The 141,984-nt window shown below is 50.3% G+C and overlaps 1 protein-coding gene across 6 annotated transcripts; it reads left to right on the top strand.

Annotated features, from left to right (window-relative positions):
- The first annotated feature begins 38,028 nt into the window (after positions 1–38,028).
- CHST15 (carbohydrate sulfotransferase 15) lies at positions 38,029–137,991 on the top strand. 6 transcript variants are annotated; one of them, XM_033420806.2, is made up of 9 exons: positions 38,058–38,245; positions 71,174–71,337; positions 89,028–90,076; positions 90,784–91,123; positions 93,029–93,175; positions 96,294–96,450; positions 112,368–112,524; positions 118,310–118,457; positions 120,176–122,599. In XM_033420806.2, exons 3-9 carry the CDS (start codon positions 89,531–89,533, stop codon positions 120,364–120,366), a joined length of 1,686 nt encoding a protein of 561 aa, XP_033276697.1. In that variant the 5' UTR covers positions 38,058–38,245; positions 71,174–71,337; positions 89,028–89,530; the 3' UTR covers positions 120,367–122,599. The 6 variants fall into 6 exon arrangements, 4 of the variants coding, with proteins under 4 accessions (XP_012387067.1, XP_033276697.1, XP_033276699.1 ...); XM_049696774.1 differs by lacking the exon at positions 38,058–38,245 and adding an exon at positions 63,647–66,100; XR_004481263.2 differs by lacking the exon at positions 38,058–38,245 and adding an exon at positions 136,584–137,991 and having other exon boundaries at positions 71,183–71,337; positions 120,176–121,874.
- The last annotated feature ends 3,993 nt before the right edge of the window (positions 137,992–141,984 follow it).

Here is a 141,984-nt window from a genome sequence, read left to right as displayed (position 1 = left end):
GCAGCCATCCCTGCCCTGCCCACTCTGTATTCCTTTGGTAGGAATTCTCTTCCCCTGGTCTTTGCATGGCTCCCTCCTTTCAGCATATGGGTCTTGACTCAATGTTGCCTCCTGTTCCAGCCACTGGCCTGTTTGCCCTAACATCCACCTCCTTTTTTCCCTGCCCAGCTATGTACCATAGGCCCCTGGGGGAAAATACATTTTCTAGGCTTGCTTGCCATTGGCTTCTGGTTACGTCCAGCCATTGGCTTCTGGTTACGTCCAGCCATTGGCTTCTGGTTACGTCCAGCCATTGGCTTCTGGTTACGTCCAGCCATTGGCTTCTGGTTACGTCCAGCCATTGGCAGGTGCTGGCAGCAGATTGGAGTGCAGGAGGAAAGGAGAAGCCAGGGTATTTCTAGTCCCCACTCTCCCTCTGCTTCAGGGGCCATCTCCTTTCCCGCAGCTGCTCCATCTTGCTGCAGCCCCGATTCTACTGGACAGCCCTTCCCTCTGTGGTGGCCCCTCCTGGGCTCTGGGACGCCCTCCTTCCCCTTTGTCTCTCCTCTGGGGTTGGTAGCAGCTGCCTGTTGCTGCTCATCTCCGGGGAGACTCGCCGTCCTCTTTGTTCGTTCGGCCCTTCCTGCACCTTTGTAACTAGTTCTCGATATTAAAATCCTTCTGTTGAACTACAGGTGTGGGATTTGCTTTCTCCATGGGCTTGATATTAAATATCTGGGATTCTGTGACTTTGCTTTGCAATTACTATAATATTATAATTGAGCCGATCTGGAAATAACTCAAAATTTCAAATTTCCTTGTCCAGAGTTGTCAGCCCAGTTAATAAAAGCCAGAAATCACTAATTCCTTGGAGTGTTTTGTTCTGCTGGAAGGTCATTTGTGCTGGGAAGCCACTGCTGTCTGTTAAGTGCTCAAGTGTGTGCACTCATTAGGAAGAAATGGAACAGAGAGGCCATCACTCAGAATCAGCAATGACCTGACAACCTGGGCAGCTCACACCGACCATTCCAAATACCAATCAACATGTAATTACGGCGTCGGAGGCCAGCAGGGCTCAGTCAAGCTCATTGGAACCTGCCACTCTAAGCTGTCTCCAGTAACACATGGGAAGGCTGGAGCCTTTGTGTTTTGAACTTTAACACAGACGCATACTGAGCAGTCACTTCCACGTGGGCACACCAGGAGCATTAGAAATCTTTTGAAAGGTGCATTGGAAACTTAGAATTTAGACAGCTTCTCTCTCCCCATTGCCACTGCCTCTAGCCCAGAGTCCCCCTCGCTTCTGGTCTAGACCATTCACCAGCTTCCGACTAGGTCCCCTGCTGCCAGAATGCCCCCCTCCTCTACTCCATCCCCTTCCAATGCATCCTCCACGCTGCCATGAGAATGGCCTTTCCAAAATGCTCAGAGGACTGAATCACTCACCCGCTTAATACCCTTAGATAATTCCCTGTAGCTTTCAGGATAATTTCCTGCCTCCCTTAGCCTGGCTCTCATGATTACCGCGTGGTCTGTCCTACCCGCAGCATCTGCAGACTTGACTCTAAACATCCCCTCTCCACGTGTGCTTTAAACACCACGTTTCTCGTGATTTCCCCACTCTACCTGCTCCACTACCCCTCAGCATCTTGGTTCATGCTCTACTTTCCTCCTAGAATACCCTTCCTTCCTTCTTCATCTGATGCTCATACCTTTTGCCCTCAATTTTAAAACAAAACATCTGTGTCCAAGGGTTATAAAGAATATCCTACCAAGCTTAAGAAATGAAGTAAATCAACACAGTCAAGGCCCTCTGTACCCCTTCCTAATCCTAGCTCTCTTCCTCTCTTCTCCCAGGTAACCACCATTCCGAATTCACTGTTTCATCATTTCTATAAAGATCTTTATACGTTTACCATGAATGTATGTACGCATCCCTAAGTAATATGCATTGTTGCTCAGAATGTTTTAAAACTTCATGTAAATGTCATTCTCTCTGTATTCTCCTATAGCTTGCAATTTGTGCCCAATATCATGTTTTTGAGATGTTTCATGCTGATGCATGTAGCCTTAGTTCATTCATTTTCAGTACTGTACAATATTCTAGCATGTGCACGCACATACGTGTGTTCACATCCATTCTTTTGTTGAAGGACATTTAGGTTTCTTTCTTTTTTGTTTGTTTGTTTGTTATTACAAACTTTATTGCCATGAACACTGTAAACACATCTGCTTGGGCACATGGGCAAGAGCTCTTGAAGGGCATCCTACAGATGCGGAATTACAAATCACAGGGCAAACACATTTTCAGCTTTCTTAGGTATTACCAAATAATTTGCTAAATTATTGAGGCAGTTTATACGCTCACCAGTGGTATATAAAGAAAATTCCCTCCAGTCTACAAGGTTGCCTGAACTTGCTAATGACACATTTTAAAGATTTTGACAACAAATGGGTATGAAATGAAATCCCATTGTGGTTTTGATTTGGCATTCCTTGATTGTAAGTGGATTTTTACGTTCCCCCTTCTGTGAAATGCCTATTGGAAACTTCTGTTCATCTTTCAGTTTTTTCCTCTAATAGCTTTTTTTTTTTAATGTTTTGAGGAATTTAAAAAATACATTTTGGATAATAATCTTTTTTTGGGTATAGATAGCAAATATCTTTTCCCTGTTTGTGGTTTGCATTTTTCTGTTTATGGTATCTTAACAGAAGTTTTAACAGAAACTTAACAGAAGTTAATAGAAGTTTAACAGAAGTTTTTTTTTTTTTTAATTTAGTCAACTTCTATTTTTCCTTTTATTATTTATGTTTGTTTCCATATAATCTGAGGCAGGGATCCATTTTTTTCCGTAATCAATTTTCCCAGCACCATTTATCCAAGTCAATCCTTTACTCTTATAGTCAAATTTTTCTGTTGAATAAAAGCAGTGATCATAGACTTGTCTCATTCATCATTTTAAAAGGAATGTTTTTAAATGCCTTACTGTCAAATGGGATGTTTATATAGATTTTTAAATGTATTCTATCAGGTTAAGGTAAATTACTGTCTTTTTCTAGATTGCTAAGAATTTTTGTCATGAATGAGTGTTAAATTTGATCTAATGCATTTTTCTGTTCTCAATGAGATTATGATATAATTTTTCTTTAATCCCTTAATATAGTGAAATTTCCTATATTGCAATAATTTTCTAATAAACTATCTTTACATTCCTAGGATAAACCCAGCTTGATGGTCGCACATTATTATTTTATAGACTTTGATAGATTTGGATTATTAATATCCTGTTAGGACTTTTGCATGTAAACTTGTGAGAAATGTTAGCTAGTGATTTCCCTTCTCATACTGTCCTTCCCTGGTTTTACTATCAAGGTTATTCTAGCTTCACAAAATGGTTTCTCCTTTTCTAGTCTCTGGAAGAGTTTAAATACGATTAGAAGTTTGGTAGAATTCTCCTATAAAACCATCCGGGCCTCGCAGTTTTTCAGTGAATACAATTTACTTAGTGGTCATAGAACTGCTCAGGTTTTCTATTTCCTCTGGAGTCCATTTTGGTGAGTTAATTCATTAGGACTTAAGACGATTTCAGATGTCATATCCTGCAGGAAGCCTTCTGTGACCACCCCCTGCCCATATGGACTAAGTTACCCTCCGTTAACTCCCATATAGCAGTGACATTCATTCACCGAAAAAACATTTATTGAGTGTGTACTATAGGTACTGTTCTAGATGCAAGGAAACAATAGTAAACAAAACAGGCAAAAGCACCGTTCTTACAGAATATATATTCTCATAGGAGGAGGCAGGCAATAAACAAAATAAATGAATGAAATTATAAGATATACTGGAGGAAAAAACCAAAACAGCACAGAAACTGTCCCAGGAGTGCCAAGGCAGGAGGGACCACAAGCTGGACACAGTGGTCAGAGATACCACTATATGTTCCTTCATTTAAGAAGTATTTATTGAGTAAATACTAGGTGCTGGATACTAGGATTAAAATGGACAACTGAATAGACAATGTTCTTGCTTTCGTGTTTATATTTTAGTGGGGAGACAAATAATAAATAAGTGAAAATCAAATAAGTAAAAATTATAGCTGTTGATGTTAGGTACTTTGATAGAGTAGGGGAGCCTGCATTGAATCAGGTGCTAAGGGAAGAAAGACCTTTTGAAGGGGTGGCCTTGAAGTTGGGGCTTGAAAAGTGAGAAGGAGACGGTTGAGCAGAGCATCACTTTGAAATAGTCAGTTCACCTCCTGTCTTTTCCTCTAGACTCTGACTCCCTGAGGGAAGATACCATGAATCGCTCATTTGGGTATCCCTGGCCCAGCACTGGGCCTGGCACATCGCAGATGCCCAACACACATGTGTTTAACTGTTAGGTACAGGAAATCAAGTGTAAGAGTTGAAAGACCTTTGGAAACGTACATTATTAGCTGGCTGGACGGACCAGAGTTTATAAAGCTGACTTCTGTTCAAGTTGATGGGCTTCAGGTTGTGAGGGAGGCCTCCCCTTGAAGGGCCATGATCTAGAAGGGGAGACAGACTGGGGTTTTTTTCTCTTTCAAAACAGAGTCCAGGCTCCCAGCAGCCTCAGCACAGAGAAGCTGGTGTGTGGAGTGGAAGCAGATCGGGGGTTGTGCCTCCAGTCAGTGGTGCACAGCCGGGGCGTGCCGCATCCCCTGGGATGGAAAGGTGGGCGCGGTGTGAGTGGTCTGGGTCCTCCTTGGTCCAGGGCCTTGGATATGGATTTGAGCAGTGACCAGACTCCACTGGCGGGTGAGCCCACGGGCCCATCTGCTGAGTTCCTTGCGGACGGCAGGACACAAGCCACGCCTGTTAAAGAGACAGCCCCTGCAGACATCACCCAGCATCCAAACCCTGCTTCCAACTGACTCAGAGTCTCTGGGGAGACTCCCCAGCCATCCAGCTGTTTAAATTGCAGAAGCCCTTGCTACCTTGTCTCAGGGAGTTTGATAGGACTAATGGGATGATTTGCACACTGAGAAGGAGAAAAATGTCCTCCCCTGAGATGTGTCATCAAAACAGTGACAGCGGGGCTTCCCTGGTGGCGCAGTGGTTGAGAGTCCGCCTGCCGATGCAGGGGACACGGGTTCGTGCCCCAGTCCGGGAAGATCCCACATGCCGCGGAGTGGCTGGGCCCGTGAGCCATGGCCGCTGAGCCTGCGCATCCGGAGCCTGTGCTCTGCAACGGAAGAGGCCACAACAGTGAGAGGCCCGCGTACTGCAAACAAAAACAAAAACAAAAACAAACAAACAAACAAAAACCAGTGACAGCATTTGGAATTACCTGGGCAGGTCCATGTTTCTTCATTTCCTAGCAGTGTCCAGGTGACATTTGCTGCCAGTTTGCTTCGTGCAGCCTCTTCAGATGGGTCAGAATGTGTTCACGTGCTTGGGTGATGCTTTGAAGGAGTCTGAAAAACAAGCTTTTAAAATATGCAATGGCAACGTCTTGTTCTAATATTTACCTACACCTTGTAAGTATGTGTTTCTAAGACTTAGAAACCTGTTAATTTCTTCCAGATAAGATTCAGTAAGTATGAGATATTGAAAATAAGAGAACACTCCTCTGCTAAAACAAAAATTAAAAAGGAATCTCCAGCTACTGTAAGCAAAGAAAGTAATTGACAATTTAGGACAGAAGTTAAATGACTACAGATGTATAGGATCAAGCAGGTACTTGCTCAAATACTCTAGTTATCAACTGTCGGTGCTCAGTCGAAACCCGAAACCCAGCTTTGGGCACAGGCTGTCTCCTGACGGCTACAGGAGCCTTTCGGGGCCACAGGAATGCCCTGGGATGCTGGCATAAAAGCCGTGGTCAGCAGCGCCCATCTGTTTGGATCCTCTGGCAGGAGGGACCTTCACTGCCCACCTTTTGTGGGGGTCACTGTAGCCCTCCACGCCGGCTGTGGGGTGCCCCCCGGGGCTCTGGCCTCCCTGGGCTTGGCTGGTAAATCAGCAAGTGAACAACAAGGTCATAACAAGACTCAGTTTTCCTAAAAAATTACGAAAGAGAGCCTATGACTGCCCCTTTTCTTACTTTTTCTACGTTTTCTCCCTTTTACCTTGCAATCACCAGCAACTGATCTCTTTAGGAGGCTTTTGCCACCTGCCTTTCTCTTCTGCCTAAATTTAGTCAGAGCTTTTGACTCCTTAAAGAGCTTTATAAAATAGGCTTCATAAGCGAAAGTCAAACAAACAAAATCCTGTTCTTCTACGCAGAGTCAGGGTTTTATCTTCACTCCCTCATGGGGCTCGACACTGGACCAATGTCAAGTATCAAGTGTCGAGCTATCAAGCTACTTGATAGCTTTCAAATCAGTTCTTTTTTTTTTTTTAATGCTTTTTTATTGTGGTAAAAGTCACATAATATAAAACATCCTATTTTAACCATATTTAACTGTACAGTTCAGTGGCACTAAGTACATTCACATTGTTGTGCAACCCTCACCATCACCCATCTCCCGAATTTTTCACCTTCCTAAACTGAAACTCTGCTCCCATTAAATACTAACTCCCCATTCTCCCTCCCCACCCGCCCCCATCCCCCGGCCTCCTGGCATCTACCAACGGACTTTCTGACTCTATGAATTTGACTCTTCTAGGTACCTTGTATAAGTGGAATCAAACGGTATCAGATCAGTTCTCATCTTTGACCTTCACTGCCCTTAGGCTGGCTGTCCTGGTCAGGGCTTGGCAGACAGAGTTACCCCACAGCACTGATGGGGAAACCAAGGCCCGGAGAATTCGGTTACATGTCTAGCCCTGCACCCTCTTCTCCATCCTCACTGCCTTGAGATCAGACATCACCTTCTTGTCATTTTGCGTTTGGAATCCACAGGTATCCCATCTCTGGCCTCAGTGCACCCAGCTTTATCTGTCCCAGTCTCTCTGTGGTCCGGGACAGCTGTGGGTGCTGCCCTCAAGGCCGCCGCCCCAGCACACGTGCCCTCCACAGTAGCAGACAGAACCCAGCGCTATAACCAGCATGGGGCGAGGGGGGCAGGAGGGGGGAAAACAGGAGGCAGGGACTGGGTCTCAGTCACAGCTGGAGCCTCAGTGGTCAGAACTGGCTACACGTCGAGTAAGGGGCTCAGTGAATTGTATGACTTACAGGTAAGCAAATGCAAAAGAAAAATCTAAAAATGGAATGAGGTTGTTAAGGTTCCCTGGCTGGTTGGAAGCAGAGCTGAGGGCAGAGGCCAGGCCCCGATTCCTGGTCCAGGACCCTTCCTGTCTCCTTGTGATTCTTCTTCGAGTTCTGCCATCTTGCTTTACTTTTCACGAAACAGAATTTGTCAAGTATGTGCTTTCTTTATTTTGCTTTTAAAGCCCAAGAGTAGAATAAAATTTTTTTTGCAGCCATGAACTTACAAAAGGGCGTTAAAAAGTGATCGCAGGCAGACCTCGTTTTATTGTGCTCCGCAGATATTGCGCTTTCTATAAACTGAAGGTTTGTGGCAACCCTGCGTCAGGCAAGCCTATCGGTGCCATTCTTCCAACGGCATTTGCTCACTTTGTGTCTCTGTGTCACATTTTTGTAATTCTTACAATATTTCAGACCCTCCACCAGCAAAAAGATGAAGAATTTCTGAAGGCTCAGATGACGGTTGGCATTTTTTAGCAATAAAGTATTTTTAAATTAAGATGGATTCGTTGGTTTCTTTAGACATATTGCTATTGCACACGTAATACACTACAGTATAGTGTAAACATAACTTCTGTATGCAGTAGGAAACCAAAAAAATTTACGTGATATCTTTTTTGCAATATTTGTTTTATTGTGGTGGTCTCGAACCGAACCGGCAATGTCGAGGTCTGCCTGTACTGCTGAGATAATGAAGTTCTGGTTGAAGGGTAAATGCCCGCCTTAGAACTTGACTTTCCCTGTGATTGGGCCTAGGAGACGCCCAGGTGTGGGGGGAGGCAGTCTCTCCTCTCGCAGAAAAGTTCCCACTTGGCTACCTGGAGGGTAAGGCACTCAGTGCCCACCTGCCCTTGCAGCCAGATCCTCCATGGGACACCCGGTGCCCCGTGCCTGGGCCCTCACGACTCCGACAGTCTCGGCAGGCCTGCTGGGCTGCTGGCTGGTGGGGGGGGTGGGTCGCCACTTTGTCCTCCCACCACCCCTGCCCCTGCCCAGATAACTGCAGGTACCACTGCCCCATCCTCTTTCTTCCCAGCCTGGCTCCGTCCAGGCAATTCTTTTTAATAAATTTATTTATTTTATTTATTTATTTTTGGCTGTGTTGGGTCTCCGTTGCTGCATGCTGCTTCTCTCTTGTTGTGGCGAGTGGGGGCTACTCTTCGTTGCTGTGTGCAGGATTGCAGTGGCTTCTCTTGTTGTGGAGTACAAGCTTCAGTAGTTGTGGTGCACGGGCTTAGTCGCTCCGCGGCATGTGGGATCTTCCCGGCCCAGGGCTCGAATCCGTGTCCCTGCATTGGCAGGCAGCTTCTTAACCACTGCGCCACCAGGGGAGCCCCGTCCAGGTAATTTTTATTGGAACAATGCTTTTGCTCTTTCTTCTGAGATGACAAATGGTGGGATTAGCCTGACTGGTGGTTTGGGAAGTTTACTAATGTTAAAAATATGTAAAAATATTCCAGCAAGTTTAAATGGTGCCATTACCTTCAAGACCAAGCCAGGGACGTAGTGGGCGTGCCATCAACATTTGTGCAGTGAATGAATGGAAACGTCAACCCCTTGAACCACATGGGGCAGGAAAAATGATCACATGGCAGCTGAATTCCAAATTCTCGATTTTGGCTTGCTCTTGTTTAAGACAAATGCATGTGCTCAGTTAATGTTTAATATCTAGGAGCTTCCAAGTTTGAGCTCGAGGCTAACTAGAAATATCGGTGACTCTGCAGAGATTTGGCAAAGTAACAGCAGAAAAAAGAAAGGAATGTCTTCTTCCCGAGGGTCTGCAGGGAAGTCCCAAGATGCTGAGTAAAATGCTACCAATGGTGTTATTTCAAAAGAGTTTTTCCTTATTTAATTTTTTGAGCTACTATGCTTCCATCCTTATCTTCTCCTTCCTTTGCTCATGACTTCCAGGCTCCCATCTCTTCTCCTTATTTCCTATTTTAAGGGTTCATTTCAGCCCTCCAGGGACTAAACAGCACAGAGAATTTCTGCTTGTGATCTGAAACCCAGGGAGCACAGGGGGGCTGGGGGAGGCGTGAAGAGGCGTGAAAGGGAAACTGGGAAGCCAAAGAGGGGAAGGCGAAGATGGAGAGGTGCTTTCTCCTTGCTGGTCCCCTGCCCTCCTGACGCTGGTCCCCTGGGGCCCCCAGACAGCGGGGCAGCAGCTGGGAGAGCATAACTGGCCTGGCTTAGGATGTGCTGGCCACGGGCCCTGGGAAACTGCACGCAGAGTCACACAGCCTTTCCCCACCCTAAGGTAACAGTATGCTCTGCATTCTGGGATGGCTGCCTCAGTTTCCCTGCTCAGCGCTCCTGGTTTTAGCCCTATCCTGGACCCTTCGCTGAGTTGCCACCTTCTTGGCTGGAGCCTGATCAATGTCTTGGCAACCCTTAGGTCTTCCCCACTGCCCGTGGCCAGCCCCGCCCCGGCCTGGCCTGCGTCACAGCAGAGTTGTTTTCCAAAGTCCCTTAAATGTCTCTCCGACCCCAGCAGGCTAGTCTAGGATTCTGAGGTCCCTGCGCATCTCAAACCCAGGACTATTGTGTGTGTGCATGCGTGCGCAGGCATGTGTGCGTGAAGCTGTCAGGCCCTCCTTTTCTCCATCCTTCTACTTCCAGGGAGGAAGCCCTCCAGAGCCCCCAGCTTCCGCCCCGGAAGTGAGGAGAGAGCAGCCACCTCTCTCAAGTGTCCTGCGGGGAAAGGAGGTGCTCAGCACGGCGTGGGTCTGCTCACAGAGCTTGGCGGCTTTGGGGCAGGGGAAGGGGACAGCATCAGGAGAGCTTGAGCCCAGGTCCTGCCATTCCTGCGCATGCCTGGGACACCAGGCAGGGTCCCTAAGCTCTCTGGGTTCAGAGGGCACACCTGTAAACTGCAGCGGGGCTGACGACCTGCTTCTCAAGGCTGCTGGGAGGCCCAGGATGCTGCCGGCACTGGGTTAAGGTCTGTGTTCCAGGCCAAGCTCCCGGACAGTGAGGGTCAGCCCCGCTGCCCCTCTAGAACCCTTGGAATCAGGAAATCTAGTTACAAACAGGTCCTCCTTTGGAGAGCAAGAAAGACTGTTTAAAAGCAGAGAGTAGAGGCTGAGAAATGGTGGCCTGGCGCCCGAGAGAACGAAGGCGGGGCCCTCGAGTGCAGTCTGCTCCTCGGTGACGGCTGTCCCCTTAACTCCTCGTGCCCTGGCCCAAAGGCCTGGACCCCAGCGGCACCGGCCTCTTTTTTCAATGATGAAAGGAACAGATGTGAGTGGACGGAAGTCCTTCGAGGAAACAGATACTAAAGGCCGGGGTGCTTCTGGAAACATCTCAAGAAGATTTGCAGGGGAAATCAAAGTTGCAGCAAGAATCACAATTGGAAACCCCTTTATTACATTAATTACCCCTCTTGGAAACCAGAGCAAGGCTTCCCAGGAAGCTTTTAACATCCTGCATTATGGCGGTGGGCGTCTCAGGGCTCCACGGGGAGAGAATGGGGCTCATCAGTTATACATGGGCCGTGTTGGCAGGAGTCGGCTCTGCTGGGAGTGGTGGGGATGGACCACGACCCGCTGGGAGAGGGAATGGAATGTGGCTCATCTCCAGGAGGCCATTCCGGCTGTGCCTCCCCTCGGGAGTGACTTGGGAGTGAAGAGAAAAATCGCTCAAGTGCCGAGGGTTAAAAGGGAAAATAATTGTGGGGAAATCTACGCAAAATATTAACGTGTGGAAGCAGAGGAGGAAGTGCCTGTGTTCTCACACGTGCTGGGCCCCACGGGTTGGATGTTTGGAAGGTTTGTGCTGGAAAACCCTTGGAGAGAGTCTAGTCCATGCCCTCAATTTACCGATGAGGATGCACAGAAGGGGATGTGACTGATCCAGGGTCACACAGCGGTGGGAGGGGGTGTGTGAGATGTGGTGAAACACAGGGGATGCCCCAAGGGGCTGCTTGGGAAAAGTGGGGTGCCTTCACAAACCTGGGAGCTGAAGACCTGCTGCTCCCTCCCAGCCAGACCTTTCAGGGCAGCCAGGACCCCAGGCCTTGCCTACTGCTCCCACCTCCTGGCCGTGGTGCTGAGGCTGGCCCTGCAGTACCTTTCCTCCCGGCCCTTGGGGGGGACCCGTGTCCAGCCTGGCATCCAGGTGTCAGGGAGCCCCGGAGTGCCCCAAACTACTTCTGGCCAAAGTTGCTGCTAAATCCACAGACCCCAGAGCCCTGCCAGGTGAGGGGACAGAACGGTGGCTACAGCCATCATTCCAGGGCTGGAGCAGCAGGGTAGGGTAGGGTGGGGCCCTCTGTGGTCTGCAGATTGGATACATCATCCAAGGCTTAATGTTTATCTCTGCAGGCAGCTGTGCTGCTGTATAGGTCTCCTGGGGTGAGGCTCAGGGGAAGGTGAGGCAGCCTGGCCCTGACTCACTTGCTCACTACCAGCTTGGTCACTTACCTGAGAGAAAGCTCTGATAGCCTGGCTGAGGACAGAGTCCCTGGGGCCAGGGTGCCTCAGGCTTCACTGTCAGGGCCCCAGGGAAGGCTGGTAGGCTGGTGACAGGGCAGTGTGTGTGCTCTCTGGCAATCAACAGGGGCCACCTGGCAGAACAGTAGGGCAAGAGTGCTCTCAGCCTCCAGGTGGGTGGTCGCTGGGGTGCTTGCAGTTCACCTTTGTTGGGGTCCCAGGTCCAAGGGCTTGATGGCCAGGTGACCAGCTCCGGCATGGGAAGGCTCAAATCCTTTAGAATGGGAGCAAAATGAAAATTTCTAAGAAATAGGACCTGTGGAAAGCAGCAGCAGAGGGGTTTTGTGCTTGCCTGGGTAGGGGCAAGAGTGAGGGTTAGGGGATTCTCTGAGAGGGGGGCCAACTTTGGTCTTTCCCAGGAGTACTGAGCTATCACAGTGGGGAATGTAGAGCGTGGTCTGGGTTCTGCCACTTGCCAGCTATCATGGACTGAATGTTTGTGTCCCTCCCAGTTCCTGTGCTGAAGCCTTATTCCCTGTGGTGATATTTGGAGATAGAGCCTTTGGGAGGTAATTAGGGTCAGATGACTTCATGAGGGTGGGGCCCCTACAATGGGATTAGTGCCCTTATAAGAAGGGACACCAGAGAGATGGCTCCCTCTCTGCTATGTGAGGACACAGAGAGATGGTGACCATCTGCAGTTAGGAAGAGTTCTCACCAGAAACCAACCCTGTCAGCAGATGTTTAAGCTCCTTGGGGTGCGGTATTTTGTTATGGTAGCCTGAGCGGACTAATACACAAGCCATATGGTGACCTCTGCACCTCTCTGAATTGTACACAATATATTTTAGAGAGGAAGATACAGTGTGTGTTTATGTTTGGGTCTGCTCAGAATGCTATACCCCTTTCTTTGGGGGAAACTTCTCTCCAGTTGTGTGACTCTGGGGCTACAGCTGAACAAATTCCATTCTTACGAGAATCAATGGCATCTGAAAGCACTTGGCACAGTGCTGGCCGCAGAGAAGGCACTGGGTAAACACCCTCTCTCCACGGCTCCTTCCCTGTCCACCACCAAAAGGGGCCTGAGGCCGGGAGGCAGGGTTAGACCCTGTGCCCAGTAACACCAGGCCACGATGCCCAGCAAACACTGGGTGATGAAAAGTGGTGGAGAAGAGCTTTGAAGTCTGTTCTGGGCTTTGCATCCAATTCACCCTCCAAGGCTGCCTATGGGCCTCCCTCTGGTTCTTTATCCTCCACCAGAGGGGGAACAAGGAGGTCTCAGTCTCTTTCCAGAGGATCTAAACCCCTGATGGCTGGCATCTACTGCCACCCAGGGCACTTGCTGGCTGTGTGTGTGAGTGATGGAGAGGCACCCTCAGGGACCTTGGCAGGAGGTCTAGGGCACATGCACTGCCTGATTAGCTCACTCTGGGGAAGAAGCTTTCTGTGAAAGCACGCAGCTCAGAGGCCAAAGGAAGACCAGGGCTCGGTAGCTAAGAGGCCATACAACCAAACTCAAAATGGGAATAGATTTGGCATCTGGAAAGAATACCATATTAAGAGGTAATTTTTCTTCTGTTATAAATCCATTAGGAAATTAAAAATCTAGGCTGTGACTTTAAAATATGGAATGGAATTTTCTTCAGAGCCCTTGAAGGTAAGTCTTTTTCCCTTAGTAAATGCTGAAATCTAATGAATCCAAATCCCCTCACTAGGATAATGTCCCAGAGGTGGCGGTTGCTCCTTAAGCATTCACTGGCTTGCAGCCAGGATTGTATTTTCAGAAATGTGAACACAGAGTCTGGCAGTATTTGCCCTGGGCTGGACCTGCAGCTGTGTTCACGAGTGTTAGGAGACACCTACTAGGTGGCAGGACCCACTGGGTGCTGAACTAGTGTGGAGGCGGGAAGGGCCAACTCTCAGGTGGTTGAGGTCTGCTCAGATCCCACAGCTAAGGGTTGATTTGGGAGACGGACATGAGAGAAACAATGCACAAAGGGGCATGTCAACCAGGGCAAGTTAGAGTTCAACTAGGACTAGTTAGTTTTCAACCAGGGAAGTTAGTGTACAATCAGGTTTAGTTAATGTATAACCAGGTTAAGTTAGTGTTAGTAGGACTAGTTAGTATACTCCAAGGTCAAGTTAGTGTATAACCAAGACTAGTTAGCCTATCACCAGGGTAAGTTAACGGACTGCACGTAAGTGTCTTAATACTCCACCAACCCGGAAATCAGACTTTGAGCAAACGCGGGTCTAGAACAAACCTGAGGTCTGAGCTGGGCATGCAGATGGGAGGGAGGGAGGCTCTGAGGAGCCAGGCTCTTCACTCTGAGGCTCTTCCCTCTGCCCCTGGGCTTCCAGGGAGGCCCAGGTTGGAGCAGAAGTGCATCTGCCAGCCCGAGCGGGGCCGTTGGACGGCAGCCGGAGGACCAGAGAAAAGACCCGTGCAGAGGCACAATAGATGAAGCAGGCCTCTCTGTATGGACTCACGCTCATGTGATGATCTTAAATCGCCAAGAAAACTGTAGCCACCTACTGCTGTCAGAATCCAAGAAGCACATAAAAATTTTAATTGAGGTTTTTGACCAAAGTGATTGAAATTTTAAAACGTCACATCTGAGGGTGAGTCTCACTGACCTAGGAGATTTGATTTAGTTGATGCACATTCTCCAACCAGGCTGGACGAGTGTGAGAAGGTGTGTGTGTGTGGTGTGGTCTGCGTGTATGTGGTATGTGTATATACGTGTGTGTGTGTGTGTGTGTGTGTGTGTGGTGTGGTGTGTGTGATGTGATGTGTATGTGGTTTGTGTGTGGTGTGGTGTGTGTGGTGTGTGTATGTGGTTTGGGTGTACCTGTGTGGTGTGTATGTGGTGTGTGTGTGGGTGTATTGTGTGTGGTCTGTGTGTGTGTGGTTCCTGAGCACCAAATAAGTGAAAAACAGGTGCCAACCAGGCAGGTAAACACCCAGGCACTGCTCTACAGAGAAGGGGAGCTTGGCTGTCTCAAAGGTGGGCTAGGGCATTGGAAGTGGAAAAGACGTAAGCAAATAAACAGACTGTATTGACCCCAAATAAGGTAACAGTTTTCTCAAAATATATTTACACAACTGAGTTACATTCAATCCCGATCAACAAAGAGACATCTCTGCTAGTGTCCCAACAGTGGCATCGGAGGTTTACAAACGTTACAAGGAATTTGTGGATGTGGGGAGATCTGTCACAGACCCAATTAGGCATTAGGAGACCAAAGTCTGACTAGCTCTATGACCTTTCCGGGTCTCATTTTCCATAAAAATCTGTAAATTCTGCCTAGATGCTAGTGGATTGTAAGCAGAGTTTTATCAGAATCACCTCGGATGCGTTTTCACAATGTGCGCACCCAGGTCACACACCTGATCTACTGAACCAGCACATAGAGGTAGAGTTCAAGCACCTGGATGTCAAATAAGCGCCATATGTGATTTTAGTCTCAAGACAAAGTTGAGAAGCCATTGTGTTAGATTATGCTACTCCTATAACAAACAACCCCCAAAGTTCACGGGTTCAACACAAGTACAGTTTGTTCCTGGTCCTGTAACAATCTATGCAAATACCCCAGCAGCAATCTTCCCAGTGATGACTCCATCCTGACTCCTTCTATCCTGTGCCTCGGTCACCTTCCATATCATCTTCAACCACATCTGTGGTCTAATTGGGGGTCGTCTCCATTCCAGTGGGCTGGAAGAGGAAAGAGCGTGGGGGACACATGGAGCATGGAAACCTTTGAAGGCCAGGCTTGGGAGGGTGCACATCCCTCTACTCACATCCCTCTGTTGGGAAGGCAGTAATGGGGACACACAGGCACACCCATGGCAGGGCAGCCTGGGAAATGTAGTCTATAGGAGCTGAGTCGTTTTGGTGTCATGTGACTTCTTGCTGTAGCTGATTGGACAGGGATGACAGTGACCCAAGGCCACTGACCAATCAAATTATTTCCCTAGAAAAATGGGTTGACAATGGCAGCTCATGAGGGTCAACGTGCCCTGCTCGTCCTGTGTCCTGGCACTTCACGGCACCTGGCAAACGGTAGGCACCTTGTAGATATTTACTAACTGAAGGACTAGACCAGGCAACTCAGAGGCTAGTCAGTGTGTCGTGGCCATTAAAACTGCAAGATCACACGTACTGTGGCAGATGGAAAAAGAGAGAAAAGAGAAGCCTGGAGAGGAGGGAGACCATGGGGTCCAGGGAAGAGAGACAGATAGAGTTAGAGAGGACAGAGATAGAGAGATGCAGACAGACACAGAGAGAGACACAGAGACTTTGAATTCCTGAATTCTGCAGACCCTTAAAATAAACTCCCTTTCCAAGCTCTCTGTGCAGGTTTTGCTCTTAACCAAGGCAATAGCAGGGCAAGGATTAGGATTCACGATCCCAGGATTTTCTCTACTAATCAACAGTTCCCAAACCTTGTATCTTTTTTCCTATCAGAGACCATATCAAAATGCCAGGCTCCTCTGTGAGAGAAATGGAAACCAGCTTTCCCGAGAGAATATTCTTAAGTCCTGGACATCCGGTGTCTTCTACAGAATTCCTAACATCTTCTATCTCAGCTGGACTCTGTCTTCCTGTCCTTGGGGGTGCCCCTGCTGCCTGGAGAACTCCTGGGGGTCAGAAAGCACCCCAGGCTGCCATGGCCTTTGTTCCATCTGCATCCACGGATGGAGATCATCCCACAGGTGGCCCACAGACACACACACACACACACACACACACACACACACCCCATATCCTGTTTTTCTTCGCTGTCAAGCCAGCCCGCTCCAGGGCTACCGCCTCTTCACACCAGCAGCATCTTAAACGCAAGGCTGCTGAATGATTCCGCACTATTCCGGCAGCGTTCCAGTCCCGCCTCATTTCCTCCTATTGTTTGAAGAGGATGTGCTTGATGCCGTGTGTGTGTGTGTGTGTGTGTGTGTGTGTGTGTGTGTGTGCGTGTGTGTGTGTGTAACCGAGGAAATGGCTGCAAGATGCTCTGTTCGTCGGCTTTATCAGTGAGGGGAACACGGTTGTAAATTCTGATTCCTCGGGGAGAAGCTAGGAGGGGAGGCCATCCTATGTTCTCGCCTTCTGGGTGTTTATAATGCACTGAACATGTGTTTGCAGAATGCCCACGCCCCCAGCCCTTCACCAGCCACTGAGCAATGCTCGGGGAAAAACAAAGAAAAATAAGACCTGGATCCACGTCCTGGGGAAGCTGACGATTGGCAGGTGGCGAGGGGGCGGGGGGAGCAGGGAACGCCACCAACACTTGTGGAGCTCTCCCGTGTGCCTAGGACTGTGCCTACCTAGCCCTTTCCTCTCCTGCACCCGGCAGGCAGGTTCCATTTTATAGATGAGGAAGTGGAAGCTCAGATAGGATGTGACACAGCTATTAAGTGGGGAAGCCAAGATTTGAGCCCAGGTCTGCGGTGGCTGGGTCACCAGGCCAGGCCAGGAAATAAACAAAACTAGCAAAAGAGACACGCACAGACCAGGAGCTGGGCGCAAGCCCACTGCTGTGCCAGCAGCTGTGCCGAAGGGTTCAGGGAGGGGACAAGGCTCCCGGGCCGAGGAAGCCCTGAGTCAGGTGGAGAGGTGGCTGGTTCTCTGCTCCAGAAGGGAACCTGGGCACCCAAGTTGGCTAAAAGTCCTCATCCCGCCCAAGTGGCTCGGAGGGAGCAGGCCCTGCCCGGGGGTCCGGCAGGCTGAGCAGACCCAGCGCTGCACTGGGGACCATCCTATGGCTTGAAGGGGACTTTGCTCTGGCATACGCTGCTTCCCCTCTTCCCCACCTCCCACCCCAGCCTCGCCTTCCTCCCTCCCTTCAGGCAAAGCTGAAGGGGACCAGTGTGACGCAGGGTCCCTCTGTGTCTGGAATGAACTTAGATGTGAATCTGTTTCCTCAGGAGCAGAAAATCGCTTATTTTACAACGTGACAGCGGGAGAGTCATCTTTCTCAACTTCGTGGGCCCAGTCGTAATGATGTACTCCAGTGGGGAAGGCAGGTGGCTATAGGCTGTCAGTGTGCTCTGGTGGACTCACCCCACTGATGGGAAATTAAGAGGACACGGGAGGACAGGATCCCACCTGGAGCCACGGCTCAGCCACTGGGAGATTTCGGGAGGTCGGCCCTCTTTGTGGGTCCTGCATGCTGGTCCCCGTGTCTGGTGCCGCCAGCCCTGCATCAAGGCCTGCCTGGCCCGGACAGCTTGGGGAGCTGGGGTCCAGCTCAGGCTCTGAGATGAACTCGCAGTGTGACCTGGACAGCGTGCTCTCTCCTCTCGACCTCAGTGTTCCCATCCATTCAGCAGGGCTGTGGGACCAGACAGGGGCCACACATCACCCCTGACCAGGGATTGAACCCGTGGCAGTGAAAGCGTGGAGTCCTAACCACTGGATTGCCACGGAATTCCCCACCAGGGAGCTTTGACCAACGGCCAGCCCCAGGCCCAGAGATTCTGACGTAATTTGTTTGAGGCGGGACCCGGTTATTTGCGCTTTTAAAAAATTTCCGCCAGCAGATCCAAACACACAGCCGGTGCGGAGAAGCATGGACCTAGATGAGGGCGAGGGTTCTCCTCCGGGTCTCACCTGGGGGCGGGGGCTTTGCCTCGGGAAGGAGAAACAAGGTATTTGAAAGTCAGAATTATTTTCACCTCTGATGGTCCTGTTTATTTTGTCCAACAACTCAGAGAATTTGTAGGTAACTTTATTGAGATATTGGCTAAAGCTTTCATAAAATTATCGATGAAGGTCAAGGGCAGCGAGGGTTGTGCTGTTCCTTACAGCAGCCGCTAGCCACACGTGCTGATTCAAATGGATGAAAGTTAAATGAAATTAAAATTTCAGTTCCTCAGTGTTCCATACTCCCACGTGACTAGTGACAGCGGGATAGGACAGCAGAGCTGGATAGGATGTGCCTGTCATCACAGAAAATTCTGCTGGACAGGGCTGATCTAGAGACTAGATCATAGTCTAACTTTGCCGTCCTACAGACGGGGAAACTGAGGCCCACAGAGGCTACGTGTCTCGCTCAGGGTCTCAGAGCTGAGCGAGGCTGGAGCCCTGGGATCCTGACATTCTGTCCCAGATCCTCCACGTGGGGAGAACTGGGCAAAGAGTTTAGACTTTGGAGGCTGGAGCTTTCCTGATCCACATGTTTTCTTTCTCACTCTCGGCCTCCCCCATGACAATGTCATGCTGGTGTCTGGTCGCCTCTGGCAGCCTGGCACACACTGGGTGCCCAAATATTTGTTGACTGAATAAACGAGGATCGGGGGGTGGCTGGAATTGCACGGAGAGCAGAGAAGGGGCTGCAGGAGAAATCTTTTAAAAAGCACATTGGGGAGGAGCCGTAAGACAGGGAAGGGCCCGAGCTGTTGGCGCAGAACCAGGCAGAGAGGGAGAGAGGAGACTTCCAGGAGGAGGGTGACCACTGGTGCCGAAAGCTGTCAAGGGGCCACAATAGGGGCGAAGGGTAGGGAGACGTCGGGGGACACCTGCTGGTATCGAGGCTGGCTGTGTTTGGGCGGCCGTGTTCGCTCAGACCTTGGTCAGCACCTGGCCGCATCCTGTCCTGCCAGGTGTGTCCCAAAGGACTTCCGTGCCCTTGCCCTGGGCCGTGCTCACAGATGCTGGCACAGGCCCGCTGCTGAAGGACCCTCGCCTCACCAGCGGTGCTAGTTACGGGAAGAGGTGTATCCCCCGCACCCTCTTTCTCGGCTGGGCCTGGGGTCTGAGACAGGGGAGGGCGAGGTCTCCTTCCCGAGCCTGGGCCTCTCCAGCCGGTGCTCTGGGCTGACGTCCGTCCGTCCGTCCTGGGGGCTGCTTCTGAAGCTGCCACTGCTGAGCGTAGCGGAAAATGGATCTTCCTCTGCGGTCCTCCAGCTCTCAGCCCTGAAGAATCTTTACAAAAGGGTGTTGATTTTATCAAGCGTGGATGGGAGCCAAGTCTGTTATCTGAAGACAAGCCTGAGCTGGACTCTCGGAAGCCACAGGCCTCCCTCCAGGCCTGGCCCAACCCCCTTCCGGAGCCTCCGCCACCTAGTCTTCAGGCTGAAGGGAAATTTCCAATGCAAGGTGTCTTTAGGATAACATGGAGTGGTTATTAAAAAGTGCTATCTCATTTTCTATTCTTTTTTCAAATTCTCTGTGGAACGTATGACCATTAGGGCTTTTTTTTTTTTTTTTTTAGTATTCAGGGTGCTGAGCTAGGGGCAATTAGAACAGTCACTTAAAATATTCCACACCAATGCTCTGAAAGTGATGTGCTAAAGGTGATCGAATTAGCAGTGCGAGCAAGGTTCCCGCCAGAAGAAAGAAGGGTGCAGCTATGCTGCGCTGTGCTCCAGTCTGCAACCTGGGATGGAGGAAATAGTGTTGGCAGGAAGGTGCCACCCCTGCGACTCGGTTGAGAAGTTGCAAAACACGTGGCATCTTTTACATCCCTAGGTGTACTGGGAAGGGAGTCAGGATCGCTGTCTGAGAAGCAAGCCCTCTCCATCCTTAGGAAACCCTGGAAGTGCTCAGCGCACGGACTGAGGGGCAGATTGCAGCCCCATCACATCTCTCTGTTGATGGCCATGCACTTGCTTCAAAGAAAAAATGAGAGCAACCTAGGAGACTGTCCACAAGCTCCCCACCCACCTGCTTCTTTGCCTTCACAATCTTTGTCTTCTCTCCTTGCAATGTGGATGGACCACGTCTGTGTCTGGCCATCAGGCACCAGATCCCATCTTATCTCTTTTGCTCTAAAGACACTGCTCTAGCAATTTCCCCTCCTCCCACATCAGGGCTTCCTTTCTCTATGGGTTCACCCTCATCAACATCGTACCATGCTGTGCTTCTCCCTTGTACCCCACTTCCCCTCCATCTGCCACTCCATTCTGCTCCTTCCTTTCACAGCTATGCTCCTGGAGAATATCGTCTATACTCGCTGTTGTCAATTTCTCTCTGCCCAACCCGTTACTTCTTCCCTCCCTGATTGGTTTTTTCTCCTTACACGTGTCACTAGCATATGCTACCGAATCTTAGCCACCTCCCTAGAGCTAATCTTCCTGAAGGCAGGGATTTGGTCTACTTTATTCATGGCTGTCACCTTACTACCTAGAACAGTGCTGGTCTAGAGCAGGGGCTAGATAAATATTTTTAAAATAAATGGATGGATGAATTGTAGATGACAACAAGTTTCCACCTACATTGGTGAGTTATCGCAAGGGATTTTCACAGCCTGCCCTGAGGTTGGTCTTGGTCGATCTCATTTTGCAGAAGAGGAGACAGAAACATAGGGGTTGACTAGCTTCCCCCAAGTTGCTGGGTCAGGATGGTGGCTGGTCCAGCTCATGTCTCTGACTCCTAGTTTAATGCTTTCTCCTTTACCCCACAGCTGCCTCCAGCAAAGGGCCCCTGCTTCTGTGTCTCTAATGCCCTGGTGGGAGCCACCAGCTTTGCAGATGGAAGCCAGGACTCAAGCTGCAGGTGACCTGCATTAACCCCATCACCCAGTGCCTTAGCGCTCCCCTCCCCCCATCCAGGGCTGACCTTCCATTGACTCCCAAACCTCTCTAGTTCAGCAAAACATCGATTGCATGATGCGTTGGTTAAGATATTACATTTGGGGGTGTAATTATTTCAAAGGCAATTAGGTACTCGATATTTCTTATTCTGCCTGCCAGTAGGAATTAATAGAAAACCTTTCAATCAGGAACAATTGCAGAACAATTTCTGGCCCCAAAGATGATCAGTATGACCCAGCAGAGCATTCTTCGAGCTTCAGGAAGCTATCCATCTCTGGTACTTTCAAAACCAGAGGGGAACGTTCTACTTCCATCTTCATCAGAAGCCCCTGCCTGCATTCTTTAAAAAGATACTGAAATCTACATGGCTTTTTCTGACCATCCCTCTCCATGTCACCTTCCAGGGTGCAGGGAGTTAGTCCTAGAAAACCCTACCCAGTGGCTCTGTGAGTGACGTTCATGTTACTAGGAACACGAGTCACTGCTTTGTCTTGAGCCTTCCGACCAGACTTTCCAGGGCCTGAGATGGGATATGAGACTCTTAACCATCCACTAGATGGTACGTCCTAGAAGCCCCCCAGAGCCCACAGACCTAGCATCCTCCCAGGAGTACCTCCGGAGGGGTTGGTGGCATCTTCCCTCCCCTCTGAGGTGCAGGCCCAGTCCCAGGGCTGGCCTCTCTCTCAGTTCCCCTGCCGTCACAAAGGTCGGTGTCCTGCCTGCTTGGTGAGGTCCCTGACATCTTGTCCAGCTCTGGCCAGGCCCTCCCCAGGATGGAGGCTGTGTGTGGTGGGGGGAGGGGTGGAACAAAGGTTTATTGTTGGATTCTGCTCTCTCTATCCCTCTGCCCCCTCATTTTCTGTGTTCACATCATGTTCTGTTCTTAAGTCTGCAGGAATTACGGTGGAAGGGGAGTCACCAATGATGGCAATCAATGGAATGGGAAGATTATTCATACGTTAGTAGGGACGGTGATCTCAGAGCACCATTCACGTACAACAGGGTAAGGGAAGCTATAGGGCAATCAGGTCAGAGGGAGAAATGTAGACAATGTTCTAGAACAAAGGCATCTTTTGCGTGGACTTCTTGGACAGGAAGATTCTGTTTCCACTGGAACCAATGTAATTTCTGCACTCCCAGGCTTTCCCATGCACAAGTGTGTGAAAGTCCCACACCTTGGGTTCATCTGTAATCTATAATGCTGGCTGCATAGGCTGCGGTCCTGGAGATGCTGTGGCAGATTTGAAAGCTGATGGAAAAATGAACCCACGAACCCTTTTCAGAAAGGAGATAGGGACCTATGAGCCTTAAAGGTTTGAAGTCCGAGGTAAATGGGCAGGCTCTCTCTATGGCCGGCTGAGCACGAGTGTGCTGAAGCCTTGGGGGTCCATTGGAGCACTACCTTTTCCAGGTTGTGGTGGTGTGGATTCAGGAGGGCTGCAGCTCAGCTGGGCCAACAGGGAACACATTTTCAAAACAATCTATTTAAGCTGAACTCAAAGGTGTAATAGTGAATCTATGGAAGAGAATAAAATTTTAGGAGGCTGAGAATAGAAAAATGTTCATTTCTAATTATAAGCCAGCGAGTCCCCTCCTGCAGCTTTGTTCTTCCCCTCACATCCCCCCTCCCTCCACCCCACTTTAATCCTCCGCCTTCAATTCCTCCCCTCTACCTGAAGAGGATCTAACACTTGCAAAAAAGTGTTTGGGGAAACCGAGGTGCAGAGAAGTAAAGTGATGGCCTCGTGGTCACCCAGCCAAGAAATGGCAGAGCCGTGATGTAAACCCAGGGGTGAGTGATTCCACGTGACTCCCCAGCAAAGACTGCCAAGAGATTTGGGGTTAACTCCACACAAACATCTGGTGAATGCCCTGAGCATCCTGTGGTCACTTCACCAAGCATTTACTGAACATTTAGGACGCAGCAGGCGACAGTCTCAGGCTGAGTGACTCAACAGAGCAGCACACACACAAGATCAAATGTCCTAATTTGATCCATTCTCTTCTCTGAAGACCCCCACGCTGGCACTTCCCGGGCTTCTGAGCTGAGGTTCTCCCATTGTTTAATGGTAAAGGGAATTAGGAGGTGATGGCTGTGATTACGTGGTCGTGTTTTCAATTAAAGTTGTTCTCCAATGACCGCGTGTTGACACGGCAGGCACAGCGCTGTCTCTGCGGGCAGAGATGTGATGGGCATTGTGCCTCTGGTGGGTGCCCTATCACGTTGGATGTCTGGTGACCTTCTAGGCTGTGGCACATTCCCAGTGGCAGGATGGGTGAACTTCCCATGCCTGGTAAAGGTTCTTTCCCAGGTGGGGTGTGGCGTGGACTGGTGGCTTCTCGCTCCTTCCAGATGCCAGTCCTTCCTGCTCCTAACTCCCGAAGCCCCCTTTGCAAGATCCTGTATCCCTTAGGGTAGCCTCTCACTTTTTGTTAACCGTCTGTTAACACAGCGGTCCCCGACCTTTTTGGCACTAGGGACGGGTTTCGTGGAAGACAATTTTTCCACGGACGGGGTGGGGCAGGTTGATGGTTCAGGCGGTAATGCCAGCGATGGGGAGCCATGGGGAGTGGCTGTAAATACAGATGAAACTTCGCTCGCTCACCCGCCGCTCACCTCCTGCTGTGCGGCGCAGTTCCTAACAGGCCGCGCACCGGTACCCGTCCGTGGCCCGGGGGTTGGGGACCCCTGTGTTAACACATCAGGCCCCACCCATCCATCCACCACCAGATTTTCCACCTGTTCTCCATGGCCTCCAGGATAAGACCCGGACTCCTGGTGTATCTATTTAGGATGATTTTGCTGTAAGGAGCAAGAGGCCCCAATTCAAACTGGTTTCAACTGTAAGGACATTTGTCATCTCACAACCCAGAAGTCCAGAGCGGGGCATGCTCTGGGTGGGATGTCAGGGCTCTGACCTCATTTCCCCCGATCCCATCAGCTCTACCCAATCCTGCATGATGGATTTGTCCTCAGGCTGGAAGCGAGACAGCCACAGCTGCTCTGGGCATCCCATTGTCCCAAGAAAAAAGAAGGACGCTTTCTTCTCCTGTCTCTTTCGATGGCCTTTGGTTGTGGATTTTCTCATCCCCCAGACAGACCACGAGCCAATCATGGGGCGTGAATTAAAATCCAATTGGCTGTCTCAGTGGGTCTCATATCAGGCCAGGCTGGTGGAAAGAGACAAACGATGACTTTCAGCTGATTCCTGGAGGCCAAGCGCCTGGGCAGCTGAGCACAGTCGTCGTAAGATGTCCCTGCCCACTGGGCAGCACTGAGCCTCTCTCTTCTCCCAGAGCCTGGCATCACACAGGCAGCCATTAAAGCACAAACTCCAAACTGTCTGTTCCCCTGGCAGCTCTTCTCCCAGCCTCCAAGCCCCCTCCAGGAACTGGCCTCCCTGGGGTCTTTCCAACAGTCTTCTCACTGGTTACCTTGGGTTCGATTTTCTTTTTGCCCAGGAAGGAAGACAAGCAGCCTAATGGCTCCCTTGTGCTAAGTGTGACACCAGAGCCAGGCTACCATGGCTGCCTGCAAGCCCCTCTCTCTCCCCTCCTCCCAGTGGTCATGACGGCTGGCCTCAGGGCCCAGCCCAGCAATCCTCCTCTGCCCCCAGAGCAGAGGCAACATGGGGCTGGGAGATCCTGTGGCCTCTGATGCCAGAGGGGCCTGAGCTCAAACTGCAGGTGGGCTTCTCAGGAGCTGGCTGGGTAGGGGTAATTGCCCAACATCTCTGGGTCTCAGTGTTCCCATCTAGGGAATGGGGATAATAAGTCTGTATCTCAGAATCAAATGACGTAAGATGCTTGAAAAGTGCTTTACACGCGGGGAGGGCTGTGCAAATTTGGGGGTGGTGGCCAGGGGGCTATTCTAGGACTGGAGGGGCCAAGGCCTCTGAATCCCAGTGTCAGAGTAGAAGCAAGTGATGAGGACTGTGTCCATCCCATCCTCTCACAGTGTCCTTTCAAAACCAAAACAGAACAAAACAAAAAACCAGATTCCATCACACACGAAAGTCTTCTGCAAACTGAGTTGAGAGAAAATGTTTGGTGTGAGCTGCCCTGGAGGGAGAGGGTGTGGTGGGGATCTTTCTGGGCATAACTTCCCACTTGTCCCAGCACCAGGGGGCAGCCCTACCTCTCCCCTGAGGTCTACTATGTAAAAGGAAGGCCAGAAAGCAAGCATCATTCGTGAATTCATTCGACGAACTTCAGCGAGCACCCACTGTGTGCTGGAATCTGTGCTGAGTGCAGGGCGTAGAGAAGCGGATAACGAAGGGGTCCAGCTGCGGGCTCGGACAGACCGTCCCTTGGCACCTGGGCAACTAAACAAGCCACGTAATCTCTCTGAGCCTCAGTTTCCTGGTCTGCAAAATGGGAAGAAGAAATAGTATATACTTGATCATGAGGATTAGATGAGATGTGGTGTGTGCGTACAGCATTTAGACACTCATCAAGAAATGATGAATGATGATGATGATGGTGATGATGATGGTGATGGTGACAGGGACCACAGTGATGGTGATGACAAGGTTCCTCCCTTTGGGTAAATCACAGGACACTGTAGAAGCATAGGCTGCGGATCTGAGTTTCACTGGCTTCTAGAGGGGGTGGCTCTTGAGTGTGTGGAAGAGGGAAGGGAGTTCCCCAGGCCATGAATCTGGGTGGGCGAGGCCTCTGCTACAGTCACTGCAACACTTACGTCTCAGGGGGCTGACACATACGATTTGTTTCTTGTTCACACACAGGCTATGTATGTTGAGAGACTGGACATGAGGTGTCCACCTTACGGTGACTCAGCGATGGAGGCTGCTTTGGCCTGCAGGGTCCACCCCCTCCCCAGACAGCACAGGGAGAGTTCCCATCTGCTTTTCTGTGCTTCAACTGGAAATGACATGCGTCATCCTACTGGCAGTCCCCTGACCAGAGCTCGTGTGATCCCATCTAACTGCAGGGAGGGCTGGGAAATGGGGGAAGCCATGCAGAGGGTGTGGGCGAGGAGAGCGCCTCAGGTGGAGGGAGGGTCCAGGGACAAGAAGAACAGTGCTCGAAACTGAGAGTAGATCAGGGCTCCTGCGGTTAGGAGAGCAAGGAAGGTGGGGGCTTGGGGCGGGGTGGAGGCAAGGAGACCCACTGGGAGGCAGGGATCTGGGCAAGGGGAGTGGAGGCCTGAGGCGGGCCCATGGCAGTGAGGCGGGAGGAGGAGACAGCGCCTTGAGCCATCAACAAGCAGAATCCAGAGACCCGTGGGAAGTGGGGAAGAAGGGATGAAGGGCAATTCCCAGGCTCCTCGCCTGGGGGACTGCCATTCCCTGAGACCAGATCAGGGAGGCTGGGGCAGCTGGGCACCAGAAGACGAAGTCTGGTACCTCTGTCCCGGCCACGGGACATACAGAGCTTGGGAGAGAGGCCTGGGCTGAAGAGCGATCAATGCACAGAGCACAGCCGTCCTGCCCATCTCCCGGGCCCCACACCAAGCACCGCCTGTCACCCACCCTCCACCCACAGACCCCTGCTGGGCGTGCTTGGAGGAGACAGGGAAACCAGCCAGTCCTGGAAGAACCAAGGTGGGGGGGTGCTAAAAAGCACCACGCGTCATCTCAGCTGCTGAAGTTCTGAAGCTGGTGATCAATTCCCAGGCTGAACACATCCAATCCCGGGGCGGGTCAGGAGGGGTTGGGGGACAAAAATCGCGATGCTAATTATGGCATATGGAAGTACACCTTTAACACAGAGGATGGCCGGGACACATCACATCGATATCAGTCTTTGCAACTGTTGAGGTAATTGAAACATGATTAACCCCCCATCTTTGGTCTTTGGGATTTGGAATCCAATATACTGTAGAGGGCTCCCTTCTGAAACTGGCTCTCTCACCCGGTCCTCCACAGACAGGAGCTACTCACATAAGCATCATCAAAAGCCTCGAGCATTACTGAATAGGAGAGGTGGCTTTCGTGTGCTCTGATGTCCTTTGCCGTTTTCTCTGGCATTTCAAAGGCTCTTTTCAAGTCAACATAGAGCCACGTTCAGCCTCCAGGGAGGAGACCCCTGGCCCTGAACATGGAGGTTATCTGAAGATGAATCAGAGGTAGGCTCTTTACAAATCAATCAATACCTGCATTTTATTCTAGCCATTTCACAGATGGGTAAACGGAGGTGCAGAGGGGTCAGGTCATTTATTTGCCAGGTTCACCGAGGAAAAGCATATTGGGGTGAAAATAGGAACTGGAACTTCTGCTCTGGCTTCTGTAAATTGTGGCTGCACCCGGCCTCTGCAGAGAGAAGAGGAAAACCCTGCTGGAACGAGAGAGAAAGCAGCTCCTCCTGAATCCTCCCGCACGAAGTGACAGGCTCGGGAAGGACAGCCACACTTGTGGAAGCTTCTCTGCCCTGGAGAGAGGCCTGGCCACCTTTTATGAAACAGAGGACTATTCAACAATAAATATTTTTCACACATGGCCAGAGAAGTTACCACTATTGCCTCTTTCCCAGCCTGGTTGAGTCAGCAGGAAATTAGCCAAGGTGCAGAAAGCCTTGTGTTCTGTGGTTCTGGTGGGTTGATATTTTTTAAATACTGAGCTGGAGAGAAACAGAACTAAAAAACACCCTTGAATGCCATCACCCTTGTGGGTCCCTTATCCCGGGAAAAATGGGTCAGGGTCCTAGGGTGCCAGGAGCCTCCTTAGGGTGAAAGGATGGGTGGGTGAATGTTACAGGGGGTTTGGGAAAGGGCCCAAGGTGAAGCTCTCTCAGTTACAGTTTCCTTATGTACAAAATGGATGGAATAATGTACTTTCCTCAGGGCCATGAGGCTGAGATTTTTCTGCTGAGTGAAGAGGGTGTAGTAGGGAAAGCATTGGCCTTGGATTGAATCCTTCCTTTACAGTTAGGACTTCTCAGCTGAGTCCTTGGGGAAGACCCTTTCTCTTTCTGAGCTACTGCTTCTTTATAAAATGGTACATTAATGTGTCACATATGGAACTTTAAGAGTTAGGTACAGGGGCCCAAAGGACTGGACGAATGCAAAAGTGTCTGTAAATTGTAAAGCCCTAGAGGTACTCCAGGTATGATTTTTTTTTTTTTTTTTTGGTGCTGTTGTTACCGTGGCCTCTACCAGGGGCAAGTCCCGACTGAGGTCAGGCAGCTGCTTGTGGGACCTTGTTTATTTGTGTCAGGCTTTTAGCAGTCTGGGGACGGCTCCTTCACTGGGGCTTAACAGAAAAAAAAAGACAAAAACTGGTTCTGTTGTTCCCGTCACATAATTAATATTCCAAATAAGAATCATGCAGTCGTTTCTACGAATATTTGACTCCTTGACTCCTGAAATATCAGCTTAGCTCTCCGGCTGAATTGAAAGAAGAAATAATTGTTTTTACACCGACCCCGACAGACCAGCCGCTGCAGGCCCTGATCACGGCCTGAGGAGGGATGACTTGGTCTGGATGACAAGATGCATTGTACAAATGTCTGCATCCTGGTTCCTGAAGGGGGAGAAGCACCCCTCGGCTCCTTTTGAGGTGAGCATCGACTGGGTGGACTTCGGGGGTCCTGGGCCCCTGTGAAGCAGGAGGGAAGCCCGGCATGAGGCTGGTTTCAGGGGAGCCCCATGACAGGACACCCAGGACTCCAGAGACCCAGCCTTGCGGGGAGATCAGTGGATGGAGAAGGCGGCTTATCTCCGACGCAGCCCCCAGTGGGCACCTGTGGAAAAATAGTTCCTCCCTCACCTGGGCGCAAAGACAGTGGGTCCTCACGGCTCAGGAAAGAGGGACAGCAGGCCTGCATATGCTGCAGCGCACACGGGTCTCTGGGTCCAGACCCTTCTCACTGCTTGACTCCTTCCTCCCAGAATTCTCCCTCCTGCGGGCCAACCAGAGGCCAGATACATCACAGCTACCATCATACAGGCTGGCTTGGCCAGGCAAAAAAAGGGAATACACGAGAAATGACAAACTGCTCTGAGGATTGTAATCGTAGCATTGTCATCTGAGAATGCTTTCAGTCATTGGCGTGTGCCACTGGTGTGTACTTATGCAAACCGGGAGTGAGGTGACTGGTGGCCCCTGAGGTTCCTGGAGGAGACCCCTGACTGAGTGCTCCAGCCTTTTCAGAGCTAACCTTCTGGATGGGACTCTCAGGTGACATCTGGTCCATTTCTGAGTTTGGGGGGGGGTACCCCGAACAGAGCACTGATTCAAGGGGCAATGGGCCCCACCCCATCTCCTGCTCTGCTATTTGCAAAGCTGTGTGCCTTTGGGCAACTATCTGAGCCTCAGTTTTCTGACCTGTAAAATGGGATGATAACCTCTTAGGCCCTCCCAGACCTTCACAGAAACAGCTTGCTGAAGTGTCAGGAGCCATTGGTACAGAGCTACGGAAGTGGTAGCCTGTGAACATCTCTCCTGCAATCTGAATGGGTTGGTTCCCACTTGCCATATAATTTTTTTCTCTGATTTAGTTGCCAATCCAAGATTACCTTTAAAATTGTGCTATTTCACAATAAAACTCAGATTTCTGGCTCCCATGACCTGTCTAGCAGGAGCTGAGACCCAGCTGTCTCCTTTGATGGGGGTGTATGCTCCACAGTGCCCCAGACCCCACCCTCCCCCATTGCCCACCTCTCGTCCCCTCAACAGTGTCTCAGCTGGAAGGAATGTGCACGGCCCCCAGCAGAGTGCCTGGCAACAGACAGGTGTGCAAGAAACATCCTCTTCCCCTGTCTGTGTCCAGCCGTGAGGCTGGGAGAGCACCCTGTATTCCCGGGGAGGGACTGGTCCTACTCTCTCCCCTTCCCTCCCTTGTGGCCACGGGATAGCCAGGCAGTTGGCACATCTCCTTGCTCTGCCCGTGTCCTTGGGAAACTGGGGTGGGTTGGAGACCAGGTCACTGCAAAGTGCCAGGAAGTCATCAGGCCTACCTCACGGTTGACCAGAAGGGCCCACAGCTCAATTATGCATGGAGGGACTTGCCGTGATCCAGCCTCTTAGTTCCACTGATGCGGCCCATGGGTTAGGCCTTCAAGTCATGCCTTGGCTGAGAACCTCCCATCTCAACCTCCTCAAATGTTCAGGATGCCTGAGACTTAGATAAAAAAGCTACCTGCAGTCTCCTCTGAGACCTGGGGATGGGAGAATGGCCTTCATTAGACATTCATTTAAGGTGTGGAGGCCCCCAGGCTCTTTCCTAGGGTCAGCTTGCGGTTGGGGTTGGGGTATGAGAAATGCTTTGGGTCTTGAGTCTTGAGTGGGGAGGGGAGTGAGATTTGGAGAAGAGGTTCAGGTGCCAAGGTCAGAGGAGGGCAAACTCGGAGCCCAAGCTTTCTTCACCTAAGGGGACTCTCCCTGGTGGCCTGGGCTGTTCCTCTCCGCCCTCTGACCCCTCCCCGTCCACACGCCCTCTCTGCACACACACAGTCACAGTCTGGGACACCACAGGGTACAGAGGGGCCTCAAGAGCTTGTCCAGACCACAGGGGACTTTGGGGGATACATGGACCAGGCATTAAACATAATGGAGACGCTTACTGGGAAAGTTATATCAGAAGGATTTAAAGAAAATTGTTAAGTCCTCTTAAAAACTATCCCAGTGAGAAAGCTCACTGCATCCCAGTCCTTAAACTCTGACACTTGCTAATTTTCCTAACAGCGAGTATTAACAGGGAGAAAACACCTCTCAGTACCTGGCTGGAATTTAACCACTTTGTGTGTGTGTGTGTGTGTGTTTTAATTATATTTAATTTTTGACAAATTTTTATGGTGAATGATAGTGGTCTTTCCATTCATAAGGAAATAACTCATCTTTTATAAGTATATTTTTTAAACTCTTTTTACTGTGGGGCTTTCCGAACACAGACCAGAAATAGAGATGGGTGCCCAACACCCCACCTTCCAGCTCCAACCATCATCAGCCCGTGGCCACTGCCATTTCTCTGTGCCCCACACTCTTCCCACACCCCATTACTGAAGCAACTCCCGGCCACCTTACAGCTTCATCTGTATATATTTCAGTATGTAAATTGCTTCTATGTGAGTGTATTGAAAGAACGTGGTAAGTGAATCACTGCTCCAGATGAAGCAAAATCTGAGAGCTCCCTGCATGACTGGGGGCTGGGGACGCTTATGCGGGCCAGCTTCTTATTGAGTGCGTGAGAAAGCTGCCCCACCCCCACCCCCGGGCCCCTGCCCCAGCGCTGGCACAGGCTTGACACTTGGTTCTCCCTGTCTGTGTCCTTTTAGATTGTGAGCCTCTAGAGGGCAAGGCTGCTGTTCTGGGAGCTCATGAGTGGTGTCCCTGGACCCACTCGGGAAACGTTCCCTGCAGAAGTGATGCGGGCAAGAGCCTCTAGACTTTTGGATTTCCTGACACTGATGTGTGGTAGGCTGAATTTTAAATGACCCCCATCACCTTTGCTCCCAGTGTTATGCCTATGAACGTGTAGGTTACATGGCAAAAGGGACCTTGCGGTTGTAGTTAAGGTTACTAATCAGTCGACCTTAAGATAAGGAGATTATCCTGCATTATGAATATCTTGGATTCTCCTTGGTGGGCTCAATGTAATCACAGAAGCCCTGAAGAGGCAGAAGAGAAGGCAAAGGGGTCCCAAGAGCAAGAAGGACTTGAAATGCTGTTGCTGTTTCACAGATGGAGGAGGCCACGTGAGGAGAAATGAGGGTGACCTCTGAGAGTAGAGACCAAACCCAAGCCAACACCGAGCAAGGAAGCGAGGGTCTCAGTAACCACAAAGAAATGAATCCTGCTAACAACCTGAATGGGCTTGGAAGCACTTTCTCCACAGGACCTGCAGATAGGAACCCAGGCTTGCTGTCCCCTTGATTTTATTCTGGTGAGATCTGAAGCAGAGAACCCACCAGACATCTGACCCACAGAACAGTGATGTAGTCAGTAGGTGTTGTTTTAAGACACTGGGTTTGGGGTAATTTGTTACACAGCTATAGAAGACTGATGCAGACAGTGAACAGATCACCTTCTGTCACTTCTCATGATGGGTAATCAAGATTCTAATGACACTTTGGAGAGAACTTGGTCCCAAGAGATAATCCAGTTCCACCCCCACGTCATGGGCAGGGATGTAAGGCCTGGGGAGGAGAAGGGGCCACACTCACACTGGGTTTTAATGTCATCAAAGAAACTTCTAAGGAAGCAACTTTTCTCTAGTTAACCCTCCATCCAAGAGCAGAAAGTCCCTGGGAATGTTTCATGATGCCATTGTCCCAGAACTCATCTCAGAACGACCATATCTGTTGTCCCTGAGCCACTTTGGGAAGCAGTGGGAAAGGTGCTGATGGGTGTGTGAGAACTGGGAAGGGAGACAGAGGCACAGCTGCGGGGCCTTGGACCCTGCCTGGCAATGTGGACTGGACTCACCTTTGGGTGCAGTGGAGGTATTACAGGTGTTTTATTATGGGGGCTGACATGCTCAGATTTGTGTGTCGGAAAGATGCTGGCTACGCGTGTAGAAAGAACCAGTTAGTGGAGGTCAGGAAAGGAAGCAGAGAGTGTAGCTACAGGCTACTGCAACAGACCCAAGGGAGAGGCGAGATGTGTCCAAACTAGTGGTTCTCAGACTTCAGTGGGTACGGAGTGGGGGAGGGTTGTTAAACATACAGATCCCCAGATACAACCCCCAGAGTTTCAGATCCTGGGGCCTCACTCCAGACCCACTGAGATGGAATCTCTGGTACTGAGGTCCAGGAATCTGCATTTTAAAAACATCCCAGGCTTCTAAGATCGGCCGGGTTGAGAAGATGACGGTGGCTAATGAGAGCTGGGGGTAACAGAGTCAAGAGCTAAGGATGACCCTGGGGCCTCTGCCTCAGGCACCTGGGCAGGTGTGTGGTGGGGACATTCAGAGAGCCAGGGGTTGTGAGGGGTGAAGCAGGTCTGGGTTGAACCAAGCAGCAAAGCTGGGCAGGAAAGGGGTGCAAATCACCAACAGCTGCTTGGAGCCTCTGCGTGTGGGTGTGTCATTCCCCTCCTCCTCCCAAGCAGGGCTTTGTAACGCGTGACTGCATTAAATGCTCAGCCAGGAAAATGAAACGTGTTTAGAAGGTTCAGGTATTTCACAGCTAGGGCAGGCAACGCTGCTCTAAATTTACTAAGTCAACAGCTCATTCTTGCTGTTGGGTGGGCTGGAGATTTCATGACAGAAGCGAGTAAGTGAAAATGCTACCAGCTGTAAACTTTATCTTATTGGCGAAATGTCTATTATGCAGCTAAAAACAGCCAGTTGATAGGCGATGCCCACCAACAGTTGGTAGCAACAGTCTTAGGTGGTGATAACAATGACGTTATGTCTCTTTCATCACCTGTAGGTTCTTTTTATCACCAATTACTGGCCATACGCTCACTCGTGGAGGATGAAGAGGTGATGATGCTGTCATCACTAAAACCACTTAGCGTCTTCATCTGATTTTCCTTCAGAGGTTTCTGCCTGTGCGTTTCGGATCCCCAGTCTTCACTGGTGGGGAAGGCATTTGATTTTAGAAAATAATTTGGTGGACAAGTCGCTAATCAAGCCAGGAAGTTCCAACTGGGTCATTCACTGGATGTGTCCGTTGTGCCAGGCTCTGAGCTAGGGGCTGGGAATACAGAGACTTACCTGACCCTGTTCTTGTCCTCAAAGGGCTTACAGATTTCCCTGGAGGGAACTCAGAATAGAGCTCTAAAACCTTCCAGCTGTGGCAGCATCTTTAGAGTAAGTGAACTGACCCCCGGGGGGCACCCCGTTAGAATAGGCAGCGCTCATGTAAACACACCCATTCCGACGTTTGTTTAAAACTGGCTCCGTTGCTCTCTTCACTGAAGTTTCAATACAGAGTTGAAGTCTGCAGCTTTAAGGAATTTGTTATTATCCTAAATCTGGTTGAGGTTTTGGATCGAGTGTAGGAAATTTTCACAAGAACCTAAATTTCACGTTGATTTGTGGTGCATTAGCATACCAAAATTGGCTTCAAGTGCACTTAATGGATGCATTACTGCAGAAGGGATCTGTCTAACCACAGTATTTTTAAATTTATGAAATTGAAATGCACTTCAGGTTACTGAGCAGTCTAAATTCGTCAAAGTCACAGGGCTGGAAGCAGGTCGTTGCTGGTGGCAGAGATCTGAAGCCAGGTCCAACGAAACAAATTGGAGAGCCTGTGCACTGATCCCCAGGGGCCCCATGGCCCTCAGGTGCAGCCCTTCCCAGCACAGGAACTCTGACTCTGGCAGTCCCCTCCCCTCAATGCTGTCCCCTTGGAAACAACCTCGAGTTGGGGAATAAGCTGAATGTGAATTGAACTTCATCCCAGTCTCTGCTAAAGTGTTAACTGAAAAGTAAGGCGTTAGCTGAAAACTAAGTCCTCTGACATCTAAGAGAGGGCATTCCATTCTGACAGAAGTTTCTTGGAAGACCCCAAATGCTCTGGTCTCAGTGCTCACATGGTGGACTGACCAAAGGCAAGGTTGCGGCTGTTGAGTTGGGGCTTGTAACGAGCAGTGCCCATTGCCCGACCTTATCTCCTTTACCCTTAAGTGGTCTGTTGTCCCCACTTTCAAATTACTGGGCCAGTTCCTGGCACTGTGATTCCCATCCCTAATCCCTTTAAAATGAACTTCCAACAGCAATGCCTCTTGAATCAACAGCTTTAGAAGATGCCAAAGCCGCAGATTCAAGGTCCTTCTCCCCTCCAGGTGGGGAAACTGAGGGTCAGAGAGGGGCTCAAGGGCTTCCAGACAGCTGATGGCAGAAGCAGAACTTGGGTCCCCCAAGCTTCAGTATTTCTTAAGCAAATTGCACATAAGACGCCTGGAGATCAACACAGCTGTGTTTACTTCTTTATTCTCACTGCGCTTACCTGATGGGTGTGCCCACCATGAACTTGAATTCACTGGCACGAGTGCACACTAAAGGTACAGGAGTGGGCTTTGGTCTTTTCCTATGTTGTTTTTTTTCCTGAGCCTCAGTCTCCTCATCTGAAAAATGGGGATTAAATAATATTGGCTCACAAGGCTGTTGTAAAGGTCAAATGATGTAGCACGGGGAAGTACTTAGCAGTGTTTGTCACATGGTGGGGATCTGTAGATCTCCATCCTTAGCAGGGTTCGGAGACTTAATCTTCTTAGTGGCTCCAACATTCACTCCAGTGTGTGGCATAGAGCAGAGGTTCAGGGAGTGTCTGCTGAATGAATGAATGAATGAACGTAGGTTGGGGATCATGGCAGGTCCCTGGTCTTCCAATTTCCTGATGTGCTTGCATTCTCATAGAATCTTTACTCAAGTAATACTTGTCCATTAATTCAATTAACCAGTTCAATAACAGTTCTTATGTGACTATTATATGCAAAACCACTTTCAGTAATATTGATTACAAATAATAACTAATAGTTCTGAGCTCTTACTAGGTCCTAAGAATTATGCTTAATGTTTTTCAAACACTGTATCATTAGTCTTCACACCAGCCCACTGAGGGAATGTATCAGTCAGCCACTTCCACAATAATGCTATGTAACAAAATTTCCAACATTCAATAGCTTGCAACAAGCATTTCCCCCTTGTTCATGTGTTTGTACGTCAGCTGAGGCAGTTCTGAATCCAGGCTGGGTCACTTGGCTCCAGGCTGCAAGTTGAGTTCAGGTCTGCTCCACGTGTGTTTACTCTGGAGCCTTGCTGGAAGAGGCAGCAGCTTCTCAGGATGCGTTCTTCTCATTATGGATCCAAAGCACAGGAGAGCAAGCCCAGCCCTGCAACACATGTCAAGCCTCTGATTCAGTCACATCCTTCAAAATCTCATTGTCTAAAGCAAGTCATATGATCAAGTCCAAAGTCAAGGGATGGGGAAGCACATTCCATGTGCTATGAGGCTGTGACAAAGATGTAGAAGTGTAATACCCCCATGGGGTCAATAATTCAATTTACTGCTTGTAGGGGTCTTATAGGCTCCAGACTGAGGCAAAGAAAGAAGTGACTTGCCCAAGGTCACTCAGCTCGTTGGTGTCAGCAGTAGGGGTTGAAGCCAGACAATTTAATTCCAGAATTATGGAGGCCTACGTGTGCATATGGTGAGGGGATATTCGTTTTCTTAAATTACTTGTATTTTTTTTACCCATTAGTTGCCAATATCATGTTGGCACCAGCCTCTCTCACGGTTACCCATCCATCTACTCACCCACCCAGTCACTCACACGTCTGGTCTTTGGGTATTCTCTCAACTCTCCAGAATAAAAGACTCAAGGGCAATTCTTGGGTGAGTTTTTTTGCAATTAATGTTGAGGGGAAAAATTGTCATCCAGTTAATCTCAGGCACGTATATAAATACCTTTAGAAAGTCCCTGGTGGAATTATATCAAAGCGGCACCATGATTTTACTTAAAAACAGTTTGCTCTGAGTCAGCTGAGATTTCTGAGACCTGAATCTGAAAGTGAGATCTGGGTGGGCCCTGCGCTGTCTCCACAACGGAGTGGTGTGTTTACTTGGAGGGAGGAGAGGAAAGACGAGGTATGTGTGGCTGTGGAATAAGGTTCCACACTCGCTTACAGGAGGGGATTTCCTCCTCTGTGTTTCCACAGAACCTTCCCTGTGTTTGTTTAAACCCATTGCACACTCTGGTCTGACAGCTGCCTGGCCCAGGGCCTCCCTTGCAGAAGCATGCACAACCAACCTTCTTTAACAGCACCCTTCACTGTGTCCCCTGAGGCAATTACTTGAGTATATAAACCTTACTGAAAGGCTGGCTTTTCTTGGGAACTAATAAATAAGCCCCAAAGCCACAACGTGGGTAAGACCTTGAAAAACGGCCTCATCATCTATTGGGAATTGTGAACCCTGCAAAAAGCAGCTCATTGTACTTTCAGAAAAAGCTTTTTGTTTAAAAAAATAATAATGAACAAAAACCACCAAGTGGAGTCTATATGGAAAAAGCAATCTAGTCTGAGATTCTAAGGCTGGTCTCTTTGCTGCATTAATCTTTCTTCGTAGATTTTATGTAAGAGGCATTATTTGCAGGAAAACAAGATACCGTTCTGAAGAATTCCCCTCTCATCCCAGCTTTCCATCTGCAGTTATAATCCTCTGATTGTGACCTCTGCATTAGTTGCCGTGGATGCCGAGCCGAAGTTTATGACCTCAGGGTGGGTTATAGTTTCGGGGGGGGGGGGTGAAATGAAGCCTCAAGCGATCCAAGTCACGTATTTCCAGAAAGAGAGGAAAGGGGGAAAAGGCACCCTCCGGACGCATCCCTCAGCGGTGGGCCAGCGCTTGACACTTATAGAGCATTTTAGCTCCACTCTTGGTTGCTTTGTTGCTTTGAGGACAAGATGCTGGACTGTAGCCATGGGGACACGGGCAGGCAAAAGGCTATGTGACTGAGAACAAGGATTTTTTTTTTTCTGTCCCTTGGACCTGTTTCCTGAGAGGCTGGGCTTGAGTCGAGTCTTCCAGAATTCAAAGTGTCTTTTCTTTAACTGACGGTATCTCCATTCAAGAGCCCGGAGTCGACCACTGGTGCCGCTTCCTTGACCTCGGGCAGCCCAGGTGGTTTCCTGGAGCTGCCACCCCCTGGGCCACTGCGGCCGGCCGGGCTCGGGGTCCCGCTGAGCCTTCCCTCACCGTGGAAGCAAACAGGCTGGGCCGAAGAGCCCGGGAGAGCCTTCTCGGGATGCAAAAATACAACAGAGGGCGCGGAACCCACCAGCGCCGTGGCCTTGAATATCAACGTATGGGCTGGCTCCAGACCGCCAAGTTCGTTAAAAATGTCTCTGGCAGGGTGTCATTGGCAGACTTTAGGGGTTTCGGTTTGCTTTCTATTTGGAATCACCGCATCGCACAAGCCGTGTTTACTTGGAAGGAGAGGGGGCGGGAACCAAACCCACCGCTCCGCGCACACGCCTTTTTCTCACATTCCAGACTCGAGCTGATGTGTGTCAGCGCGACATGGGGCGGGGGGAGGGTTCTTTTCGGATGTTTCATTCGCCATCCGCACGTCACTCCCAAACTTTTCCTCCCTGCGCTCGGGGAGTCAGGTTGACGCGCCCTGGATGAGGGGCTCGAGGCGCGGGGCTGGGCGCGCTCCCGCGGAGCCGGAGCCGAAGAGGCTCCCGGGCTGGACTCGGCCTTCTCAGGTACAAGTTGGGTGCCAGGCGCGGCGGAGGGGGCGGCGACGAGCGGCGGGTGGTGTCTGGCTCCGGGCTCCGGCGCCCCTCCGCGTTCTGGCCGGGCAGCGCCGGGGGCGACCCGGGCTGGGCGTAGGGAGTCCGGCCTGGCGGAGGCTGCGCGCAGCCTCACTCCCCGCGGCGCTCCCGGCGCGGCGGCAGCGGCGGCGGCGACGACGGCCCAGGCAGACAATGAACTTGCGAGCGCGCGGAGCCGAGGCAGGTTTGGGCCCCGCGACCCTCGGCCCAGTCTCCCCGAGGCAACCGCGGCCCCCAGCCGAGGGCGTCCCCTCGCCGCCGGTTCTGGCCGTGCTCTGGGCGCCCCGCGCGCTGGGGACCCCGCGGGAAGGGTCGCACGCCCCCCTCCCCGGCTCGGGAAAATGCGGTCGGAGCTCGGGGACGGGGTACTCGGCGGCGGGGTGGTGGCGCCGCGGACAGCCTGAGGCCGGCGGGGGGGCGCACGCCACGGGGCACGCACGGGGTGGCTGTCCAGGAGAACGACCCCAGGAGTCGGAATCGGGGCGGCGCGCTGCAGGCGGAGGACCGACGGACCGACAGATCGGTGCTTTCTCCGTAAGAGCGCGCTTTGGGTGGGGATGGGGGTGGGGGTGGGGATTCCCCAGCCTTGCGCTCCGCTTCCCGGCGCACTTCTGGGAAGTTTCCAGGCGCGGCCCGAGGCAGGTAGGTGTGCATCTGCCACTCTTTCCTGGACTCGGGTTCAGAACCGCCTCCTCGCCCCGGCTCCAGTCCTGCGGCCACACTGGGAGGGGAGGCTTGGTGTGTGTTGGGGGTGTCCCAGGCGCCGAAGCCTGTGGGACCGGGTTCCGGGAGGGGGACCGCGGGGGCGGGCCTGGGAGGAGACGGGGGCGCGGCGAGGCCCGGGGCGTCCTGAACTTTTGCTCCCCGCTCCCTCTTTCTTCCTCCCCGCCCCCTGCCCCCTCCCAGCTCAGGAGGCGGCGTGACTCCGGAGTAGCCGGCGCTTCCCGGCTGCGGTGGCGGCGGCGGCGGCGTCCCCGGCCGGCCTGGGCGCGGCGAGCCGAGCGCTGCAGGTCTGAGCCGAGTGGCGCGGCGGGGCGGCCGGGCGGTGGAGCTGCGGGGTGACGAAGCTGTGGGGAGCCGGGGTGGCAACGGCCCCTGCGCGGGGGCGACGCTGCCGATCGTGATGGAGCCCGAGTCTGTTGGGTTGTGTGTGCGGGTGGAGAGGACTTGGCGGCCGTGGGCGGATGGCGGGCGGCTCGTGGCGCAGTTGGCCCCCTTGGAGCCCCCTAGGATCTTGGGATGGAGGCGCCCGGGAGAAGGGAACCTCGCCTTTGGGGGAATGAATGAAGAGCTGTGGAAGCGCCTTCCGACTCCTCCGGGCGAACGGATTGGCCGGCGCGCGCGCTTGTGTGTGCTTGTGTGTTTAGGATCTGGAGCCGCCAGGGTCCTGGGCGCGGCTGCTCGACCGCCCCGTCGCGGTCCTGGTGCCCACGTTGCCCGTCCGCCCAGCGCCCGGGGTCGGCCCGCGGGGCTGGAGCGGCGGGTGTGGACTGAAGGCTGGGGCTTGGGTGCCGGCTGTAGGCAGCTGGACGTCCGCGCCTCGAGCAGGGAGGTTCGAGAAGGAGGCGGCAAAGCCTGGGGCTGAGACTCGCTCCTCCGGCCCCCAGTTTCCGGTTCCCCGAGGCCCTTCGCTGCATTCACGTTGGGTGAGTTGATGGTACGGAGTTCTGGGGAATGAAGTTGTATGTCCAGGAAGCCGCAGGACGCCCCGGGAAGGGATGTGGCGCGCTGTTCTGTGAGGCTGAGCCGAGGGCTTCGCAGGGCCCCAGCTCCTCTTTCCGCAACTGCGGTTCCTAAGAGGGCAGCCAGCCAGCCGGTGTTGGAGCAGAAAGCAGCCCGGGGGCACGTGCACCCGCTGAGGCGTCCAGGTGGAAACTGAGGCGTCCAGGTGGAAACTGAGGCCTGGAGATTTGCCCCAAGTTCCTCTAGAACCTCGCACACCATTTTCCATGCCCAGCTTTCCTGCTCCCGCCCCCTTCCCAAATGGTGCAAAATCAGGAACCCTCCCTTCCAGAACGTGGCACTTATTAATTTTACCAACTGTACGTTGAATCAGGCCGTCTTGAGGTGCAAATCATATATGATTTTGTTTAAAATAGCATGGGCATAAAAATGCCTTTTTATGAGGTAGTTTTTAATCAAATACGTTTTTGTCTCTAATACTCCTGAAAGATTGGCAGGAAAATGTTTTCCTTGCCTCCTGCTGCATGGGGAAACTGAGCCAGCCAGGTGAAGCAGCTTGCCGTGGTCTCTCTCAGTGCATAGGTGCGTAGTTGAGCCAGAAGTGGAGCTGCAGGGCTCTTCTTCCCTCCCAGGTCCAGCTCCCCGGGAGAACCATTTCTAGGGCCCTCTGAAGGAAATTCAATAATGTTTTTGTGTTTTTTTTCTCTGGGTATTGTATGACTGCAGTGAGCAGGGTTAATTCATCCAGGATATTGTGTGTGGGAGGTGGAGAGGCGGGTTTGTCCATAGTGGATCCCACGTGAGCCTTGCTTTTCTTTGATGGTTAGATGGCCAGGCATCCCAGCACCGTCACTGTGGCTGCCGTGAGGCCTCTGTGTCTGCACCTTTCTTCTCCTCTGTTGCTGCTGCCCCTGGCCAGAAGAGGTGAGGAATTTGATTTTCTGCTGGCCTGAAAGAGAGAAGATTAATCCCTGCATCTGGAAGAGGCTATGTTTACAGGAAAGTTTGGGAGAGGCTGGGAAGTGGACTCTGCTTACTTGGTGTCTGGAGAAAGAGCAGAAAAGAAACTCCAAGTCAACCAGCTGGGCCACGGGAGCCCCAGGCTCTTGGAACCTGCACTAGCAGAAGCTTTAGGTTAGGGCTGGGTTGTGATTAGACTGTGGCTGTCCAAGGCCACCTAGGGCCTGGCTGGAGGTGGCCCGGCTAGCATCCGCCTGGCATCTGCCGATGGCATGGATAGCATCCGCGTCCAGGCGAGCTCTGGGGGATGGGGAGAGGGGAGACACTCTGGGGCTGCCCTGGGCAGGTGAGCACATGCCCTACCTAAGGAGGGCAGCTTTGGCTCAGCTCCAGCCAGTTGGGGGGGGAAAAATCGACTTGACAGGTCTTGTTACTTCTCAAGAGAATTCTTGAGTCTGGACATTTAAGTGTGGGCTCCAGTGCTACAAGTAGGGGGTGGGGTGAGTACTCTGCCAGGAGGTCTGAAGCTTGACGTCTGGCCCTGTGTCTGTGTACTGGGGAGGGCATCCCACTGTCAGAGACCTGTGACACCTGACGGGGCATGGGGATCGCATCTCCCCGAGGCCGAGGGATTGAGAATTGACGGGAGCCCGATGTGCCTGTGGCCATGTGCCCGGCTGCTTCATGTGCCGTGTGTCATGCATCCATTCAATAGCTATTTGATGAATTCTTTTGTTTTTAATTTCATTTATTTATTATACAGCAGGTTCTTATTAGTTATCTATTTTATACATATTAGTGTATATACGTCAATCGCAATCTCCCAGTTCATCCCACCACCACCCCCCTTCCCCCCTTGGTGTGCATACATTTGTTCTCTACATCTGTGTCTCTATTTCTGCCTTGCAAAGCGATGAATTCTTGTCATGTGGAAAGAGACACCCTGCCTAAAACTTTTCATATAATTTCATTATCAAATAGTACGCCATGTTAAGATAGAGTCCCAGCCCTCGGAGGAAGGGAGCAGGCAAAAATGTCTGTACCTGATGGACAAATGAACAGTGAACTGCGTTCAAAGGTGGGCAGGACAGAAAGGCAAGGAAAGTGAGAGGTGGGTTGTATAGGAGGAGAGTCTCCTTTTCCTGATGTGGAAATTGAGGCTCGGAGCAGTGGGTCTGAGGTCACACAGCCCAGAAGTGGAAAGTCAGCCCAGGTCTCTGATTCTCCAGCTCCTGGGCCGGCTCTTTCATCCCACCCTGCTGGACTGGAGCCTCTTGGAAACTCCTAGATGAATGGACCTTCGCTGTGGTGGGGAGCTCTTGCTTCCTGTCCCTGTATCCAGACCCTGTCCTGGTCCCCAGGTCTCAGCAGGCCCTGGATTGCCAGGTGTCATTTGGGATGCATTTGTATGAGAGAGGAGTTTCCTTAAATTCTAACAACAGAAACTAGTTTGAAACGTAGCTGGCCTGGCAGTGTCACCGTGTGAGCACTCTGTCACTGGGCATCTCTTGAGCAGCACGTGATTTAGAAGCGACACTTGCAGCCACTGGTGAGAATGGTACATTCACCTGAAAGTCAGGATGCTCAGGTGATGTCGACTGAGTTCCGCCGGAACTGTGTTGCTTTGCTGTGAATCCAGAGCCCGTCTTCTCACTTAGCTAACAACGTACTGGGAGACTGTTTGGACTTGCACAGGGTCTTTCGTTATTGTTCTCAAGTGCTGGGGTCTGATTTCCTTCCTGAGACGCTCATCCTTTAAAAGGAAGCACTGGGACGAGATGATTTATGTGTAGACCCGTGTCTTCACAGCATGAAATGAAGCATAGAGGTGGGAGTTGTCTACTGAGTATCCAGTCTCCATATCTAGGAAGAAAAGTAAAGGTTTTTTGTGGATTTGGGCCAATACAGAATATATATATATTTTAAGTACGGGGGTTGGGGAGGAAGACATTTGGTCATAACAGCTGTCATTTGCTGGGCCCCTACTGGTTCCCAGCTGGCCCTGTGCCAGCCAGGTCAGACAGGTGTCCCCCTTTGTCTCAATCAGAGGGCAGGGAGGCTCTTGGAGACCACAGGGAAGAAGCTTTCAGTCATCCGGATGTGCAGGAGCTAGGAGCACGGAATGGCAGTGGAGGAAGGAGGGAAAGGGGGCTGGAGGTGGAGAAAAACAATCCTGGCTCTAGAAGGGGAAGGCGGGCGTGAATCAGCAAGTGGTAAGGGGCGGGGAGGTGGCAGGAGAAAGCAGGTTCTCAGTCTCTGCTGATTTCGAAAAGGATGTACAGGAAACGCGAGCGGCCTCTTTCATCAGCAGCAGCTACATGCAGCATTGATGCCTTCTTCCAGGTGCAGGCCCAGGGCCAGGTGCGTGGGAGCTGAGAGGCAGCGCTCAGAGCAGTAGGCGAGGCAGAACTTGCAAGTCGGAGTTCCACAGTGCTGCCCAGAGTGCGGCAGGAGTCTGCATTAGCGACTCTGACATTGGAGTGGTCTGGGGCGACTTCACCCCTGGCCTGAGAGCTGGGGTCCTCTACATGACAATACCTGCCCGGCACTTGGAGCGGTGCCTGGCATACAGTAAGTGCTTAAGAAAACATCGGCTTTTGTGGTATTCTTCAGCTCTAGAGCTCATAACCAGGGACGGGGGGGCGTCTCTGATCCCTCTGAAATTGCACGTACAGTCTTTTATGTAGATGTGTATATTTCTTGGTGTGTGTTGGGGGTGGAATTCTGGCATATTCTACCTCAGAGGACTTCTCTTACACCCCGTAAGACCGGGAGCCCCAGGACACATTGGATTCTAGTCAGGCTGGTTGCTTCACCTCTCTGGGCTATTTCTTCATCTGTGCAAAGAGGGGCCTGGATCCACAGTTGCCCTCTGGGATGCTTCCAGCGGAACGCTGTGGACAGGCTGTAGGTCAGTTTGGCTGTGCTCCCATGAGATGCGCTTAAGCCCAGGGCAGACCAGGAAATGTGCTGGGGTGGCTGGCTTTTGAATGTTACATCTTGAGCACCACTGTAAGCATCAGAGAGTCCTGAGTAGGTGTGGGGGGGGGCCTTTTTGCCGGGGCAGGCTCTCCCTGACACCTATGCTACATTTCTAGAGTTTGTCCTGGTCCAGGCCTTTCAGGTCTCTGAAGAAAGTGAGGCTGGTGGATCCTCAAAAGCAGAGAGTATCATTATAATGGAAACCTGGACACTTTCCAGAATCGTGTTTGTGATAAAAATATTGAAACAGGCAGCCTAGTTACCCAGGTGCCTGGAAAATACCCCAGCATGGGCAAATAATTAGATTACAAGGCAGGCGCAATTGTTTTTTCTAGTGATATGCGGGAACCTGGTGGTTTCACGTCTTCTCTTGAAATGGAGTATGTGTTTGCTGGCCCTTTTTGCTCCCTGTGGTCAAAAACATAGTGGAGTGGCCTCTGAGGGGGAAAGGACATGAGAGTTGGCAATTCTGTCCCTCTCGGGGCAGCCCTGGATCTTGGGGGGAAGTTCTGTCCTGCTCTGCTGTGCCCTTGTAGGGAGCTGCCCCCAGGGCCGGGGCCCGTGGCACATTTGCTGTGATGTTAGAAGGTGCATTTCAGAGTCTGAGAGGTCTGTGAAGGTGTGTTATTTTCTCACCCCTTGTTGAAAGGGGTCTGGGCAGCTCTGTCTGCCCTTCGTGACACACGTTAACTGACTCGGGCTGGATGAAGTGAGCTCGGCCAGCACCTTCATTTTCCAATCAACCAAATGTTTGGTGCCCATCATGGAGATGTTCTTTTAGCCTGGGTGTTGAATCCTGTATAGGCCCTTGGAGGTGGTGGGGTGAGCCTGGGCACCCCGTTGACCTGCGTTTGATCATGACCCTGGGCAAGTGGTTTAATCTCCTTGTGCCTCGGTTTCCTCACCTGTAAAGTGGGGTTAATAATCTCTTCCTTGTCCTTGTAGTGTAGTTTGAGTACCAGTAGTACAAGTTAGGGTTCAAGGGAGCTCCCCAAACTGAACTCCTCTTTCCTGGCCAAGTTCTGAACTTACAGAGAGAGAGGGGAGGAGAAAGATAGGTGGAGGTAAAAATGCAATGTTTGTTCCCGACTGAAGTAGACATAGTAGAATGTGATTGAACCGGTGGGCACGTGGGCATCGCAATCCTCAAGTGAGAAGTGGGCAGTTAGGCCGGCTGACCTCCCCTGAGTCACAGGTCCAGTGGGAAAGCGGCAGCCTCTCCCTGGGCCGGCCCCCTTCCTCCACAGGGTAGCCAGCAGGGGGCAGTGCCTACTCTGTGTGGGAAGAGGCAAGGCCAGGCTACCTGTGTCTAGGTCCTCCTTGCACACTCCTGGGATGGGGGTGGATGGACACCACCAGGTGTAGACACAGGTGGTGGTACACAGGTGGCGCTGTCTCCACGAGGAAGAAACATCAGGAGTGGGCAAGACGATACCCCCCCATCCCTCCACACACAGCAAATAATAAGTACTTAGCCCCGGGCCTGACCCACGGGGGCGGGGGGCAGGGGTTTGGGGCTGGCACGTGGTACCTATTAGGCATAAATTGATAAGGGCAGCATTAGATATGCAGTTGATAAGGATATTGAGGGGGACACTGAGATTAGGAAGTGAGCCTGTTAACCAGGCCTTGTTATCTGTAGAGCATGGCAGTGATTAGCCAGATTGAGATAATGATTAGCCTTTGTGACACACATGTAATTTACAAGGGGCGGGGGTGCCCCCGGAGCCACTGGCTGGCTGACAGCCTGGTAGCCTGAGTGGGAGAGCCTTTTCTGCCTCCTCTTGGTTCTCCCTCCCGGTTCATCCCAGGGGGGAACTGTGGATCCAGCCTCCTCTTTGCATGGCCTGAACCTTCATCAGCCCCCGGCCCCCCGTCCCATCACCACCTTCGGGAAGCTTTGCCAGTTCTTTGCCATCTCTCCATATCCTCCCATCCAGGTGTTACCGTCCTCCTCTGAGTGTCTGCAATTCTACGCTATTGAACTCAACCTACTTTATACCACGTTCTTTCTAGTTTTCCTGGATGTGTGGTCCACTCACCCATGCCCAGCAAACCTCTCAAGGGTGATGAGGCTGTCTGGGGGCCCACTCAGTCGCGAGAGTTGAATGAATGCTCAAAAGCCAGCTAGTCCTGGAGGAAGGGCTGTGATGGATTTCACGTGGGCCTCTGGGTGTGCATCCAGAAGACAGAAAAGTATCCCCAATTCGGCAGCATATGGTGCAGGAGTGTTAATGCTTGTCGCTAAATTTCTGCAGGAGTCAAGAGCCTAATGTAATAACCTTGGATTTCCTGACACTAGAGTTTTGGGCTATTAAAAGGTAGTGAGCCCAGTTTTTTGTGTCTTGAGAATCTTGGGGATAAACGTTATGGAATTTCGGTTGGTATTTCAGGAATAGAAGTCAGGAGCCATTTACTCAGGAAAGAAATGTTGAGGCCGTTAGTGTTTCTTATGGCCAGTATAAATAGCTTGTCTTTAAGTTCCATGCTCCTTTGTTTGGAATGTAAATATTTGCGTTAAAAATATAAAGTATGTCCCGGCATGTATTTATAGGGACCATAATTTCCAAACCAAAAATCAGACTATTGGTCTACAGAGGATTACTGCCTCTGATTCAAGAACCTGTTTATGTAAAGTCTTCCAAATGTACGCACAGAACCGTATTTGCTTTGTGTACAGAAGGGATCTCCAGGATTACAAGAAAGCGGAGTTGCCCCAGGGAATTGGGCCAAGTAGTTGGGTTTCCCGACAGACACTTATGATCACGCTGTTAAGTTGCAACCACCCCAGGGCAGGGCGAAGTTTTGGCCCAGGTCCCGTGGGACCGGCCGGCTTCTCCGTCCTCAGTCTCCTAGACATCCAGGTGGGAGTTGGCCGCAGCTGGCTCATCTCTGGGTCATGTAACCAGACGCCTGATTTCAGAATTGCTGTTGCCGTAGGAAGATGTGAGAAGAATGCGGGGATTGGTGTTCTTTCCGCCATCTCGTTTCTGGTTCAAGGATGAACTCTGAGGGCCCCTGGAGGCTGTCATCCTCCATCAGATTCTTGGGGCAGTTTAGCTTTTTAATTTTCCATGAAGAAAAGTGCAGATTTGTCAGACATTTGCTGGAGGCAGGATATCACCGCTTATTTGGTCTCCGCCCTCTTCTTTGGAATGAGAGATTGGGGGCTGCGCCAGGGCCTCTGCTCCTGGCAGAGTGTGTGTGTGTGTGTGTGTGTGTGTGTGTGTGTGTGTTGGGTGGGTTTATTCTCCAAACTCTCTGTTGGCAGCCCTCGATGGAAAGCCTCTCTCCAGAGTCTCAACAAATACAGAGTGGGGGGATGTCTGGTCTGTTGGAGAGGGCCAACCTAGTCCATAAGCCAGCCCTGAATCCAGGCTCATCCCCTGCCTGGAATCCTCCCTATCATCACAGGGTGAAGGACAAATGAGTGGGGACCCAGGGGGGGTCTTGGCAGGGCCGGGGACCCCAACTCTGGCCTCTGTTTGGCTGCTACCAGGACCTCCTTTGTCTGGCATCCCAGCCAGCCCAGGGCCCTTCTCTCTGGTGGGACCAACACCTCCTCTCCCACTGGACACTGTTGCCTTAGGACTGGGACTCAGTTTTGAGGTAGCAGGACTCCTCCTCTGTCTTGCAAAGGGGATGGTGTCCTGGCTATAGGAGTTTCAAGCATCTTTCTGCTTGGGGTCCCAGGATGCTGAACCCCACCCAGGGGAGGAAGTAAAGCAGGGTGGTGGTCTGAGGGGAGGGGTGTGGAGAGCTGAGTTGTAGGCCCACGCTGCCTGTTTACCATCCAGCATTAAGCACTAAACTTCCCCTGTTTGTCTCTTACTTTGACCCATCAGTATTTCTTGTCTGAAAGAAACACCGTCTGGGCTTAGAAATGGTGAGTCCTTCGGGAGGACCATCTTCCTGTGTACCTGGGTGTTCTTGAACCGTGGGAAGCTCACGATTGCCTTCTCTTTGGTCATCTGTAGCCTGACCTTCACTGATGGGGCCGTCCCTTATTCTGTCACAATTCTCTATAAAGATAATAGTTCCAGGAAGGCCCCATCCAACCCCCCTTCAGGCCAATAATCCAAGCGCACTATTTTGAAAGTCAGAGGAAACAGCTGCTTTTAGGACATATTGAACTTGGCTAAGAAAGTTATCAGCGGCAGTAAATGAGAGGATGAAAGAAGGCTCCGATTAATGAAAGTGGGATCAGCCTGATATCTGTGTTGCCCTAGCTTTGAAAAGCTGTTCATACCTGCTCTGTAGCAGTTTCTGTGAGAAATTAGATATGGAAAGATGTACAAAAGGGAAGAGTGAGCTTAACAAATGTGGCCTCTTTATTGGAAATAGCTTCCAGGAAAAAAAAAAATCTTTTGCCCGTGGGTCGACAGCTGAAAATCCATGGACCTTTTGCATTGTTCACAATCTGGCTCAGAGAATAAAAGTGATGTATTGGAAAGTAGATGAAACCTCAGTTGCCATTTAGATGGTAGAAAATAAATTTGCTTTTGGCTGTTAAAACTGAAACAAATCAATAGGAAAATGCAGGTCTGCCCACATTTAAGTCAGCAGCTTCTTTTTTTCTGTGTGTGTGTGGGTTTATGTACCTTTGGATCAGTTATGAAGGTACAGGATTGTTTAGGGAGACGTGTGTGTGTGTGTGTGTGCGCGCGTGCATGTATTTATGTGTATATATATTTATTTTATGAAGTTCTCATCTGATATTTTTAATGTGAATTTTATTTTTATTTTTTTATACAGCAGATTCTTATTAGTTATCTATTTTATACATATTAGTGTATATATGTCAATCCCAATCTCCCAAATCATGCAACAGACATTTTTGCCCATTCAACCTGTCCTTTTTATAAAACAGCTTTAATGAGATGTAGTTCACATAACATAAAATTCACCCATTTAAAGTATACAATTCTGTAGTTTTTAGTATGTTCACAGACATGTGCAACCAGAACCTCATGTAATTTTAGAACACTTCATTGTATCAAAAAGAAACCATGTACCTATTAGCTATCAGCCCTCTCTCTCTCCATTCACCCCCCACCCTCCAGCCTTAAGCAACCAGGGATCTATTTTCTATCTCTATTGATTTCTCTATTCTGGACTTCAGGTGAATGAAATCATATAATATGTTTTTTGTGTGGGTCTCATTTCTTTCGCTTAACATAATGTTTTATGGTTCATCCATATGGTAGCTTATATCAGTACTTCATTCCTTTTTATGGCCAAATAATATTCCATTGTATGAATAGACCACATTTTATTTATCCATTCATCTGTTGATAGACATTTGGGCGTTCTCCACCTGTTGGCCCTTATGAATAGTGCTGCTATAAACATTCATTTATGAGTTTTTGTGTGGACATGTTTCCATTTCTAGAATTAAAATTTATGAGGTATTTTTACTTGCTTTTAATAATAAGATTCATTTACTTTTTTTTTTTTTGCGGTACACGGGCCTCTCACTGCTGTGGCCTCTCCTGTTGCAGAGCACAGGCTCCGGACGCGCAGGCTCAGTGGCCATGGCTCACGGGCCCAGCCGCTCCGCGGCATGTGGGATCCTCTCGGACCGGGGCACGAACCCGCGTGCCCCTGCATCGGCAGGTGGACTCCCAACCACTGCGCCACCAGGGAAACCCTCATTTACTTTTTTATATGCTTTTTCCCTGGCCCTAGAGAAGGCTTGATTCTCAGATGAGGTACTGATCCCCACCTGAATTGTCTGGATTTTAGAGCTTGGAAAGGGCTTCAGGGAAACATAGTCCAGCCCCATTTTGTAGATGGGGAAACCGAAGCCCAGAGAGGCCACACAGAGTCAGGACTGAATCTGGGTTTTCAGAGTCAGTCCAGTTACCCTGAACGTTTTCCCTGAGCGCTTAGTAAAACCGCAGGTCACCCTCTTGATTGGCTGGGGACAATAAACACAGGCTGGTTGGGTGGACAGACGGTGACCGCCTGGCCCAAGCCCACTATTCTAATCCCCTTTGATCTGCAAAGGCCCCAGAACAACTCATCCTCCACCAGCTGCCAAACGAGAACTGCAGCTCGTGGCTCCTGGCGCCAGTGCCTTCTGAGTCCCTCCCCTGCAGCTACGGGAGGCCAGCGCTTATCCGGAGAGTAATTAAATTAGGAACCAATTCAGAGAATGAAATTGTATCTGATCTGGCCAAGCCCATAAACAAGGGGCTGTGGTTGTGACTCCAGGGTACATTATGAAGTTGTTTTTGAAAGAGTTAGGCTGGGCCACAGCAAGGAAGGAAATGTGCGGGACCTGCAGACAGCTTTCCCGGGTGGGTGTGTTGCAAGGGCTGGGGGTGCGTCCCGGGGTGTTGAGCTGAATCCCCAGACTAGCTTTTGTTTTTTTGTTTTTTCCTAGTTTTATTGAGATATAATTGACATATAACATTGTATTAAAGTATACAACATAATGATTTGATACATGTTTATATTGCAAAATGATCACCACAATAGGTTTAGCTGACATCCATCACCTCACGTAGTTGCAATTTTTTTTCTTGTGATGAGAACTTTTAAGATTTACTCTCAGCAACTTTCAAAAACACAATACAGGGCTTCCCTGGTGGCGCAGTGGTTGAGAGTCTGCCTGACGATGCAGGGGACGTGGGTTCGTGCCCCGGTCCGGGAAGATCCCACATGCCGCGGAGTGGCTGGGCCCCTGAGCCATGGCCGCTGAGCCTGCGCGTCCGGAGCCTGTGCTCCATGACGAGAGAGGCCACAACAGTGAGAGGCCCGCATACCGCAAAAAAACAAACAAACAAAACAAACAATACAGTATTGTTAACTATAGTCACCATGCTGTAAATTAGATTCCCCAGAACTTATTTATCTTATAACTGGAAGTTTGTACCTTTTGACCACCTTCACTCATTTCCCCTCCCCTCAGCCTTCCCTACCCCCCAACAATCAACAGTCTGTTGTCTGAACCTTATCATTCAGCTAGCTCTAGCTTTTGGTTGTCTCTCTTTTTTTTTTTTGGAATTTTATATTATTTATTTTTTGTTACGGCAGGTCCTTATTAGTCATCAGTTTTATACACATCAGTGTATACATGTCAATCCCAATTGCCCAATTCATCACACCCCGCCCCCCCCAGACTAGCTTTTTTTTTTCCTAAAGAAGATGTTGGGGGTAGGAGTTTATTATTTATTTATTTTATTTTTGCTGTGTTGGGTCTTCGTCTCTGTGCGAGGGCTATCTCTAGTTGTGGCAAGCGGGGGCCACTCTTCATCGCCGTGCGCGGGCCTCTCACTATCGCGGCCTCTCTTGTTGGGGAGCACAGGCTCCAGACGCGCAGGCTCAGTACTTGTGGCTCACGGGCCCAGTTGCTCCGCGGCATGTGGGATCTTCCCAGACCAGGGCTCAAACCCGTGTCCCCTGCATTAGCAGGCAGATTTTCAACCACTGCGCCACCAGGGAAGCGCCTAGCTTTTGTTTTGTGACTGCAATGTTCTCGATGCTTAGGAAAGTTCACCTGCTAAGATCCTCCTGGATACATTTCACGCTGTTATCGTTGACCTCTACAACTGTGATCAGAAGGAAACTTTGCAGGAGGCTCGTTGACTCTAAATCCAGGTGCCACATCAGAACTCCTGTGGGGTGTTTTGAAAGAAATATGCATATACTCCAGTCCTCCATGAGTTCTTCAGGGGTTGGCCCAGGGCATCTCTGTGTGTGTGTGTGTGTGTGTGTGTGTGTGCTCACATGTGCTCACATGTGCTCATGTTCGTACATGGGTGCGTGTGTTAAGCTCTTTAGTTAATAAGATGGAATGTAGCAGTGATTGTAATTGTTCCCCTGAGGAGGATTTCCAGTCCTTCCATGGCAAAGATGGGGGACAGGTAATCTGCAGAAATCTCAGGAGTGATCCTCTTCTGTCCTCAATCTGTCCTCAACTGTGACTCTCTTTGGGTTCCTTGATCAGATTCCCTGGATGTAACTAATATACATGTTCCATCACTGCAGCATCTGTGGGATTTTAGCTCTGGTTTCCTTCTCTGCATGAATGGCCCAGCCAGAGACCCAGGAGTCTCCTTGGCCCTTAGCTGGTCAGTGCAGGAATTACCTCCTTTCCCTCTCTGCCACTAGAAGGTATTTGTCCCTTTAGGATAGGAGGTGTGTCTCACTCAACGTTATATCTCCAGGACCCAGCCCATGGGAAAGAATGGTTGGATGGATGGACAAATGGATGAAAGGAGAAAAGGCAAGAATACACTGATTGATTGAAAACCTCGACCCACAGTGCGGAAATGGCAAGGGTCTTACCGGTCGTCTGGGTTGTTTTCCTGTCCTGCTTACCCCCCTTTTACAGCTGGAGAAACCGAGACCTGGGGGGTGAAATGACTTGCCCCTGATCCTTCAACTTCGTTAACGAAGACCATTTGAGAGCCTGACCCTTCATCTTCAACTCTTCTGACTCAGGCTCTGCAGCCCCCTTTTTTTTTTTTTTTTTTTTAGCGGTATGCGGGCCTCTGTTGTGGCCTCTCCCATTGCAGAGCACAGGCTCCGGACGCGCAGGCTCAGCGGCCATGGCTCACGGACCCAGCCGCTCCGCGGCATGTGGGACCTTCCCAGACCGGGGCACGAACCCACGTCCCCTGCATCGGCAGGCGCACTCCCAACCACTGCGCCACCAGGGAAGCCCTGCACCCCCTTTAAGAGCCACCCTCCAGTGATTGAGGGCCCACCGTGTGCCCAATGCTGTCCTAGGAGCTGGGAATCCAGCAGTAATTAGACCGACAGGGTCCCTGCACTCACAGAGTGTATATTCTCATGGATGAGTTCACGAATATCAGAGAACAGACAATAATAAGTGCTATGGGATGGGAAGTGACTGTCTGGGTGATCGGAGAAGGCCTTTCCGAAAAGGTGGCATCTAAGCTGATTCTTGAATGACAAGAAGGCACCACCGTCTGCAGCTCGGGAAGAGCCTCCCAGGCAGAGGGAACAGCCAATGCCAAGATCCCAGGAGGGGATCAGTTGGTGGGATGGGATCAGGCGGGCTTGGGAGAGCTGGTCAGAGGACTTGGTTCATAGCACCCTTGGGTTGATGCCCGTTGTTTTCTGTTCTACATCCCCTGAATTTTCCTTTACAGCTTCGCTTTCTCACTGTCTCATCTCTGGGTGAAGAACCCTTGTTCCCTGCCGGCTGGCCCACGGCTGCTGCAGTTTCAAAAAGCAGGGCTGGTGAGAAGCAAAGAAAACCGCCATCCTCCTTGTCCTCTCACTTAGGGTTTGAGAGCAGAAGTTATTTTCTTTCTTTCTTTCTTTTTTTTTTTTTTGCGGTACGCGGGCCTCTCACTGTTGCGGCCTCTCCCGTTGCGGAGCACAGGCTGCGGACGCGCAGGCTCAGCGGCCATGGCTTACGGGCCCGGCCGCTCCGTGGCACGTGGGATCTTCCCGGACCGGGGCACGAACCCGCGTCCCCTGCATCGGCAGGCGGACTCTCAACCACTGCGCCACCAGGGAAGCCCTGCCCTCATGTTTTCAGGCCACTGCATCTCTGGTCCCAGTTCTCACTGACTGCTCTGTGTCCTGGGGCTGCTTACTTGACTTCTCTGAGCCTCTTTCCTCACCTGCAACATGAGGGGCTTGGCTGAGAAGATGTCATGTCCCTTCTGTCTTTGAGTGCAGTTGGTTTTACTGGTGAAAACAGTTATATCAGTAGAGGAAGAAACACTTCAAAGAGCTGAGTGAAATTTCTACCCTGTCCCTTGTAGGGACTTTTAAGGTTGGAAAGATTTCTGCTGCCTAATTTGGTTTGATGGGAACCTCAATTCCAATTGAATTATGCTCTGGTGTATTTTAATTAAACCATCTACAAACTGATTTCTTAAAGACGCAAAATCCCCATGCATTGTGCTGTGTCTGAACCCCCTACATTCAGCTCTGGGTCAGAGTGATGCTTGTAATAACCGGAAGGTGTTGTGTGAAGCTGCTTACGGCCAGCCTCATGGACTGCATTAATCGTGAGATGCCACCAGAACGTGATGCGAGGACGTTATCAGCAGATACGTAATTGATTTTGCATCCTCCGCAAAGGAAGGTTAAAATGAAGCTTGTTGGTAAATGGTATTTAAACCTCGTTGTCTGCGGACGAGTTGTAAAAACTAACAGAGTGGAGCACTTGTGGAAGGGCTTAATTTTTTTTTTTTTCAGATTGTGGAATGAGTTCATCCCTCAACTAAGGTAAAGATTTTCCCATTTAAAGGGACTGGAAGAGCGTAAGCTTCAGGTCATAAATTTCACAGGCGGGGCCTCCACTTGAGTGCCTCCGAGATGGCTAGACTCTGGGATGGCTTTGTAATCACATTAGCTTGATAAATTAAAGGTCCCCGTAGTTTTAAAATCGTCAGGCCGAGCTGCATTAGAAAAGATGCTGTTATAGACCAGAGTTATGATAAACAGGCTCATGGAAACTGATTTTGCTAACTTTCCTCTTGGTATAGTATGGAAGATTCTGATTCTGCAGTGACCCTGGAAAGGTCTCTACTTAAACCAATGATGGGAGTAAACCGAGGGTGTAATGCCATTTCCAAGTATTCATTTGTACTTTAGTTGTTACATGTACCAGGAATAAGAGAAGCTCTCTGGATGTGATTTCTCTCTCCGTTTAATCCTGACTGTATTACTCTTTCGGTATCTCCAGAACTGGCTCTATAATTTGCAGGCCTTAGTACAACATGAAAATGTAAGCCCCTTATGAAAAAATTATTAAGAACTTCAAAATGGGGACAGTAGAGCATCAAACAAAGTGTGGGGCCCTTGTGGGCACCGGGCCCTGTGTTACTGCATGGGTTGCAGCCCTTGGAGCTGTCCCTGGGCATCTTGTATCATGCTCATCCTAGACCACCTTGACCTGTAGCAACTTGTGTGAACAGTAGGTTGTAAGCATCAGGAGGACAGGGCTGTGGCCACGTCACCTAGGTGTGCTCTGTGGGCTCTGGCAGGGTTCTTGACCCCTGTACGTGCTTAGGAGAGATTTGCTGAGCTGAATCGGTTCGTGGAGGGGTTGTCCTGGTCTGCTGGTGGGATTTTATGTGGCTTTCTCAGGTTCCATGCATCAGGAATCTGGAAAAATCCACCTTTGGACTCTTCAGCATGGACAGGTACAAGGACCAGAATTCCTACTGTCTGACAGCTCAGCTTGGAGAAGAGTACAAAACCCTTCTAGATTTTGTGTGTGTGCGTGTGTGTGTGTGTGTGTGTGTGTGTGTATAAAGCCAGTGCTTTTTCACTGCAGAATATTAAAGGCTGACAAAATCCAGCACCTCGCAATGGTTAACGTGTGTCTCTGTAACCCTGTGCCTCGGTCCCTAGAGGGCCAGCTCCATCCCATCTTGGCTTTCATCTCTGGTGTCCACTGCTTGGGCTCTGCCCTCCCAGCTGAGTGGAAGGCCTCTGGAGAGGTCCAGGATCTCAGGACCACTGTAGGTCACCCTCGACCTTTCCCAACCCTGGAGAGAGAGCCAGTGTGCAAAGTCGGGGGTGGGAGGGGGCGGACAGCGCATCTTGGCGAGGAAGCAGACTCCAGCGCCTGAAGCATCCCTCCTCTGGAGCAAGTGGCTGCAGGGCTTGGAAGGCCCAGTTCTTCTTTGTGTTAAGTCTTTGTTCTCTCCCGCGTGTGGAGCTGGGACTTGCACAGGCTCAGCGGGTGCCTCTTTCCACTTAGAAGCCGGTGGAGAAGCGGAAAGTGGCATCCAGGGCTGCCTGCCAAAGAGACGGGAGGTTCCAGCAGAGGAGAGCCGGGACTTGCAGGTTTTAAATTGGAACCGGTGATCTTGAATGAGGATTAAAGTTATTTTTTATTGGGGGAGGAGCTTGGGGGTTGCTCTGCTCAGAATTCCTAAGGAAAGCTCTTCAGAGGCACGTCTCGGGGGGAGTTACTGGGGACTGCCACTGGATTCCCCGCCTTTTGTTCTCAGTTTGTACAGAGGTCTCCGGGGGTGTGAGATCAAAGGGAGCCGGGATGCTGTGCTCTCCTTTCATTGTCTCAAGCTGATGGGTCTGAATGGGGCTGTGATGCTTGAAGAAAGAAAGAAACCGTCTTTTATACGTCTCCTGGCTGGGGAGAGACTGCTGGTCAGGAATCCAGTGGTTCTGGAGGCCACAGCTGCCCTTGCTGAGCCCAAGACTGTCTGTGGTACCTGGGTGTCCGGAATCAGGTCCTCCCTTTCAAGGCTACACTCAGCCAGCACTTAACTTACTCAGGAAATGACAAGTTATAGTACCTTGGTGTGCAGACGAAAGCTGGTTTTATTCATTTTCCCTGTGAAGACATCTGAAATCATTGTTTTTATTTTGAAAAGAAAAATAATAGGAAAAAAACCTATAATATTTTTATTACCTGGTGCGGGAGTCTTAGATAACTTAAATAATATGTTGGGTTTAAATTAAGCTATTGGGGAAAAAATCTTGTTGCATAAACCAAAAGAGAGAGAGAGAGAGAGAAACATGAAAAGATGATGTGCGAACAACCTCTCCCCTCTGCAAAACCTCACAAACACCGAAGCGGCTGGGATCTTGTCTGCGGTGTCCACCCACTGTGTCCCGTGCCTAGGCCAGCTGCACTGAGTGGAACCTGTTAATGAATGAATGAATCAGGTGCTGGATCCCTGTTCTGGCCTGCGAGTTGGCCTTCTTGGACAATGTCCTCAAATGGAAGGAAACTGTAAAGATACAAGAAAATAGTACTATCATGTTTGAGACACTGTGGTCAGTGATTAACCCAAGTCAGTCTCCCCTCCAGCCCTGAGGGGTAGATAGAGCTCAGAGAGGTTTGGTAACTTGCCCAGGGTCAACCAGCTGGCAGTGGCTGGGCTGAGATTTGATTCTAGGACTTGCCCCACGGCTGCACACCACTCTTTCTACAGGAGACGTCAAGGAGAGGGAGAAATAAGAGGGATGGACAGCCAAGTGTTGGGAATGCCTTGGTGTCCCCACTCTGAGCCTTAACCCACAGATGGACACAGACAAGGAAATAAACATCGGCTGCTGGGAGCCGGTGGTGGCTAAGACATGCCCGGTCCCTGCCCTCATGGAGCTTGGGTTATATTGGGTGGACGAGGTACAAAAACTGAGTCAAATGATTATTTAATTTCAACTGTGATGGGTGCCAGGGGGAGACGAGGGGGGCAGGGGTGATATGTGAGCGTGCCTGTTGGTGCATTGAGCCAGCGTGACCAGGGAGGCGTCAGAGAGTTCCAGGGAATGATGGAGGAAACTTGGAGGAGAGTGGGGCACCAAGGAAGCTCTGAGCCCAGAGGGGAGGGAGGGAAGGTTCTAGAAGGCCTCCTGGAGGGGCAGAGTCCGTGATGTTGGGTGAGTGACAGGGGTGGTCGTGGTGAGCTCGAGGCACATGCATCCCAGGGAGGTGCCAGGACCTGGGGTTCTTCCTCTTCAAGGTTCAGAATGTGGGGACTTCCCTGGCTGCCCAGTGTTAGGGCTCCATGCTTCCACTGCACGGGGCATGGCTTTGATCCCTGGTCAGGGAACTAAGATCCCACAGCCGCGCAGTGCAGCTAAAAAAAAAAAAAAAGTTGAGAATGTGGTGGGCTTCTGGTTCCTGGGCACTAGATTGATTCCAACCCTCCCCAGGCTCAAAGAGCGAGTTCCCTTCCCTGGGGGCCCAGCAGGAAAGCTTGGGTTTGCTGTTGATCTAGCAGCTTCTGCCCCAGGAAGTCCTCTATGGAAAGTGGCAAAAAGAATACATAAGAGACAGCCCTTTTAAGCCCGCACTTTAGACCTCACGCCTGCTGGGGTGTACCCGGCCTGCAGGTGGCGGCCAAGCTGAGCTGGCCGCGAGCTGAGCTGGCGCGTGACGTGGCCCGGAAGGACCGGGGTTTGTCGGCCTCCTTGCCAAGTCCACCCTGGATGGAGCCCTTTAAGACCCTGGAAACCCTTCGAACCTGGGAACTGGAGGTCATTATCCTCTGGACTGTGAGCTGGGTCGTAAAATCAGCCCTGAGTGGCTATGAGCGGAGGTGACTTTGGTTTGGTGCCTCTGAAAGGAGAAGGGGGTCAATCTGATGGGAGGACGTTGCCCTTTGCAAGGCCAGAGAGCTGGATTGCACACAGGTGGGCGCCTTCACGCCCGCGTCAACTTGCCTGCGTGCCCTTTGCTTCTTTCTTGGCTTCTTATTGGGGCAGAAACCTACCACCGCCCATTCTAACTCTCTTTTCTTTATGAACGTTTTCCCCCCATGGTGTGTAACAGACCTAATTAGAGAGCACCTACCAAATGCTTACAGCTCGATGCATTTGCATAAACAGAACCCACCTGTGCAACCGGCACCTTGGTCAAGTGTGTCAACAGCACCCCAGAAGCCCCCAGTCGGGGGAGATCACCTTCCTGATCCCCACGGCCTCTGCTGGTTTCGCCTGTTCTTTGTACTTTATATAAACGGAACAATGTGGAATGTTCTCTTTTGTGTCCAGTTTCTTGCACTCAGTACTACGTTTGTGAGATTCTTTCCTGGTATTGCGTGTGGCTTTAGTCTGGCCTTACAGCGGGGGCTCTGAGCATCCTAACTCTAGTACATGCCTTTGATCAGCGTTGGGATCGTTTCTGTTGGGCACATACCTAGGAGCAGAATTGCTGGTCTTTGGGAATCAGTGTGCTCAGCGTCAGTAGATGTGGCTAGTTTTCCAAGCTGGTGTATCAGATACGATTCCCACCAGCAGTATGTGAGTCTCCTGAAAGATGAAATAAGAGCCTGGAAAAAACATGCCGTGGGACTGACTCCCGTTTCCCCCCTGCTCCCCGCTCCAAAAAACCCCGGGGGATAACTGCTGATTATTCCTCAGGTTTGCATTGAATGGATAAACTGGGAACTGAGTAGAGAATCCCTACGATGCCCTAGAGAGATGTCCATCCCTACTGGGGTTCTGCACCCCATGGCCATGTTTCACTTGGAGCCAGTCTTTGTTCCTGAACGTGGGAATGGGGATTTGTTGGTGTCTGGGAAGAGCCCAGAATCCAGCATTTAGTCACTGCCCTTTGGGGTGTCTGCTTGCATTGAAGTAGAGCCTGCAGGCTGATCTTTGAGATGAAAGTGGCTGGCCTGGGGTTCCTCCCTCCTGGAGCAGGGGAAGGGGGAAGGGGCTACCACCACTCAGAAAGATTTTATTTGCAAATCAATCCAGTCCCAGAACCAACTGGTTCTGCACACTCCCTCCTTTTGTGTAGCCTGACCGGCCAGATTTTCCCACCCCACGTTCAAGGTGGGGAAAGAGCTTTTCCTTCCCCCAAGGCTGACGTTCAGGCTGACTGGGGCTCCAGAGCAGTGAGAAGAGGCAGCTGACATTTCCTGAGCGTCCCTGTGTGTTGACAAGAGCTATGGGCACAGGCATGTTGGTGTCCCTGATACGCACAGGAAACTCAAGGAGAAAAGACTCTGTCCCTGAGTGCAGGGCCAGCCCTGGCTGAGTTCCAAGGTGCATGGGCTGCCCTGGCTCCATCAGATTCCCGACTCACACAGTGGCTGTGGCTGGATAAGGGAGTATTGGAAAGAAGGAAAATCTGTGGCCATTGGCTTGAGGCTTAAAAGTCACCTGGGGTGATTGCCCACCTACCTCCCCCTGCCTGCAGTAGATTCTGAAGATCTGGGGCAGGGGTGGAAGCTGTGTTGTTTTGGGTTTTTTTTTAAACATCTTAATTGGAGTATAATTGCTTTACAATGGTGTGTTAGTTTCTGCTTTATAGCAAAGTGAACCAGCTGTACATATACATATGTCCCCATGTCTCCTCCCTCTTGCAGAAGCTGTGTTTTATCTAGTACCCTAGGAGTCTTACATCAATTTTGGGAAACAGCGATTTCCCAGTGCCTTTTGTTGGGAGGCCAGGTAAGGAGAGGAATGAAGGAAGTAAGAAACAGACCTCACCCTCAAGAAGCTGCCCGTCCTGAGCATTAGAAATTTCTGGCACAGTGGAGAAACTCTGTATCCATGCTGCCTGGGCTGGTAACATGAGCCACATGTGGCCAGTGGGCACTTGAAATGTGACTAATTTCGATTCCACCGAGGAACCGAAATTTTGAATTGCATTTACTTTTAGTTAATTTAAATTTAAAAACATATACGCAGTTCAGTTATTGGAAGACTTTTAAGAATGTTTGGAGCATCTTGGGCATGTACCTCTCCATTTTCAACTGTAAATTTTATAAAATCTGTATACAGGTCAAGTACTTCCAATGAAAATTTAGCATCCAAGTTGAGATGTGCTATAAGGAGAAAGTACAGGACTTCCCTGGTGGCACAGTGGTTAAGAATCCACCTGTCAATTCAGGGGACACGGGTTCAAGCCCTGGTCCGGGAAGTTCCCACATGCCGCGGAGCAACTAAGCCCGTGCGCCACAACTACCGAGCCTGTGCTCTAGAGCCCACAAGCCCCAACTACTGAGCCGGCATGCCACAACTACTGAAGCCACCACAATGAGAAGCCTGCACACTGCGACGAAGAGTAACCCTCGCTCGGTGCAACTAGAGAAAGCCCGTGTGCAGCAACGAAGACCCAACACAGCCAAAAATAAATAAATAAATAAACAGATAGATAAATAAAAAAAGAAAGTACACACCGCAGTTTGAAGACTTAGCGTGAAAAAAAATAATGTAAGCTGCATAGCACAGGGAGATCAGCTCAGTGCTTTGTGTCCACCTAGAGAGGTGGAATGGGGAGGGTGGGAGGGAGACGCAAGAGGGAGGAGATATGGGGATATAGGTATATGTATAGCTGATTCACTTCGTTACACAGCAGAAACTAACACACCATCATAAAGCAATTATACTCCAATAAAGATGTTAAAAAATAATGTAAAGTACATCATTAATAACTGTTATACTGTATACACGTTGAAATGATAATATTTTGGATATATTGGGTTGAATAAAATATATGGAAATGAACTTCATATGGAACCTTTACACTCGGGTGTGAGGCTCATGTTCTCTTTCTTGGGCACCGCTGCTCTGGGCATTCTCCCCTTCCCTCCTGGGATTTGAGCCAGAGGGCCAGGGAACAGGAGAAGATGAGCGACGCCCCTCCTGTCCCCCCACTGTTTCGCTCATCTGGGTGTGGGGTTTCGGGTTGATTACACCCCTGGCCTCAAGGGTGCCTTGTCCAGCAAGAGGGGGAGCTGTCCGGGGGCTCTGTCCTTCCTGCCGCTTCTCTCTGGTGGTGCCTTTAGAAGTGAGCATCTGCTCTGGTGCTCCTGACTAGGAAGAAAGTCTTAGCACATGAATGAGCCCACCTGCAGTGCCGTCACGCGTGGATGGGCCACGACCAGCCACCAGCCAAGCTGAGAAGTTTGCCTTGACTTTTATTTATTTATTTATTTATTTATTTTTTGTGGTACGCGGGCCTCTCACTGCCGTGGCCTCTCCCATTGCGGAGCACAGGCTTCGGACGCGCAGGCTCAGCGGCCATGGCTCACGGGCCCAGCCGCTCTGCGGCATGCGGGATCCTCCCAGACTGGGGCACGAACCCACGTCCCCTGCATCAGCAGGCGGACCCCCAACCACTGCGCCACCAGGGAAGCCCTGCCTTGACTTTTAAATTAAATTTAACCTAAATCTCTACTCCAACGGGATGGAGAGCCCCTCCAAACTCTAAGCTACAGAAATGTGGTCCAGAAAGTGAATCCGATTTCATTTCTGCCTCCCTCCTCGCCCCACCCCCATTTCTGGGGGACAGTGGGAGTTCCCGGAGGGAGTCCCGTGGAAGTGTGGCGGGTGGTGATGCGGAGATGAGCACATTATTCTGTCAGCAGCTCGTATTCGCCCCTGGAACTCAGCCCATCTGACATTTGTCTTCTTCGTGGGATTCCAGATGCTTCTACCACTGGCCTGCAGGCTCCGCTGGGCATGGCCTTGTTCAGTTCACTGCCGTGTCCCTGGCTCTGCACTGGGGCCCGGCACATAGTAGGGGTTGAATGAACTTTGTTGACTGGGTTAACTTGGACCGTACTGTCTTCATCTGAGGGTCAAATATGGTCTTTAGGGGGGGCTTCCCTGGTGGCTCAGTGGTTGAGAGTCCGCCTGCCGGTGCAGGGGACACGGGTTCGTGCCCCGGTCCGGGAAGATCCCACATGCCACGGAGCAGCTGGGCCCATGAGCCACGGCCGCTGGGCCTGCGCGTCCGGAGCCTGTGCTTCACAACGGGAGAGGCCACAACAGTGAGAGGCCCGCGTACCGCAAAAAAAAGAAAAAAAAATATGGTCTTTAGGGGTCAGGGGATTGGAGTGTACCTCAGTGGGTGGGTGCGGGATGTGGAGGTGGTTAGGAACTTTGGGTCTACCTTGTGTTTAGTCTAAAACTCCAAGTGCAGGGTCTTCTTCTCTTTTAAAAACTGTTTATTGGTTGACATCATAACTTTTATGCAGAGAAAAGAGAACTCTCCCTGTCTGTACAGACCTCTCCTTTCTAGCAAGCCCTCCCTCCACCGTGGTCTGCCATTTGCTCTGACAGCACCCTGGGTGACACCAGTATTTTCATGTGGTCCCCGGAAACAGGTGGGGCCACGTGGCCAGAGTCCAACGGCTGACGGGGGGACAGCCGGAGCTTAGATGCGGGGAACGCCCATCTTGGGGTGACTTCTTCATAATTGTTATAGCCCACACTTAATGCGACCTCATGCATAAATCCTGGTTGATCAGACCCTAGGGAAACAGGAAATGTCAAAGTCAAGACCGAGAGAGAGAAATCTGTGCCCCTCAGCGGGGAGGATGGGGTCTGGTTAGGCAGGGATGAGCTGGTGGGCTGGGGAGGGCCTCAGGCTGGCCTCTGTGCTCAGGTGTCCCTTGGTGGGAGCTCGTGCCAGGACGCTGGTCTTGGTGTATTGGTCGTCTGCTCTGCCTCACGTGTTCAAAGGCAGTGACTCAAATTTCTACAACCTGAAGCCGTAAACTCATGAGTTGTGCGGTCCTGTTGGTCTCTGGGGAAATACCCGGCTCCCCCGCCCTCTCAGCCCCCCCGCCCCTGGCCGCAGGTCCTGCACCCTGCTTGTTTGCGTTTCTCCTTCCATCACAGTGTGAGGTGGGGCACCCTTCAGCTTGCCAGAGACTCCCCCGCCCAACTCCCGAGGACCAGCCCTCGTGACTCCTGCAAGGTCACACCCTCTGCACCACAGATGGTGTCTGAAGACTGCAGGGATGAACTTGAACTTCACAAGACTGTTGCATTTCTTGGCTGTATTTATGGTTTGTGTGGCCTTGATTTGTGCTAGAGCTAAACTTGCAGGATTCAGTTGAACCCAGTTCTCCATGTATGTAGGAGTACTATGGGATGTGGGGAAGCAAGTGAAGTGTTGGTTTGGGGAGTTTGCACCTTCGCCCCGGGGAGCCCGAATTTCAGACTCACTGCCTCCATGGGAGGGGCCTGTGGGGCACGATGCTGAGCTGGATGCAGGGACAAGGGACATCTTCTCACCACTGAGAGGCAGAGTCCCCACCCTGACTGGTCGTGTCTACTCACATCTGCCCGCGGCTCAGCCCAGAGAGGGACGTGTTCAGACACTTTCTTCCTAGCTTGCATTATCTCCTTGCTCTGCCATCCTTGTGGGCTTGGGGCCCCAAATACCATCAGACCTAACATTTAAAATAAAAACGATCCTGTTTTTATTGTTTGAATTTATGTTTCTTATTAGAATGGAATTGAATTTATGTTTCTTATTAAATGGAATTTATGTTTCTTGCAAATGCTTTGCAGTTATTCACAAGGTAAGGTCTTTTTAAAAGAATAACTGTTTTCTCTTTCTGATTTTTTTTTTTTTGTCTTTAAGAGTAAGGCTATCAAGGCAGGTGATATGAAAGCAGAAGTTTTAGTAAAAGCGAAGCAATTCTTTTTCAACAGGCTTAGCAGACATTAAAATGTATGTGCTTTGATCTTCTTTTTCTAGATTAGAATATGAAGGATCAGTTGTTGCAACAGACAACAAAGTAACTCGTTTCTGATACCTTTCAGCGAGCTGGCATTCTAGAAGAGGCCAGCATGAAACATGCAACTGTGTGACACAGACCAGACCAAAGACATACCGACATGTTCACTAAACACAGACCCTCAAAGCCGCTGGTAATAGGAATAATAGTGAGCACCTACGGGGTAGCAGGCTTCCTGCTCAGCGCTTTCCATGAATCATCGCAGCCCTTCCCACAGTTCTGTTAGGCTAGACATTATCATCGTCATCCTGTTTTATCAGCTGGGGAACTGGAGTGTGCTTGGGGTCAGGCCGTGGAGCCGGGATGAGGACCCTGGCCGCCTGGATGCCCCCCCTGCTCGTAGCCACCAGCCTGCTCCCCAGGAACTGCTCACGAGTGGCAACTAGCCTCCAACACCGCCTGGGCTCTGCCTCTGACCCCCAGGGAAGGTGAGGTCTGGAGGCAGCTATTCCTGGAATTAGCCATATGCTCATTTTTTGGCCTCAGTTATTTCACTAATTGAGGCAAAGGTTCTGGGAGTTTTGACGTTAAGTAACTGGATAATTGCCTCCATACGTCATTTTCATTTTACATGTTTGGACACAACCTTTTATGAAATTTGAAAACCCAGCTCTACTTGGGGAAATGATATTGCCTTATATTTCTAACTTTGTTTGTCCAAAGTAGTTGGTGGGTTAGGCTTCCAGTTATAAGTTTAATTGCCCAACACATAACCTCCTGCAAATGCCCTGTTTGTTAAAAGTCAACTTGCTTTGGGGCAGGTTCCCTGACCTTTCCTTACCTGGGAAATGAAGACTTTTAAAAAGATGATCTCTCAGGGGCCTGGCTTTGGTTCTGAGGTTCTGTTCTGGTGGCTTCTATGCCTAACTGGATGGCAGGTCTTAAGAGGGCAGGAGGGAAGTCTGCCCTTTCTTTCATCCCTCCTCAAGGCCCAGCACTGATGACTGAACAGATGGGTCAGGACAAGTCCGAAGATGCCAGTGGTTTCACTGAATGATGTGAATGTAAATTACCGGCCAGAAATATCCAAAGAAGATAAATATCTAAGAGCTTCACGCTACCTTTGACATTTTTTCCCTAATTTCTTCTTTGAGATCCCCAAAGAGAATTTTAAAAAGACTTCAAGAATGCTGCTTGCAAGAGTCCTGACACATGATCGTATCCCCGGAATAAGTGCAGAACGTGACGTGTGGGGTGCTGTTGTCACATCACTGGGGAGTGGGGTCTGCATACCCACTGATGCTTTGAGAAGCCCAGCCAGTTACTCTGGGATGTGCAGACAGCTCCTCTGCTCTGGCTACAAGCCACCTTTTGGGTCAGATCTGAGTGAGAGTGGGGATGAATGGGGCAAGAGGAGGTTGAACCCCTGGTACGTGCTCACACAATCCTGCTGTCACCAAAAGGCCCTGCCTGGTCCCAGAAAACTGTGAGGGGACCAGAAGGGGACCCGGGAGCAGCAGCCCTGAGAAGGAGCTGCCACTGTGTCGACCCACCCCTCTGGGAGGGAGGTGATTGGCATCCAGGTAGGCCTGCCCCCTCCTCCCCAAGTTGAAATGCCTCCATCTCCTTTCCATTGTAAAGTGAATGCTACTGGCCATGCATAGGGAAAAGCATCTTTGGAGTCTGTTCATAATCATTCATTTCTGCTCAAGGTTTTCTGCAAAAAAGGGTGTGAAAACCTCAGATGAACTGAGTTAACCAAAGACGGTCCAGCAATGTTATAAACTGTTTTGTCATCAGAAAGTGAAAATAATCCCAGGGTAAGAACATTCAGAAAAAAAAAAGTCAGCCCAGATTGCTTTGTGAGAACGTAAACTTGTTTCTTGCAGCCAATTTCATAGGAGGAGGAGTGGGTGAGGGCTGGAAACAGAGGCAGAAGCAGTGACAGACCTATTGAGGGTTCACTAAAGAGGCTCCGGAAGCGTCCGTCCTAACCTGCTGGAACAGAACTGGTTGACACTTAAACTTTTCCAGCCCTGGAACTCTGTAATGCCATGAATAATTATTTTAACCTAAAAATCTGGTTTCTCCCACCCATAAAAACCAGCAAATCCTTCAAGTTAATGAAGAACTCATTTAATTACATAGTAATTGGTATTTTTATCTCTTTTAAATATAGATGGGGGGAAAGTACCTGAGGAGACAAAAAAAAAAAAAAAAAAAGAAAGAAAAAGAGAAGGAAAAAAAAGAAGGGAGAAAGGTAATTTGGATTTTTAGTCGATTCTGAGTACTTGATGTTTTTGAAACATTTCCAGATTTCCTTTACAGGAAAGGAATGAAAATGATCCAAAAGGAGGAGGGAATTTTTTTTTTTTTTTTCCTTTTGTTCTGAGCTCAGTCCTGGGGTTTTGTGGCATGTGCTGAGAAGCTGGGTAGACTGAGCGCGTTCAGAAATTTGCCCGAAGGGGTTGTAAGAACTGAAAATGAGTAAAAACAAAACAAAGTGGAAAAAAAAAAAAAGGAAAAAACACAAAACATCCTGCCACAGATAAGAATCATGTAATTTGCTAAGACATAGCATTTTGATGTTTTCTTGTGGATGAAAGCTAATTTAGAAAGGCAGGGAGGTACACTTGTGGTTTGGGGGAGTGAGATCCAGTCCCGGGCCCTTGGAGGCCCTTGCTTCTGCTCTAGCAGAACCGGGGGCGGGTGGAGGCAGCTCTGTGGGTGTCAGAGCCCGGGGCCAGCCCACCAGACAGTCCCACCATGGAAACCAGTGCCAGCTGCAGGCTCGAGAGATACCAGGAAATGGGTTTTCAGTGCCATAGGGACTAATTCTAGAGAGGCAGACTTCAAAAACCTGCAGAATTTAAAGTCCTATTTTGAACATGACCGCCCCCCCCTTCCCATCATTGGGAATTCTCTGTTTATGACTGTGCTATATTTGTGTAAGTGTTACCTGTTTCCTGCCTGCCTTTCTAATTTCCTTTTTTAGGAAATATTTATTAAAGTCAACAGAAGAGACACTCTTGCCTTCATGGAGCTTATAGCCCTGTGGTCAAGGCAGATATCAGCCCAGTAAGCACACAAGAAGATGAGAAGTAGAAGGGGTTTGGCGGTTGAGGGCAGGGGCTGACTTGGTCTGGGGGCTGGGAAGGGGGGAGCTTGACTGACATCGGAACGGGGAGCGGGAGTTCATAGGTCAAGCAGACCAGTGTTGGTGGTGATGGTGGCCATCCAGGGAGGCTGGGGGATGCAGATGGAGACAGACAGAAACAGAGGCGGTGGGATAACAATAGCCGGAGGAGCAGAGGGAGCACCCGTGCGGGGCCCAGTCCCACTTCTTTCCTTGGGTGGTGAATGTCCCCATTCACAGCGAGGCAGCTGACTGGGGCTCGGAGTTTAGGTGGCCTGCAGGTGAGGCAGCCGGCCCAAGGTCACCTAGTCGGGCAGCTGTTTCAGGACCTTGTGGTGTAAGAGCCATCGAGTCAGGCGTGTTTCTGCTCTGCTCGCCATCTGTCCCCGTGGACACCATGTCCAGTGCTCGTTTGGCGGCTCCATGGCCTCTGCTGGGCCCGGGAAGGATGGGCATGTCGTCACGTGGGCACTCGGATTGTGTCGGGAGAAGTTCTTATCGACTCTGAGCTGACTCTAGGTCTGAACATCTATGTGCTTTGGCCAAATATTTATCTGAACCAACCAGAGCAGTTCTTGACAGAAAATCAGCTACGGGGATTTTTTTTTGGCCGTTTTTAAAAATTTGAGACTTTTTTAGCCCAGGAAGAAGTCTGCTCTCTGCAAACAAGTCCCAACCTTTGGAATGAGGCCTGAATGCTTTCCAGATCTTTCTGGAAAAGATTCCACTCTTCCGGGGTTAATTCCAAGAGGTTACTTGTTTACGTAGCACTGAGTTCGCAGGGCAGCTCGTGCAGCCCAGCTGTCTGCTTTTATACCGAGTATTGCTTGCTCTCCTGTCCCCACTCTGCTTTACCTCGTTGCAGAAGGAGGCTAGTCCTCTCCATCAGCAGGGCAGCTGTGGAGGGCTCTGTTGAAGCAGCATCTTAGCGGACTCCAGGGAAACATGGTTATTCTTGGAGAGCATGCCTTTGTTATAATGTTTATTGAATGTCCACCTCTCCAGCTTCAAGTATCAAAACTTGGAGAGATGTTTTTTGAAAGAAATCATACCCCACCAAACACTTTGAACGCCTCTACTTAATGGAGAAGAGAAAAGAACTCCTTTTCGACAGACTGATCTGTGTTTAGCGTCTTGGGTGATATGTCTGTAAATAAATACTTACTTGATCTATTTATTTTACAGAGGTTGGGAATCTGGATTTCAGATTTGAGTGGGGTTATCAGAAACTGGGTCTCTTTTCTAAGTGTCAAGGAAGTTATTAGAAGGAGAGTTTGAAACTACCATTTTAAATGATTTATTTATTGAATACTAAGGAGTTTTATTTTGCAATTATTTTAACTGGTACGACTTCATATATTTTGGTTGCCATTTACTTTTTTTAAAAGGTTATGTTCCATTTATAGTTATAAAATATTGGCTAAAACAACCATTTTTTAAATTATTTTTTTCTCTGGGTCTTTCCTTGCATCCCAAATCTAGTTCTTGGCTCCGGGTGTCCTGGTGGGACCAGCGTGTTTGTCGCCGTGTCACTGCAGAACAGGGCCTATTTCAGTCAGTCTCGATCAGACGTTGCTGACACACAGCCTTTGCAACTTTCCTTCTTCCTATTTTGCATCCAGCCTTGGCTGGGTCTTTGTACCCCGGGTGGGAGTCCGTACTGCGGGGCTGAGATCCTGTCTGCAGAGATGGGAGGGACAGAAGGAAGAGAAATGGGGGAGGTGGTGGTGGTTGGTTGCTGTTTATGGAGTTTAGGGTTGGGGGTTGGTGTTGGCAGCACTGTAGAGGCATTTTGCACGGGCCATCCCGTTTGATCTGCACAGCTCCCTGGCGGTAGGTAGCACCACGTTGTCCCCATTAGACAGATGAGCAAACTGAGGCACAGAAGTGTAATGTGGTCTGCACAAGGGCACACAGCAACCAGATGGGCAGGGGTATGTGTGTGTGTGTGTGTGTGTGTGTGTGTGTGTGTGTGTGTGTGTTCACATACTTCTGGGGTATGGACTTTCATCTTTGGTCCCTACCACCACGCTTCTCTTTCCATGGGGGCAACGTGCCCATTCCCACCCTGTGTGGCCGTGTGAAGCAGGATCCTGTGTCAAAAGATTTAGAGGCTCATTTGGCCTCAGCAAACAGTCAGTCGTGAGAAATTGTCATCTAGGGTCCCGCTGTCCTTTTTGCGTGTTGTCCCTTGGTACTCTTTTGGAATGTGCATGTTTATAGACATGGATGCCCACTCTGGGGAATTCTGTGGTCGGCTCCAGGATTTCCATGGCTGTGGCAGAGAGGACAAGGGAGATGTCCCTCCTGGACTCACTCCCAGGCATGTCATTCTTAGTTCAATGGGAACTGGATTTTTTTTACAACAGTCAAGCATTATAGTATATCCAGTGGGGGGGATATTAATGCAGAGATAACTTGAGAAGTGAGGGGATAAAGTGGGGCTTGGATGTAACTTCCCATTTGGCAGTTTGCATAGACCCCTTCTGTGCCATGACACCTTGCCTCGTATAGCCCTGCAGCCTCATTGTCACCCCTTGTGCCACCTGATCTGCAGAGAGAGGCAAGAGTGCACCCATTTTCAACAGATGAGGAAACTGAGGTTCAGAGATGAGAACTCGTGTCCTGGGGAGCTTGGCCCAGCCCATTTTCTTTTCTTTAGCTTTCTTTTTTTTTTTAACATCTTTATTGGACTATAATTGCTTTACATTGTTGTGTTAGTTTCTGCTGTATAACAAACTGAATCAGCTATACATATATCCCCATATCCCCTTCCTCTTGCGTCTCCCTCCCACCGTCCCTATCCCACCCCTCTAGGTGGTCACAAAGCACTGACCAGCCCATTTTCTACTTGCCATTCCTGTTTGTCAGTATTTATTATCATTCTTTCATCTTTCTCATCTTCGTGGTTATAAAAGTAATACACTATGTAAGCAAAGTTGGAAGCAAGGTGATTGGAAACTGTAATGTGCATGTGGGTCCCACCCTCCCTGTGGGGAGGGGCAGTTTGGGCTTCAGCTTGTGTTATTTTTCTAAATTTATTTATTTATTTTTGACTGTGTTGGGTCTTTGTTGCTGCGCGTGGGCTTTCTCTAGTTGTGGCAAGGGGGACTACTCTTGCAGTGCACGGGCTTCTCATTGTGGTAGCTTCTCGTTGCAGAGCACGGGCTCTAGGCGCGCAGGCTCAGTAGTTGTGGCGCACAGGCTTAGTTGCTCCACGGCATGTGAGATCTTCCTGGACCAGGGCTCGAACCCATGTCCCCTGCATTGGCTGGCGGATTCTTAACCACTGTGCCACCAGGGAAGTCCCTCAGCTTGTGTTTAAATCCAGATCTGCCACTTACTTGCTGTGTGATTTAGGACAAGCCACTTTGCTGCCCAGAGCCTCAGTTTTCTTACCTGCAAAATGGAGCAATTGCATCTACTTTTAGCATCGCCTCAAAGTCGGGGTAGATGAGAGGCAGCATAGTGCCTGCCGTGGAACAAGTGTTCAGTTCTTGTTAGTTCTCCGCCCCCCCCCCCCACCCCGCCCCGGCCCTATATCAGTGCTTCTCAAACTCACCTCCAGGAGACCCTGAAGGCAGAAGATAATGAATTCTCACTGGAGTGCCCTAGGCTGCCGGCAAGCAGCTTGCGTACACCTAAGTAAGCTGCAACATTGTAGATTTTGTCACTTAGTTCTGTATCTGAGCATAACAATTTAAAAACAATGTTTCAAATGCTTAAATATTTTAAAGGTGGAAGCTTCAAACTGTCTTGTAGCTTCCTGGAGTACCTCTGCACAGCCCTGGGGGGCTGGCACACACCTCCCCACAACCCTGGGGTCTACACACCCAAGCTGGTGTCGGTGCTGGAGTTGCTGTCCTTGCCTCTTGCCACGCCTCGTGAGAGCTAGACCTGTCTGTGGGTAGACAGTGGATGTCCTGGAGAAATCCCATTTCACCCTCACCTTGTTCTAAAACCCTCCAGGGGACACTGCAGTTCAGTCAGATGGCTCACTTTTTCCATCCAAAAGACATAAATTCCAAAGAAGTGTTTTCAGGCGGTTCTTCTTGTTCAAGGGTTAACCAGATTCTTATTTTGCTTATCTTTGGAAATAAAACAATGTTTAAAACTATTCAGATCAGCAAGGCCATCTGGTGGGGAGTGTGCAGCTGCTCCCCATTCATTGTGCCGCCTCTAATGTATTCATTGTAGGTCCCTCGTACAGCTGCGAAATCATTATTCGCAGTTGGTTTTGAACAGTGAGCTCCGTGTCTGGGCAAGACCTGTCTCCTCCGCCCGTCCTGAAGGGCATTTGGATTGGTCATCTTCCGATGTTTGGCAGCCTCCTCACTCTTCCTGACGTCACATCAAAGCAGGTGAGAGGGTTCTGGGCACCCAAGTGAGGGGGGGCAGAGCCCCTTGCTCCTTTTGGCCCTAATACTTAGTCTCTGCATTATACTAGGAACCACTTCTCCTTTTCATTCATTTTCCTATTTGTTAAGGAAGAATTGTTGGAAGGCAGCTAGAACCTACCCCTCATCTTTGTGGTCTAGTTACACAAGAGCCAAAAGGACACACGAGTCTGAAAATGTGTGACTTTCCCCCCGCCCCAGTAGTTAAGGTTTTTTGTTGCAGATGTTTGAATCCTTGAAAGTGCGCAAAAAGAATAATGAGAGAACTTAGCAGATACCTGTGTTCCTGAGGTCACTGGGCTCTGATGATGTGTCGTACTTTGAGAAAACGAGGATGAGGGTCTAAGCGGTGCTGGGGTTTGCTTATGGTCACATGGCTGGTTAGTAGGTGTGGCAGGTGGTCCACCCAGGCCTTTTGATCCCCAGGCCCGCTCTCTGTCCTATACTCTGAGTCATGGGGGCGGGGGGGAGGAGGTGTATAGAATTCAATTCATCTGTAAAATGGGAGTACTAATTGGGCTTTCCTTTAGATTATCATGAAGTATAGACAGGATTCTGCATATAAATCCCAGCCTGGTGTCTGGACACCAGAAGGCCTTCAATAAATGTAGCTCATGTCACTTTTATTGTTGTCACTAAGTGGCAAGAGCCCTGTCCTGGATTTCTGCCAAGAGTTTGCTCCTTCGCTCATTAATTGAAGAACTATTCAGGGAGCACCCGCCCCCGTGCCAGGCATGGTTGATGTACAAGGAAATCTAGTACCTACACTGATTTGATTTCAGGCTGAGCATCACTGACCCTGTCCTTGTAGAGCTGACAGTCCACTCGGACAGTCCCCAGCTCCAGCCACACCTCCTTGCCTGGGAGGCAGGGTGGCCGGTGGGCTGGGTGAAAGCTGACCTTGCTGCTCTTTGAGCCTCGAGTTCTGAGCAGTTTCCCCCGGAGCTGCCATCCTACATAATGGTGTGGTATGGGGAAGGATCGTAGGCTTTGCAGCCAAACAGACCTGTGGTTGGAGTTTGGTTCTGCCACTGGCTGGCCATGGGGTTCCGGGGACGTCTTTAACCCTGTGGTGCCTCAGTTTCCTGCATTTAACTTGGGGGTCGCAGTGCTGACCTCAGAGGGTTGCCGTCAAGAAAGGACCTTGCGTGGTGCTTCTGTGCGTGGCAGGGGCTGGATCAACATTTGTCACCTTCTCTTTTCACCGTCCCTGGAGTCACGTAAAACCCTAAACTGGGCCCGTGTTTTGAAGTATACATCCTCGTCTGCACAGAGAGTGGTATTTCATTTGTAATTTCAAATGTCTTCAAACAGACTGCACATTGCTTCCTTGACATGCTTTACGTTATAGGACTGTCCTTGCTTTCTTGCCGAGAGCCATGTGGGTGGGTGGGTTTCACAGCAACCTGGTAAGCTTGTCTCAAGTAGGTTCTACTCTAATGGAAAACCACCGCCGTAGGTGTACAGGCTTGAGTGGAAAATCAAGTACCTAAATCCAGCATCAATTTACATTACAGTTACTACTGGAAATAATAAAATGAGTGGTTAGAAATAGTCTCTCCTCCCGTTTGCTTTCAGAAAAAGAAAGTTGTCGGTTGTGTCACAAAGACCTTTAGACTCTCGTGCCCATTGAGATTGCTGGGTGACCGTGCAAAGTGAACATAGTGGCAGCCTCTTGTTCACCCTGCCGCTGGTCGTTCTGTGCATTTTAGAGAGACTGGGGCACTGTCTGGGTGTCATCCGTACATCTGGTGGTTGCACGAGGGTGCTGGAGCAGGTTACCCTACGGGAGAGTGAGCCATCCCAGGGGATATTAAAATGATCCCATTTGCCCTCCCGCCTTCAGCTGTCGGATATCCCGTGGGTCAATGAGGCGGCTCCATTGTTAGGGTACGTTTTGAACCAGCGCTGGTTTCCCAGCTCCGCAGATGCTCAGGGGCTGGTGGGCTTTGGGGCTGCCCTTGAAAGGGATCTATGATTCTGAGTGTGGGCTTTTTTCTGGAGCCTTTGTTCTGGAGTTAGATGGGATGTTAACAGAGGACCTGGGTTGTGCATTTTTCATATTTGTAGCTTCAACAAACACAGTGCCCGGCACACCGTGGGTGCTTGATAAACGTGTGCTCACCGGTGTGGGCTACTAATAAGGAGAGTGCACTGTGTGTTTGGGGGTTAATTGTCCAGCTTTTTTGCCTAGCATAAGGCAAGTACTGCACCCACTTTTCAGTGCTGGCTGCAAAATTGTTGGCTTCTTAGCAGCCGGAAGACATCATAGATGACGATACTGGGTTTTTATTAGGGAGCAGTTAATTGCAAATCATCCACTCAGGAGTGTTAGGGCTGAAAGAGGTAGTCCCGACTCCATATTTTACATACAAGGTACGGGTTCAGAGATGCAGTGACTTGTCCAGGGTTGCCAGCCAGGTGAATGTCAGGTCTGGACGGGGACCACGCTTGGGAATCTCAGGGGCCACACCCCGTGGCGCGCTGCCTTGTTGGAGACAGATGATCACTGAGAGGAGGGTAAGCTTTTCCCGGGGTACACCCACAGCTGTCCCAGGCTCTCCAGGGCTCCCCACCCTGGTTATTGAGGCACCTGAATGATCCCAGTCAGCTCTGCTTTTGAACATCTTGTTTCTACTATAAAACTTCGCTGTTATTCCTGCATCTGTGTGCCTGCCTGTAGCTGCCACCTGCCTCTTTTCACTCATTACTTCAGATTAGTTGCAGACAGGAAAATGAGACATCTATGCTAGATATATACATTGAAAGCAGGTAGCCTGGAGTGAAGGTCTGAGGGCCTCTCCTATAATAATACAAAGAATACACATCATTTATTGTGGCTTGGTGTGTGCTAGGTGCCGGGTTAAGCATTTTTCTGTATATTATCTCATTTCCTCTTCACATCCATGCTGGGAGGAGATAGTTTTATTCCCATTTTACAGATGAGGAAGTAAAGTCACGGAATGGTGAAGTTAGTTACCTGAGATCAGGTAACACAGACTTGAGTCGGATTGAAATGCAAGTCTGCCTGAGACCTTGGGCAGTCTGACTCCTGTAAGGCTTTGTTATGACTGCCCAGAGGACGTTTTTGCTACATCCCAACTTTCTACCGAGTTGCAAATCATTTGGTTTCCTAGGCCAGATGCAGAGGAGGAGCTGGCTGCAGGTTTGTGGAGATTTGGTCTCAGAGAAAATCCTTAAAGATATATTTTATGTAATGAAATAATAGTTTAGAATGTGTCTTCTAGACTGTAAAACATGTGAAGTGGTCATGACTCACAAATAAAATGTTGATGATGAACTTAATGTCAAGTATGTTTTTAAAAGAACTTTAAAAAACTGCCTGTGTTTTGTATGACACACATTTTGAGTGAGCCAGGAAGATCCTGCAGGTCACAGTTTGAGAATCCCTGTTTTAGACAAAGCAGGCAGAAGGTGTCTTAGTCATCAGGAAAGACGAAATCTGGCAAGGAAACCATGAGCACAGGATGCAGGAAGGGCTTGCTCAAGGAGAGGAGCAAGGAGGAAATTATAGTGACTCTAAAAATAGGCAGGGAGGAAGGTTCTTCATCGGGGACTGGGGAAAAGGTGGTCAGTCATCTGATAACTAAAACATAACAGCTGTGGTTCTTGTAAATACACATTTTGCCAGAAAATAACCTGATGTGTGACATTTGGGTAGTTTTGTCTTGATTTGGGAACAGCTGCCATCTGGGTTTCCAGCTTTATTTTGGCATATCTGCTTCTGGTGTTAGCCAAAGCATCCTTCAAGGCCACAGCATTGGTTCAGTTGATTCACTGGGTCTTTGGATGAATTGCTTTGACCTGAATTGCTCACTTTACTCAGATAAGGACACTTTTTGGAACTCTTAAATGTATAATTATACCAGCTTAATTTAGTAACATCTATTGTTTGTAACCTGTAGAAGAGTGTATCAGTTAACTTTTTTTTTTTTGAGTTAAGCGATTCTTTTAAATTTAATCATTTTGGTTGATAATAAAGCTTATTTACACTTGTTCTTCCCTTAATAGGAACAGAAAATAACCACCCACTATGAGTCCTATATTAACCAGTAACATCTTAAAGATTAACCAAATCTCCCTACATTTTTTTCTTTTCTTTTTTTTAAATAAGGTTTTTTTAACATCTTAATTAGAGTATAATTGCTTTACAATGGTGTGTTAGTTTCTGCTGTATAACAAAGTGAATCAGCTATACATATGCATATATCCCCGTAGCCCCTCCCTCTTGCGTCTCCCTCCCTCCCCTCTAGGTGGTCAAAAAGCACAGAGCTGATCTCCCTGTGCTATGTGGCTGCTTCCTACTAGCTATCTATTTTACATTTGGTAGTGTATATATGTCCATGCCACTCTCTCACTTTGTCTCCCAGCTTACCCTCCCCCTCCCCATGTCCTCAAGTCCATTCTCTACCTCTCGGTCTTTATTCCTGTCCTGCCCCTAGGTTCATCAGGACCATTTTTTTTTTTTTTTTAGATTCCATATATATGTGTTAGCATATGGTATTTGTTTTTCTCTTTCTGATTTACTTCACTCTGTATGACAGACTCTAGGTCCATCCACCTCACTACAAATAACTCAATTTCATTTCTTTTTATGGCTGAGTAATATTCCATTGTATATACGTGCCACATCTTCTTTACCCATTCATCTGTCGATGGACACTTAGGTTGCTTCCATGTCCTGGCTATTGTAAATAGAGCTGCAATGAACGTTGTGGTACATGACTCTTTTTGAATTATGGTTTTCTCAGGGTATATACCCAGTAGTGGGATTGCTGGGTCGTATGGTAGTTCAGTTCTATTTTTAGTTTTTTAAGGAACCTCCATGCTGTTCTCCATAGTGGCTGTATCAATTTACATTCCCACAAACAGTGCAAGAGGGTTCCCTTTTCTCCACACCCTCTCCAGCATTTGTTGTTTGTAGATTTTTTGACGATGGCCATTCTGACCGGTGTGAGGTGATACCTCATTGTAGTTTGATTTGCATTTCTCTAATAATTAGTGATGTTGAGCATCCTTTTATGTGTTTGTTGGCCATCTGCATATCTTCTTTGGAGAAATGTCTATTTAGGTCTTCTGCCCCTTTTTGGATTGGGTTGTTTGGTTTTTTGATATTGAGCTGCATGAGCTGCTTATATATTTTAGAGATTAATCTTTGTCAGTTGCTTCATTTGCAAATATTTTCTCCGATTCTGAGGGTTGTCTTTTTGTCTTGTTTATGTTTTCCTTTGCTTTGCAAAAGTTTTTAAGTTTCATTAGGTCCCATTTGTTTATTTTCATTTTTATTTCCATTTCTCTAGGAGGAGGGTCAAAAAGGATCTTGCTGTGATTTATGTCATAGAGTGTTCTGCCTATGTTCTCCTCTAAGAGTTTTATAGTGTCTGGCCTTACATTTAGGTCTTTAATCCAGTTTGAGTTTATTTTTGTGTATCGTGCTAGGGAGTGTTCTAATTTCATTCTTTTACATGTAACTGTCTGGTTTTCCCAGCACAACTTATTGAAGAGGCTGTCTTTTCTCCATTGTATATTCTCGCCTCCTTTATCAAAGATGAGGTGACCATACGTGCGTGGGCTTATCTCTGGGCTTTCTATCCTGTTCCATTGATCTATATTTCTGTTTTTGTCCCAGTACCATACTGTCTTGATTACTGTAGCTTTGTAGTATAGTCTGAAGTCCAGGAGCCTGATTCCTCCGGCTCCATTTTTCTTTCTCAAGATTGCTTTGGCTATTCGAGGTCTTTTGTGTTTCCATACAAACTGTGAAATTTTTTGTTCTAGTTCTGTGAAAAATGCCATTGGTAGTTTGATAGGGATTGCACTGAATCTGTAGATTGCTTTGGGTAGTATAGTCATTTTCACAATATTGATTCTTCAAATCCAGCAACATGGTATATTTCCCCATCTATTTGTATCAACTTTAATTTCTTTCATCAGTGTCTTATAGTTTTCTGCATATAGGTCTTTTGTCTCCTTAGGTAGGTTTATTCCTAGGTATTTTATTCTTTTTGTTGCAGTGGTAAATGAGAGTGTTTCCTTAATTTCTCTTTCAGATTTTTTGTTGTTGTGTATAGGAATGCAAGAGATTTCTGTGCATTAATTTTGTATCCTGCTACTTTACCAAATTCATTGATTAGCTCTAGTAGTTTTCTGGTAGCATCTTTAGGATTCTCTATGTATGGTATCATGTCATCTGCAAACAGTGACAGCTTTACTTCTTCTTTTCTGATTTGGATTCCTTTTATTTCTTTTTCTTCTCTGATTGCTGTTGCTAAAACTTCCCAAACTATGTTGAATAATAGTGGTGAGAGTGGACAACCTTGTCTTGTTCCTGATCTTAGAGGAAATGGTTTCAGTTTTTCACCATTGAGAACGATGTTGGCTGTGCGTTTGTCATATATGGCCTTTATTATGTTGAGGTAAGTTCCCTCTCTGTCTACTTTCTGGAGAGTTTTTTTTTTTATCATAAATGGGTGTTGAATTTTGTCGAAAGCTTTCTCTGCATCTATTGAGATGATTATATGGTTTTTCTCCTTCAGTGTGTTAATATGGTGTATCACATTGATTGATTTGCATATATTGAAGAATCCTTGCATTCCTGGGATAAACCCCACTTGATCATCGTGTATGATCCTTTTAATGTGCTGTTGGATTCTGTTTGCTAGTATTTTGTTGAGGATTTTTGCATCTATGTTCATCAGTGATCTTGGCCTATAGTTTTCTTTCTTTGTGACATCTTTGTCTGGATTTGGTATCAGGGTGATGGTGGCCTCATAGAATGAGTTTGGGAGTATTCTTCCCTCTGCTATATTTTGGAAGAGTTTGAGAAGGATAGGTTTAGCTCTTCTCTAAATGTTTGATAGAATTCACCTGTGAAGCCATCTGGTCCTGGGCTTTTGTTTGTTGGAAGATTTTTAATCACAGTTTCAATTTCAGTGCTTGTGATTGGTCTGTTTATATTTTCTCTTTCTTCCTGGTCCAGTCTTGAAAGGTTGTGCTTTTCTAAGAATGTGTCCATTTCTTCCAGGTTGTCCATTTTATTGGCATATAGTTGCTTGTAGTAATCTCTCATGATCCTTTGTATTTATTCAGTGTCAGTTGTTACTTCTCCTGTTTCCTTTCTAGTTCTGTTGATTTGAGTCTTCTCCCTTTTTTTCTTGATGAGTCTGGCTAATGGTTTATCAATTTTGTTTATGTTCTCAAAGAACCAGCTTTTAGTTTTATTGATCATTGCTATTGTTTCCTTCATTTCTTTTTCATTTATTTCTCATCTGATCTTTATGATTTCTTCCTTCTGCTAACTTTGGATTTTTTGTTCTTCTTTCTCTAATTGCTTTAGGTGTAAGTTTAGGTTGTTTATTTGTGATCTTTCTTGTTTCTTGAGGTAGGATTGTATTGCTATAAACTTCCCTCTTAGAACTGCTTTTGCTGCATCCCATAGGTTTTGGGTTGTCATGTTTTCATTGTCATTTGTTTTTAGGTATTTTTTGATTTCTTCAGTGGTCTCTCAGTTATTTAGTAGCATATTGTTTAGCCTCCATGTGTTTGTATTTTCTACATTTTTCCTGTAATTGATATGTAGTCTCATAGCGTTGTGGTTGGATATGATTTCAATTTTCTTAAATTTACCAAGGCTTGATTTGTGACCCAAGATCTATCTATCTATCCAAGGTCTATCCTGGAGAATATTGCATGAGCAGTTGAGAAGAAAGTATATTCTGTTTTTTTTGGATGGAATGTCCTATAAATATCAATTAAGTCCATCTTGTTTAATGTATCATTTAAAGCTTGTGTTTCCTTATTTATTTTCATTTTGGATGATCTGTGCATTGGTGAAAGTGGAGTGTTAAAGTCCCCTACTATGATTATGTTACTGTCGATTTCCCTTTTATGGTTGTTAGCATTTGCCTTATGTATTGAGGTGCTCCTATGTTGGGTGCATAAATATTTACAATTGTTATATCTTCTTCTTGGATTGATCCTTTGATCATTATGTAGTGTCCTTCTTTTGTCTCTTGTAATAGTCTTTATTTTAAAGTCTATTTTGTCTGATATGAGAATTGCTACTCCAGCTTTCTTTTGATTTCCATTTGCATGGAATATCTTTTTCCATCCCCTTGCTTTCAGTCTGTATGTGTCCCTAGGTCTGAAGTGGGTCTCTTGTAGACAGCATATATAAGGGTCTTGTTTTTGTATCCACTCAGCCAATCTGTGTCTTTTGGTGGGAGCATTTAGTCCATTTACATTTAAGGTAATTATTGATATGTATGTTCCTATTCCCATTTTCTAAATTGTTTTGGATTCGTTATTATAGGTCTTTTCCTTCTCTTGTGTTTCTTGTCTAGAGAAGTTCCTTTAGCATTTGTTGTAAACCTGGTTTGGTGGTGCTGAATTCTCTTAGCTTTTGCTTGTCTGTGAAGGTTTTAATTTCTCCATTGAATCTGCATGAGATCCTTGCTGGGTAGAGTAATCTTGGTTATAGGTTTTTCCCTTTCATCACTTTAAACGTGTCCTGACACTCCCTTCTGGCTTGCAGAGTTTCTGTGGAAAGATCAGCTGTTAACCTTATGGGGATTCCCTTGTATGTTATTTGTTGTTGTTCCCTTGCTGCTTTTAATATTTTTTCTTTGTATTTAATTTTTGATAGTTTGATTAATATGTGTCTTGGCATGTTTCTCCTTGGATTTATCCTGTATGGCACTCTGTACTTCCTGGACTTTATTGACTATTTCCTTTCCCATATTAGGGATTAGGGAAGTTTTCAACTATAAGCTCTTCAAATATTTTCTCAGTCCCTTTTTTTCCCCCCTTCTTCTTCTGGGACCCGTATAATTCTAATGTTGGTGTGTTTAACATTGTCCCAGTGGTCTCTGAGACTGTCCTCAATTCTTTTCATTCTTTTCTCTTTATTCTGCTCTGTGGTAGTTATTTCCATTATTTTATCTTCCAGGTCACTTATCTGTTCTTCTGCCTCAGTTATTCTGCTGTTGATTCCTCCTAGAGGATTTTTAATTTCATTTATTGTGTTGTTCATCATTATTTGTTTGCTCTTTAGTTCTTCTAGGTCCTTGTTAAACGTTTCTTGTATTTTCTCCATTCTATTTCCAAGATTTTGGATCATCTTTACTATCATTACTCTGAATTCTTTTTCAGGTAGACTGCCTATTTCCTCTTCATTTGTTAGGTCTGGTGGGCTTTTACCTTGCTCCTTCATCTGCTGTGTATTTCTCTGTCTTCTCATTTTGCTTAACTAAGTTTGGAGTCTCCTTTTTGCAGGCTGCAGGTTCGCAGTTCCCATTGTTTTCGGTGTCTGCCCCCAGTGAGTAAGGTTGGTTCAGTAGGTTATGTAGGCTTCCTGGTGGAGGGGACTGGTGCCTGTGTTCTGGTGGATGAGGCTGTATCTTGTCTTTTTGGTGGGCAGGACCGCATTCGGTGGTGTGTTTTGGGGTATCTGTGACCTCATTATGAATTTAGGCAGCTTCTCTGCTAATGGGTGGGGTTGTGTTCCTGTCTTGCTAGTTATTTGACATGGGGTGTCCAGCACTGTAGCTTGCTGGTCATTGAGTGGAGCTGGGTCTTAGCTTTGAGATGTAGATCTCTGGGAGAGGTCTCGCCGTTTGATATTATGTGGAGCCGGGAGGTCTCTGGTCGACCAATATCCTGAACTCGGCTCTCCCACGTCAGAGGCAGAGGCCTGACACCTGGCTGGGGCACCAAGACCCTGTCAGCCACATGGCTCAGCAGAAAAGGGAGAAAAAAAACAAAGAAGGGAAGGAAGGAAGGAAGAGAAAATAAAGTTATTAAAATTAAAATTTTTTTAATTATTAAAAAGAAAAAAATTGAAAAGAAATAAAAAAAGAAAAAGAAAGAAAGAAGACAGCAACCAAACCAAAAAACAAATCCACCAATGATAACAAGTTATAAAAACTATATTCAAAAAAAAAAAAAAAAAGGACAGACAGAACCCTCGGACAAATGGTTATAGCAAAGCTATACAGACAAAATCACACAAAGAAGCAAACACATACACACTCACAAAAAGAGAAAAGGAAGAAAAAATCTATATATATAAAAAAAAGGAAGAGAGCAACCAAATCAATAAACAAATCTACCAATGATAGTAAACTCTAAATACTAAACTAAGACAGACATAAAACCAGAAACAAATTAGGTGCAGAAAGTAAACCCCAAGTCTACAGTTGCTCCCAAAGTCCACCGCCTCAAGTTTGGGATGATTCGTTGTCTATTCATGTATTCCACAGATGCAGGTGCATCAAGTTGATTGTGGAGATTTGATCGCTGCTCCTGAGGCTGCTGGGAGAGATTTCCCTTTCTCTTCTTTGTTCGCACAGCTCCTGGCGTTCAGCTTTGGATTTGACTTCGCCTCTGCGTGTAGGTCGCCTGAGGGCGCCTGTTCCCACCCCCCCCACCCCCACCACCCCCCGCCCAGACCAGACAGGGTTAAAGGAGCAGCTGATTAGGGGGCTCTGGCTCACTCAGGCCAGGGGGAGGGAGGGGTACGGAGTGCGGGGAGGGCCTGCACCAGCCTGAGGCGCGCCGTGCGTTCTCCCGGGGAAGTTGTCCCTGGGTCCCGGGACCCTGGCAGTGGCGGGCTGCACAGGCTTATGGGAGGGGGGTGTGGATAGTGACCTGTGCTCGCACACAGGCTTCTTGGTGGCGGCAGCAGCAGCCTTAGCGTCTCCTGCCCGTCTCTGGGGTCCACGCTGTTAGCCGCGCCTCGCGCCCGTCTCTGGAGCTCGTTTGGGCGGTGCTCTGAATCCCCTCTCCTCACGCACCCCGAAACAATGGTCTCTTGCCTCTTAGGCAGGTCCAGACTTTTCCCCGGACTCCCTCCCGGCCAGCCGTGGTGCACTAGCCCCCTTCAGGCTGTGTTCACATCGCCAACCCCAGCCCTCTTCCTGGGATCTTACTTCGGTTAACATTTCTCACATAACAAAACAAGACTCGGTGACTTAAAACAGAAACCGTTTATTATTTCTCATATGTCTGTAGAGATTGGCTGGGGGTCAGTAGGGTATTGGCTGTTCCAGGTTGGGCTCAGCCAGGCGGCTCTGGTCCATGGGTCTCTCATCCTCCTGGCCAAGCTGCCGTGTTCTTCCCACAGCGAGGGTAAAGGTGCAGAGGGTAGGCGGACACACTCGACCCCTCTTAAGGCCTGGGCTTGGGACTGGCCTGCTATCACTGCTGCCTCATTCTGTTGGCCAAAGCAGTTGCCAAACCCAAGCCAAAGGCTGAAGAAATGTATTCCACTCCTTTGATCGGAGGAACTGCAATGTCATTTATGTGGTGAAGGTGGTGAATATAGGGAGAGATAAGAAACTGGAACCCAAATGCAATCTGCCATGAATAGTAATAAACTGCTACTTATCCAATACTTATTGTGGGCCAGGACTATGTATATATAATAATAGCTAACATTTATTTAGCACTGTGAGCCAGACACTTCTATGCACTTGACGTGAATTGTTTCATGTAATGCTCACAGCAGTGCTATGATATAGACCCTAAGGTTATTCCCAGTTTCCATCCAAGGAAACGGGAGGAGAGAGGTTTAGTAGACTTGCTCAAGGTCAAAGCCGGGTAACCCTGCGTGAGCACCCAGGCTCCAGCGCTGTATGTGATGTTACTATCGTCAAGGACTTTTGAGAATACAGAGGCCCAGATCACTTAAGGGACTTGTCTGCAGTCACTAGGTGGACACAGCTTTAGCATCCTGGCCCACGTCACTACTGGCTGTATTCTTCCCACTGTGCTGTCGGCCAATGAGTGTTAATTGAGGAATGTAGCCTTATTCCGTTCACTGACTGTGATGTGGTCAAAGGCATAAAATCCAGGTATGAGACTGAAGCTGATCATCTGTTGTTTGTCCAGAACCCTCCAGTCTTGTTAGCCTTCGTCTCAGTCCCAGTGACAAACTCTAAATGTGAAAGATGTTCCTTTTGTCACTTGTTGATTAATATTCCTTGAAAAAAACTTATTTCCATATGCATAGCCCAAAGAGAAGTGTCAGCAGTTAGACATACTGATGAGAAAAAGGCTTTGTGTTTTAGTAAAGGTTAATTAAGACCCATCAATTTTTTTCCTTTAAAACATTAAACTAAAATAATGTAATTAGCTATTTTTTTCCTCTCTACTCCCAGAGGGCAGATGTAAATGTTCCACCTAAATGAAGCTATTTATTTAAATTCATCCAGATTTCTTTGGAAGTTTTGTACATCTTTCTTCTGCCATATCAGCTTCGAGCTACAATAATTTAATAAGTTTTTCCTGAGGTGAAATTGGATGCCCTTTATCGATCTTACACTGAGGGGGCATTCAATTACTTAATCTGAAGTGGTATATCTGGGTCTCTCGATTACAGCTTTGTTATAAACGGCTTGCTAATGATGCTCGGGGTGCCTAGGTTAATAGGGGCCATCCTAGCCAGGGCTGGGTAATTGAACGCTTTCTATTTTGGGACCAGTTATATGATCTCTTACGGTGGTACTAGGTTCCCACAATTACAGCCTGCATGCACAGGGCACAGTGCTGAGCCCAGGCTGGGGAGCAATCTCACTGAAATGTATACCTGAGAACTCTGGTTTAATACCTGAATGGGAGCGCCAAGGGTCCTCTCTCATCTGAGTCCACTGGCACCAAAACGTGGACATTCCAGACAGGTGAAGTGCAGTGATATCCATTGCTTATTTCTTAAGAAAGAATAACCTGGGTGTTAGGTTTCGGAATGGCTGTTCTTGGGATAATTGGTGGCATATGGAAAAGGCCAATCCAGGAAGAAAGCAGCAGTCCATTTTCCTTTCAGTCCAGTCACATGAATCTGATTTTTCTTCACCGAGTTACGTTAGTTCATAGTTATATTTATTTTAAAGATCTTTTTGAAACCATACATAGTGTGCATCTATGTATTTGGGCAAATACAAATACACTTTGTGTTTGGACAAATCCTAGCCCTGACTCAGCCTTCCAGAGTCTTGCCCCTGCCTTTTCTCCCATCCGTTTCCCCCGCCCGCACCTACCGCATAGCCCAGCGGTCTGCTCTCCTGGTGGTCCCCATGGGCTTTGATCTCCAGCTTCTCTTCTTCATGGGGTCTTTACTTCCCTGATCTCCACGTAGCTGGCTTCCTTCTCATCATTCAGAGGTCCCCTCCTGAGTTAGGTCTTCCCTGGCCATCCTCTCTATCTCCCCTTCCTCTAAGGCATCAGCTCTCCCAGGGGATGGAGGCCAGGGATGCCGCTACACATCCTGCAGTGTACAGAACAGCCCCTGACAACAAAGAATTATCCGGCCCTGGTGCGGCATTGAGAGCTCCTGTTCAAGGGTTTCCTTGTTTTCTCCCTTTATATTTTCTTCCTACCCTTTATTAGCATCTGAGATGGTGTTATTCATTTGTGACTTTTTATTGTCTGTTGCCCTGCAGCCCCTAACTCCTGGTGGAGAAAAGCCCTCCCTGTCATGGTCACTCCGGCACCATTGCTGTCGAGGCTGACAAGGGTGGCCTGGAAGCCTCCAAGCTCCAGGTCCTGCACTTACAAAGGCTCACAGCAATGTATTCACCTGGTTATATGGCTGTTGTTTTTATATTTACTTATTTATTTAATAAATTTATTTATTTATTTTTTATTCTTGGCTGTGTCGGGTCCTTGCTGCGGAGCGCGGGCTTCTCATTGCAGTGGCTTCTTTTGTTGCGGAGCACGGTCTCTAGGCGTGCGGGCTTTAGTCGTTGTGGCTCACGGGCTCTAAGAGCACAGGCTCAGTAGTTGTGGTGCACGGGCTTAGTTGCTCTGCGGCATGTGGGATCTTCCCAGACCAGGGCTCGAACCCGCATCTCCTGCATTGGCAGGCGGATTCTCAACCACCGCGCCACCAGGGAAGCCTTGGCTGTTGTTTTCAATCAAGTATTTGACATGCTATACGCTGGCCATATGTTTTGATGGAATTTGTAAGTGTAAGATAGTTTTACATTTTTTTCCTCCAAGAGAGCACCCCCGGGGTTTTTTCCCACACCAGCAAAATCTCCAACTCTTAAGACACCAGCTGGTGTCCTACAATTCAGTTGAATTCTTACAGTAACTCCCTGGAATTAGCACAGACTTCACGGGTCAAGGGCTCAGTCCTCTGAGACTGCCCCCACTTCAGGCCACAGTCACAAGTCTTGGGTCCCCAGGCTACCTACACTTCTGTCCTAATTGGTTGCAAATTCAGAGGTTCCCACAGCCCCCTCCTCAGGTTCCATAATTTGCCAAAATGATGCACAGAACTCAGGAGAGTGCCTTACTGACTATTACAAAGGAGATAATACAAGAACAGCCAGATGGAGGAGACGCACGGGGCAGTCTGCGGGGAGGGTCTTGGACCTTCCACGCCCCCTCTGGCTGCACCACCCGCCCAGCACTACCACAAGCTCACCAACTAGAAAGCTCTCGGAATCCTGGCTTTTAGGGGGTTTTATGGAGGTTCCATTGTGTAGGCACGAGTGATTAAATCTTTGGCCATTGGTGATTAACTCAATCTCCAGCCCTTCTCCCTTTCCTGGAGGCTGGAGAGGCAGGGCTGAAAGTTCCAAGCTTCTAATCAAGGTTTGGTCTTTCTGGCTACCAGCCCCATCCTGAAGCTCTCTGGGGGCCCCAGCAATAGTCACCTCACGAGCATAAACTGAGGTGTGGTTGAAAGGGACTTGTTATGAATAACCAAAGGTGTTGTCCCTGTCACCCCTATCACTCAGGAAGTTCCAAGCGTTTTAGAAGCTCTGCACCAGGAACAGGGGACAAAGACCGAATACGTCTTTTTTATGACATCACAGCCCCCATCGCATGCTGGTTTCAGGCCTCCATACCTGGACTTGCATCTCGGGCAGTGCCCAGTGCACAATCTACCTTCAGAAGGGATCTGGTGAATCACAGAAGGGAGGAATGAATGAATTAGAGGAGAGTGTTTCTTTGAGGCCCTTAAGGCATCTGGAATTGTCTCCCCAGTTCTCTGCTCCCCGTTTTACATTTAAAAAGTGAGACGTGGCATGAAGAACCTAGGGGTAAGAAAGGAATAGAGACACAGACCTACTAGAGAATGGACTTGAGGATATGGGGAGGGGGAAGGGTAAGCTGTGACAAAGCGAGAGAGTGGCATGGACATATATACACTACCAAACGTAAGGTAGATAGCTAGTGGGAAGCAGCCGCATAGCACAGGGAGATCAGCTCGGTGCTTTGTGACCACCTAGAGGGGTGGCATAGGGAGGGTGGGAGGGAGGGAGACGCAAGAGGGAAGAGATATGGGAACATATGTATATGTATAACTGATTCACTTTGTTATAAAGCAGAAACACACCATTGTAAAGCAATTATACTCCAATAAAAATGTTAAAAAAAAAAAAAAGTGAGACGTGGAGTGGGAGGTCTGGCTGGAGGGTGCAGCCTGCCCAGGGGACAAATCCTCTGGCTCACCACGTCCCAGGCCTCTCGGTTGAGACTGTCCGCGTCTCTGCCTACTCAGGTCTATTTGTTTATTTTGCTTGTCAAAGGAAACCTTTGTTCTTGTTGAGGAATGTTTTGTCCATCCTGTTGGGTCCAGATTTTGTACATTCTTGTCTTGGAGCTTCAAAGACCATGTTTGGAAAAAAATTGAATTAGGCCTCCTGTAGCCAGAGAGACAGAAGGGTGCGACCGGCTCCCCGCTGCGATGCTGGTTGGAGCCTTATTTTAACCCCACGTGGCCTTGTTTTTGGCGTGTGAAAAATGTTTTCTTGGCCTAGTGAGTGGGTTTCCAAGTAGGGGAGCTTGCCCTGTTGTTTCGGCTGTTGGGGAGAATTGTTTGTACCCAGTGATGGGCCAGGGGTGGTTGAACAAGTTGGGGGTAGAGGTTTGAGCCTTGAGGCTCCCGGCACGTCCTCCCACTGCTCTCTGGGATGAGCGGGTGGCGGCCCGAGGCACTGGCCTGGTTCCAGCCGAACCCTCCCACAGCCCCTGCTCCTCTGCACTTCTCAGAACTGCTCTGACCCGTATCTCAGCCTTTGCTCGCTAGCATTCCTCAAACTGCTTCCTTGAGACAGTAGTGAGAGTTCTTTGGCCAGTTATGTTTTGGAAACGTTGTGTATTATATTCTTCTCCTGTGAAAAGTCCTACTCTAAAGAAGTCTGTGTAGTTTGGTCCATCTCACCTTTTCTCCAGGTAATTTAAGCACTGAAGACCTATCGACAACACGCAGGACATTTTGTGGAAGATGTTTTAGGAAACTGCTTGGCTATTTCTGGTCATTGTGTTTTGACAAAACATGGGCCTTTCGGTCCAAGGGGAGGGAATATTTCTGCTGGTGAGTTCTGATTGTTCAGCCTTTCAGCCAACGGGAGAGGGGGCTTAACGCAGGGTTAGTTAATATCACCTTCTCTAGGATTGTTGGAGGGGTGTGTGTATGCAGAATTGGAGGTGAGTCTGCCACTCCTGGGTGATTCTGAGGTGCTAAGGAAAAATAATGGGATTGGATTACCCATCCTTGATTCACTTCGGATGTTCTTGGCATTCACTGACAATTAAAAAATAAGAGTAATAGTCATTGATAATGCTATTATTATCTACCTTTTATGGGATGCTCAATATGTGTAGGCATTATGCAAAGTCTTCACATGCATTAGCTGATATACTACTTGTTACACACTTGAAAGGGAGGTACTTTTTATCCTAATTTGACTGGTGAGGAAACCAGAGCTCAGAGAGGTTATATGGCTGGCTTAAGGTCACATAGCTAGCTGGTTAGCATTGTTATACCACTGCTGCAAACTAAGTAGGTCTCCTTTTTTGCTCTTTTTACAACATCCACAAAAAGGTGTCATTTGGTCAACGATACATTTTATAACCGCAGGATTTTCTGTTAATGGATTTTGAAGAGTCATGTTTTCCCCAGGATGATGAAAGTGAAAAATTGTTTTAGGGTCTAAAGTGTTGTGTTGCTCAGGGGAATACTGCACGTTGGATTTAATTGCTTAATTACTTAAAGTCAAAAAATTTTTTAATATGATACATTCTACTGAAGGAGAGAATCATTTCAGTGTTTCTAAATTTTCATTAACTTTTGCGTCCTAAGCTAGTAATAAATGTTAGCTCTAGGTTAAGAGACTGTTGGTGCTACTGGGAGAGTAAAAACCGTTTTCTCTGCCTGCTCCCACCCTAAACATCCTCCTTCTTGGATTTTTTGTTGACTTAACAGCACTGATATTTCAATTCATCCCTCAAATTCATAGTCTGACTGTGCATGAATCTGAGAATGACTGCAAGTCCTGGGACAGGGGGATCCAGTCACTTAGATGTGTCAAGGCAAAGGCATAACAGAATATGTGGGTTGTGCAAAGTAGGAGGTGTTTAATATGGTGCTGGTGGCGCTGGTGTTGGGGCCACATTTGGAGGCAGAGACTGAACTCCAAAGCCAAGCACCAAAGACCCGAAACCTCTCCCTTTATCCTATATGATTTTCATATATCCTAGATGATTAACTTGCTTGTGACCCAGTCAGCTTGGCCAAAATTGAGAAGTGGAAAAGAAGCGTGAACGTCTCTCCTTGGAAGATGGTCCCAGGGTTATTGCTATCATCACATAATGTAATACAACCTCTTTTCTCTGTTGTTTAGGCAATCTGACATCTTAAAGATTTTGAAGAGGAAACATTTCAAAGGAACACAGGCTGTAAAAGAAGAAATCTTCATGGACTCTGTGTGGGTGGTGCGCCAATCCATCCTTCATTGAGGCCATGAGATCTTCTAATCCCTTGGGTGTTCCCATGTTCTCCAGTGAGAACTCCTCCACTTCATTTGGTGCCATGGGAAAAACCTGAAGGACAGGAAGAATTGCTCCCGACCTTGTGGCTTTTTCCAGGATTGCAGTGCCTCTTACAGACCATGACAATTGGAGATCATTCGTGTTGTCTTTCGGAGTCGAACCAAAGAACACGCTTCCTCATTCTCTGGTGTTTTAGCGCCTGATCATTTTTATATTTGTTTCTGTTGCTTGTGCCTTTCAACCATTGTATGTGATCATGAGACGTCCTTGAAGTTTTCCAGCACGACTTGCAGGCATCCGGACTCCCTGGGGACTCGCCCATGGCTCGGCGGGCCAGCAGCCCAAGGGCATTACGATGAGGCACTGCATTAATTGCTGCATCCAGCTGTTGCCCGACGAAGCACACACACAGCAGGTCAGCTGCCGAGGAGGCCCCCATCACAGTCGCCGGGAGTGCCCCATGTGCAAAGGAGAAAACAAAATTGTGTTTCGAGTGGACGGTAAGCAGATGAACTTGCTTGCCGTTCTCGAAGTGAGGGCTGAAGGGAATGAGAGCTGGAGTGGGTTTCTGCGCTTCAAGAAGGGGAAGCGATGCAGCCTCGTTTTTGGATTGATAATAATGACGTTGGTGATGGCTTCTTACATCCTTTCTGGGGTCCACCAAGAGCTTCTGATCTCATCACCTTTCCATTACGGAGCCCTCCCCAGCAATCCCAGCTTGATGGATGGTGAAAATCCGAGTGACACAAAAGAGCATCATCACCAACCCTCTGTAAATAATATTTCGTACGTGAAGGACGATCCAAGCATTAAATTAATTATCAGCAGCATCACAGCCAGGATTGAGTTCACAACCAGACAGCTCCCAGACGTGGAAGATCTCAAGAAGCAGGAATTGCACGTGAGTAGCCTGGTGCTCATTTCTGTGGACTGATTTTTAAAAAATTGCTGCTTCCTTTCCTGTCACCACCTTTGGGAAGAAAATGACCAAAAATTTCTCAAGTGTAGCAATGGTAATTTGACAGCCTTATGGATGAGAGCTCACTGGGAGGTCCGTGTCCACGCAGTTAGCCCAGAGAAGGGAATTCTGTACTGAATGGCACAGCAAGCAATGTTGAAGGACGCCCCTCCTAATAATTCCTTCCCGGGACTTTTTGCTTGAAATGTGGCCCTGGCAGTTAAAGTTGCTTTTGTAAGATTACCGTCATCTTGTTTCTAGTCTGTCCTAATCACAGTGTTTGCCTCTAACGGCCATTTAAATATCCAGCTACATAGTCAAAAGTTCCAACTCTTTAATTTAGTTAGATTGCTGTGTGTGTGTGTGTGCGTGTGTGTGTGTGCAAGGTAAATCATGGTAGAATGGAGTTTGATTGAACTTTTATTTTCATTCTCTCCAAATTTTATTTTTATTTGGGGTTAAGGAAATGCATGGTCATTGGCTGTTTACCAAGTTTTGCTTTGTTTTAGTATTTAGTCGTCATCCAATAATAGTTCCAATGTGAACGCTGGAATAAGTCTCAGGACAGGATCATACTGTGGACAGAATGTGCTTGTGCTAATGTTTTCCCCTCGGTGCGTCTCTCCCCCTTTTTGTCTTTTTGACCGCAGATGTTTTCCGTCATCCCGCACAAATTCCTCCCCAACAGTAAGAGCCCCTGTTGGTATGAGGAGTTCACGGGGAGGAACACCACCGACCCCTATCTGACCAACTCCTACGTGCTCTACTCCAAGCGCTTCCGCTCCACCTTCGACGCCCTGCGCAAGGCCTTCTGGGGCCACCTGTCCCACGCGCACGGCAAGCACTTCCGCCTCCGCTGCCTGCCGCACTTCTACATCATCGGGCAGCCCAAGTGCGGCACCACTGACCTCTACGACCGCCTGCGGCTGCACCCGGAAGTGAAGTTCTCCGCCATCAAGGAGCCGCACTGGTGGACCCGGAAGCGCTTCGGTGCGTGCCAGCGCGGTCCCCGGTCCCCGTGGTGACGGTGCACGTGGGGGTCTCTCACCAAGCCCGGTGCATCTGCCTCTTCATCCAGTCGCTCCTTACACGCACGTCGGGGGCGGGATCAGGGGTCACCGTCAGGTTCGGGGTCATGGTCAGGGTTGGCGTGGGAGCCCTGAGACTCACCCGAGCAGGGCTGTGCGAGGCCCCAGGAGGGATGCAGGGCGGGGAGATGAGAAAACATGCCAAGATGCAGAGATCTGACAATTCTCTGGTTTAGGGATCCCCACGCAGACCTCCAGCAGGACCGAGCACCCAGCTCCCGACCACCCGGTGAGCATGTATGCAGCCCTGGCGGTGGGGAGGGCTAGGGCGAGGGGTCAGGATCAGCAGCTCTTCTTGTTCGGAAGGGCACACGCAGCACCCGGGAGTGGTGAGTGCTGGCCGCGTGGACGTCTGTCGGGGGCTGTGCATCCAGCTCCCAGCTCCGTGCTGTTCCTGCTGGAGCCCGGCACCCACATGCCCACCCCCGGAGGTGGCAGGAGAGAGAAAGACGGCTGCATGAGCGGGGCTTCCGCTTCCTGCCGGTTCATCCCAGGGCCCTGAGCCTGTCATTAAGCTGCTTCGGGCTTCTTTTCTCTGACCTGACCCTTCGGCTTCGCAGGGTCAGAATGAAAGCCCCAGGGAGATAATTCTGGGAGACCCTGCTCACAGCACCCCACCCCTTTCCCGCGGGGTTGGCATGCAGGCTGCCTTCTGCTCGAGCCACCCATCCGCCCTTGGGTCACTGTTTCCTCTCCTTAACCTTTTCCCTTATGCCAGGAGACGTTTGGTCACTGGAGGTAAGGGATGACAAACGCCAAAGTTCGGGAAGCCGTTGAGGGTGGTTTCCGTGCAAAGGACCTAGGTTGCTTGGAAGGGAATTTTGAACGTTTTCCGTAGTACAGCCTAAGTTGAGACCAACTCTTAATGTGTTTCCCGACAAACGTTTGACTTAATCCCTTTGCTGTTCCTCCTGGAGTGAACAGAAGCGTACATGTGTCTTTTGTGCTTGGCGGCGGCAGCTGTGGGAGCCAGGGTTTCTCTACTCGTCTGAAGAGCGGCCTCCCCTACGCAGCTCACCATTTTCCCCCGTGCAAACCAGGTTCCCACTGGCAGAGGAGAGAGAGGCACAGAGGCATGTGGGCCTCTGGAGTCTGGGCTCCAGTGTCACCTTGAACCTCTTGCTGTTTTGCCCCTGGATGCTCTCTCTCCACTTTCCATTAACCTTGGTGGCTGTGGTTTAGGGCAGTGTGTTGTCAGTACATTTTCAAGTGAAATGTACCCACTTCAGAGGCAAGGGCAGAATTTAGGCTGCATGTGGCTGATGCCAGAATAACCCAGGTGTCCGTCCGGGGACCATCGATTCCCCTTATTGTTTGGACAGATGGACAGACTGCTTGATGGAATAGAACCTCAGGAAGATGCTGGTCGGCCCTGGTGTAGAAGACTCATCTGAGCTTCAAAGGATGCCGCCCCTCCGATGGGCTGCCTTTTCTTTTGATTCAGTGTGTGTATCCTGACACCACTGCTGCCCCGCCCCTGGGGGGCCTCACCTGGTGCACATGTTAACTGGCCCCAAACTCTCTGTCCCTCCGAGTAGACTCGATTCTAGTTCTTGAACAGGCATGCCAGCCTTTCAGCGGCTACCGTGCAGCTTAATGGTGGTGCATTCCACCCCTCGAAGTGCACGTGAGTTAAAGGATCATGGCCCATTCACAGACGCCCCTCCCTCTCTTGCAGCTCCTCGGGCTGAGCCTTGGCTGCTGCAGCTGGGCCCTTGGACCTTTCCATCCCCTGTGGTCACTCCCCAGAAGCCATCAGCCCAGCCGTGGCAGCTTTGTCCTAACTCCTGCTTCCTGGTTCTTGTAGGAATCGTCCGCCTGAGAGATGGTCTGCGGGACCGCTATCCCGTGGAAGATTATCTGGACCTCTTTGACCTGGCTGCACACCAGATTCATCAAGGACTGCAGGCCAGCTCTGCAAAGGAACAGAGCAAGATGAATAGAATCATTATCGGTATGGCGTCCGTGTAACTCCCGCGAGGGCCCCCCTGCTTCTGCCCCGGGCCAGGCCGGGCTTCACTGCACCTGCGAGCATTTGCATTCTGGCTGCTGGCAGCTGCCGTGCATGCACTTCCCCGCTAGCCATCACTCTCACCCCCGTGTAAAAGGTTCATAGTGCTCGTGCAACTTCAATAAAGCAGAAATGTTTAGTAGACTCTAGTTCCGTGGAGACTCAAGCACACCGGAACTGGTTTTTTGGAAAAGTTGCCATTTCTTTGCGTTTACTTGAATTAAGCTTGCATGCTTGATTTCTTTTCATGATACACCCACCTGAGTAAGTTTGGTTGGGGGATCATGAATGTAAAATGAACCAGTTAGTCATCAGTTTAATTCTTGGGGCTTTTGTACTCCCTGGCCGCTGGGACCCTGCAAAGACGGAGGTGGCCTCTCCTGAAACAGACGCCGCCCTATTGCATCGTGGGTGACTAATTGCTGTTGAAAAAGCTTAGGCCTTGTCAAGCTGATGCCTTTAGACATTCAAAATGAGGTGGTTTGATTAATAGTCATTAAAAAAAAATTCACAAGAGTGTTTTATAAAAAACATATCTATTCACTCTCTCTATTGGATTCAGCTTAGGAGAAGACATTTATCCACTTACACCTCTGAAAGGGAGAAATTGAATCACATATTTTGCTTAAATTGATTACCTGAGGCAGTGATCTATTTGTTTATTCTCCTAAATCTGTTATGTTTTGATTCTCTAAATTCGGTGACTCTATTAGTGACTAAAAGGAATTGGAATCAACCATTTGAAAGATGGATGTTTACTTGACTCCCATATCCAGGGGGACAGGCTTACACGCCTAAGCCCCAATTTATTTATTTATTTTTAACTCAAAGAAATCGGGTCCTAGGAGCCAGTTGAGATCACACCCTCTCACCCAGTGTGAACTGGCTACTAGCTGTTTTCTTGCAGCCTTGAGTTCTAACACCTCAAATTACAAATCTTAATTAATATTTGACTGTGACTCCCATACCATATGCCTCTGGGAAAATCTCATGTTCTTAGGAAAGAGCTAAAAATATGCATCCTAGGGTCCAGAAATAGAGCCTAAGATAATGAATGAAAAAGGAAGGCTTTAGTTTTGATGAAAACTAAGGAATATATCTACAGCTCTGATGTTCACTTGAAGCAGAGTTTATTGAATTTTACGGTAGATGGAAAGCTGGCATCCAGCTCTGATCGGCCACCAGCCCGCTCTGTGCCATGTGACACGTCGGTCTTTGTGTTCGTGAACTCAGTCTGCTCATCTGTAAAATGGACTTGTTGGGCCAGATCAGTTCTGGGCTCTTCCCAGCCCTGAAATGTGATTGAACTCTGCTTCAGTTCTTTCGTTAGATCCTTGGTAGAAGCATACTGGTCTTTTTTCATCTTGGCTGATGGGTCAGAGAGGGCCTTTTCTCAATGGTCTGGGCTAATGGCTGGAGTCATGAAGGACTCAAGTGGCTGGGTTCTTTGGGCTGGGGAAAGGCCAGAGAACCTTTCCCCAGTGCAGAGAAAGGCCCCTGCCTCTGCTCTCATGGCCACCCGGCTCTGCCCTGTCAAAGTGCTCACGTGGGGCTCTGATTGTTTATTGAATTATTGATCTTCCCCTAGATTATGAGGTTCGAGAGGGAAGGGTCTGTCTTGTTTCCTGCATCTATCCCCAGTGCCAAGCATAGTGCCGGGCACATATTAGACACCAAATCAGAGCTTTCTGCCTGGATGGATGAAGGATGAATGAAGGAAGGATGGATAGATGGATGGGTGGATGGACAAGCATAGAACCAGTTCATTTATGGGACTGACAAAATTTGTGCCAACTAAGTTTTAGATACTTCCCTTGTCCTAATATTCCCTTATTCATTGTGAGTAGAATTTTCAAAGGACTTCTGATTGACTTGTTTTTTCTGTATTCTATGGTATTATCTCTTAAAAAAAATAGAAATAAAGATCAGAATAGTAATGCTCACCTGGACATGATTGCACATCCAACAGAATAAATTGGGCCCTGCTAACACTCTGCATGACTGTGATGTGCTCAACACTGATCAAAGAGACTCAGTCTTTTGGCTCAGATTTTCACTGAATAAGTGACTTGGAGATGTATCATATAATCCCATGTAAAGTGTTGGGAAATCGAGGGTATAATTAATTGATTGATTTGTTTTCTTTCTAAGTCTCTGAAGATGGTCCTGAAAAAAAAAAGTCAGGGAATTGGTTCAGTTATCTGAGATAGAAATGTTGAAATGTCTGTGTCTTGTCCTTTCCCCTGTCCTAGAATGTGTGTTTAACGTTATCATGCTTCATTCACACAGACTGTGATCAAACAGGGGCTAGAACCAGCTTCCTGCTCACGCAGTCAGCACTGAGTGAATGCCACCTGTGTGCAGGGTGACGGGGTGGATGGGCACGCAGGACCGAGGTCGCATGAGCCTTCCCGCAAAGCCTTCCTCTCGTTTGGTCTTAGAATGTGCACTGGGACCGACCCTTGTGATTTCAAGGGAAGATTGATGCAGATTGCGTGCAGTTTCCTAATGAGAAGTGAGGATAAAAACAATGCCGGAAGCAATAACTGTCATTGAGAGGGAGAAAAGTAAATGATCAGTGAAAAAGGCCGCCACAGCAATTTCAAGGAGCAAAATGATTAACCCAGAAGTTCGGATCCCCGAACTTCTCCTTCATCCCTGATACTTTCTGAAGGGAACCATCTAGTACAGTCTCAGCGGGCCCTTAAAATGCCACAGGGCTATGCACCGTTAGCAAGTTAAACATCGTGAAATTGGGAGGCCAGATGCTAGTAGAGGTTTTTTGGCACATCCTGGAGAGAGGAGCTGGGAGGAAGAGGGGTGCTCAGTGTTGCGTGGATCACCTCGATCTCCAGATGGAGGTCACAGAGGGGAGGGGGTGACACGGCAGCAGAGGGTGGTCATCAGCCTCCTTTTCCCGGAGTCCCGTCTGCCAGCGTGGCAGACCAGCCCACCCGCTAACACCTATTTAAGAAGGTATCACAGCCAGGTTTGGCCCCTAATTCAGGCCGCTCTGTGGGAGCCCGTAACTCAGCACTGCTCACTCGTTTTCCGTTTCCAGGGGAGGCCAGCGCCTCCACCATGTGGGATAACAACGCCTGGACGTTCTTCTACGACAACAGCACGGATGGCGAGCCCCCCTTTCTGACCCAGGACTTCATCCACGCCTTTCAGCCAGACGCGAAACTGATCGTCATGCTGAGGGACCCTGTGGAGAGGTGAGCAGTGTAGATTTTTTGTTCTGGGAAAAGAAAAGGCAGTTCTGAAGAACAGTCTTCTCTCTCATCAGAAACAAGATTTTGCTGCTGCTTCTTTTTTTTTTTTTTAAATAAACAAGGTTAACTTGCAATGTTACTGCTGTTGCTTATGTAAACATTATTCTTGGGGCAATCTTCACTGCATCTAAATAAACCGAGGATTTTTTCCTTAGCCATTTTGACCCTGGTCTGTGGGCCTGCGGCCTCGGCTGGTCTGACCTCGGGACATGCCCCTTGGGTGATGTCCGGCCATGAAAAATGCCCTTAGAATTGGGGATATCGAAGCTCTCCGCAGGGTTTAACTCCTAGAATTCCTTGTCTCCCGACTTGATTGATGCCTTTATCCTGTTGGCTCTGAACGTGCAAGCTCCACCTTTCCTTGAGACACCAAAAGGCAGAAAACGACAGACAGAGCTGCTTTGTTGTAGAGGGCAGGAGGTGCCCGGTGCAGATGGGGCCAGGCTAGCACGGTATTGAACCGAGGGTTGTCTGAGGGTGGCCAGGCTGGCACTGGGTGATGCTGAGGTCACTGACGACGCCTGTGCGGATGGCAGAGTCTTAGGGCTGCCAGGACTTTAAAATCATTTAGTCCACCCCTGCCCCCCGCCCCCGCCCTGGCCAGTACCCCTACACCAGAGATAAGAGGCTCCAGTATGGTCCAGGAGTTCCCCACCCAGAATGGCCAGTCCTGCTCAGACAGCTCTGAGAGAGCATCCTTCCTGTTTTGAGCCCAAGTCTGTCTTTGGGAGCATCGACACTTCGGACCCATTTCTTCCCTACGCAGCCCGCGTCTAATCCTTCTAAGTGGAAGAGCCTGCCGGATATTGAAGACGGCGGCCACAGCCCTGTGTCTTATTTTCCTTTGAGCTAAATGCCTCTTGTTATGGGTTTCATTAATTAATGACACCCTTGCCCACAAAGATGTATGTGAATGTGACCTTGTTTGGAAATAGGGTCTTTGCTGACGGACTCAGGTTAAGATGAGGCCACACTGGATGAGGGTGGGCCCTATCCAAGAGCTGGAGTCCTTGTGAGAAGAGAACACTTGGACCCCGAGACCTGCAGGCACAGGGAGGACACACGTGAGGCTGCAGGCAGAGGCTGGAGTGATTCTGCCAGAAGCCGAGCCCGCCCGGGGAGGCCGGCAGCCCCAGCAGTGGGACACAGGCCCAGAACAGATTCTCCTCAGAAGCCCCAGAGCGAACCGGCCCTGCTGACACCTGGATTTCAGACTTCCGGCTTTCAGAACTGTGAGAGAAGAAATTCCTGCTGTAATAAGCCACAAGTCTGTGGTAGTGTTACAGCAGCCCTAGGACACTAGGGAACCCCCAGTTCCTTCCTTGGATGGCATACATTCCTGGCCCCGTAGCCTTGCCGATGATGACAATTTTAAAAACACCTATAATCTCCCACCCAGATAGTCATTATTTTTATTTTGCTTAGTTTCTTCCAAAGTACGTATCTTTGTAGATAAGTGTAGTGTGTGTGTGTGCGCGCGCGTGTGGTGTGCAGCTGTGTGAATATGCAGTCTTACATCTTGCTTCTTTCATTTCGAATTGTTGATTTACCTCCTTGTCCCCATCGTGGCGTCGCCGAATGGCCCCCGGGCACCACAGTCATCTGGTCAGAGAGCTGGATGGCCCTTGCTCCGTCTCCACCCCTGCAGCCCTCCTGTGTCGCACCATGGGGCCTGTCTCGATGCTGCACCTCCTTCAGCCTCGGGAATCCATCCGCTCTGCTAAGGAGGCAGCCCTGACCTCGGAGCAGCTTGCCACGTCCTGCCTGCTAGTTCCCATACCTCGGGAGGCAGGAATTTGACCCTTCTGCTCAGAGCGTGGGCTGGTCCCCCACGGCTTGAGAACACTTGACACAAGCCAGCCATATTCTTGTGTGGACAAGATTACGTAACCGTCAGCCTTGAAAGGCCTGGTGATTAAGTGACCCCACGCTGCCCACTGAGGTGTTTTCACAGCTGCTCTGCCATGCCCCCGCCCCCCGCCCCCGGGCCGCCCCTGCTGCAGTTCACGAGGCCGGAACATTCTCTCTCGGGGGTGCTCGCTGCTCGTCCAGTGTCTTCCTGTCACATCTCCCTGTTCCTCCTTCTGTGGGAGGCCACACTGCCTTGACTCCAGAGGGCCAAGAGGGTGAAACTTCAGCCTCTGTCACTCCCTGGGCACAGAGGTGGGAGCGTTGGGGATGGGGTGCTCACAGGCGTGGCCATGGTCGTTACCGTCTGCGGTTCAGCCTGGGTGGGGACGGAGGGCGAAGTGTGGCACCGAAGAGGGAAGGAGCTCCTAGTCGGGGGTCCAGAAAGGCCATTCTGGAGGAGCTGAGGCCAGGCGGGGTTTTGAGGGCTGAGTAAGAGTTTGCCAAGTGAACAGAGTAGCAAGGTGGTCAAGGGGAAGGAGCGTTCTGAGCAGGGAGAACGGAGAGCACGAAGGGAAGGACCGCGTGTTCTCTTGGAGAGCGGGGCCAGCTTCCCTGAGTGTGTCCCTTTCTCCCCACAGTCCTGAGTCCACCTCTGAGGACACACGCACCATAAAGGCGAGCTTTTAATAGGTAGGGTCGTCGTGCTGCCTGGGTTCAGGCACTGAGTGGGGAGCTGGACCTGCCTGACTCTCCTCTCAGACCCCAGCCCAAAATCCCCCTTTTAGAAGGCTCTTGGGCCCAAGATGGTGTCCTCTTGTTTCCTTTTTTTTTTTTTTTTTAAGGAGCAGATACTCTATTTATACCAGAAACTGAAGGTTCTTAACTTCCTGGTGCTCACTTAACAGAAAGAGATCATCAGTTAAAATGTTCATCGATTCCCAGTCACATGCTGGGTACCATGTTTGGTGCTGAGCAGACATGTGTAGGTGCCTGTCCTCTAGGAGCTGTACTTTGTCAGGAAAGCGACACATTGACTCTCATGATGCATGTGATGGTACCAAGGAGAAGGGCAGGTTGCCATGGTGACAGCCTCATCAGGAAGCTGACCCAGTCGTGGGGTTGCCTACTGTATTTGTCATCTACTGCTGCGTAACAAATCACCCAGAAACTTGGCTGCTTAAAACAACACACTATCTCACACTGTCTTCTGTGGGTCGGCACCTGACATAGCTTTCCTGGATCCTCTACTTCAGGGTCTCTCCCAAGGTTGCAGTCAATGTGTCACCAGGGCAGGGCCTCATCCGAAGGCTTCACTGGGTAAGGATCTGCTTTCAAGCTTGTGTGGTTGTTAGCAGAATTCAGTTCCTCAAGAGCTGTTGGAAGGAGGGCCACCGTTCTTTACTGGCCGTCGGCTAGAGGCTTCCCTCAGTACCTTGCCACTGGGCCTCAACAACATCAGAGGTTGCTTGCTCCATCAGAGCCAGCAAAGGAGAGAGCTGCTACCAAGTTGGAAGCCTTCATCTTTGGTAATCTGAGCACCAGAGTGACAGCCCATCACCCTTGCCACGTTCTCTTGATGAGAAGCAAGTCACGAAGTCCAGGCCATAGTCAAGGGGAGGAGATTACAGGGAGTGAATACCAAGAAGTGAGGCTCTTGGGGACCATCTTAGAAGTTGCCTCCCGGGACTTCCCTGGCGGTCCAGTGGCTAAGACTGCACGATCCCAATGCAGGGGGCCTGGGTTTGATCCCTGGTCAGGGAACTAGATCCCACGTGCTGCAACTAAAAGATCCCGCATGCCGCAACTAAAAGATCCCGCATGCCGCAACTAAAAGATCCTGCGTGCCGCAACTGAGACCCGGCGCAGCCAAATAAATAAATAAGTACATAAATATTTTTTTTTAAAAAGGAAGTTACCTTGCACACCTCCTTTGCCCGTGCTGCTCTCTGTTCCTCCAGGAAAGCACACCCTTAGAGCCGGAAGAAGAGCAAGTACCAGTGTAGCACCATGTGTCGTGGCAGGGCCCGCACATGCGTTGGGGAGTGTGTGTGCATGTGTGTATTTTCTGTGTGGGTTACCGACAGTAGCAGTTGTTCTATTGCTTTTTAAACATTTATAAAAGTATGTAACAATAGGAATTTCTTCTTTTTTGAACTCCGTGACTCATGGCCTGAAATGACTGGCTTATTTCCCATCCCAACCAGAAAGGATGATAAATTCTGGGTGGTTAGGTCACTCTTGAAGAAACAAACACTTGGGACCCAGGTTTCTATTAGTCTAACTGGGTCCTGTGCCGTTAGCCACTTCAGCCATTCCGTGACCTTGCACTTCTGCAAGTGCGAGATTCCCTGAGTGGCTTGCTGCCAGTGGGATTGGACCAAATTGTTCTTTCCTTCTACAGATAGGCTCGGAGAGGAGTGGGGAGAAACCTTTATTTCTAGTTTTAGATTGACATTTAGCCTTTATTTCTATAACTGATCAAAGGCAGAGGGTTTGAAAATGTTGGAATTGTAAGCAAAATCAAATCAATCACTTTAAAGTTTCCAGAGGAGGTTGTAAACAGCAAGTCCATTTATTTTTCTGGAGGGGAAGAGAGAATAGTGGAAAGCGGATGGGATGTTTCTTAAGGGCCAAAAGGGCCAGCCAGGAATTCCTGTTGCAAGTTTCTCTATGTTAGAGATAACGATACTTTAAAATTCAAGTTAATTAATTTGAATTAACTAGGCTAAATCGGCCCAGTTAATTAAAAAGAAGCCACCAATTACAAGCAGGATTTTCCTTCATTTAGTTCAGTGCTTAAGTGGAAAAGACTTCTTTTCAACAGTGCTCACACTGGCCTCCTGTCTCTTCATTTGTGAGACGGTTGATAGAGGCTGACTCTTAACGCAGAGGTGGTTGTCTCCAATGTAGTTCATTCAGAAGGCGTTCGGAGAGTGGTCCTGCGCCATCGGTCACGGACTTTACCGTCTCTGTGTCTTGGTCTTAATTCTGGGTGTAGTCTTACCACAGTGCATGGAAATGACCACCTCAGGAGCCTTTGGTTTTCACGGTTAATGAAGGTAAGTCAGAAGGGAAGAGAGCTCGGCTCCATTAAGGGTAGAACTTGATTTTGACCCAAATGTTTTGAACCTTGGAACCTAAGGAGTTTTCTTCTTCCTGTGCTTTTATAAACTGATTTCTTTTAACAACTCACTGGGCTGGTTAAATAATTATTCTACTTATGGTGGTAAACTAGGAATGGAAGGAATGAAGCTCTAAATGAAATGCATCCATTTATGTACCGTTGTTCATTCAAACAGAGAGTAATGAGTGGGGATGAACCTTTGGACTAGAACCTTGAACCTTTCATGAATTTCACTCCATCTCCAGAGTGGCTGGTGGCATGTGTGGGTGGTGAACAAGGACCCAGGATCATTGTGGTAGAGAGACAGCCTCAGGGACCAGATGGTCTGTATTTGAACCCCAGCTCTGCCACTCACTGGCTGTGTGACCTTGGGCAAGTTACTCAACCTCTCTGTGCCTCATGTCCTCATCAGTGAAATGGGGGAAAATAGTCCTACCTCTAGAGTTGTGAGAATTAAATGACTTAATGCTTGTAGCATGTTTAAACAGTGCTGGGCAGATGGTAAATATTATATAATTATTAGCTATTATTGTTAGGCCACATTAGTGGCAAATAATGACAATAACCAAACTAAGCACTCATGTACTCACGAGACGTTTATTGAGCACCTTGATGTGCTGGATGCACTGCATGGATTGGAGAGCAAAGTCCTTCCTGTCTGCCCTCCTGGAGTCTTCATCCAGTGGAGGGGTGGGAACCTAGCAGTAACTGAGCACTTACTCCACCCTGGCTCTGTGCTAAGCCCTTTTCAGGCATCGCCTCCTTTGAACTTTGCAAGCAGGTGAGAGGGCTGTCATGATGCGTCACAGGTGAGGTGTGTGGGCTCAGTGGGGTTAAGTCACCTATCCACCGTCACCTGGTTAATAAGTGGCCAGACTGGGATTCAATCCCATGTCAGTCTGACCGAGGATCCAAGCTTTCCACCTCTGTCGTAGGTCAGTTAGTGGGGTGCAGACTCTGAGACAGCACTTTGTGTGCAGGAGGTTTATGAGTGCTTTCGGGACAACCCCTGTGAGGGGTGACAGGGCAGGACTGACAGAGGGAGGGGTCACAACAGAGGTCTCAGCCAGCCCCACGGGGAGCTGCGCAGCTGAGATGGCCCTTGCGCGAGGCATCTCCCACCCACCAGCCGTTGGCTGTGTCTGACCTGGGGAGGTTGAACCTCGGGTGGGGCAGGGCTTTTCAGTGAAGGGACTGAACTGCAGCCAGGACTAGGATGGCTCCCCTCTTCTGCAAAGTTCTGTGAGCAGTAAGGATGCCAGTCTGTGTAGGTACTTAAGCCTGGACTCTGCTCATTCACTTACCTCCATATCAGCGGCATCAGGATGCTGACCCAGGGCAGTAACCAGGTCTCGTAGGAGGGAGCTGAGCCGGATTGAAGCTTCGGAAGTGCTGTGGGCCTCTGACTCCGGACGAGAATCTCTCTTGTGACTCAACAGGTGCCGAAAACCTTCTCCAAACGGCCCAACTTCTCCAGGTCTCTGGAAGCACCGATTTAGTGCCAGAGACATGTTCTCAGGCAGAAGAGGAGCTCTGGCGCTCCAAGGCCGTGAGATGTTTTCTCTATAACAGATTTGCACGAGGATTAAAAAGCACCGACAGATTGATTTTTAATGTAAACTCTCTCAAAGGGAGATGAGGAGAGCTCCCCTGTGGGCAAGAGATGCAGTTGCGGGGTGTAGGGGCGCTGGAGTATAAAGGCCGTGACGACAGCCACAGATCAATTTCCACTCCCCCGCCCCCCCAGGTCCTGCTCTCTTCTCTCTTCCCGCTTTAAGACCTTGGAGGGTTAGGAATCCTAAGGCAGCGGTCTTGAGGAAGACTGTTGGGGGGCGTCCTAAGCTGCTTGTTAATTTCCTGGTGAATTCAGGCATTTTGCTTCTCAGAAGCTGCCTGTCTGGGTGTCACTGACACACCTTTGTATGGGCCCTAGAAGTGGTGTGAGGTCACTTTGATAGAGCTGCGCTGTGAGCTGCCCAGGGCAGGGAGGGGCAGCTGGCCGGCTCCGGGCTGGGGCCACGCGCCCTGTTCTCTGAAAGCCGTTCAGGAGTGACCGCCTGGGGAGGGACCGCATCTTGTTGGTGGTGGGAGAAGAACCATCGTGCTGAAAATTCCTGTGTGTGGAATGCTGTTTATTTTGGGGGAAGTTTACGAAGTCATTGGCAGACCTGAGTGTTCCCACATGGCTGGTCTGCAGAGGGAGGCTCTGTGTGCCGACGAGCGCTGTCCTCGGTCTGCAGAGATTGGAAGGTGATGCGGGCACGGAGCGCTGACTCTGGGCCGCCAGGTGGAGTTCAGGGACGTCTGCTACCCAGAGTGCGGGGCTGATGAGTGAACGCGGCCCGTGTCACAGCCCGGCCAGCCTGGGGAGTGGTGGCCATCGCTCTGCAATGAGGTCCGCCACCTGGGGATCTAGGTCTGGCTTCGCTGCTGCCTTACCCAGGGGTACCCCACCCATCCTCTGTGCGCCTGCCTTTCCTCACCTGTAGAGACACCTGGTGTCGGGATCACGGGCGCATCAAGTGAAAGTGCTCTGTGAGACATACCGGGCTCGTAGGTAGAGAGGATGTTGGCATTGCCTCCCTCTGTGGATGTTCACCAAGGCCCCGTGATTGGATGCTCAGGGAGAAACGGTGGTGGTGGGGGGGTGACCCAGAACCCCTCTCGTGCTCAAGGGGAGCAGAAGACCTGGCCCAGGCAGCCCCCATGAACCAGAAGCTTTGCATCCCTTTGGACCTTTTTAGGCTCAAGCCTGTATGTTCTTCTGTGGCAGAAAATGAACTGCATCAGTGTCACCCGCAGGCACAGCCTGGGTGACTCGAGACATTTCCTCCAAATAAGCTGCTCTGGCCAGTCCTGCTTCAGTGTTCCTCGTGATGAGATGTTCACGGTGTGTGATTCAGTGGACGAAAGGGCCTCCTTCCCAGCTACATTAAAGGGTACTTTTTCCTGTAGGAAAAATAAATATAATCATTATTGATGACACCGTATCGGAGGTCGGGAAGTGATCAATCAGTGATTTGGATATGGACGCCAGCAAATGGAGAGTAATGTCGGGCTGCTCTGGCTGTCACTTTGGTAACCACGTGTATGTGACCCTCCACAGCCGCGGAACACTGTGCTCTCACGGGGGAGGGGGTGGATTAGAAGACGTGAGTGAGCCCACGCTGCGGGGCTGCTGGTGATGAAATGTGACCTTTCACACGTATGTGGCTGGCCGGCAGGTGCTCCGGGAGCACAGGGAGGCCGGGGCGAGCACGGCCTGGGGTGAGCCCATCCAGCAGCCGTGGCCGCCCCCAGCCGTCCACAGCTTCAGCATCTGCCCCGGGTCTTTCCTCCAAGCACGCCTCCCTGAGACGGCCGAGGGGTGAGCGGAAGCCAGGAGAGATGGCGAAGCTCCAGGCCTCCGACAGCCTGCACTTGGCTGGGCGGACCTGACCCTGAGGCTCGAGCTTCTGGGGGCCTCTTGGGCTGGGGGATCCGAGCGACTTCTGACCCAGGCCCTCTGGGGACTGACAGGTGAAAGCCATCAGTCCCTTTGGGGTGATGAAAATGTTCTGGAATTAGATGATGCTGGTGTTTGCACAAGTTTGTGCATTTTCTGCAAACGACTACATCGTTCACTTTAAAAGGGTGAATTTTACAGTGTGTGGATTACCTCTCAATTTAAACATGGTATGAACAAAAATATCACAAAAGGAGGAGAAACCCGCCGCAGGGGGTGGTCTCACTGAACAAGTAACGCACGAGCCGGAACCTGCAGGGGCCCCGCCTTGAGGGAAGGCAGATCAACATGTACCTTGTCCTCTCAGAGCCAGACGGGTAAAATCGAATGAGCTGTTTGCAGTGACCAATGAATGGTAGCTTATCCAAGTGATGAAAGGTCAGGAAGTGAGGACGGAAGCTGTGACAGGTACCTGAACCTCTGTTTGTTGTTGCTGTGATTTCTAGATGCCCGTGCGGTGCTCCGTAAACGCATCTGCTTTTCCTGGTCACGCCAGTGCCACTCCTGTTCGTCCTGAATGTTTGCTGCTCTATTATACGACTGCTCTTCAGTCTCCTGTAACTTACTGAGTAGTTCTGTAACAGAACTGACTCTTGCTTCCAAATCACTCTGCACCTAAAACAATAAAATCTTAAGAACAAACAAAACCCCCAGAGCATCAGCTGGCTAGTGCCCCACTCAAGTCAGCTGCTGACTTGGCTACATCCCTAGACTGTGAGGCTGGGCCAGGTCCTGCTGGGTCAGTGGGCTTTGGGGTCAGGCAGGCCTGGGTGGGTTTGGGGCCAGCCCTGAGGCTTCCTGGGCCGCATGACTAGGAAGCTCTGTAAGACTGGTAACGACAGTGCACATCTCAAAGGCTGGTTATGAACAGGGAAGGAGGACACACGTGCAGTGCCGAGCACAGGGCCGGGGGAGGGCAGCCCTCAGTAGCCACGAGCAGGCACGTGGCGGGTGGACACCAAGAGGATTCTGGGAGCTGAACCTGTACAGCACTCGAGTGAGCCTGGCTGGAGGGGGGGCCCACGGAGTAGTGGTTGCCCCTGTTTTCTGGATGATCAATACACCCATCTCTGCTCACCTGGGCTCAGAGCAGTGCCCTGTCACTGTTGGGTGCATTCAGCTATGACCTTGGGTAACCACCAAGATTTTACATGTTGAGACCTGCAAGCTCACTGATGGCCACTCCTCTGTTCCCTTGGGAAGAGATGCGATCCCTTCCAGAGGCACCAGGTGGAGGGAGCCCCTGCCACATCCACTCCCCTTCCCAGCAGTGCTGGGGTCCTGGGACCTCTGCCCCGCACAGAAGAGGCACCTCACCCCCGTGAGCAGGCCTGCCGTCCCAGGGCCGCCCCAGTGGCCTTCAAAATAACCGCAGCACAGAGGCCTGGAATGTCTTTGGACTTATATTTGGAATTGCTGTTGGAAACAGTTCTGGCCACATATAACACCCATCTGTTTGGGAGGGTTTGAGAGTCAGAAGATGAGGTGGTCCCGCAGGAGGGGGGTTGGCAGCACCAAAACTCAGGGCTGGGGGCGGGGATCGGGTCAGCTGGCCCTCACCCAGCCAGGGAGCTCTCAGCCCCTCCAGCCTTGACCTTTGCCGCTGGGGCTGCTCCCGCCATGCTGGACGGGATCAAACCAGCCTTTCTTCCTGACCCTTCTACCTAGGGTCAGTCCTTCAGGAGTCTGGGACATGTCTTCTCCCAGCTCCGAATACCCTTTTAGCTGTTGAAGCTGGCATCCCTCTTGCTGAGTCCTGCTTCTCCAGATGGAACGGCCCCTTCCCCCTTACTGTTTGTCAGCCAGCACTGAAGGCAAGTGTCCTTTGGGGCTGGGACCTGCCAGGGTGGAGGAAGCAACACCCTCCCACATTCTCAAGGCCGTACCTTTATTAATGCATCCCGGAGTCGCGTCAGTGTCCCTGCAGTTCTGTGAGGATTCGTTATATACTTATGTCAGCTAAACCCCTTGTGCATTTTCCAGGTTGGCCTCTTTCCCCTACTTCATCATTGTACAGTTGGTTTTAAAGACTCAAATGTGGACACTTAGGCTGATTTCTTTACGTTTCCACTTGTTACGTGAGTGCGCCTGTAACCGAAAGTGGGGGTCTGGCTGCTCGCTGCTCGAAAGCCAATGAAGAGGCCAGGTTGGTGGAAGGGAAAGTTTGCTTTACTTTGGATGCCGGCAACCAGCGGGGTGGGGGAGGGCGGACGCCTGTCCAAAGGCCGACTCCCCCTCCCCCGACAATCAGGGGGCAAGAGCTTCTATAGATGGAGGGAGGGGGCTGCGTGCAGAAACAGCACAGCCAGCTCTGACAGTCATCTTGAAATTGGTCATCGGTGGTCTGACCAGCATCATCTCGATTGTTTTAAGTACAGTTAATCTTCAGTTCTAGGGTCGGTTTGTTCCCATTTTCCTGAGGCCAGTTCTCGGAATTGTGGCAGCTTATGTCGTGGCTACAGTCTGGTCATCATGTACAGTCTGGTCATCATTCCTCCACCTGGCGGGGGTTTCAGTATCTATAAGACAGCTCGCAGGATGTGGCTCAGAATATGATCTGTAGCCCTTGAGGAGGAACTAAAGGTCCTTGGCTTTGCTTTATGACTAAACTGGTATTACTTAGTCTGTTGGACTGTTTTCCTTTGTTTCTGCATTTTCTCACTTCTCTGATTAAACTTATTCTTCGCCTACAGTTTTTCCACAGACAAAAGGCAGGCGGAGGACACGGGGGGCGAGGACACGGAGGGCGAGGACCCTAGGGTGCTCCTCCATTTCATGCCTACTCTAGCGTTTTGAGGTCCGTTTGGATACTTATTCATGATATATTTGCTGTCCTTCTCAACGTTTTCTGAATGGTTTTAGCCCATCCAAGTGGCTTGCACTAATCAAAGGTCATTATCTGACTCTTTTTCTCTAGAGAGTAGTTGTGGGGAAATCATAGTATTGTTCATTGAAGACATTCTTATGAAGCACCAGCCTGATTCTTCGGGAGGACCCAGTAGTGCCCTCCGGGAAAGTAAGGGTCCTGTTTTGCTTTTCCTCCTTCATATTTCTCTGCGGAAGAGCTGGCCACATGGCCATCGTCCTCCTGTACACACAGGTCACTCTTCTAGGGTCTCAGGGTGGGAGAGAGGGCTGGCAAAAATGACTCCTCGGGAATCTGGGTTGAGAATCTGGACTAGTTTCTTAGGGGCTCTTGTTACAAATTATCACAAATGTAGTGGCTTAAAACAACAGAAACTTATTGTCTCACGGTTCTGGAGGGCAGAGGTCAAGATCAAGGTACTGGCAAGGTTAATCCCTCCTGGAAGCTCTGAGGGAGAATCCATTCCATGGGTCCCCAGCTTCCTGTGGCTTCTGCAATCCTGGCATCCCGTGGCTTGTAGGTAACACGTCAGTCTCCGCCTCTGTCTTCACATGCCTTCGCCCCATGTGTCCCTGTCCGAGCCTCTTCTTATAGGGACACCAGTGCTTGGATTTAGGACCCACTGTAAATCCAGGATGATCTCATCTGGAGGTCTTCAACATAATTAGGTGTGCAGAGACCCTATTTCCAAATAAGATCCCATTTGCAGGTACTGGAGGTTAGGACTTGGGCCTATCTTTTGGGAAATCTGTAGACTCCAAGTGGGAGAGGGGGAGGGGAGAGGGCCCTGCTCAAACAGGGCATGAAGGACTTGTTACAGACATGTATCCCAGCATGTGTGTGGGCTCTGGGAAGCCCCCCACCCACCCTGTGGGCAGATCCAGGGTCCCTGGGGGACTGAGGGGCAGGAGAAATCTCCCCTCACCCTCCCGAGGAGGTGGGCCTGGCCATGAACCTGATTCACAGAAGGTGGGGTCCTGAGTTCATTTCACTGTACCCCAAACAGATGACGATCAGTATTCTCACCCTGGTGGGCCTGGGCTGGCCTGGTTGGACCATTGAACGCGTCCCAGTTTGTCCCCTAGAACTACTTCTTGATCTCTAAAGAATTGTATGGAGAGATTCTTCATGAAGCTCATATTCTTCATGAAGTTACTATGGTTTAAAAGTCAGCCAGGTTGAGAGGCTCTTGTTTTACTTGTGAGCCACACGCCTACAAGAAATGTTATTACCACAAAATAAACTCAGCACGGAAAGCTTGAGCCGAGGGGCGGGTTTTTAAGTGGCAGTTTACGTGATAGAATTCCAGTTCTGCCAGCGAATTTGGATAGCTGTGTGGGAGTCCTTGGTAAGAACTCTGGACTTGGACTTCCAATCAGGCACAGATTTTGATGACAGTTTCAGAGGCGTCTTTCTTGGGCAAAGTCGTAATATCGACGGCACTCCTAGGAAATGTGTGAGCCAGAAGAGACCTCCATCAGACCCATTGCCACAAGGTGCCCAGTTGCGTACAGCTCAGCTGCACTTTGAGGTCCGTGCAAATCTGGTTTTGGCGTTTATCCATCAGCTTTTAGATTATACTACGACCGACCCTGCAGTGACAGGTGCCATGTTTGTCTTGATGGAGGTCCTGTTTTTGAAGGGGGAAAAGAGCACAGCCAATGTGGGGGGACACTTGTAATGGGGGGACAAATGTAGTGTCATCTGGGTCCTGTATTTGGGTGAACATGGATCTGGGGGAGGATCTACTCACCTGAGCATCTCTAACGACTCGTCTTGAAGCAAGTCATTTTGGAGGTTTGGCTGACCAGGCTGAGATGTACGAACACTTTCCAGTGTGTGTTCGGATTCTAGGCAATCTGTGAGCAGATCCCAAACATCTCAAGACTTCTCAGAGGTGTCCTCTGTGGACACTGGCAGCGGATGATTTCTAAAGGGCCGTGTAGAAGGCACTGTGCCAAACGCCAGAGGGGAAGACAGTCTGGTCCCTGAGAAGCTCTGCTCTTTTAGGAAATCTTTGGAAACGCCTACAGCTGTAGCGAGAGGTGAGGGGTGCTGGAGAAGGAGTGTTTGCAGCTGCCCCGTGCACCAAAGGCACTGCCGTCTCTGCAGGGGTGAGGTTGGCTGAGTGCCACGACGGAAGCCCTGGGTGCAGTCAGCGGTGCACATCTATAATCCCCAGACCTGTGGGTACCTAATACGATTTGCTGAATTTCCTTCCCTGGAAAGAGGGAAGCTATAGGTTGGAGAAGTTGGCAGAATAGAAAGTATGGAGCTGAGAAAGAGAGAAACGTGACACCACAGAGCAGGGAGCTCTGAATCAGCCTGGTTTCTGGGCAGCTGGGGGTTGAGTGTGAGTACAGGGTGTCGGGCAGAGCAGTGGGGGGCCCTAGAGGGTGTGCATTGAAAAAGGCATAAGACAGAAACAAAGGGGTGACTTTTGAAAAGCAAAAAAAGATAAAGACTTATCCTCTCTGCCTGCAGAAACAGAGGAGAAAAAGGCATAGGAAACTCACAACAGAACTCAGAAGTTCTGTTAATGTAAAAAATGACTGGGTGGGGGGCTTCCCTGGTGGCGCAGTGGTTGAGAGTCCGCCTGCCGATGCAGGGGACACGGGTTCGTGCCCCGGTCCGGGAAGATCCCACATGCCGCGGAGCGGCTGGGCCCGTGAGCCATGGCCGCTGAGCCTGCGCGTCCGGAGCCTGTGCTCCGCAACGGGAGAGGCCACAGCGGTGAGAGGCCCGCGTACCGCAAAAAAAAGACTGGGGAGTTCCCTGGTGGTCTAGTGGTTAGGATTCGGTGCTTTCACTGCTGTGGCCCGGGTTCAATCTCTGGTCAGGGAACTGACATCCCGCAGTCCACGTGGCGTGGCCCCCCTTCCGAAAAAAAAGAAAGAAAAAATTACTGGGTGACAATGGAATAAGGTTTATACTGGGCTGCTGTGTATGTACTATCTTATCTACTTTTACGGATGTCCAAAATTCCCCCAAATTAAATAAATAGGGGAGTGCTGTAATAATAGATACATTAACTGATCCCATCCAATATGACCTGATACATCTATGTTTTAAAAAAATACAAAATATGCAGATATATGTTGTGCACGGAAAACTTCTGGAAGGATATATAAGCAGCTGATAACGAGGGTCACCCCTGGGATTTCTATGGGTTATCTTGTTTATACGCCACGAGGAAAGCACAATTAGTCCTCCTGTTTTACAGACGAATTTAATGCTAGACACCGCCTCCCCGCTATGACTTAGAGTACGGGAGAGAGAGCGGGCCTGGGCATCAGAAGTTGAGACCACAGGGGAAACTGGGGCCAAAAACGTTAAAACAAAGCTGTGCTCATTACAGTGCTGTAACTTGTTTTGTTTTACTTATTGTTTATTTGATATAAGAAAAGAATTATCCCATGGTAAAAGAAAATATCTATCTGTAATGTTGAAAGTCCAGTAAAGTATATTTTCAGAAGATTTGCGGAAAAGTAAGAAAGAAAGAAAATTATTCTGACTCGTGTTAAAGAATGGTAAAAGGCAGAGTTTATTCAGGGCTGTAGCAATAGGTGTAGTGACCACTGTGGTCGGGTCTTGCAGTAGGGGAACGAGATTGTGGCCAACGCCAAATACAAGGAAGAGTGGGAAATTATAGCCAAGGAGGATGTGGGTTGGTGGATGGGAAGTTACTAAGAAGAAACAGCAGCGTAAGGGGGGCGGGGTTGGCTAAACGGACCTAGCAGGATTCTTGTTGAAATTTGGCGAGACAGAGACCCACAAGGAAGTCTAAAACTCAAGGCCATGTTGGGAAGAAGGTTCAGAGGAACCTGAGAGACGCTGTCTGCTCCTGTGTGAAAACACTGTTACATACGTGCGGTGGGGTTTGTGTGAACAGATCCATGTGTGTGGACACACATGTAGGCCTACAGGCCTCTGCATGCGTACATGGGGGTATTTTTACACTGTGTTAAAAAATAGGTCCGTATCAACCTAGAAAGATACGTTTCATAATTTTTGTTTTAACGTTCAGAGTCTGTGGTAAGGGCTGGGAATTTCACGCGGAATTGTAATACGGGGAGAGCGACAGCTGTTCCGTTATTACTGCCGCCGGCAGAGGAGAGAGGAACCGGAGGGGACATAAAATTTTCACGGCCTCTCTCTGCTGTTGTACGGTCTTTGTAATCTGGTGTTTCGAAGTTCACTGTTACTGTGAAAACAGTCACGGCCTGAGGCGCCTAAAAAGAACCAAAAAAAAAAAAGAAACCACAGAGACTACGGGTGGCTTGTCTGGGGCCAGGAGAGCGAGTGGCCCTGGGAAGGGCGAGGGTGTCCAGGGTGGTAGGAAGTGGCTCTCTGCCGGGGTGGTGGGGCGGGGGTGGGGGTGTGTGGCGAGAGGAATGGTTGTGTTTTAATGAACCAAATGAGGTCATATAATTGCTTGTAGATTTCCATTGTCACTCAGATGTCGAGATTTCACATTCCCGGTGGTAAAAGATACCCATCTGTTTTATTCACAGGTTGTACTCAGACTATCTCTACTTTGCAAGTTCGAATAAATCTGCAGATGACTTCCATGAGAAAGTGACAGAAGCGCTGCAGCTGTTTGAAACTTGCGTGCTGGGTTATTCACTGCGCGCCTGTGTCTACAACAACACTCTTAACAACGCCATGCCTGTGCGTACGCGGAGGGGCTGCTCGGCGGTTATCATGCGAGGGCATTGTGCCTCGGGATTTTAGCAGATAAACAGAGAAGCATTTTAATGTGCAAATGCCTCTCCCTGTGCCTTTGAGCGGTGGCTAATGCAAAACAAATATTCATGGCTGTAAAAACTGTAGAAGCTGATGGACCTTTCAGCTGGCTCCCTGCTTTCTCCCGCGCCGATCTCCCAGTTACAATGCTCTCTCCTCCCTCTGCGAAAGAATGAGGGCGCATTTAGGAAGATTACTGTTTAGTGAGGCTCCGAGAGCACACCCTGCAATTAGGATTGGCAGACCAACTCTCTGATTGTCTTAAGAGCGTTCTCTCCAATGCTGGATTGTTTTGTTGGTTTAAAAAATTACCCACCAGTGACTTTCAGTGTCTCCGACAGGGTCTTAATGGAAACATATTTTCCATTGATCCCTTTTTTCTTTGTTCTTGTTTGCCTTCAGGAATATAGCTGTACGTTTCTTGCCCGTTTTTTTTTTTTTTTTTTTAAGCACAAGAAGCTGTTAGTGGTGAATTCAGCACGGTTTAGCTAAGGGATGGTGTTCTGCTGCACAGCACCCGGGGTTGTCCCAAGTGCCTTTGCAGCAGGTTTGCCGCAGTGGGTAAGCCTTCTTCAGCGAAGCTAATATGTCACCTGCCCCGGAGCGTGGTCCACAGCCTTGCTCTGCTGAGCGTGCCATGTGGTGAGATCTGCTTGAGGTGGAGGCTTGGGAACCCCCAGGTGCGGTGGGGTTCAAAGTCAAGAGGGTTCACCCCCTCTTCCTCATTATCTAGGCCATCTTATCTGGCAGGGTGCACAGAGGCCGTAGGTAGGATTCCAGGCTGTCCCGCTGGAATTTATAGTTTGGCAGGGAGGATGCACACAGAGGATCGACACAGAATCTGGCTGGGGGTGTGGGGTAGAAGGAGTGGCCTTTGGAGCCAGAGTGGTGTGGGTTCAGTTCCCACTCAGGCAGCTGACTCTGGGCAGTTGTCTTAGCTTCTCTGAGACTCAGTTGCTTCATCATAAGATGGGGTAATAGCACTGCTTTACTAGGCTGTGGTAAGGGTTAGAGAGCGGTAGTTCATTCGCGTGTAGGGGGCGAGAAGATAATCCTTTTCCTCTACCCATCTCAGGTTCGTTGACCGGGGCCCTGTAAATTAGACTGACGGAAGATAAACAAGAGAAAAGCAAACAGAAGTTTATTAACACAGGCGTATGCACAGGTGCACATATCCACGGGAGCCCCGGTGATGAGTAACTCGGATGGGTGGTTAGAACTCGGGCTTATATAGCGTCTTAACAAGAGAACCATAAATATGTAGAGAAGTGACAAGACAAAGGAAAAGGACTTTGACTTTCTAGGGTGGCAAATTGTGGGAAGGCAGATGTATGTGGGAGCCAGTGGTCAATAAGGGCTAGTTTTAGCAAGGTCTGTCATGTGGACACCTTTGGTGCTGTCTCCAGGCTGATCAGGGTCTAGAGTTGTCCCCAGTGATTAACTTCTGTCCTTCCTGCTAGAGAGAGGATGAGGGGCACCTTGCAGGGCATCATCTTGTTCAGTCCTCTCCGTTTCCCTGAAATCCAAGCCCATTTTACAGATGAGGACACAGAGGCTCACAGAGGTTAACTCTCCCACCCAGAGTCACGTAGCTTGTGATGGGCAGGCTCAGGGTTTAATCCCAGGTCCCATGGCCTTTGATGAGGCTCACGGCATTTCCACCTTCCCTAGCTGGCTCCTAAAAAGAAGGGTTTGCACCGGCGGGAGGCACGTACTTTTTAATTCAATTCCATGAATTGCTGAGGATGACGAGGCATCTCTGGTCAGAATGAGACCCCAGGGCAGGATCAGTGACAGGATGGCGGGGCCGTGAGGTCATGCGGATCGCCGTGACCCTTCGGTCCCTGGAGAGCTCCTGCATAGTGGGAAGAGCCAGGAAGGCAAGAGCGGTTGGAAACCCTCCTCTTCGGGGTGAATCTTCATTTCTGGGATGAGAGAAGCGAATTTCCCTCCAGCTGTGAATCCCAGCTCAACCACAGTGCGGGGAGGCCCATCTTTTTCATACGTACGTGGAGCGGGGTTCTACCCCGCTTAAGACCTTCCCTGCCTTCCTGTGGCCCCTGAGCGCACGAGCCCGCCCCGCCCACCTGTCCACCTCCTCCAGGCCACCTCCCCTGCCTCCCTGTCCACTGCTGCTCTCCAGCCACGCTCTCTCCTGCTAGGTCCTCGTGCCTCAGAGCAGGGCTTTGCAAGGTGTGCTCCCTGGACCAAGAAAATCAGTCCCCCTGGGAACTTGCCAGAAATGCAAACTCTCAGGTTGAGCCTCAGACCCCAGAATCAGGAACTTTGGGGGTGGGCCCACCAGTCCAGTCTGTTTAACAGCCCTCCAGGTGGGTGTGTTTTGTGCTTGGCCTGGAGAAGCCTGGTTCCAGAGCCTTCCACACTCCCCTCCCCAGCACGTGCTTCTCCTGGTTTTTGCAGGACTCCTCACCTTTCAGGTCTGGCTTCAATCTGACCTTCTGTTCTCTCTCTCTCCACACTATTCATTTCCCCACAGCATGTGTCACAACTGGCGATTATAGATAATTGTTTCTTTACCACTTTAGCTCTGTCTCCACTAGATTACAAGCGCCATGTGTCCAGGGGCCACATCTGTTACATAGCAACGTCTCTCCATTGCTTAGCAGGGTACCTGGCGTGCAGGATGCACTAGATTATTTGCAGAATGAATGAATGGGGAGTTTGTGAAACTAGTGGAGAGGCTGAGTAGAGAGTTCCAACCAGATCCCTAATGGGGACCAGAGAGGTTTGGCATGTGCCTGTCAGGGGAGACCCTGCACTGGCTCCTCAGCTGTTTCCCAGCACGGGGGGGACAGGCCCCAAGCGCAAGTACCTGGTTTCAGGACTAGGCTCTGGAGGGTCTTCTCTGCTGACCCTGGGCAGGCAGGACCCCGCACTCCCTAGACCTTGGTTGGTTTAGAGGCGGCTGAAGCAGGTAACCTCAAAGGCTTCTCTCCGCTCTGGTGTTTTAAAATTTTAAATGTATCGGGCACTTCCCCTAAATAACCTTTTTATGTTCATTCCATTTTGATTCTCTGGCCGACACTGGGGAAGGGTGCGGAAAAAGTGTTGAGTGGGCCTGTCCTAGGTTTGTTAGTAGTTATGCTGCTCATGCTGTACACTGTCACTCGAGGTGAGCGGCGCTTCCCTTAACTGGTCAGGGGGCTGGGGGTCGGAGTGAGCCAGAGGATGGAGTGTTCAGGGGGCCAGGGGAGGCTTCCCCACCTCTCTTCCCCTGAAGAGCCCCCAGGTTTGTTCCCTGCCTGCCCCCAACGGCCCCTCCGCTGCCGGACCAGCCCTCCTGGCAAAGAAGACTCAGCTACCGGAGGCCTGGGCCAGTGGAGGGGGCTCTCCCCACGAAGACACAGACACGCTTTCAGGGAAATACTGTCACCCGTGGACAGGCGCAGGGACCTCTGCAGCTACTTTAAAACACCCTCCTCCTGCCGCAAACTCCCAGCTCCTTTCCTTCTAGAAGGTTCTGAGCAGCAAAGGCGGGTTCCCCGGAAGATATAAAGCTCATCGGGCTGGTCCTCCCTGGGAGGGGCCGGCCTGGGAGGCTGACGAAGAGCCGAAAAGCTCTCGAGGGCTTAACAAGGAGGTGTCCTCGCAGCCGTCTGTCTGTGTTGGAGGCGACGCGGGTATTTATTTCCGAGGCTGGCACGTGCTCACTTTCTCTTTAGCTCTGGCCCAGCTTGACGTCTTTTCCTGAGCTGGTGTCCAGGGTAGTGACAACCTGAGGGCTGTAGGCAGCTGATGGATTTTGGAGACAGCTTCTCCCCTCTAATTGTTTTTCTTCCTCCACCACCTCCCACACAATTAGAAAAACAATGAAATGGAGTGAGACTAGGAGAGATGAAACTAGCGTCTGTACCTATTTTTCACCGTCTTATTGTTGCCACCGCGTTCAGTGTGAGTGGCTGGGCGCAGGCCACTTGCGGCTGGGATGATGGAAGAGCCTGGTCCCCGCCCTGGAGGAGCTCAAGGTCGAGCTGGGAAGGAGAGGAAGTAGGATGTGAAAGCGTCGGCTGCAGGAACTGAGACTGGGCGCTGGGAGGGGGTGGGCCAGGAGTCCAGTCAGACCAGGGACTTGCCCCACGTGGAGAGCCAGGCGAGGCCAGGCATTGGCGTGGGAAGCTCACGCTCAGAGACTAGAGGTGGGAGCGCCAGTCAGGGGGCTGTGACAGTGCCAGACAGGCGCTGATGCGGCCTGAACAGAGACGAGACGGGGGCAAATGAGAAGCAATTGGGAAGACCACAGCGAGGCAGAGCCAGAGGCAGGACACGGAGCCGGGTCCCAGAGGACGTGGTGGGTAGGGGCAGGGGTGGGAGTGCCGGAGAAGGGGGGCCTCAGGGCAGAAAGGGAGGGGCCTGTTCCTTTTTGGAGCTTGCCAAGAGTTTAGAGCCCACTTTGAAGTTAGAGGGGGCAGTCCCCAAGACGCTCTTCCTTCTGACACCATGTGCAAGCTGGGTGCAGTCCCCCAAACCACTGTCGGGTTCAGTAATTCACTAGAAGGAATCACAAGACACGCTGATGGCTGTCACACTCGAGGTTGCGGTTTACAGCAGGGAAGGGTCACAGACTGAACTCAGCCTCGTAAGCATGCAATGATACACGCAGAGTGTTGCCGTCCAGGGAAGCCCACCCAAGCCTCTGGCGTCCCAAGCACTTCTTGAGGCTCCCTCACGCAGTACCTGCCTGACCGACCTTTACTGTCCAGCCCCTCCTGGAGGTCAGGCCGGTACTGCGTGGCCCAGAGCCCGCATCATAACTCACACTGTTAGACTGTCCAGTGGCCAGACCCCCCGAGGCAAGCAAGATACCCTTACCAGGCAGGACATTCCAGGTGGCCTAGAGATCATCTTCCAGGAGCCGAGGACAAGGGCCAGACCTCTCTGTGGTCAGGTTCGTGCTTCACCACGCATGCTTGCAGCTTGGCACGAGACAAGGCACAGGAGGAGGACGGACCCCGACGCATAGGCAGAAAGGGATGGCTTCGTACAGCTCTGCTTATATTGGGGTGTGCTCACACACTCAAGGTCAGGGACGTCCGTGTGGCGCCAGGCGTCTGGCTGTTCCCTCTCGGGGCTTGTTGCTGGAGCATTTGCCGCTGTTTCTCACGGCGGTGCTGCGCTGGGCATAGGAGCTGAGGCAGCCGGGATATGTGCAAAGAACGTTCGCGCCATCAGTGGGTGTGACCTTGGCCTCTCCATTCTCCCCACTCCTCACTATGAAGTGGTGTGGAGCTACCTGCAGGGTTGACCTGAGGATGGCATGGGACCCTGAAGGTGGGAATCCTTTGTGCGGGGGACACCAAACCCAGCATGGAGAAGCAAGAACACGTGGCGTTTAAAATCCAACCTCTGGGGCTTCCCTGGTGGCGCAGTGGTTGAGAGTCCGCCTGCCGATGCGGGGGACGCGGGTTCGTGCCCCAGTCCGGGAAGATCCCGCATGCCGTGGAGCGGCTGGGCCCGTGAGCCGTGGCCGCTGAGCCTGCGCGTCCGGAGCCTGTGCTCCGCAACGGGAGAGGCCACAGCAGTGAGAGGCCCGCATACCGCAAAAAAAAAAAAATCCAACTTCTGAAGGCAGTTGTTCGCTGGGACAACGCTTCACTGTTGGTTTATAATGACGTGTGTAATACGTTTGGAAAAGCGCCTTCGGTGTCGGAGGAATTACCCCTGAACTAACGCCTGCCTTCTTCGGTCCTAGGTGAGGCTGCAGGTCGGGCTGTACGCCGTGTACCTTCTGGACTGGCTCACGGTCTTTAATAAAGAACAGTTCCTCATTCTCCGCCTGGAAGACCACGCCTCTAACGTCAAGCACACCATGCACAGGGTCTTCCAGTTTCTCAGCCTCGGTATGAATGTCGCACTGGAGTCCCACGGAGCAGGGCGCGAGCTCCGAGGACACCGGCTCTGTGAGGCGCTCCCCGCGTCCCACGCAGACCCCTGAGCCGAGCAGGGCGGGGCTGAGCCGGGAGGCCAGTTAGTGCCTGTTTGTCAAGCACCACGTGCACACGGGGCCTCGCGCGTGGTGTGGGGAGCCGTCTCTGGGGAGGAAGAGGTGGCCTCTCGTCTGGGAGCTCCCTCACTGGAGGGAGAGGAGGAAGCCGAGGCTCGAATAACCGAGTAACTGGTAGAGTGACGTGGGGGAGGTTAGCGATCTCACGGTGGGTCCGTACACGTGACTTGGGGGCCCAGCCGCTGAAGCGATCCTGGAAGGGAGGGTGTGAGCTGCGCCTTAAGGATGGACAGGGTGTCTGGGCTCCTGGGACCGTCTCGCAGAGGCCTCAGGGCCTGGGGGTCGGGGGGGATGGGCAGGTCCATGCTTGTCTCAGCTTTGCTGGGAACCCCTGGAGGCACAGCCATGTGGCTGGGTTTGGGCTCCTGGGCCTCTAGGGAGGGGAGCCTGCCCCCAGCCAGAGTCCCAAGGGGCACTTTGTGGCAGCAGGCCAAGTCGCTGGCCACGGTGACGGCTGGTAGAGGAGTGTCCATGGGTGCAGGGTGCTCCCCCGTAGGCGGCACCCAGGACCGCTGGAGAGGCTGGAGCACCCTGCACATTCCTCCCCAGAAGCCCCTGCGGCCCTGTCTCATGAGCTTGCCTGGGAATTTTGTTAATTGAACTTTTCCTGAAATCTGTTTGCCCACCACTGGGACTCGGGACCCTTTTGTCATTTGATTTTCTTTTTCCTTTTCTTGGAGAGCTTGTAACGTGGTGGAGTGTGGTTACTTTTTCCTTGTAAGGCCTAGAACCATTTTTCTTTGATTTGGCCACCTGTAGACTCTGTCACATTCATGAGCTTGTCTTTAATCCCTAAGATGGACAGTAAGGCCAGTTCTGTTCCTTCCCTGTCACGTAACCCGAGGACACTGGGATGTAGTTTTTCTGTGCATGGGCTCAGGACTTCAGACTGATCGCGAGGGCCCGGGGCACAGAGGCCTGAGCAGTGGTCCAGGGGGTTAAGCCAGTGAGAGGCTTGCGGTCCCGAGGGCTGAGGGTGGAAGTGGCAGCCTTGGGGGGCAGCACGAGCTGGCTGGTTCCCGGCCTCTCCCCGTGGATATGCCTGCTGCAGGTGGAGGTTCAGCCAGTGGGGGGTCTCTGGGCACAGGTGGTCTCTCCCCTTCCCCCATGGCCACTTCACAGCACGACACACAGGCTGAAATATGGGCCCATCAGGAGGCCCTTTGCATCGGCCTGAAGTAGAAGCAGTGGGGGCAGACTTCCAGTGGCTGGTGAGCAGGAGAGGCTGCGTGCAGGGACTGTGTGTGGCAGGTCGCCCAGTTACCCAAGGACAGGCTGGGTCCCGTTGACGGGCAGTTGGAAATGAAACTGCGCCCCAGAGCCCCAGCCTTGCTTCCAAGGGTGGGGTAACACACCGGACCACAGAATCTCTGCTCTTTCACACTGGAATTTCCACCTTCCACCCTCAGCCACTCAGAAATGGATCCAGCCAAAGAATTTGAACCTCCAAACACATTCTTACGGGAAACTCCTGTCTCAACAGGAAGCACGGCTGGGATTTTCTCAAAGTTTCTTTTGCCTCCTGCCTCATAGGCTCTTTCCTTTGTGTTCCAGGGCCCTTAAGTGAGAAACAAGAGGCCTTGATGACCAAGAGCCCCGCATCCAATGTGCGGCGTCCCGAGGACCGGAACCTGGGGCCCATGTGGCCGGTCACACAGAGGCTCCTGCGGGACTTCTACGGGCCTTTTAACGCCCGGCTGGCGCAGGTCCTCGCCGACGAGGCCTTCCTGTGGAAGAAGACGTGACGCCGGGTTCCCGCTGCCACCATGATTTCCATGCTTTGAAAATCTCTCTTGGTGGGGAACCCTTTCGCTCAGAGCCTGGAGAAAACCCTTCCCTGGCCCACGTTTATGGAAACCAGTTCAGAATTTCCTTTGTGATGTTAAACAGCCCGGCGATGGACCCTTCACCGAGCCTCGGATGGAGGCTGTTGGAAATTCCACTTGGGAAAGGGTCCCCTTCTGCTCCGAGAGTGGCTGGGGTCCGGGATGAGGCCGGCGGACGCTGGGCTGGGTGCCGGGAGGGAAGCGTGGAGTCTGGGCTTTGACAGTTCTGGGTGGAGGTCCCGCCCCGGGGCTGGCCAGACGTACACTATACATTCAGCTTCGAAACCCTCTGTCTGGATCACTAACCTCATTTTGGCGGAGAATGGCGGCTCTCATTTTTTTTTCCCTTTTACCCCAACGTCAGCCCTTCCGTCTCTTCAGATTTCAACCCTGTTAACTTCACTGTTGACGAGAAAAAAGACAAAAGTCGATTTTTGGTAGCACATTTGTGTCTGGGACCTCCTCCCCTTCTGGCCTTGTGGACTTCACTTATGTTTAACAGAAAACGAACGCATTTAAAACAAACCACTTTCTACGTTTCACTGGCTGGAGTTTTCTTTTCTGGCCCTTTAGATGTTTTCTCAAGGTTTTTTTCAGTTTCTAATTGGAATATAACTTCAGTTTAAAATCGGAAGGGAAAGTTTTGCTGTTAATGCCAGACTGAGCACCTCGAAGGAACTGATGGAAAATCTGGGCATCTTGGCCGTCGCCGTGCATCTGAGGTCCTCAGAGAACCGCAGCCGTTTGAGGTTTTAGTTGCAGGTGCGACAGGCTCCACTGCTCTGCCTTTCCTCCCAAGTGAACTTGTTAGCACATTCTCCGCCGTGTGTGGACAGAGGTCCTTCCTCACTCAACGAACTGTAGGATGCTTTTTTCTGATTCGGAAGCACAGCACGTGAGCTATGCCTGGGCCAGGCATGCTGTGCTGGGATTTGGAACGAGAATGCCGGGAGCTGTGTCCTTGACAGAACTTCCTGGGCCACTTGGCATCCTGGTTTACTGTTGGATGGGCTGAAGGTCTTGCTGTTACTTGGAGGTGATGGGAAAGATTGAACACAGTCCTTGCGCACAGCCCCAGGCGGGACCCCAACCAAGCCTTGCACGTGGTCGTCAAGGGAAGCTTCTGCGAATCAGAGCTCCCCAAGTCGAGGTCCCGGATGCACACCAGTCAGAGAATGCAAATGCCCGCACTCCCAGCCGCCAGTCGTGGGGGTGAGGATTTGCTGAGCTGTCCAGCCCTAGTGCCGTTGGAGATGGGATGCTCAGCCCACTTGAAGGCGTGTGGAGGGCTCTGAATGGCACGGCTGGGCTGTTTCTGCTGTGAAGGAGCCATGGGCCTGAACACCCGCTTTCAGGGACAGGCCCCCATTTCTCTCCCGGTGGCCCTCGGAGCAGCAGCCAGCAGGCAAACCTGGCCTGAGCACAAGGTGCCGTAGGGGACGTCACTTGCATGTGCGTGTGTATTTATTTGCAGTGCAGGTGCGGTGTGCGTGGGTGTGTGTGTGCGTTTCTGAGTGGGCTCCCTTCAGTTCTGTTGCTGGTCAGCTTTCTCCGCTCTGGACACACCCCTTCATGGATTGATTTCTCTTGCAGTTCGCTTGTCACTTTCAGCCCAGATTTTTGCTCTTCGGCCCCGACTGTAATTACAAGGACTTTTCTTACGCACCCCTGTGCATGTGAACAACATGTAACGTAATTCTGCTTCTTACAGAAGTACTACTGAAAGTCTTATTTCCAATATTATTTGGTTTACTATACAAATCTTTTTATAGACGATCCCTTGGTGCCGATCAGCGCCGTGCAGACCCGGTGTCTCCAGGGGCCTTTCTCCAAAGGGCTGTCTGTCTGTTCCTTTGCTTTCCTCTGTTCTCTCTCACTCGAGGCCCCACTCTTGGTGACAGCACAGCTGCCCTTTCGAGCCGTGGTCCTCGAGCCTGTCATCCCGAACGAAAGTGAAATGGAGGATTTCTCACGACCCGGTCTGGAAGTTCCTTTGTGTCCCCAAAGCTGTGCATCGGGTTGTATCAAATTGTACTCCCTTAGTCGCGTAAGGTATGTTAATGAACCACTATTGTGCTGTACGTTTATTAATATTGAACATAATTAAATGTGGGCCCCTGTGACTGGGACCCGGGGTGCATGCCCTTCCTCATGAGCTGTCAGAGCACTTGTGGGAGGTTTTCCGCCGCGTCCACTGTGCGTGAATGAACCACGGGAGCAGTTCTGTGTCTCACCTGCGTGTGATGTGCACCCGGTACGCAGGGGACCCGCCGCATGTGGTGACGGTGCGAGAGAGTAGAGCAGGCGGGAGAGATCAGACGTTACCACGGACGCCCTGGTGAGGCCAGCCAGGGGCGGGAGTCAGGGCGGCGACGTCCAGCCCTACCCACAGACGGGCCTAACGACATCCTCAGACATTTAGATTTGATGGTTGGGTGACCGCAGGACCTGCTGCTCCCAGCAGGCTGCTGCCCTCATTCCCGGGGCCCGCCTGGCCCCTGGGGGCTGCGAGTTTGAGACCCCTGGTGTCACTGGGTGCACGGCACTGTCACTGGACGCTCAAGGCCCCCAGTGCAGCCAGGGCAAGCCTGAGAGATGAGGTCCTCTCAAGTTCGGGGCTCTGGAAGCCGGGGCCATCCTGGGGGCAGCGGGGAGCCTGGGTTGGTCCCCGAATTCTGGGAAGACTCACCCTGGGCGAGTGTCTCCCCAGCACTGCCCCCCATGGTTGTGTGCTGGGGGAAGAGGGGCTGGCGAGTCCAGGCCTGGAAATGAGGAGGACCCCAGCTCTGATGGCAAAACCAGGGACGGCTTCACTCAGCAGGGAAGATGCTGTGCCTGGGAGGAGAAGCGGCCGGTGGGAGACGGGGGTCGGGACAGACGGGTGAGTGGAGGGCTGATGGCACGACTCCCTCCCCCGGGGCCTGTCCAAAACCCTCTCTGCTGTGGGACCACCTCCCGCCCTGACTCGGGAACCAGCTCTCAGGGAACGTCCTGACGAGGATAACCTCCGTCTTCGTGTAAACCTCCCCTCGGAATGACCTCTCCCCAGATGACTCCGTTTGGGAATTGAAGCAAAGGCCACGCGCTGCTGGAGGAAGCTGGGCCTCGTCCAGCCGTGAGAGGCCTTGCGTGTGGGCGGGTATTTTTCTGTTGCTCCAGAATCCTCTCCCTGTGGGCAGATCCTGCTGAGACTCTAGGCTCAAGACCTCACTTTCCCAGAGCTGCTCCTGGCAGGGCTGCCTGCAGAGCTATGTTAGCGGCAGCAGGTTACACCAGACCGCGTGGCTTGAACCGAACACCACGAGGCCATTACCTCACAGGTCTGGGGCTCAGAGATCCAAGCTCAGTCTCACGGGGCTCAAGTCAAGATGTCGGTGGGCAGGACTGGCGCTTCCTGGAGGCTCTGGGGAGAATCCGTTTCCTTACCTTTTCCAGCTGCTAGAGGCCACCTGCATTCCTTGGCATGTGGCCCCTTCCTCCACCTTGAGACTCTCTCTGACACTGTTTCCCTCGTCTTGTCACCTTCTCTGCTTCTCCCCCTCTGGCCTCTTGCAAGGACCCTTGCCATGCCTCTGGGTCCACAGGATGCTAACGCAGGATCGTCTCCCCATCTCAAGGTCGCATCTGCAAAGCCCCTTTTGCCAGATAACGTAACATTTATAGGTTCCAGTAACTAGAACGCAGACACCTTTGGGAGCCATTATTCAGCCAGCAGTAGGGGGGTGGGTCCAGTAGGCTGGTCGGCAGTCAGAGGACGGAGTGGGTGCCCACTGGTCTGTCCCTTTCGGCTGTGCCCTGAGGGGCCCACGCAGGTCTGAGTGCCTAGCAGAGGGCTGAGCTTCCCGACACGTCTGTTCTGAGATGGCGAATCTTCCTGTCCAGGCAGGACCCTGTGACTGGAGTGAGGGGGACGGGGTGAACGGCAAGTTGTCGTTTTGTATGCTTCTCCTGAGTGAGCCAAGTGGTGGCCCCAGGCCCGGATAGGGTTCTGTCTCCCTCAGGAGACCCACAGAAGCCACATGGGCAGTTTCGAGTTTCTCCAATTCAGCTGTTTCTGAGTGAGTTATGCTCCCAAGGGAGCAGCTTGTGAAAACTACAAATATGGTTGGAATGTTTGCGGGCCCCTGAGAGAGTCTCGGGGGCCAGTGGCCTCGTGGTCCCATGCTCCACGGATGGCTTTGGAAGGCAACCTCCAACCTCACTTTCAGTGCTCGTGCCTGATGGCCCCCGAGCTGGCCTTGACTCCGCGACCTCGACCCTGTCCCTGCTCCCGAAGCCCCGTGCCGTCAGCCTGGCCCTTGTCCCTAGCCCTCCCGTCCCTCCCCCTCGGGGTTCCCATCCTTTGCAGAACTGTCCCTGCTCAGGTTCCGAGTGGCAGGGCGGAGGCTGGGCAGTCCTGGGTCTCTTAGGCCTGCAGGTTGCTGTCCTGAAAGCCTGCAGGTGACGAGGACGCCACAGAGGCGGAAGTGGTGGCATCTCAGTGACTGCAGCAGGCCCCCGAGGAAGAACAGTTTCTCCTCGGCCGCACCTGGGAGTGTCCGAGTCTTCCTGCCGGGGGCCCAGGACCCGCCCAAACTGCACCTGTGCTCATTACCCGCACGCTTGGGGCGAAGCAAGGAGTAGGGTGGTCCATCCCGTGTGACCGCCCTGCTCTGTGGGTGCCCAGCTCCGAGTCTGGGGCACAGAGGAGAGCAGGAAGGGGTCCTCCCTTCCCACGGTGGAGGACCCCGTGGGTACAGTGGCACAGGGAGCACGGAGGCCGCTGGGGCTCCTGGGGCTTTCTGGTGCACCCCCGGCTCTGTGTGCTCTGAGCAGCCCCTCTGAGATCAGGCCCCGGTCAGATCTCGAAGCAGGTGAGTCCGCAGCCTGGGCCTCTCTGAGTCTCACGACTTTCCTAAGGCCTCACGTTGAGGTGGTAGTGGGGACCCAGCACTTCAGCTCCCTGAACAAGTCCCTTCTCAGAGCAGAGAAAGGCTGGGTCTAGGGAATCGAGATGGGGAGGCTTCCAGCATCTTCTCCTGGAGTCGTGAGCCATCTTTCTTCACCAGTCTTCTCCTAAAAGGGACAGTCTGACTTGCACCCATCAAACTCGGCTCCCCCAGGACAGTGTGGGGAAGGGGTGAGCCTTGGGCCTTGAGCCAGATGAGCTGGGTTCAAGGCCTGGGTTGTGTCCACCCCATAACCTTGGGGACACTGCGGGTCCCTTCCACATCTGCAGGTCTATGGGCCTCATGAGTGGGTGTTGGGAGTTAACGAGGCAATGGTACATGAAAGTATAAAGTGACGATCAGAGAGGCTACACACCTGCCTGAGGTCACACAGCTCCGATCTCCAGAAAGAGCAGAATGTCAACTCAGATTTTTCACTTTTTAACTTCATAGTCAATGATTTTAACCATGGTGCTACAGCGTACATCCCCCCCACTCCCCCATCAGGCTCCCATCCCCAGCAGCCTGTCTGCATTTCACCTGTCAGCTCTCATCTCAGATGCCCTTAAGGATGGGGCAGCAGTTCCTGGGTCTTCTGGGGCAGATGTTTCTGCAGACCTGCCCATCCAGGGGTCTAGGTGGTGACTGGGGCTTCTAGGGAAAACAAAGGGAAATAAACGTGGCTTTGTTTTGCTGAAAAGGTCTCTCAGCTGAGAGTCCTGCTGCCAGAGGCGTCCTCCCTGCCCTGGCCGGCTAAGCCTTCCACTCACAGGACCAGGCTGACCTCACAGGACCTCGGGCTGGCTGTAGCGGGGGGCTTCAGAGTCACATCAGAAGTGGATGGTCTGACCCTGGGCTCAGCCCCTCCTGTGGGCCTCAAAGGCACCCGGGAACACACTCAGCTAGAAAGTCTGCAAAGAGTCAAACTTTAATTTTTTTAGCAAGGGTTTTCTGAACGTCTCCTTTGCACAAGGCGCTGGGCCAGGCATTAGGGTGGGTGGGGGCTGGTCGTCTGCTTATTCAGTGCTTGTTTCACTGGTTCTTTCACCACGTATCCGTGGAGCCCAGTCTGCGTGAAGTGGGAGGCGGGAAGGCCAAAGGCCACATGGTCAGAGGCCAGGCTGAGGCGTGCAGCTGGTGTCCACGCTGGGGAGGACGGGCTGGGTTGGGTCAGACTTCTCAGAGCATCTGTAAATCCTACTGAACCACGCATACATTTCTTAAACCTTTTATTTTTACTTAAAATATTTAAAGTACACTAATTTGTCTCTTTTGCTAAAAGGGCCAAAGTCTTTTGCCCAAACATAAGTCTGCAGATTGGAGTTTGGGGTCGTCTTTATGGCTGAAACTGCATCACGATGCATCAGCGCTGGTTTCCGGTTTCGGTTCTCTAAAGGGGGCTGAGAACAGGAAGGCCCTTGCGAAGCCTCTGAAAACAGTCTTGTGTCGTATATGTGGTTATTCCCCTCGTGTGCTGGGACTTTCCGAAGCTTCTGACCTGGTGTCTAGAGATTGGCTCATGTTTTGTACCTGTATTTCATTTGTTTCCATCAGTGGTTCTCAAAGTGTGGTCCAAGGATGAGGGTGACCCTCGAGGCCCTTTGGGGAGATCCACCAGTCAAAACTAAGACTCTGCACGCCCATACCAAGACGTCATTCGCCCTTTATCCCCTCATTCCCTCATGATGTACAAGTGATCATGTCCAGTGGCTGAGGCCCACTCTGATGCCTGGTGGACCGTGCTTGGGCTTTGAAATTCTTTCAGCTTTAATTTCTAATATAGTAAATACTGATAGATGTGAACCACCTAAACAAAAGCTCTTTGGGAATCTTCAGTAATTTTTGAGAGTGTAAAGGAGTCTTCATTCTTAACAGTTTGAGAACTGCTGGTTTCTATATTTATTAAATCACATATTTCTGATATCAAGCACAACTGGCATAAGAAAGACTTGGGAACAAACATAACTGACTTGTAATAAACTCAGAATTGACTGGAAGGCATTTTGCAGAATGGCCGAGAGCACTGAGCATGCCCTGAACATCAGCAAGGGTGCCTAGGGGACGAGGAGGCAGGCATCTGTCAGTGGGGAGGCCGGATAAGCGGTATCTACGGTGTAAGTGGTGACAGCAGTAACACGGGTGCCAGCTGTTTACTGAGCACAGGCCGAGCGCCAGGCCCCGGGCTCAGTGCAGCTCCACGTGTTGCCTTAGATCCTCACCACCACCCTAGGAGAGAGGTCCTATCTTTCTTCTGGTTCTGTCATTGCACAGGTGGGGTAACTGAGGCTCAGAGGGGCCAAACAACGAGCCCCAGGGCCCAGCCCCTAAGGAGCAGAGTTAGTCCTTGATCTCAGGGCTATTGATCTCCAGGGCCCGAGTCTTCACCTGCACGTCTCACCTCTGAGTCCCTGAAGTCTCTGAGTTTCTAAGGAGGCAGAGCCTCAGGTGAAATCAGGGGGCTGCTTGTACCTTCGGGACAGTCTGGGCTGGGAGGCCGACACACGCACTGGGGACGAGGTCAGGGCCAGGTGGCCTCTTCAAGGTCATTTTCTTGTGGAAGCAGCAGAACTGACCCAGACAGCACCCCACCCCACCTCCCGGCACCCCGTCGGTGCCCAGCCTTGCAGGGGCCCTTGGGCAGGGACTCGATCCTGGCCTCTGCCGCCCTCTTACTGCATCCCTTCTGTGTCCTGTGTCCACCTGGATGGGAGGAAGCTGAGCTGCGTGTGTGCTGACCCTCAGGAGGAGCCCCTGACTATTCGGGAGGTGGAACAGGTGGGGCCAGCTGCTCCAGGGGCCCTTCCGTCTCACCGTCTGAGGCTTTCTCAGAGCCCGGGAATCCTGGGCTGGTCCCATCCTGCCAGTTCTGAGGTTGTTCAGGGGCCCCCTGTGGCCCCCTGTGGCCAGCCGCTGCTGCTGCTGCTGTGGGTTGGAGCCGTGGTTGAGGAATGGGGAGTGGCAGCTGCCCTCCACATCTCCGAGGGGCAGCTGGACATCCCAAATGAGGGGCCACGGTCACCATGGAGATCTTCTGTTTACTCCCGCCTCCACGTGAGATAATCTGCAGAACTGCCGTTTTCTACACTTTCAACATAGTGGAATTCAGGAAAATTCCATGGCCAGGCCAGCCTCCAGTTCTAAAGGCAGCAACCCAGGCAGCCTGCACAAGACCTCAGGATGCAGGAGAACTTCTCTGGCCTCTAATCTCCTTCTTCCCCTAAGAGAGCACATGCTTCTCCTCTGCTCCACGTTTTCTGCCTCCATGCCTTTGCTCAAGCCAATGCACCACCAGGAGGGCCCACCCTCCCCACTGTTCAACTGAGCCAGCTTCTTATCCCACCCCAGGGCCAAGGGCAAGTGTTACCTCCTCCTCCATGCTGGCCTCCTGGATTCCACCTTGCCTCCTGCCTCCCACCTCCTGACCTGCTTGAGGCCTCTTCCCCTTCTTAGTCTCTCTCCCATCTTGTGTGGTGTTGATTACTTTCTACGTGACTCTGCAGTCATTTGTGTGTTTTCATCTCGCACCCAGACAGCAAATCCTGGGGGCACACAGGCTGCTCCTTCCCCCACCCTCAGATACCCCAGCCGTGGAGTGATGTCCCCAAGAGGGAGGCAGTGAGTGCCTAGAGAGAGAACTGACCTGGGAGCTAGGGATCTGGATGACACTGAGCCAGTGACTTAACTTCTCTGAGCCTGTTTCCCCAGCTACTGAGCAGGGTGGGGGCCTGGAGGATTTCAAGGGGCCCTTTCAGATCTGCCCTTCTCTTTGTTGCCTTTTGAAGACTTGACACTTTCCCCAAGCTGCTTACGAGCCCAAGGTGTTTTGCAGAGGAAGTGTCTGGAGAAGGGGTTGGGCCGCGAGTGACAAGCCCCCCGCAACTCTTCTGGGATTCCAGGATGGCTGCCCTGGGAGCAGAAGGCACCGAAACACAGCCCTGTGCTGTCCCCGTGTGTCCTCTCTAGGCACTGCACCCAGGGGGCTTGTCTCAGCCAGCCTTTCCAAGGGCTACCCTGGCAGATGCACATCTGCCCGCTTGACCCTCCGCTGTCTTCTTGCTCAACGCTCACCTGGGCCAGGGAGCTCCTGGGGACTAGCAGTAACCCTAATAAGAGGGCGTCCAAGGGTGGAAGGACTGTGGTCTCAGATCAGCCAACCAGGAGCCTTGTTCTGGAGGTGCCATTATGTGGCGAGAAGGATGGTCGTAGGAGCCCCCAGATGTGTTCACATGTGCTTCTTGGTCTCCAGGCTCTCCCCCCGCCCCGACCTCCGCCGAGTGGCCTGCAGGCCGTGTAGGATCACACCCACAGCGCCTGCAGGGAAAGGATGGCTGGGAGAGGGCCAGCCTGGCTCTCCGTCAGGTGCTCCCGCCGCTCTATCTGGCGCGGCCGGAGCACAGCTCCTAGTGGGCTGAGCTGAGACCCTTCTGCCCCTTTAGGACTGGTAGTGGTCAGGCACCTCCCCAGCCTCTCCCCATCTTGATCCTTCCCACGCGTAGGCCTCCCCTTCTCAACCCTCGTCCTCTATGCCACCCTTCCTAATACCCTGTCCTGAGCTGACCTGAACCTGGGTCTCGGGCACCCTCCTAGGACTGTGCATGGCTCAAGAGGGCCCTGGGGGAGCCCTCACCCGCCCCAGGGGGACCTCAGACGCGGGAGTATTGGTGACGGGAAGGGGCTGGGCTTGAAGCTTCTGCCTGCAGACTTGCAGAGCTCCACCCTCACCCGTCCCTGTTCTGCCTTCTCCACTCCTTCCAGCATCACTTCCTTCCTGGGCTCTCCTCTCTCCTGCCTGCAAGATGGCCCTCCTGGCTCCCGGCTCCAGGCCCCACCTCCATAAGCAGTGCTCTGTGGCCTCTCAGCCCTATGCAGGCAGGCTCCTCTGTTACCCTGGTCCTTCCCAGATGTGGGGGAGGAGCTCAGGGGTCCTAGGGGACCCCCTCTCCCGGGGTGTCCTGTGCTGACCCCCATCCTGCCTTAGTGTAGACGAGCTGAGGTCTGGGACCTCCACGTGGCAGTGGGTCCTCCTCTTCTTTTTTTATTTTTTAAAATTAATTAAATTTATTTATTTTTAGCTGTGTCGGGTCTTTGTTTCTGTGCGAGAGCTTTCTCTAGTTGCGGTGAGCAGGGGCCATTCTTCATTGCGGTGCGCGGGCCTCTCACTATCGCGGCCTCTCTTGTTGCGGAGCACAGGCTCCGGACGCGCAGGCTCAGTAGTTGTGGCTCACGGGCCCAGTTGCTCCGCGGCATGTGGGATCCTCCCAGACCAGGGCTCGAACCCGTGTTCCCTGCACTGGCAGGCGGACTCTCAACCACTGCGCCACCAGGGAAGCCCGGTCCTCCTCTTCTTGACCTAGTCTACCAGGCAGACCTGACCTCTCCCCTGTCCCATTTGCCTTCCAGCTGTTTCTGCTCTCTCCTCTCTCCGTCCCTTCTCCTCCTTCCTCCCAGCTTGCTCTTCCTCCAGCAGTGAGGTGCATGCCGGACGGGGTGAGGCTGTGCTGGGCTGGGGCTGTGGTTCCAACAGGCAGGTCTGGAGCTGCTGCCACGGTGCAGCTCTGGGAAGGTCCAGGGTCTCGATGACAAGCCATGCTTAGCGTAACCCGGATACATCGCTGTGCTCACCGGGCCAGGATGTTCAGGACTGGGTAACAAGCAAAGAGAACCAGCCCACTTTATTAGCACCTGCCGCAGTTGTACCCCTCACTCTGCTTCTTCACAGCTCTCTTCCTCGGGCTTCTCCATCCCAGAAGCTCCAGGGGGGGCTTCTTCCTCCCCAGCTGGGGGCTGCCCCTTCTGGAACATGTGACTTTCTCAGCCCCTGCCTCAGCTGTGAGGTGACCCTGTCCAGGCTGCTCATGTTTCAGTGGCCAGGACTTGTCACGTGCCCCCCTCCAGCCACGGGATGGGCAGGCTGCTATGAGCTGGATGGAGAATTGATGTCGGGCGGGGCATGTTCAGTGTCCCCCAGCTCCCTCAGGGCCCCCACTGGATTCTACCCTGGCCCTTCTCACCCATTCTCCCACCTGTCAGTCTCTTTCGGATGTTTAACCTCTATACCCGCACTGCATTCTGTGAAATTTCCTTCCAGTTATGTCTCAGTTCACCAAATCATTCTATTTCTCTACGTCACCAATTCTGCTCTCTAAACTATTAATTTTTTAGTTTTTAAGTGACTTTTTTGGGGGGTGATTTTCAATTGTAGAATGTCAATTTGGTTCATTTTCAAGTCCATCTGTTATTTTTTCATAGAACCTTGTTTTTTAGATTTTTTTTAAAGATTTTTTTTGATGTGGACCATTTTTAAAGTCTTTATTGAATTTGTTACAATATTGCTTCTGTTTTATGCTTTTTTGGTTTTTTGGCCATGAGGCATGTGGGATCTTAGCTCTCCAATCAGGGATCGAGCCCGCACCCCCTGCATTGGAAGGCAAAGTCTTAACCACTAGACCACCAGGGAAGTCCCTTAAATATGGTTTTTAATTCCTTCTTTATGTCTTTAATCATTTTAAACATTTTAAACATGATTTATTATTTCATTTGAACTGTTATTATAAGTGCTTGGGGGATTAATCATTCTGTTTATTTTTTAATCTGCTGACTTTCCCTTGTGAATTGTTTCCTTGTGTATTTTGTGATTTTAAAAAATTATTTTGAGTTTTTCTTGGGGTGTATTACCATTTGTTTTCTAGGGGAGGCCCACATGCCCTGGGATGGGAGGTATTTCCAGGAAAGGATTTTATCTTTGCTTTGGTCTGGATCCAAGGGATCATTTCTCTAAAAACAAATTTTGCAATAACTTTTTGGTTTGGGATGTCCTTGCTTTATGGGAAGTATAAATTAAAACTGTCCATCTGGTTGGGTGGGGTGGGTTTGGAGCTTCCATTTTGTTTGTTTTATTCTCCAAAAAATGTTTTATTCTGGAAAAAATCTGGCACAATTTATCCCATTTTCCATTTGTCCATAATGTGTAAAACCACTGAAAAGCCCAGTGAGAGGATGGTTATTATCTGATACTTATTTGTTTCCTACAGTGTGGCGGTCTAACATTCAATTAACTAAAATAGCATTGGTCCTCATATCTACTTTCAGTTGAGAGCCAATATTTTGGAGCTTCCAATTTTAATGGGAACTTTTATGCACCCTCATCTTTTCTGAGCAGAGTCAAGCTTTGCTCCTGAGATTGCGCTTGTATTTTCTGAGTCTTTCTTATAAGGAAGGGCCAGTCTTCCAGGGACCTGACTTTATTCAGAGTACCCAGTTCACCTCTGCCTCTTCTATGTCAGGGATGTATTTCCTCTCTTCCCTGAGTGTTAAAACCCAGCCCCTAGCCCTTAGGACACATATTTATATTTGACCCCTCCCTGGGCTTCTGTGGTGTTGGCTCATGAATGATCCTTCTGGCTTGCGGTTCCTACTTTATTTCTGGCTCAAGAAGTGCCCTCCTTCCTTCTTTCAAACTTGCCTATGAATTAGAAAGAAATTGACATGTTTTGGGGGTGCCGAGATGGCTAGCAGGGCAGAGATGGGAATTTTCTAGTCAACTTTTGTTATTAATTCCTAGATTAATTTTGCAGTGGTCAGAAGACATCTCTGAATGATGTAAATCCTTTAAAATTTGTGAGGTTGGCTTTGTGACCCAGCATATGGTTCATTTTCTTAAATATTTGTGCATTTAAAGAGTGCGTATTCTGTCATTGTTGGATGTAATATAGTTCAAGCTAATTGTGCTGTTCACACTTATATCCTTATTGCTTTCCTATTTTTGTTGAGAGGCATGTGCTAATGTCTTCTAACATTATTATAGATTTGTCTCTTTCTCTTTTTGGTTTAGTGCTTATCTGGCATAGTTTTTTTCCCCAACCTTTACTTTCACCATTTTTTGCTTGTTTTTGAGGTAGATCTCTTGTAACCAAAATATAAACAAGTTTTAAAAATCTGATGTGAAGTTTTAGTCTTATTTGGAGTATTTAGTCCATTTACATTTAATTTAACGATTAATATATTTGGATTTATAGCTACACTTTTACTATTTGCTTTCTATTTGTTGTACCTATTTAATGTTGTCTGCTCCCCTTCCCTTTCCCCCTGGTATTTGGCCATTTGGTCCTGTTCCTTGGCATGCCTAGTAATTTTTCATTGAATTCTGGGCATCATTCATCCTTTTCTCTGATGGGTGGATAAACTGTGTGTGTAGGGGTGGGGCTTAGTCATCTTAATCCAATCAGGAACTGAGTGGATGCTATTCAAGTACTGCTACTCAGGGCTGGGTGGCAGGATTGGAACACCTCTGCGCATGTCTGCTCCTACAGCATGGTTTTAAGGTGTGTTCATCAGGGCTCTTGCCCCATGATAGGTCCTGAACTCTAGTCCTTGTGTCCTCAGCACAGTGAGAAAATTAAAAAACTTCACTTACTTTTCAGGCTCTGTGTTTACCTTTCTAGTTTTCATCTTGTTCAGCTTCAGAAATCTTCAGATATTTTGAGGGGGAAATTGACTGAGAGCTGGGCTTAGTTCTTTGCCCCACTGCCACCCCCAAGAATCTCATTTTTGTCTTTCCAGGTCCATAAGCCTACCAGCGTCTTTGTTAGTTTCCTTGATTCCCCTGGTAGCTCTAACCTGGACCCCTTGCCTCTTGCTCTGTCCAGGATTCCCGAGTGCCCTGAGTAGAAAAGTACACATTTATTAAAAATTTTAAGTTTAATACAAAAATAAAGAAAAAAATGTCAAGACCTAATACTCAGCAAATGAAGCTTGTTCAAGGTGCCAGTGCAGGACCCTGGCCTTTTAGGCTTGATTGCTTCTCCAATGCCTTCAAACAAATGTTTCTTGGTGTGCCATCAGCCTTCTTGTTGTCCTCAGTATTGGTCCTCTGCAAGATCTCCAAGAAACAGGAGTCCCTTTGTATTATGTTTCAACCATTTTATATTTTGGGGTCTATATGTTACCCCAACCTTTCCTATCCTAATACATATTTTACCAGCATTTCTATATATTTTTAAGAGGAAGTCATCCATAATAACTAGTCTTCCAGTTGGTTGAGCCAAAGGACCTTATACTGATTACAATTAGAAAATATGAAGGACGTACTGTCATTGGTCACGTGGTATAGAATACACAGTTAAGTACGTGTGAAGAGAAATGTTTAAAAATGATATGTCTTATTAAAAAGATAATACACATTTATTAAACATTTTAAGTTACTACAAAAATAAATAAAAATATGTCAAGACCTTGTACTAAGCCAGTGAAGCTTGCTCATGTTGGAAACTCTGGACCCTGGCGTAGAACACAAAGCTCAGCGTTTTGCATTCATCGAGTCAGGGAGTTATGCCATTTATCCAACAAATCACTGTAAGTATTGGCCCATGGGAGTTTCTAGAGGGCATTTACACCCAGCACTATGCATATAACACTATACATATATTATAAACACATGTATGCATACACACACACACACACACACATATATATATATTTGTTCATTGCCACATACCCAATGCCTGAAAGAATGCCTAGAAGAAACAGGTGTTTAAAAAAACATTTGTTTGGGCTTCCCTGGTGGCGCAGTGGTTGAGAATCTGCCTGCGAATGCAGGGGACACGGGTTCGAGCCCTGGTCTGGGAAGATCCCGCATGCCGCGGAGCAACTGGACCGTGAGCCACAGTTACTGAGCCTGCGCGTCTGGAGCCTGTGCTCCACAGAGAACAAGAGAGGCAGCGATAGTGAGAGGCCCGCGCACGGCGATGAAGAGTGGACCCCGCTTGCCACAACTAGAGAAAGCCCTCGCACAGAAACGAAGACCCAACACAGCCATAAATAAATTAATTAATTAAAAAAAATTAAAAAACACATTTGTTTAATAAATGAATGAATAAACTAAATTTAAAAAAAAAGCCCTTGCACTCTGTGGCAACTGCTATCGTCATATTTTTTTCCAATCTTATTTTTCTACACTTTTGATTAGTTGAGTCATATTATATAGACAATTCTATATGCTGCTCAAAGCAAAACACACATAAAACAAAACTTAGTATAGCATGTGCTGTGTGCCCCTGGCCCAACCAATTCACCACATAGAGCCCCAGTTTCTTCCTCTGAAAAACAGACATATGGTGACAGGGTTGTGGTGAAAATCCAATGGTAAATCTCTTACCGTTATTCCAGAGGCATAACTGCACAATACATTGTAGCTATTAGAATTTTAGGATCAGTAGTATCAGTAGTGCCCCCAGTCTAGAGAGGGGTTAACTAACTTGCTACAGTCATACCTGAGGCCCACACTCTGGTCTGCCCGACCCCAGGCTCTTTCCATCTCCACCTTCAGCCTCAAACCATACCTGGCACCATGCTGGGTCCTGAGACTTCAGAGAAACTGAAAGCTTCCTCTGGCAGCTGGAGTTGGAGTGAATCTGTCATCACTTGCCACGATGATGCTGCATAACAAAAACCTTACCGAACCTCAGTGTCACACTGTTCGCATTGATTTAACAGGTTATGAGTCTGGGGGTCAGTGACTTAGGCTGGGCTCTGCCAGACGGTTCTTCTGGTTGTGGCTGGGCTCACCCACATGTCTGCCAGTTGGCTGCAGGTTGGTAGACCCAGGGTGGACACAGCTGGGACAACTGGTGACCTTGGCTTTACCCCACATGGCCCACCCTCCGGCAGGCTGTCCTGGGCATGTTCTTGTGGAAAAGGCTGAGAAGCAAAAGGGGGTGAGGGAGAGATGCAAGTGTTTCTTCAAGCTTCTGCTTTTGTCATGTTTGCTAAAATCCCATTGGTAAAAGCAAGTCACGGGGCAGAGACTGAAATCTCTGGGGCAGGATGCCAGGCCCACAGTGGGGGGCCTTGAAAGTGTCATGGCAAAGGGTCAGGTACAGGAAAGGTGAGGAATGGGTACATCACTGCATTTCATCTGTTTCAGGGAGGAGAAGACACAGAAATCATTCAGTTAGCCAGGGGGGCAGATAGATCAGAGCCCTCCTGTGTCATGCCAGCAGGATGACCTGTGATACATGAACAGATGGGCTCCTTCTAACCCCCAAACCCTTGAACTGGGCTGCTGGTCAGGAGGCCCACATTGCCCCGGGGGCAGGTCACAAAGGAAAGTGTGCAGGTGGCAAAATCCTGGCTTTTAACTTCAAGAGCCTTTGGCTGGGAATAAACAAAAAATTCAGAAATTTACGCAACAACATGTTCTTTCATCAACAGGAACTTCCCTTCCAGACCTCCTAGGAGGAGCAGAGAGAGGGATGTTCAACAGCTGAACTTGAACTTGAACTTGAACGGGGAACGTGTGCTCCTGAACCGAGCATGTCAACTTCACCGAGAGCATCAGGCAAGGGGCTGGAAACAAAGGCAGCGACCGTCCTCGTGGAAGATGACCAGGCCTGGTGCACTCAGGAGAAGCGCTGAGAGCTTGCCAAAAACCCAGGCAGAAGGCACAGGGCCTCCTTCGTCCTTCTGTCTGCAGTAACCTTGAACTTCAAGGAGCTGAACGGGCCTGGTGCCAGGAGCTAAATTGGAGCGACCGCTGGCCCCAAATTAGGAATTTATAAGCGGCTCTGGGCTTATAAGCATCAAAAGCATATTCTTGCCCCAGTAGAGTTCTCCGGGATCCAGAAAGAGTCACACAAAGAGAGACCAAGAGAAACAAAATCTCGAGAGTTACATTTGGGGTGGCTGGAGGCTAGGTCGGCCCTAGGGTGACCTACGTGTCCCGGTTTCCCAGGACTTTCTTGAATTCAGCACTGAAAGTCCTGCATTCTGGAAACCCCCTTGGTCCGGTCACCCGGTTGGCCTGGTGGCTGGAATTGCAGGACAGTGGAGAGCCATGGACTCCTGTTCTGTCCCTCTGCTGGGTCCTGCTCACCTGGCTGGCTGTGGGCTGGGGCTCGAGGGGCAAGGCCTCCCAGCAGCCCCCATGGCTGGGGGCACCTGCAGCGTTTGGGGGACAAGCCTGGTCCCTGAAGAGCACGGGGAGAGAGTCCCTCTTCTCGTTGCTGCCACTTCCCGTCCGACACCTGGAAGGAAATCTGTGTGGCCTGAGTGTATGTGGAGGGGCAAGGACTTGATGGAAAGCTTTCTGTAAACACAGACCAGCAGGGCAAAGGGCGGGGTTCTCAGACAAGGCAGGCACCTCCCTGGTTGCAGCTGATGGTGGTACATGCACATCCCTCGGTGCCCAGCATCTTCAGGCCCCTGTCCTCACCACTGTGTCTCCAGTGTGAGGCAAGGTGGGGAGGCCTGGGGGGATGGTGGCACAGAAGACCCCCTCCCCTTCTGCCCCGAGCCTGCTTCCTAGGCTGGGAAATAGAGGACATTTATTTAAATATTTAAAAATAGCACCCAAACAGTTTGACCGTCCTTGCCAGGAGAAAAGATGAAGCAGCACCCCGTGCGCCGAGCTGGCCCCCTCTCCGCAGAGAACAGACCTCAGGGGCCTGGGAAGTGGTCTGCGAGGAGCAAGCTGGCGGCCAAGCTTCCTGCCCTGAGCCCGGAGCCCTGAGCACTGTGGTATTCCCTCGTCAGGGGTTTGCAGTGACAATGGGATGCTGAAATTCAGAACATCCTTACCACCCCTCACTCCCAAAATATATTTATATACGTTTGCACTGTTCCTATTGTGTTTGTCTTCATTTTCAATGTCTTCCTGACAATTTGAGAGATTTGTGGGATTGGCTCGGGGATCTGGACAGGACACACTTCCCAAAGGCCAAGCTTATATCCTCTGCTGTGTCCCTGTTCAGTGGTTCCACTGTTTAAAGTAGTGTCAGCGTCACTCCTCATCACACATCAAGTTCATAATTGATACTTAACATACTGCATTATGTTTAAAAAATGCACACGGGTAGAGCTGGGTTTTTAGGCCTCTCCAGTCCCTTCCCCCCAGCAAACCCTCGGGCCAGGGCTGAGAAAGGGAGGGGGAGGAGGAAAAAAGAGTTAAATCCTGTGAGTGTGTGTGAGTGTGAGTGTGAATGTGCGTGTGAGTGTGTATGGCGAGGTCTTCTACCCCAAGGCCCCTGGGGCAGGGTCCTGCAACGTGCGGGAAGGAGGCCCCTTTTCATTAGGATCCCCCAAAGCAGCGGTGACCACCTGGGTCCCTGGGCCTCACCGCGGGAGCCCAGGTCACCTCCGGGATGCTCTGGCAGACGAGCAGCAGGTGGCTGTAGGGGAAGAGGGCAAAGAGAGGCCTGCGGGGGGCGGGGGGCCGTGTTCAGCCACTGAGTGTCCACGGGCGGCGGGAACGTAGCGAGACCAGTGTCTGTCTTCTGGGAGCCGATGCTGTCCTGGGGGCGGGTGCTGGGCACCACCATGTAAGCATTCAAGGTCACGTCAAGGGCTACCGGGTGCTACGGCAGCTGGGAGACGGGGCGCCTCGGGAGAGCACGGGTGGATGGGGGGCTGCCTGGACGGGAGGCCAGGGCGGGAAGTGAGCTTGGACATTTGCAGTGATAAAGGACATGTGGGTGGCCAGGCTCAGGGTGAGGGGAGGGAGAGGAGTGGACGCCTCCTGGGCTGACACTTAACCTTCAGGCCACGTGTCGGGTGGGGCGCGGACTTCTCTCCAGAGCGGCCGCCTCCTCCGCAGGGGTCCAGTGGGCACCTCAGCCTCCTGACCTTCCCCATCACCCGCTCCGAAAACCTGCCAGCCTACCACCTTCCCTGCCTCAGGGGCCAGCCCCTCTGTCCTTCCCGTGGCCCAGGCCCCCAGCAGGGAACCGTCCTCGGCTCTCTCCCATGCCACACCCCTCTGGCCGGGGATCCCGTGGGCACATCCCTCAACTAAGCCCAGACTCTGACCCCCTCTCATCACGTCCACGCTGCTCCCCAGTAGCTGGGCAGTGGTCTCCCTGCCCTCAGCACCCACCCCTGTGCCTTTACAACCAGCAGCCAGAGGGAGCCTGGCAGAGGTGAGCTGGGGGCTGTCACTTTGCTGGGACCCTGACGAGACACCCCCTCGCCTGGATGATTGCTGAGTCCTTCCTGTGGTCCCCGGGGCCCTGCGCGGCCTGCTGTCAACCTCTGCGACCTTGGCTCCTGCCATGTCCCCTCACGCCCTCACCCAGGCCCCCGGGCCCTCTGGCTGGTCCTCAGTCCCAAGGGCTGTCCACATCTCGGGGTCTCTGCACTGCTAATGTGCCCCGTCACCTGGCAGCAAGGCCACCTGATGGCCATCCCCTGGCATTCTGGATCCCTCTCCCTCTGCTTTTTTTTTTTTTGAATTTTTAAATTGTATTATTTAAATTTTTTTTTGAATTTTTAATTTTTTATACTTTTTATTGGAGTATAGTTGCTTTACAATATTGTGTTGGTTTCTGCTGTACAGCAAAGTGAATCAGCTATACGTATACATATATCCCCTCTTTTTTGGATTTCCTTCCCATTTAGGTCACCACAGAGCAGAGTTCCCTGTACTATACAGTAGGTTCTCATTAGTTATCTATTTTATATATAGTAGTGTATATATGTCAATCCCAATCTCCCAGTTCATCCCATCCCCCCTTCCCCCCTTGGTATCCATAAGTTTGTTCTCTACATCTGTGTCTCTATTTCTGCTTTGCGAATAAGTTCACCTGTACCATTTTTCTAGATTCCACACATGAGCGATGTTATACAGTATTTGTTTTTCTCTTTCTGACTTACTTTACTATGTATGACAGTCTCTAGGTCCAGCCACTTCTCTGCAAATGGCACAATTTCATCCCTTTTATGGCTGAGTAGTATTCCATTGTATATATGTACCACATCTTCTTTATCCATTCACCTGTTGATGGACATTTAGGTTGCTTCCATGTCCTGGCTATTGTAAATAGTGCTGCTTCCCTCTGCTTCTTTATGTCCCAGCACTTCTCGTCTTCTCTATGCTCATCATTTACTCATGAAGTTGGCTTACTGTTTTCCCATCTCCCACTAAATAGCTCCACGGAGGGGGGAGTTTGGATTGTCGCTCCCTGACATTTCCTATTGCAAGCTCCCAGGCCAGCACCCAGCGCATGGCTGGGGCTCAGAAGATATTGCTGAACGTTGGATGAACATGAGGCCTGGTTGGTCACAAAAGGAACTGGAATTTTTTTTCTGGTCACTGGAATAGATGATGGGTGAGTTTAAGCAAAGGTGTGACGTGAGCCAGGAGGAGACAGGGACCATGGAAAGAGAAAGCATCTCTAGAGCTGAGACACAGGGTCCCTCCTGGAGGTGATGGGATTCTGTTTGCTGCTTTTAGGTAAACAGGGACTTGACTGTCAAATTAAGTCTAGGTTTAGAAAACGAATACCCAGGGTCCTGGCTGAGGGAATGCCAAGTTAGACTTTCTTCCACAGTTACTCAAATATTAGCAGCTGATTGGAAGCCAGTCTGTCTGGAAGCTGCGATTTCATTGGTGATTAAGTTTGGGGCATGAAAAGAGGCAAGTCAGCTGGACTTCTGATCCTCTGTAACCATCCTGTGGGATCAGAGTGGGTTTATAGAGCTTGGAAAAGATGGAGCCAGACTTAAACAGTGACATGACCAGGGCGGAAAATCTCCCACAACTAGCAACATGCTGTTGCCTTAACACACTGTCACCCTTGTTCCTAACTCCCCAGGGTTCAGCTAAGCCCCAAGTCAAGTGTTTTGGGCTCTTAGGTCTTGGTTGTCAATGGCCCTGGATCCTGGACCACGTCTTCCATCACAAGGTCCCTTATTAAGGACCTTCCAGCAGGGGGTCAAGTGGCTCTAACTTTGAAAGCAGAGCAATACCCTTGTTTCCATGTAAATCTGAATGGCCCTGACATGCTGGGGGTGGGGAGGTGACCTGGAGCCCAATGCTCTAACCCCTGCCCCTCAACACTCCCCTCCCTGACCCCAGCTGTGACAGAAATGTGCCACTCACACATTTTATACAATTCAAGCAACGGTTTCACTGACAAGCGGAATAAACTAAAAGTTCTCAGTCCAAATAAGTAGTTAGAATGGTGATAAATGTGTAAGCAGTACTGTACTGCAGTTCTCTGAATTATCACTCAGTTTACGAGCATGGGCCTCTGAGAAGCCACCCGAGGATGCTCTGTCTTCTCGTCCCCCAACAGGCCCAGCAGAGGGCAGGCTGAACCTGGGAATGTGCTGGAGTTGCTGGGAATGAGAGGCAGCTGCTTCCCAGGCAGAGTCCAAGGATGCTGGAATCTCTCTCCAAAGACTTGCTCCCCGTCAAAGAGAAAATCTTCTCTGGCAGTTCTCAGCCAGGTCCCCCTCCCTTCCTACAGTGCCTGTCCAATACCACCACCTGGTCCTGGCTGGCCTGGCTCTTGGGGCCTGGGGTACTGGACTGGAGTCTTGTGAGAGGGCTTGTTCCCTCCTTCCCTCCCTCCTGCTGTCCTTCTAGGCCAAATCACTTGGTCGCCGCTGTGTCTGTGTCTCTTAGCCAGCTCCAGGCGCTGAGCCCATGTGGCAGCCCTGAGCCAACCCTGCCCACCTTGGCTCCAGGCCCCAGCTGCCTAGACAGCCTGGCACAGAGGGCAGAGCCCTCACTCTAGACCTGCCTGGGCTCAACTCCTGGCTCCACCAGTAGCAAAGGGACCTCAGCTCCCCACACCTTGATTTTCTCATCTGTAAAATGGAACTAAATCAGTTA

Source organism: Orcinus orca, chromosome 14 (assembly GCF_937001465.1).
Source record: "Orcinus orca chromosome 14, mOrcOrc1.1, whole genome shotgun sequence".
Lineage (NCBI taxonomy): Eukaryota > Metazoa > Chordata > Mammalia > Artiodactyla > Delphinidae > Orcinus > Orcinus orca.
Note: the sequence above shows the minus strand (reverse complement) of the source record. Positions and strands in the feature narration are given on the sequence as shown.

Excerpts from the sequence above, each read along its gene's own strand:
- CHST15 (XM_012531613.3), top strand. The coding sequence starts at position 89,531 with ATGAGGCACTGCATTAATTGCTGCATCCAGCTGTTGCCCGACGAAGCA. Across the intron at positions 90,077-90,783 it reads TCAAGAAGCAGGAATTGCAC|ATGTTTTCCGTCATCCCGCA; the intron begins GTGAGTAGCCTG and ends TTTTGACCGCAG. Across the intron at positions 96,451-112,367 it reads CTGAGGGACCCTGTGGAGAG|GTTGTACTCAGACTATCTCT; the intron begins GTGAGCAGTGTA and ends TTTTATTCACAG.